Source organism: Onychostruthus taczanowskii, unplaced genomic scaffold (assembly GCF_017590055.1).
Source record: "Onychostruthus taczanowskii isolate IOZ18803 unplaced genomic scaffold, ASM1759005v1 scaffold29, whole genome shotgun sequence".
In the NCBI taxonomy this organism is placed as follows: domain Eukaryota; kingdom Metazoa; phylum Chordata; class Aves; order Passeriformes; family Passeridae; genus Onychostruthus; species Onychostruthus taczanowskii.
In genome coordinates, this window is record NW_024500239.1 from 6,915,289 (window position 1) to 7,029,131 (window position 113,843).

At 42.5% G+C, this 113,843-nt stretch overlaps 2 protein-coding genes across 2 annotated transcripts; both read right to left on the minus strand.

Annotated features, from left to right (window-relative positions):
• Positions 1–829: 829 nt before the first annotated feature.
• On the minus strand, positions 830–8,090 carry BLOC1S4 (biogenesis of lysosomal organelles complex 1 subunit 4). Its single transcript, XM_041408179.1, has 5 exons — positions 7,850–8,090; positions 7,455–7,526; positions 6,206–6,307; positions 5,367–5,501; positions 830–1,815 (listed from the first exon to the last, which is right to left on the minus strand). Exons 1-5 carry the CDS (start codon positions 8,060–8,062, stop codon positions 1,717–1,719), a joined length of 621 nt encoding a protein of 206 aa, XP_041264113.1. The 5' UTR covers positions 8,063–8,090; the 3' UTR covers positions 830–1,716.
• Positions 8,091–9,077: 987 nt separating this feature from the next.
• On the minus strand, positions 9,078–74,069 carry PARD6G (par-6 family cell polarity regulator gamma). The gene is made up of 3 exons (XM_041408170.1): positions 73,884–74,069; positions 60,706–60,928; positions 9,078–11,822 (listed from the first exon to the last, which is right to left on the minus strand). Exons 1-3 carry the CDS (start codon positions 73,953–73,955, stop codon positions 10,963–10,965), a joined length of 1,155 nt encoding a protein of 384 aa, XP_041264104.1. The 5' UTR covers positions 73,956–74,069; the 3' UTR covers positions 9,078–10,962.
• Positions 74,070–113,843: the final 39,774 nt, after the last annotated feature.

Sequence of the window (113,843 nt, forward strand, 5' to 3'; positions counted from 1 at the left end):
CTTTCAGTCTTATTAATATGAACAGTATTGTGTGAAAATATTCAGCTGTATAAACTTGCTGAAAACTTTATTAAAATTTCAAACATCATCTGTTTAAAAGGAATTGCATTTTAGCTCCACAGAGCAGGGGACAATGTTATTTGAGAAGGTGATTCATTTAATTACAAAGTTGCTCTAAAGATAACTTTTTTTTTTTTTTTAATATACCAGTGTTAGTATGTTTAAGAGTACTTGACTGTAGCCTTCTGTTGCTACACTGTGTTATTTTATCAGATATTTATGCATACACTGAAAGGCACCAAGCCTTTTAGAAATGCAACCGTTGCTCCAGTGGAACATCTGAATAATGAATTTTTTATGAAAACAAGGAGGATGGGAGGGGAACCCTGCTTCAAAGTCATGTCTGTTTCTTTCTGCATGTTTATGTGATTATTTTCTTATGTTAAAATTCAGGTAAGTTTTACATTAGAACTACTTTTGGAGCCAACTAACTTTGACTTGAAAATCTTTGTTTTAAATTTTAATAAATGTTGCTTCAGATACTGAAGATGTTTAGAACTCAATCCCTGCTGGTCTTTGGAGACAGGATCTATTAATATATAATCTCTGCTCCACAACTTCATACCTGCTTTGTGCATGCAACATGAAATCTAGAGAAATATTGTTTCTCTAAAGTATTCCTCCCATACTTAATTTTGAGTATTCTAGTGAGTTACACTGGCAACAGAGCAGCAGAGGTAAAACTTGTTCAGAGGAATACATCAATTTATGATTAACATCTGCTAGGTTGGTAAATACTGTCTGGTGAAATGCAAGACCACAACAGGGGTTAGCCAGCTATTAGTTTATTGATAATATAAATTGCAATCAGCATGGGAAGCTCAGTATCCACAGAGAGTTGTGAAGGAAAAGCAATCTGGTCAGGTGCCTGACTGAGGTTCAGTCCAGGGTCATCCCTCTCCAGCATAGATTCTTGTTCTTTTTGACAGCAGGTTTTATACATCTAGATCTCTCTCTATATATATACAAATTTATTTCATGCCCACCTGGTTACACATCAAACAACACAATGATGCAATAATTAAAAGCTTGGGTCACTGTGATCTGAGGATCATCAGGGGCAGGATGTTTGCTTTGTGAACTGGGACTACATCACATAGATTGAGCCATGTCCTTGATTTCTTGATGATATTCCATGTCCTGCCCCTGCAACAAGTACACCCCAATGTGGTACATTTCTCTGTACAAACTGCAGGGACCAGGCTTAAAACCTTGGAATAGATGTGAAACCTTATGCATAGTTTTTCTTTCACCTCAATCAGCACATTATGAAAAAAGACAAATAAACCCTCATCCTTGTGGTATAGCTATTTTACACTTGCAGCAGCACAGATATTTATGTGTTAAAAAACTTATATACAATTGTATGTTTCCTATTATTTCCATTATAAAAAAAAATGTAATGCAAAAATATTCTTAAATTCCTTCCCTAAAATAATCTGAAAATTTACATGGTGTTTTAAGAAGGCTTTTGAAATAATGTGCACAAAGAAAGATTACCTGAAAATATTGCCTGAAGGAAGACAATGAGAATCAGAATGGCAATATGCCATCAATAGTGCTTAGAAAATGCAGCTGTTCTGAGGATGGCATTCCTTTTGTTCACTTGGCTCACTCTATTCTGGCTGATTCATATCAAACCCAAAGCAAAAATCATCAGTAAGGTGCTTCATTAAGACATGGAAAATAGTCTTCAGTCTTGAAGAGGACTGGAGGTTCATAGAGGGTCTGCTGCTGTCGTGAGGAAGACGATTTCTGCAAATTAGAGAAGTTTATTTTTCGCCTTCTTCATAAAGCATTCTAAAACAAAGCCTGCAGAGCTAAAATACAGAAGAAACACCTTAAAACTTATCTCCTTAGTTGAATGAATTCTTAATCATAGCTCAGATGAGTCCGGCATGTTCCTAATGTTAGTGAAGAGACACAGCCATTGACCTTTGCCATTCCAGCACCTAAACAGGACCCAGTCCTGGAACACATACAATATGCCAGCACTGCAGGAGCCAAACTATACCATCCAGCTGATGGGAGAGTCACTGTAACCTTCATCCTTTCCAAGCCATACACCTTTACCTTTTTTGCTCCAGCCTTCGAATTCTCCTCAGCCGCTTTATTGAGTCAACTCTGGGCCTAGGTTCTCATTTAGTTACTCAAAAAGTCTTCCTACGGGAACACACCTAGCAAATTATCCTTTCAAGAAGGTTGCTGCTCCTGCTGAGCTTCTTCATATGACACAATGTTAAAAATAATCTGGTAGTGGACCAGAAAAGAACTGTTAAACTGTTTTTCAGGGAAGGTGTACATGTTTCTTTTAAATATTAAGTGTACAATGTTTTGCTGTATCGAATGGCTCACTGAAAGAGACAACATCAAGGACCACTAGTGACTACTGTGTCAGCCTTGCTACGTGTGCATAGTGCTGCAACACAGCGCAGACACAGGGTGTTTTTAATGCCTGACATTAAATAGAATGCTTGAAATCAATATTTCACTCATTAAAAGTTCTTTTCAACTAATAAAAAGATTTTTATGAACTATTTGGTAGAGCCCTGTCAGTCTGGAATAAGGAAATTAGCCTTCACCAATAATAAAAGTTAAAAGTACACCAAATATCATTGTTTGATAGTCTTGGAGTTTAGAACGGTCTTACAATCTCAAAATGAAGATGTAAGTAACCATACCTACAAGACAAAGTGGAAATTTCTCAATATTCAGTTGAGCTGTATACTTGTACTCCATAAGAAGTAAGTACATATTCTCCTGCTATATACAAAACTGATGATATATTAAATTATGTCTTTAACATTACAATGCCATTGATTTCTGTAAGTTTGTTTTGCCATTCAAGTTCCAATGAAATTAAAAAATATAAACAAAGATCTGATCTATAAACACTGTATGTTATCAGTGTTTCCATATCACAAAATTTGTCAAATGTAAAAGGCCCCTTCAAAATCAAAGTTTCTGATTTTTAAAATAATTTCCTAGTCTGTACTGTCCCCTCAGATAACAACCTGCAAGCAAGGTTACAGGTTTTCTGTAACTCTTGACATGGATTTAAGATGCTGTATTTGCCTCTGTGCAAGAGGAGGGCAATTTCAATCCAGTGAGGAAATTTATAGGCAGGCACAGCAGCCAAAATTGCCTAAGCACACATTTATGATCAGTTATTTTTGCAGCTGCTTAGCAGATGTTTTTACCTTTTGAGAGTCTACATTCTTAGCGATATTAGAAGCCTTATATTACTGTTCTTTACACTGCCTGGTATTCACAAGGGAAGAACTTTGGGCAAAATCTGAAAGGGAGATTATAAATACACATCTTGAGAAAGAGAAAATACAGCCTTTGTGTAAAAAAACAGATACATTTAATTGGGAAGAGAATGAGGGTACCTGAGTAAATTAAAACTAGCAGTAAAATGTGAACTACAGCTACAGTGAAAATCATGACATCAGAATAACCTTCTTTTCCAAACATGTATTTTACCACTGATGTATTGAGCCAGTTAAATATCAAGCAAGTGGAGAAATCTCTATAGGCATTTTCATTCACACATGCTTGTGTTTACTACTGGAAGTAGGTATTTTACTGTGCAACACCCAGAACCATCGAGGAACAGTAGCCTGTCTTTTAGTGAATCAAATAATGCCAGTAAGTTCTGAGTGTTATTTTATTGCTATCCATAATCAAACTAAAAAACCACAGGAGATGCCAGGTTCTCCCTCCTGACACGTTGAAAGATTTTCTACTTTTTAAATTGTGGAAAAAGTGCTAATTTGACAAAGTGTTCCCATACAACACTAAAAAACTTCGAACTAGCAAAACTTTCTTTGAACTAGCAAACTTTTCAAGTGAAGACTGTAATTCCTTGGTTAATAACTGTTTATAGAAAAAAAAAAATGGAAAATACTGTTGAATATTCTTCAAGGCAACTTGTGCAGGGTTTTTGTTTTGTAACTGGCCCATAAAGTGCAACTTTGTGTTGTTGTTTTTAGGGGTTTTTTAAAATAAAAACTGACAGAACTCTAAACTTAAACACCAAGGAAAATGAAGGAATGAGATGAGAAATTAACTAACTTAAAGACTGCACAGTAAACAGCAGTGAAGAACAAGTCACTTGAACTGAGCCTTAACAAGACAACACATGTTCTTTTTATATATATTTTTTTTCTCTGCTGCCATATATGCTTGGACGATGCAGGAACAAAAATACCTCAAAAAGCCACAACCTTCTTCCTCTCCCCTTCTATAAAGCTATTTTTTTCATCATTCTTACCAGAACACAGAAAACTGAGTTAGTACAGAATGAATATACTAAAAGATAAAACAATCTTTGAGTTGACAAGATGTAAAAGAGACCTTGAACTGAGCCTTAAAAAGACAACACATGTTCTTCTTATATATATTTTTCTCTGCTGCCATATATGCTTGGACGATGCAGGAACAAAAATACCTCAAAAAGCCACAACCTTCTTCCTCTCCCCTTCTATAAAGCTATTTTTTTCATCATTCTTACCAGAACACAGAAAACTGAGTTAGTACAGAATGAATATACTAAAAGATAAAACAATCTTTGAGTTGACAAGATGTAAAAGAGTAGAACTTACAAATGGTGTACTACTAGGTGATGTCAAGAAGCATCAGGAATTCAGGTGATTTTTTTTTTAACCAAAAGATTATTTTGAACCCCAGGCACAATGCCAGTTTGGTGTTAGGTAAGGCATCTCTGAAATATACCAGAGAGAGTGCTTCAAGCCTTTTGTAAAGGAACAGTCCACAAGGAAAGATGGAGAAAACTGCATCCTTAGAAAGCTTACCAAGGTGGTAACACGATTATCCAACTGTGTGGACTGAATACAAATATAAACTTTATTTTAAAAATACTGTGCAGATTAGCTTTAATTTTCTTTTTTGGTAACATTTGTGTCGTGATGCTATCAATGCAGAAGGATCCTTTAGCACTGTTACCTGTACAGGCTCTTCCTACTTGCTTTGCATACCACCAGAGATCAGAGGTACTTCGTGTTCATTATGTGCTTGTTTGTGTCCTTCACATTCATTTCTTTGTGTGCTCAGCCCTATTTTGCAATGTTACACAAATCCTTATAAGAAATTAAATGTTTAAGTTTGTTTTTTTTCCCTTTTTTTTAAAGAAGCCTGAGAACTCTGTAAAAAACCTAATAAAGTATATTAAAAATGTACAGCTACATTCATACACATGTGCAGCAAACTTATTATTATTTTAATCATCTGGTCTAGTAAGCAGAGCAACTAAGCTGGTCACATGGCAGCAAAACTTTACTTACATTAAGGAAGGATGGCATGCTGATTGTGTGCAAGATTTTCTTGAACGTGCTTGGAAAAGCTCCAAGGTCTGTTTCTGCCTTTATGACCCGTTCTTCCAGTCCAGCTACACTATTCCCAATCATTTTCACAAAAGCCTGGTACAAAAAAAAAAAAAAAACAAAAAAACAAACCCAAAATAAATATGACACTTTCCCTAACAAAATAAAACAGGACTGTGTATTGCAAAACAGTGGTGAAAGATCCATGGCTTAAATGAGGAGTGAAAAACTTCATGCTCAATTTCCCTTCTGCCTACAAGTCCATTTTAATGCTAGAAATTACTTGAGATACTTAAAAGGCTGAAAACCAGATAAAATATAATAAAATAATCTTCCTTTTCCAACTTACCTTTCAAATAACTAACTCGGATTTTTCAGAATCTGCCTTTCTACTACCTACCTTTCTACTACCAAAAGAAACACCAAGGATCTGAACCACAGGCTTGAAGTTTTATTAGGGATCAAGAGATCTCTCATTCTATTTGTTTCTGAAACTTTGAAAGCTAACACAAAAAAACTGCCTTGCTTCAAACAGTCAATGAACAATTTCTTTTTTTTTTTTTTTTTAAATATGTTACAAAAATATCTAAAACACATCTGGAATTCCCACAGTCCCCAGAAATTCTTCATAAATGTAGTCCTCTTTATTAACCCTGAAGTACTGAACCCAGCATGGACATGGAGAGCACAACTCACCTGAGTTCACTCCACATGTGTACACATACACACACAAACATGCAGACACTGATTTTTCCTTCTGTTAGGAAACAAAATGCATCTAGAGGACAGCAAATACATACCTCTAGTTTGTCAATCTTCCTATATATCTGCCTCATCTCTGTAGCTTTTGTGTAAATTTGAGGTATACTTTCATTGACAACTTGAGAGGAATCACTTCGAATCTAAAGACAATGCAAAGAAATAATACAAAAATCAATGAATGAAACAAAATATTTAGTAGATTTTATTCTGGAAAATAGAACTGTGCTCCAATGAACAGCCTAAAAATTTAGAGTTTAAAAATACTGGAATAAATTAGTATAAAGACACTAGATTAAAATCAATACACTATAGCTTTTTTGTATAGTTTCTAAGTAACTCTGAAGTAAATGTATTTTGCAGAGACTAATATTTACCTTTATACTTATATTAAAGGTAGGCTAATACAACCTCTTCTGAAGTGATATACAACATTTTCTAAGACACACTAAATAAATATATTAAGCTAAAAAATTTGTCTTAAGTTTTACTACCTGTACTTTTCCTCAGGTGTGTTAAAAAGTCAGGCCACAAAAATCTTAGTTTACTGGTATTAAAAAAAATCCCAAACCTACAACAGAGTTGTGCAGGAGAACCATACGTGCTACACTTTAAAAGACAGCCTATCTACCAGTACAGCTTACAGGAACTTTCCATTCAATTCCCTCATCTAACCCTATGAGAAAACTGAAAACAAAGCTGCCTTTCTGAAAAGAGGGTCTCCTAAAGACAAATCTAGCTTTGGTGGTTTGGCAACTCAGATTAGATAGTTTCATTATAAAACCAACAAAGGATGTCTTTATATATTTTCAAGAATAAGCAGAATAGAAAACTGTTCTTTTAAACAAGAATACAAATACAACTACACAAATAGGCAGTTAGAAAATATTTCTTCACTGAAAGGGTTGTCAAGCATTTAAGCAGGCTGCCCAGGGAAGTGGTGAAGGTATTTAGAAGATGTGGCACTTTGGGACATGGTTTAGGGATGATTATGGCAATGCTGGGTTAATGGTTGGATTTGATGATTTTAGAGGTCTTTTCCAACCCGAGTTCTATATGATTCTATGATTGTATAGCTATATGGACACATTTTGGTCTGACATGAAAGCTTGGTAGTTTTCATCCATGAGTTACCTGATTATCAAAAAAAGTCATCTAATTATCAAACGTGTTTTCATACTGGAACATGCCTAGACTAAAGGCTTCTCTCTCTCCGTGTCTTACTTACAAAGCCCAATTAAACTGTGTTTAATCTGACTTCAAAAACAACCACATCCAAGTTATACGTACCATATCCAGCATCCCTACGAATTCATCCACCCTGGTCAGTAAGTCTTCTAGACTCTTGTCTAAGCTTTCTATCTGCAAAACAGAGGTCTCTTAAAGTGCTTGAAAACACACACACACATTCACAAAACCCCGGCCAGTCTCACAAACAAGACCACCGAGTACTCACAAACAAGACACCGCTCAGCCTACAGCCAGTCCCACAGAAATCCCACAGGCTTTTCCCTCTCTCGGCTTCTGTTCGGCGCAAGGGACGCGACCCCCGGCAGGTCCTGTCCTGCACAGCCCCAGCGCAGGAGCGTGTCCAGCTCCAGAGGGCTGCGCTCCCATGGCACCCATGGCAGCCCTTCCCTGTTCCCAGGAGCTGTGCGGGACCCCCGGCCCGGTCCCTCGCCCACCTGCTCGCTGAAGAGGCTGCGGTCGGCGAGCAGGTACGCGGAGTAGGCGGCGGCGGTGGCGCTGAGCGACGCCTCCGAGGCATCTTCGTCCTCCGCTTCCCCGAGGCCGGAGGCTCTGCTTTGGCTCTGGGACACGTTCCCGCTGTCCGCGCCGGGGCAGGCGTCCGGCAGCTCGGCTCCAGCCCGGTCACCAGCGCCGGCAATCGCCGCCATCCCACCTCCCGCTCCCACCGGGATGCGCCGCCCCTCACATGACCGGGCGGGCCGGCGCAGCCGCGCTGCCGGCAGGCGAGGCGGGAGCGGCCCGGCCCCGGCACTGCGAGCGGGCGGAGCTCACGCATCGCCGGTGCGCGGGCAGGGAATCGCGCTTGGCTGGAGGAGTTTCAGGCTCCGCCGCCTCCGAGCCGCCCCTGCCCTGGCGCAGGGACAGGAACGGGGCTCCGTGTGCGGGAGCGTTTGTGGAAAATGTAGCCTTTAGCGAGGGCTGGCGTGCCTCTGCTCCCTCAGCCACACACCCTCAGAGCCCGCTCGGCAGTTTAATCCCACTCCCGAAGGGACCCCGGCCCGCGAAACGGGAGAGGCTCAGCCGCGTTTCCAGGCGGATTCCTCCCGTTACGGCGTGAGGGGGGAAGGGAGCTCACTGCGAGTGTACAACATAGCTCCACCTGCGGTTACGGGGCTCTCAAAATAGAAGCTGGGTTGTGTGTGTTTATTTTCCCTATGAAGGTGCTGCACAAAATGGTTGCAGGCCTTAAAAGTTATTTCACAAAGTGTTGGATCCAAGGCCGACACATCAGCAGCTGGCTGTTCTCAGTTTGTAATTTGTACCTGTGTGTGAAACAACTTACGCTTCCTCCCTCCTGCGATGAATGGGGTGGAAAGTTTGGACAGATTGTACCAGGACGCTTTCCATGGGCAGTGCCAGCCAGCAGGCTGCGGGCAGAGGGGTGCAGAGTGGCCATCAGAGGTATCCTGGCCTCTTTCCATGGAGCCCCTCAAAGCCCAGAGGTCTGCAGCAGGCCATGCTGTGAGGAGGGTAGGAAGCTACTTGGTTCCCGTGGAAATGAGAGTAACAGGAATCTAGTAAAAGCAGCACTGAGAAAAGATACTGCACTAAAATAGTTGCATGGTTGAAGAGGCACCCAAACTGGATACCTTGTTTTCATAGGGAGGGGAGATACTTCCATATAAAATGCTTGAGGAACGGGGAGAAAATACCGAGTAGAAGTAAGACAGCGAACATTTTATTGCAGACAAGGTCACATTTTCATCAGTTAACTAAGGTAAAATGAGTAACTTCAGCCAGACAAATCCACTTATTCATAAAGTAGTCGTATTTAAGGTGTAACAAGTTTTTCCGGATAAGATGGTCTGATTGACTGAAGCATATCCAGCTATTCATTTGTTTTACTGCACCAATAATCAGATTTATTTTTTTTTTAGTGAAAACCTTTGGTCAAGTACAAACACAGTTTTAAGACGAACAGGATCAACGTTCTATTCTTACTGTGCTGGGAAAAATAAGTACAGCTCTATAGCTGCTTTGATACCTAGAAAAGTTTTAATTAGAGTAAGTGAAAGACTTTTAAAATAAACTCTTAAAGCAAATCTAAAAGAAATAAACTAAGTTCAATGTCCCAAAGATATTTAACCATGAGCAGAAGACTGGTTGTTCCACAGGTATTCTAAATTAGTGACAATTAATTAGTCCACACATCCTTTTTCCAGCCATTACAGATTCCAAAATGGAATGTAATTTTTCCAAACCAAGACTCCTGAATTTTCATATTCATAAAATATTTAAGAAATGTCTATTCCACCATACAAAAAAAAAGCTTTAATGTACTACAAAGTTAAAAACAAAGAGCAAATGACACAAGCTAAAAGTAGAAAAATACATTTTAAAACATTTATATTTTGTTCCTTACACTGATCAAGATACAACAAAATATTTTAGATTAGACCACTTTCATAAACTCATGGTGTTTCCAGAAGCAGACAGGTACTGACTCAACAGTCACTGGTCACGCACTAGCTACCTGGCCACCCAGCAACGGTGTCTGACCTTCACAATTATCCAGTATATTTTAACTTTGTAAAAGTCCTGTGTAGACATTAAGCTTTATTACTGGAGGAGTCAAAAAATAACAGAACTATTCTAAGTTAGGCTTGAGAGTCAGTCAGCAGCCCTCCCCTCCGCAGGGCAACCTCTTGTCAAGGAAAAACCTTGTGGATTTGGGTTGCCCCAAAGGTACAGCAAGGACCTGTGTCAGCACTGAGGCTTGCACACCTAAAAACTCACATGAACCAATGTTTTTAAAAAAACCAGAGATGATGCGGGAAGGGTGAAAAAAAAAAACCCAAACAAACCAAAAAAAGGAGGTATCATCTAATAAATACGTAGGAGAATACAGGAAGGCAGCGGCGCTGCCCCCGCCGGCCGGCAGGTGGCGCCCATGGCCAGGCAGCCGCGGGAAACACGCGGGTTTGCATGGATATGGATTTCTATCGTTTCCTTTGGAAAATGAGTCTGCAGCGTCTCCCGAGCGCTGTTACCACCGGAATAAGAAACGGCTGCTTTTACAGAGCTCGTCTGGATTAGACATAACGCTGAAAAGACAGTGTAAACAAGTCGGCAGAAGGGCTGTATGTAACAGAAGAAGATGGGATAGCTATTAAGAAGCACTCTCTCCTTAGCTGGTATTAGAAGAAAACCAGATTCCACTTCAAATAGACATGTCTGTTACTATTAAAATCTAATTAATATATATGCATGTATAAATATGTCTACCCATGCTTCCAAACCCAAGTATACAACACTGCCATGGGTAGCCTGTAAGACTGCTTAGGTTTATACCAACTAAAACAAATTTGTGTTCTCACTTCAGGGCTGGGACATAAACCAGGTTTTGCACTCTGGCTTTCTCCTGACAAATTTTGCAGTGCATGATAGTTTTATGTCTAACTCCAGATGTCACATTTCCTAGAAAGCAACAATTTTCTGCACCCATGAGGTCTGTGAGAATGTCAGCTCCCTGTTTCGTGCACGTGTTGCACAAGTCGATTGTCCCAATTGGCACTTAAGACTGTAAGGAGAATTGCAGAAATTGCTACTAAAGTGTAATGACTGTTCCGTCCTCCTCGATACCTCCTCTGGGGATAACCAGACTGTGTCGGGGATCAGTTTTTAAGGAACTGAGTAATTTGTGGATGTTGCCATTGCTTTCTCGGCCAGAACTGCTGTTGAGCATCAGGTCCCTTTGAAGTCTGTGGCTAAGGCTGCTGCCATTGATTCGAGAGAGGCTACTGGAAGTAAGGCTGTGCAGTTTAGGAATGTGCTGTGGCTCCAGACCACCCTCGATGACAATGTCAGCCTCTTCGTCACTCTCCATTTCATCAGGGTGGAAGTTCTGCAGCACGTGGGGTGTAGGCAAGCTATGGTGACTCGCAGTGCTGTCTGTAGACTGGCCAGAGCTACCAGACATCCTACTGCTCCGAATAATATTGTTCCTCTGGTTTGCGGGCTTGACCGTGATAATGAGATTATGGCTGTTGGCAATCATCATGTCTGTGACTTGGTCAAGAGTCTTTCCTGCTACTTCAATGCCATTGACTTCCAGGACTTCGTCATTCACAGCCAGCAAGCCTGTGCTCTCTGCCAAGCCACCAGGAACCATACGGGAGATGAAGATACCGGGAACTTTTTCCAGTCCGTGAGGAGTCACCCTTACACTGGTGCCATCGCGAATGTAAAACCCCAAGGGTTTCTCACAGCCGTGTCGATACAGCCTCACTCTCCTGTGTGTTTCGGGGAGAATGTCCACATCAATTATGGAAGACACTGGTCTAAAATCATGAGGCATACTAATGTTGATGTGGGGACGCCGGCGGAGGTTGTCATTGCGCAGTGTCACCAGAGCCTTCTTCTTCCTCGACAGCGTATTGGTCCCGAAATTGCTGTAGTCCACTTCATCTGAAAGAGAAACAGTACCAATGTATCAAACAGAATAATTCAATCTGCAGGCCATTTTCCTCCTCCAACTGGTTCAGTGAAGGCACTAATAGCAATATGGAAATAATAATAATATTTAAAAAATAATACTAATATGGGAAAAATCAAATTGATTCTTTCATTTACTCCAATCTTTGTATCACTTTATGTCCATCAGCACAACACTCAGAATGAATTAATTGTTTAAAATGACTCCCCATACTTCTTCCATGTTTTGGAGAAAAGAGACTTCTGATTCTTAACTCTTGTCAGCTGTGCAGAAGGCAATTTCTTGCTGAAGCCTGATACACCATCTTAGACGCGAGATCGTATTTTCAGAGCTGGATTGTAATCTTACACACACCTCCCAAGTGGGCAAGGAGCATACATGCATTCCTAACCTAAAAGTCTGAATTGGGGAGTGTTTTAATACCCGATAGACTGCCTTAAACTTAGGTACAAACAGGAAAGCACGAGTGCAAGAGGCATAGTTAGATATGTTTTCAGCCTAGGCTTTTCTAGTAAGGGAGTTTTGTTAGTGTGTAAGCATGCAGCCTGGCAGAAATAGAAGCAGGTAGAAGGAAACTCCTCTGCTTAGTCTGTATGCTAAAGGATCACAGAATGGACATGGATTCACACCCATACTCCTGCCTTGAGAGCAAGATTCACAGGAAAATGCCTTTCTGGGCTCTGCATTTTAAGGGATTGTTTAAATATTTCAGTGTCTGTGGCAGTTATCTCAAGGGCATGTGAAACGTGATCACCTTTAATTCATCCAAGTGAACTAAGTTATTACACATAGGAAGTTCATGTTGTGTTTTGCATAAAAAATACTTAAGTCATGAAGTTGTTAGTGTACAAATTGCATCACTGCATCTCACAATAAAAATACTGTGCATATTTTAGACATGAACCATGTACTAGATGGAAAGTTATTTCACCAGGAGTTTAAGCATACTTTTCAGATAAACTAACAGACTTTCAGTTTATTCTCCTGTTGAAGATGAGCAGTACCATAAAAAGTACAATTACAGAACTGCCCCTAAGAAAATTGCTTCTCTGACAAATTAACCTTGCATAGCAATGTTTGAAAGAGTAAGACAAGACCTGATAAAGGCTGGAGGAGGGAAAAGAGTGTTAGTAAAAACAAGCTTATGATTGCATTTTTATGTCTTGCAAGGTTTCATTTTCAAGTCCTCTTTCAAGATGTATTATTGACAGACTCCAATTAAGTGACATTAAGTTACACTAATTAAAGGACACTTAAAAAAAAAGTAGTCAGTAGCAACCTGACCTAACTGAGCCTCCTCAGAGCAGGGTGTTAGATTAGGGGCTCCAGAGGTGGCCCCTTCCAGTCTGAGTTATACAGTGATCCTACATAGTCCTTTGGGCTGGAAAAAAATAATTTGAAGACTTCAGAAATATTATTTCTGCATTCTCCTATGACTTATTTACACTGGCTGTAGTAAGCCTGAGGACATCACAAGGCATCTGGAAGGTCATCCTGAAGAAAAAGTTTCTGAGAAATAAAGATATTCCTTTGACAAGTCTGTTAACTTCACATTCACCTCTTCTCTCTCTTCCCAGGATGTTCAGAGCTGTACGAGCTTCACAGGCCCTATTGTGTTATTTAGACCAGTGAGGCAGAGGATTGGAAGTCCTTAAAATCACCCAAATCCAGCTGGTTTTTGGAAGGGTATTCACAGCCAAAACAGTGACTATGGAGAGATGGCACCTTCTCAAGTCCACCTGGTGAACAGTCAGTGCAGTGACTACTCTTTTGAGTACAGTAGCCAATTAATGCAGCCAAAGCCAGGTCATTATTCCTCTTCTTCCATCAACAAGATCACCATATACATTCAGCTATTTCTGATGGATGATTCCAAAGGTTCACAACAAATATATTTCCTTGTAAAGTATGGGTGTACAAGAGTTATCTTTCATCACCACAGTGTCCAGCAGTGTACCCAGCTCACCCCCACAATTCACTGATAAATTTCTGTGACAGTCCTATGAACACAGCTTGAGGCTTCTAGAATCCAAATTCTTCCTTACTTGAAATACAGTGCTGTAGAACAGTACTGCTGTGCCTTAAGGTCCAAAAGAACCTTTATCACAAATTTTCAGTTCAAGATGACAATTAAAATTACACATGGGTTTGTGCATTTAAGACTGTCTCTAGGAGTACTGGCAAAATAAAACAAAAACAAAACAAAACCTGCATTCTTTAAAGACTCAGAAAATTAGACAGGTCAGTACAGTTCATTGCACTGCAGGTAAAATGAAACACATGCCCTGGTTAGCCACCTATCCCCTGGAAGCAGGCAGATAGCTGTTACCTCCCTCTCTCTCTCTGTAAGTATATTAATACTTAATTACTTTAAAGCAAACTTGCAAAATTTTTACCAAATAATTAGTCTGTGAATATTTGTTGACAACTGTTTGGTTGAAACTGCTTTCTTTCCCTTAAATTAAAAACAACCTAGAGAGTTAATTCTCACAACATGCAAGTTTGCGATGATAAAGTAGCAAAGTCACAGAAGTATGATGGCCCTCCTAACACATAAGTAATTTCTGAAGCATCTCCCTTGAGCTGAACCACCAGCAGGGCACTGGCACAAAAGAAGTGGTTGTTTTGTGCCTGTGACCTCCTCACCTGTGCTCAACCCACTAACCAGTCTCCCCAGATGATTGCCAGCATTCCTAACCTCTGAACAGCTTCAAAACAACCACCCCCTTTAATAACAAAAAGCCCATCTCACCACAAAAATGCTAACTTTTTCCTCCAAACACAAAGCAGGCATGAGCAAGGATTACATTACAAGTGATGCAGGTTACCTTCACTGACTGTACTAGGATTTAGTATTACAGGGCTGGACCATGTTAAAAAATTAACTCCATATCCTGCTGATGACTGGAGTTTTTGTTTTTAAAACAGTGCCAAGCAGTAGTTTCCAACTCTGACTATAAATGGGGTTTTATATGAGGAAGACGAAATCTAATTGTAACACATAAAAACTCTTAAAAGCTATTACAGGTTGGAGAAATTTGGCTAATTTGAAGAGTTTTTAAGAAAAAATACTAACTTTATTTTCTTGAAAAAAAAATTTGAAGTTCAGAATACATGGTCTTTGACAATACAGGGATTATTACATTACTTGAATTCAAGATAACCTGCTCTCTAGTGGTTACATTTGCTTAAGACATAACTTTAAAATAAATAAAAAATAAAAAAAAAACAATAAAAGAAAACAAAACAAACGTGTAGAACAAAACAGCTACACCCTTAATATTATTTAGAACCGCTACTCTTGCTGCAGGAATAAAGCAAAGTATGTCAACTGAAATTTAACATCATTAGCTGTTGCTGTGGCAGCAGAAAGTCATCAATCCCTACCACAATGAAAATAAAACTTCCTTCTTCAGAGGGGAACTGAGAGCAGTTAGCCATCATTCAATTTTATCAACTATGGGATGGTCACAAAAAGGTGACCAATACTAAACTGCTCAGGTCGCATGTGTCAGGCTGAAATGGAAACTGTATCAGTGCATAATTTACGATGACACTCTTTTAATGAAGGTCAGCAACTTGTTAGGTTTTGAGTTTCTCACCATAGAGGACTGCAAGCAGGAATGCCACTTCAGCTAAGAAATGGACTGTGCTTGATGCCAGATTTCAGGCAAGACCAGAATGTACCATATGGAACCAGACAGAGCTCATTTTTTTCATTTGCTGCCATATCAAATTCCCCTTTTGCAGAACAAGGGGTCTACAGAACACTGCATGTATACTAGCATGAGAAGCGGCATCAAATGGCATATCCGAACAACGCTTAAAGCACTGAATCTTACAGGGTCTCATATTTTCTTATGTCTCAAAGGAGGCCAGACTTAAATGTTACTTACATGCAGGTGACAGAGGGAGAATTAGTCTTTTAGGTCTTGAACATGTCCCTCATTTCTTGGAATACATCAGACTACATGGATCATTTTAATCTACAAGATGCAGTACTTTCAGATAAGATGTACTATGAACTGGATGGATAATCCTGGATAACCACTAAACTTTAACAGACTTGGACTGAATTTTACTTGTGCCCATAATTTGCTTGTGACTGAAAATACTGTTCCTGTAAAAAGAGATGAGGAACATAATTTACCACAGTTGGAGAAGAATTCCTGACCTTTTCAATTCTTTCTTACTTGAATCTGCAACCCAAAGCTACACATAAAATACCTCAAACTCCTCTGTAGGCACTGAACAGCCAAAACCTTTTCCCCAAAAGCTGCAGCTTTCAGTACATTTGAAGAAACATTTTCTCTATTAATGAGTTACACAAAGTCTGAAGTATTTTGGCGACCAAACACAGAAGTGTTTTCTGTTACTGTGTGTTTGGTTGGTGGGGTGTTTTCAGTTTTTTGGGGTTTTTTTTAATATCATTGTCACGACCTACTTGCCCATAGGGACCTTTCTGTTAGAGAAGATACAGGTACAGATCTCTTCATGCAGAGATGGAGACCGTGCTCACTTTCTTGTCAAAAGTGATGGTGGTGGTTAAACACATACCTGTAAAACCTATAACTTTGAGGTGCTCTTCTAACAATTCTGTAGTCATCCTGTGGCTTTACAGAATACCTTACACCTTCCTAGTGGGCATCATGAATCCTATCATTGAGTCACACTGGACATACAGCAGAGCCTACTAAAGGGCTATTTATAAGGCTAAGAAAACTGCTTAGAGCATTTGGTTGTAGCCAAGAGAGTATTGTATTTCTGTAATTTACATGAAACAAGAAATTATAGACCTTCTGAAAAAACCACCAGGAGCACCACTCCCACTGCTTGGACAGCTGCTTTTCATAGGAACTGCCTGCCAGATAAAATACCAAAGCTTAGCCAGATAAGATTGTATAAACAAGCTGAATTCCACAGAGAAGCAGACTGCCAGGCTCCTATAGGAACAGTTCGTTTCAGACTCTACATTTTCAGTGTACATGCACTCATGGCTTATTATTTCCTCTGGGAACTGTGGAACGTTAGTTGACAGCCCTGGAAAGTACTTCAAAGACAAAATTACTTCCACTAGGGAGAGCGGCACTTCAGGCAGCTTGGGAAGGAGGCCAATGAGTCATTAATAGTGAAGGGTAACCCCTCCATCCAACAGATCTCTATTACTGCGTTCAAATTAGCAGCAGTCATAAAGCCACTTCAAGGGAATGTTGTCATGTTTAACCCTTCTACCTTTCTGTGTCCCGGCTACAAAACACTGTCCATGTTTGACAGAAACTGCAATCACTTTCTATTTTCTCAGAAAGATCAACACCAGAAGCATTTGTGAAAGCAATCAGACAGCAAATAAGCTGGCAGTCTCTCCTTTATGACCTGTAAGGCTGACTGCATGCAAAGGGATTTAAGAGGAAACAGATACAAAATGAACTATGACTTGGGGGGAGAACCAGTGCCAATACTGCTCATCAAGGAGTACTTAATGGCGGGAAAAAGAAGGTTATCTCAATGCTAACATTGCATTGTATGTGTTGCAGGAGTATTAAAGAAAACCCCCAGCCATACTGCTGCCAGCAACCTCTGGGTGAACCAAAAAAAACCACACTGTAGGTAAAGAAGTTGTAGCTGCTATTCTGTCAAAAAACAATTAATGTATCCCACACATGCACAGACCCACACACAGATACTCACTCCCTCTCTCCCCTCATATAACTGTATCAGAAGAAACTGGACATGATTTCATCAACATTTAGAAGACCACCTAAATGTTATAGTTTATCATATTAACATTCAACAGGACTCTTAAAGCAGGAACTATGCCTAATAAACTGCAGTTTTGCAAAAGGCAACCTTCTTTCTCCAGTGATTCAGTCAGCACTAGGGAGATGCATTTGCCTTCCTACTTAGGAAGTATTCATTAGTAGGTTAGGATTAAAACCTGACACAGATGTATCATACAAATGTATCTCTACTTCCAACATGTTTATAAACTTGTAATATCCTACCTTCTTTCAAGAAGGTAAATGTTGTTTTGTTCTTAGGTTTAGCATGTTACAGCAGTCAAAACTAGAATTGCATTAATCTCAGTCTCTTTATAGTGTCAGACAGGTATAAAGAACATTTTAAAGCTGGTTGCCTTGAGGATGGAGACAATCAATTCCTTGGGAATTTAGCCTGTGCTGCTGGCATGGCCTCCTGCACTTCTCACTGCTTGTCATCAGAGGCCACTGTTCCCTTGCTGAATCTCTTCCTTTCCCAGCAGGAGGCCCTTGTTTTTGACTCCCAGCCCTGCTTCAATGCAGCAGAAGCATGACCTGCAAGTTTGCCCCATGAAAGAAGCGAGGCCTTTGGAAGAGATGGGTGCTACTACATCATCTAAATAAGCATCCAAGCATGTACCTCCCAAAGTTATCCTTGTCCTCAGAAATATCAAAACCCAGCTTTCCAAACTGTCCCATAAGCCAACTACAGGACTCCAAATTTTACAGTGGAAGTGCAGATAGTGATTACTAGGATTTTCAGGGTTTTCTTCCTCTTAAGTTTGATATGTGACTTCTCTTCTATCCTAAAACATCCCAGAAACAACAGCTTTTCTCCCACTGTTCCTTTCCACAAACCACATTATCCCAAGATTATGTTACTGCAGCACTAGAAAATTGTGGGGTTTGAGCTTTGGCTTCATTGCCAGTTTTTTTTTAAAGTATTAGTTAATCTTTCCCACTTCCTGCAGGAGGTCAGTCGGAAGTTGGGAGGAGTCATGATCCTGCTGCACTTCTCAGATATCAATCATTATGTTCATGCCAGGTCACAGGTGCTGCCCCGGGGAGGTTTTGATGGTGAGCTGGCTTCCCAGGACAGTCAGCAGTGAGGACACCCAGCAGCAGTAGTGGATCGGTGCTGCATGCAGAGGGCAACAGCATCACCTGTAAACAGCTCTCCTGCTGGCCTGCCAAAAGAAGCCTAGCACCGTGTATCCAACAACTCCCAGCAACAACATAGTCATTCAGCTGATGGCACCAAAATGGGAGGGCTATCAATGCTATTTAAAGATGTTTGGGGCGACAAAAAAAATCACCCTCAAAACTGCCCTCCCCAACCGATAATTTCATACAATCTATTCAGCAAGTTATCATTATAAATGTTAAGATTTAAAGTTATTAAAAAGCAACCCTTAATTATTCCACTTCAACCACTCAATTTTTCACCTGCAAACACTGCAAACTACTATGTCCTATTCATTCAGATCAAGCAATTGAGGGGAACACCATTTGCTCCCTCAAACAGGCACTAAAGGAATAGTTTTTTCCAACAGAAAATGTGTATGTGTTATGCAAAACAAAATGAGAGATGAAACTACAATAACTCTTATTAGCCAGTGCAGATACAATAAAAATCTCATTAATGACACAAAAAGTGGTAAATTTTATCAAGTGAATATTGAACAATTTCCCAATTGGTACTAGAAAATATTACTTCTTGCACAAGTCTGAAGTGTAGAAGGCATGAAATGTTTACAGATTGAGCCAAAGAGCAAACTCAGGAGAATGTAATTCTATTTTTCACAGCTGCAATATTTGGAAAAAACACAAGTAATAAAAATAAATTCACCTCAGGATCACATGAATTCAGAATACGAATTTTATACCTCTGAAAAGAAACAAAGCTTTTGTCTCATACTAGTCTCAGGAGAAGCTTCAAATGTAGCTTGAAAAGGCAGCACAATATCAGGCAGCACCACATGAAGGTGGTCTATGTACATGATGAGACTATTTACACAGGCATAGGTAAAAAGAAGTTATTTTTAAGGGCTGCAATACTGAACCTGATCAGAACCATCATCCTACGGACAAAAATATTAAAAGACAGCCTTTTTCTCTGTTCAGAGGTAACTTGATCAGTATCAAAGATCATTTCAACAGCCAGCAGAGGTGAGGAAGGCAGGATCTCTGTTACCCAGCTAACACACTTGTGGCTCACCCGAGGGAACCCAAAGCCAGTGTGGTACTTCACACTCCCTTCTGCTACTGTCTGCCACTCATGCACACCTTCTCTGCCAAGTGCTCTCCTCTCCAGTCTACGATGATCCTCCCTCCATAGCTAAAAGCAAAACTGATAGCGATCAAGATTCTTTTATTGCCCCCGTGCTCAGCTACCTGCTAAGCATGTTTCTGTAGCATGCAAGCAGTTTTCCTTCTTGGAAAGAACAGATATCCCAGAACTGGGAGCACTTATTCAAAGGTGGCAATAGAGACACTCAAAGGTTACAAACATTAAATCTGTGACAAACAAGGATACTACTAAAAAGACTGTTTTCTACTCTGAAGTAATTCTTTCTCACGCATTCTTTTGCTGAGTAACACCTTATTCATCCCAAGCTAGTTCAGACAGGGAAGCTAGGAAGTGCCTTTTCACTTATTCTTCAAAATTCCCAGTAAAAATAATTTTTTTAAAAAATCACCAAACTGTGGAGAAGTTCATATTTAATGGAAAGATAAGTCTCAAAGAAATAAATGTCAATCTCTTCCACACTCTTTATCCTGGAGTGTTCTGAAGTTGCTACCAGACTTTCTCAGAGAAAGATGTGATTTTATGCAGTCAAAAATTTTTCTAAGATTGTGTTTTCTCCCTTCATAAAAAAGGACACAATGTTTTTATAGCTTCACTGTCGTGGTGTGATAATGCCACATACATCCTGCAAAGGGGGAGAAGGGAGAGAAAAACATTTGCAGTGCTTCTCAAAGCACTTTTCTGGTTCCTGCCTCCAACCCAGCAGATTGTAAATGAAGTCCAGACTCTGCCTCCTATCATGGAATTAAAAAGGTTCAAAACAAGCGTGGCATAAGAAATTAATTACAACACTTGTCTTTCAAGTCACGACCTCTGGGAGTCTCCCAAACTTTGCTGGCTGCAGTCAGGTTAGTCACAAGACAAACAGCGGTGGTGGCCAGCGCCGACAGCTGCACCGCCTCATCAGCCCCGCACAGCCGCTGCCCCGGATGCCCCGGGCCCTACGGCACTGGCAGGCTCCTGCCTCCACCTGCGGCCTCCCGGATGCACCGGGATGCCCTCCTGGCTGGTGGGACTGTGGGAATCCCAGACAGCTTATCTCCCGTGTTCTGGCGGGGCAGCAGACATGCTTTCCCCTGCAGAGACACGTCTTCCAGCCCCCCGTTCCCCACGCTGGAGCAGGCCGGGGCAGGCAGGAGCAGGCCCGCGGGCAGGAGCGGCACGGAGCCCTGGCAGAAGCAGGTCTGAGCCAGTCATCATCCACGCCAAGGAGTCCAGCCAGCGCAATCCCGCGCGTCCTGCACGGAGATGACGGCACTGGAAAGGAGCATCAGCAAGTGAAGCAAAATCGTGGGCTCCTCAGATGGTGGGGGACAATGGAGGAGCAACCTCAAAGTGCTGCGGCAGTGCAAAGCAGAAAAGCAGTTGCAGACACCTACTATATAAATATATTTAAGGTTTGGTTTTCTAATGCAGAAAGAGGAGAAGCAAGGTCAAGGGCCCAGTCTATTATAATTCAAACTGCATCTGTAACACTTCCCCAAGTTGCCAGCACTCTTCCACCTCCACAGGACATGGCTGCTCACCTCACAAATAGGAATCATCTTCTTCCCGGTTATACACAAAGCAAAAGCCTGTCCTCAGGAAGCCTTCTTTCCTGAGGACAGGTTGCAAAGCAGTAAAAGCTGCCTGCAGAGTGCAAAGTCAGAATTTTCCTGAATGATCATGAGAGCAGAAGCAAAGGAGGCTTTTCTAGAGCTCAGTCACTCCGGCAGTGGCCCAGCCTTGTGCCGGGCAGTGCAGAGCCAATCTGCTCTACAGAGAGAGAGGCTGGGAAGAGCTTCCCATTTGGGAAACAAAATGCCAACCCCATCCCCAGTGCACAACTGCCCGCAGCTGAACACTGCTACTGGTGTGCCCTGAGCCCCTGCCCACAAGCTAAGAAAAAAAAAGTCAGTCCAAGGAGGGCTGCCTGTCTCTGCCTCACATACAGCCTCCCTACAGAGCCGAGGACATGCTGGCCATCTTGGTGGAGGGAGAGGCTCCATAATACTTTTTTTTTTTTTTCCCAGTACAGCAGTAGATATTTAAAGACAAAAAACTTGATCTCTCAGGCTCTCAGTGTGATATTTATCATAATCCCTGTGGTCTTCACACTCGTACACATACATGGCACATTTCTATGTGGCTCCCATAAACCCTGCTGCAATGGTGGCCCTTACCTGGGCTTCAGCAGCACATCATCTCATTTCCTTTGGTGCCTTAACACCATGAAGGAAGAGGGTTACAGCTATGTCCCCACCCCTTGTCCTCAAAACAGAAATGAGGCCTTGCCTAACATACAAGAATCATGGCTTACACTGCTTAAAACAAAATCAACTTGTTACTTTTAATGTTAGATTAGCACAAATCTTTTCCAGTCATCATCAGAAAGCAAGAGGCCCTTAACTCTCATCCCCAATTCTGTCAGTAAAGTGCATGTTTTCCTTAGAAGCAGCTTAAAGGATCATGGTGATTCAGGCAGAAGGATCAGCTGTGTAGAGTTACTGGCTAAGTGATTTCTGTAACATTTTTACAATGCTGTATTCCTTTCTCCATCACTGGCTACAGCTCCATACCCAATTAGGTACACAAAGTAATTAAAGGCTGCAGCTTGGGCAAACTTTCCACCTGAGGAGACTCCCCCCAAGATCTGCTGACACTTACAGCACCTGCATACTTGAGGGGCTTATCCCACGATGACCACTGACTGGACTGTGAAGTTTCTCTTTTCCTAGAACATTAAGCACTGATCTGCAACACTGAAAAAACAAATGGGAGAAAAAAAAAATCCCACGTACACCACCTATGTTTACACTGCTTAAAACCTGGCTTCTTCCCACTTTTGAGATGCTCCATCACTGTGTGAGTGTGGTAAGCTCGTGGCTGGTGCACTTTTTCCTTTAAAAAAGTGCTTCTTCCTATGAGCCACATGATACAAACAAGGGAGTGGCAGACAGGAAGCGATTATTCAGAAATTAAAGAATTAGATCAGGTTCCACGATATCAGAACAAAACATGACACATGGCAAGTCAAGCTGACATTTACTGGCTCAAATTTATTTATTTATTTAAAATAAATTTCTTTATTTACTAAATATAGTTCAGTCCTCATGCAACCATTCTGCCTTCTTAATGAGTATCAGTGTTGGCAGATGTGAGCATTGACATGTCTCATGGGAGCACCAGTTACTCCATGTATTTCACCAGCAAAGTTACACCAAACACAGAAATACAGACATACAGCTTCTACCCAAACAAGTTTTTTGTTTTTTTTTTAATGAAAGCATAACTCTGCCAGTAGCAGCAGCAAGTGATGGCGCTTCTGCTCATGGTCTGACTGGCACGGCTGCCCCAGAAATGCTAAACACAGACACTACTCCCGTTCAGCCCTCATCTCTGTTGCTAACAATCTCCTGCCACAATGAACGGAGGTTCCAATGCCACGGGTACACCCAGTATTCATGCCACTGGGAATTCCCTTAATGATCTCAGTTTTCCTGTTACACAAGAGATAACAACACTGAGTCATCACCACATTTGCCTGTTGATTGTTAGGGGGTAGGGGCAGACACCTACCTGACAGAACATACAGCCTTCATAGCCTGATCCCTGCTCTAAGTGCACAAACTATGTTAGGACATGAATTTTACTGTAGCTGTAAAATTAAATTGTGGCCAGACTACTGCTGTACAACTCCTTAGTGTGGAATTGCTCCTCCTGATTTACTACCATTTCAAGTTCCAGAAAAGACACCTTAAAGAAAAGCATCCCACATAAGAAAACTAATTACATAAAGTCCTTTTCATCTGTGAATCCTGAAATGCTAAAAATAAAAGTTTACTGTTCACAGGAGACTAAGCTCCCATTAAAATGGTTGAACTAAAAACCTGGAGAATACATCAGAGGTTATGCAAAGCCCAGCAGCTTTAAAGGAAAGAGGAGGGATTTACAGGGTTCAAAGGCAGGAAAGAACAGATGAGGTATGTTAGGACTTATTTTCATTACACTGCATAGTTTGTTTCCAAGAATGCTTTCAACAGAAGCATCCTCTCCTTACAAAAGGCAAGTGCTTGCTGAGCTGACAAGCTTCGACACAAGCTGTGTCCCAGCCCACAGACAGTGAACTGCTACCAGTAACCTTGGCTCACCACTTCTTGTGTCTGCTTCTAAGACCTTTCTCCACTTTCAGTCCCTTGAGGTTTTACCCGTGAGCAGCCAGATCACATCTTCACCTCCCATATGAAACAAAAATGAATTAAAACCACCTTCTGCTTTCTTTAGACAAAAGCCTAGTGTCCCTTTTCTATCTTTCCTCACCTCACTTAAATTGCTAGACAGCATCAGGAATGGGCAAGATCTTTAATAATACGATCAGGCAGTATTACTAAAGGCATACTAAATTCCCACAACAGGAGCCAAATGGTGACCAAGACAAGAATATTTATTCAATGATGTGTTCCATCTTCAGAAGAAAAGCATTCCAAGGACATGAAAAGTGAAGACAAATAACTATATAAAACAAAACAATGGCTCAGACGTTGATGTGATTAAAATGCTTTCTTGCTAAGGTGCTCTTGGTGGGGGGATACAAACACTCAGCACTAAGTTGTGCCATATTTTAGTAACACACAAGCTAATGGAACATCTTATTTACAGTTTACCAGCTTGACAAAGTTTTGCAACTGCAGTGAAGAGATTAAGATGTAGAACATTAAGAACCAACAACTCACTCTTAGGGTTAAGGAAGTTTTCTTTGTGCTTATGTTAAGTGTTATGGACATGTTTTAAGGTGGCCAAAAACCAAAGCGCAGCGCCTTTTTGTTCTGTACAAGCATCAGCACAGGGTACCTCCTGCAAACACCAGGAAGATCCCAGAGCTTCCTCCCATGCTGAAGGACAGATAGAGAGCGTCAAAGAGACAGGTTAAACAAGTTCCAAAGTTAGACACCTGTCCTTAGCTCAGCAGCTAACACCACATTAATTCAGGGAGCTGCAGTGAGAAAAAATAAAATAAAACAAAACAGAAGTAGAATTTTTTTTTTCTGGGCTCCTTTTCCTTACCCAGGCAGATTGTATTTATCTGCTCAGCTTAAGTTTTTCCTTCTGCGTGGATGCAATTTAACCACATCACCATGCTAAAACTCATCTTGCCGTTGTCTGTATCAACTAATTTCACACAAGTCAGGCCTTTGACCATGGCAAATCAAATGATATGTTAGTTGAAAGGAATCCACTTGAACTCTTACTCTCCACTTTTAAGTACACAGATACAGTACTGAAAGTTTAAGAAATAAAAGGGCTGTGGCTATGAATTATCTGCTTGTCTGTAGGAAAAAAAAAATCTGGACAATCCTGATACTAAGACTACCTGAAGTATAGTGAAAGAGTGGTGAGGCATTCAAGACCAGCTAGGCATCACAGATAAAAAAAGCCAGTCAATAGAAGGGAGAATCTCATTTGTAACACACATTTCTCCTGGGAAAGCACCACTGTCCTGTTTGGCTTTATGCCTCTCATGTCAGATCAGTCAAAGGCCAATGTAAAGTTAACATGCCAGATTTCACATCATCTGCTTGCCCAAACAGCTGGGAAAACTGTTTTAGCTGAGCTCTGCTCTTTTGCTCGCTTCAGATTGTTGTGTTAATTAAAAAGTCTTGCTCTTGTGTTACACAGCCCACAGGAAGTGAGGAGGAGATTCCTAACTTCATAATCACGTTAGCCAATAGCTCCCAGCGCTCTCCGCGCTGCTCCGCAGAGGACCAGCGCTGTGCTCTCGGGCTGGCAGGCTGTGGGAGGATGCTGCGTAGGAGACTCCTCATGTTGTGCAGCGTCAGCCCGAGCTCCTTCACAATGGGAGCTTTCTGCCAAAGAGCAACATAAAATCCTCCCTAAAACTACAAGCCTGACGGAGCGAATTTCCCAAACAGAAAGCCAGCCTCACAAAAATCCACTTGGTAAGCAAAGGTAGTCACTAGCTGAGGAGTTACTGGATATGAATGTATCCCCTTTGGGCTCACCCCTAGCCTAACAAGTAAAAATATATTACTTTTGTCACCTCCAAGCTTACTCTTTAGAATTTCCATCTTGGAAGCACTGCAAGGAGTGAGTCACTCTATATACCTTGGCAGCAACTTGCAGGCCAACAGGGAATATCCAGAAGGAAATAATGTCACCAGTTGGTGAGGCAGCAGCTATGTATTTACCAGCCTAAACAAGCTCGTGTCTCAGTACTTTCAGTTAAGTGTGGCCAACAGCAAATCTCCAATTCACAGGTCATAAAACTTCCAGCTCAGAAGTAATTTACTATTTAATACATCTGAAAATTAGAGATCTTGAAAAGTTATCCCAATCACTGAAGATGAATACTAGACATTAGAATCCCACCAAGGGGTAAATTCTTTTGAATACCATATTGTCCTTGCCTGATCTCTGCAAGGCCTTTAGCAAAGTGGGAGTTTTGGACACTGGAAATGCAGCAGTTCAGAGTGGCTGCCACCTTGTCCAATCTCTGTGAAGGAGGAGGAAGCCTTCACAGACAGGAGCCAGGCATGGTGGCACAGGGCACTCACAGGACAGAAACCACAGCGGGTCAGCACAGACAGGAGTGAGGCAGGGATATGTCAAGCTGATTGATTTTGACAGCCTGAGGAAGGTTTAGGCATTTCAGCAGCTACAGTTGACCACCATCAAGAATTTGTGAGGTGTGACCAAGCTAGTTAGGAAAAAACAAACAAAGCCCCCACCCCAACCCATTCTGTACTGGTCAAACTGAGTTTTGAGGGAAATATCAATAAACAAGGCACTGAATAATTAAGAGGACTGCTTATGTGTCAAATGAGACGGTTAACACTGTACAAGGTGGCACTTATTTACTAGCTAAGGCTAAGAATAAACTGAGGAATTAAGGGCTCTCAACAGATCAGTTTACTCAATAAGATCTAGCAATTTTCCCCGCTGCTACCTGATGAGCAGCACTAAAGACACTCAGCAGTGCACTTAAGGAAGTCTTTCTTACTTCACAGCATATACACTCTGCACATGACTTACTCACATCTTGAGCTAAAAGTTAACTTTTATAAAGGGCTAATGGAGATGCATCGACTGCACCTTTGAAGCAGACAGTGAGGGAGCAGCACAGAGCCAAGTTTATGGCATGGCAGAGTTAGGATGAATGTCACACCAAAGGCTGGCTAGGAAGCTGTGAGAATACCACTAAGCAGCCACTTGAGAGAAAGTGTATTAATGAAGCAAGACCCTTAAGCTGGTTTTTGTCTACTTCCAACAGATCTATTACCCTCAGAGGATTTATTCTTTCAAAAGCATGCCAACTGCCTTCACTACCAGAGATGCTTTATAAAAAGCTGGACACTTGTATGAGCAAGTATCACATGCAACAATTGCATGTTTTCAAAATGGTCCGCAAAAAATGAGGATGCAAACCCCTTCCACTGCATTGATTCAGAAATCAGGAGACATATCTTGTCACTTTTGCCCCTCCCTAAGAAGTTTTAAATCTTTGTGACAATAGGCTACATATACATCCTTTCAAGCCTTTTTATTTGCGTGTATTATTTTAAGTCTCTAGGATGCTTTCCTTAAGGCCACAAATGGAAGAAAGGAGCCGTAAGTAAAACTCTCCCCTGTTAATCTCTTGAATTTATAGATGGCTTAAGTAAGACTTAAAGTAAGGCATAGCAGTTTGACCAAAATGCTTAAATCCCCAGGTTTTTTCTCCTTCACTGTGTATATTCTATGCCCTATCAGCAGCCAACAGATTAACAGGCAGAAACAAAGGTGTCATAGGTTTTTAACACTGTAACCCCAAACCCACAAAATAAAGCCTTGCAAGAGCCTCATTTCCTTCTAATAAAATACTACGTTTCTGCTGCCCACTTGTGAGGAGACTTCAAACATCCTTATTTTCTAAGCCAACAGAAACTGTGTCTTAGCAAACTCAAGGAAGGCAGCCTTACAAGACCTATGTTCATTTCTTCTCATGAGGAAACAGTTTTCTGAATTTCACTTTCAGATTTCCATTTTTGAGGTGTCAGCCCACGAGGCAACAGCACACTCGAAGTGTCCCTAACTGGCATTTGCAGTTATTGCTGTTTGAATTATTTGCTCATGCAGATATTAATTGTCAGCACACACTTATCACCAACCATGATTATTTGCAGACTCTTCAAGAGACAGTCTGTCTTTCTATAACAGTGTTCTCACTACACCCATTCAAGAAATCATTCACATTACAACAGAGGTAAACAAATTAAAGTGACTAGATTGATAGAGCATTTACAATTGGAGTAACTTGTAAAGTTTGAGAATTTGGTTTAGGCACAATGTTTGCACAGCAAGTTCTCTTTAGATGACTAAGCTGTCACTGAAACTGGCTGAAACTCTGAACCACAATTCCCCTTATGGGGGCTTTGCCAGCTCTGCTGCCTACTGCCAGTTTTCATCAGTTCAGCGGCAGCCGGCACCACCACCTGACAAAACTGCTTCCAAATTCAACTTCTGTATCAAGCCTTGCAGTCTAGGGGCAAGGTAAGGCAGCCAAGCATGGCAAGAACATTCAGACTTCTTACACTGTGGAGCTTGACTCAGAATGAGGGATAAAGTATTTTGTTTCTAGGAATTTACACAAGATCAATACTGAGAAATTTCTCTCTATTGCTCTAGCAGGGAAAGTCAGATAAAAAAAAGACAGACTACTGTATTAGACTTCTTCCCTCCTGCAACATTTTTATTTCCCCCCCTTCACGTGTCTAATAAAGCATGAAAGCTGTAGCTCTGCCCCCTCTGCTGTCAAGAGATTCTAGCTCTAAAATTTACAGACTGTATTATAACCTACTGGCACCTATAATATTTAAAAAAAAAGCCAGATCACATCCTTCAAACAATTTTCATCAGAAGAAATTATGCTGTCAGTGGGGTGCAGAAAGTGGAGGAATTCCTATTTACTGTTAGACTTGAAAATTTACTGGGAAAAGGACTTCCAATCACAAGCCAATACCTGAAACATCACACCAATTTGCGTGTCATTAGCACAGATGTTTATCTAGAAGACCAACCTAAAGTTTGTGATGAAGAATCATTGCAGAAGGGTGACCAGCAACTAACATGAGAGGAATGGGACACACAGAAAAACATTGCTCAATGCCTGTTAGGGTAGGAAGTGATACCAGAGGAGAGACGTGGCCCTGTCCTCAGGGGACAACCGTGCAAAAGGTGTACTCTCTGTCATGCTATTGCCCTCCCAAATGTCATTGTCAGGGCTCAGACTGCTATATGGATTCTGACACTGAGCTGCCAGGCTTCAGCTTCCAGGAGCTAAGATCTGTCATTTCACTTTAGGACAGGCTTGACTTTGTGATATTTTCTGCTTTAGATGCTGTATTACTTTTACAGGTGCCTTAAAAGTTAAGCCATGAGCTGTTAGCTGGAGTTGGCTCGCTAAAAGGTACCTTAGACTTGAAACTCAAACATGAGCACAAAATGCAGGCAAAGAATCACTAGTAGCCAAGTGTGAGAGTCAAATAAAGCTGGCAAAGCTGAGACTGTCACTGCAAGGAGATACCTACCATCCTGCAGCATGCACAAGTGGATGCCACCTGCTCCAGCCAGGGCTAAGCACAGGTCTGTCCTACTCATACCCAATTAATCACTGCAAAATGGGGACGGGGGAAGTAGACACACTGTGGGTCTTCTCATGAAACCTCCCAATCCAAATAAAAGCCAGATTCCTGCCCAGTGTTGGAAAAGAACACACCTGCTCAGGATATCACCACATCTCCCCTGAGTAAGGGCAGCAAGGCCCTCAGAACACAAGCTGGCTCATTACTGAGCTGTAACACACACACAGATCTCATTTCTGAGCTGTAACACACAGACTGATCTCATTTCTGCCTATTCATGGGTGGCTGACTCGTACCAATAGTGCAGCTCTGCCAAACTCACCCAACAGGCCCAGTCTGAAACCTCCAGTGCTGCCAGATTCCCATGGACAAACCTGATCTTTGCTAACTAAACTCCACCCTCAGCTCTTTCATCCTGACAAGAGACTAGGCTGTCCAGGATGCTCTTGGCTGATAAGCAAACTCCTTTTGATTACTGCTGGTTGTGCTAATACAGGCAACACTCTAGCAGCTGGTTCTACACAACAGAAAGCTTGAGGAGACAAAAACCCAATCACCACACCAATAAAAAATAGGGCCATAGACAGATGAACCGCTTAAAGAAGCAAATGATTTGTCAGCCATTGGCCTGCCACACTCTGCTTGCTCATGCACCAACTCTGTCCAGTCTTCCTGACAGATTTCTTTCAGGGCAGGGACTGGATCCATATTTTTGGTACACTGAGTTTTCAAATTCTAAACACAATACGGAGATCATTGAACCTTGTGGAAGAGAAAATACAAGCACAGAAAGAACTAATTTGTAAACAATCTTCAACATTTTCCTGTAAAAAGAATGCAATGTCTTTCATATATATATATATGAAAATTATGTTCATACATACATATGAACAAGCATTTCACAATTTTCAATCACACATTTTCATTTGCTTTGGCCCACTGCTGTTTGGAAGACAGCCACACTGTATTGAACATTGCACAGTTTCCAAGTTTAGACAGAACAGGCCTGAAGACAATCTGGATTCAACCCAAAAACCAACTTTGCCTCAATTGAACTTTATTGGCAATTCTGCTTGTGAAGAGGCAACCTAAGAGAAGGGAAGGCTCATGTCAGTGTTACATTCCATTTCAGTCACAGACAGATTTTGAGTGTGAAAGTTTTTCTCTGTTTACACCACGAAAAGTAAAAAAGCAATATGGAAAACAATTTGAGAGGAAGTAGGAAAGAAGATTCAATATTGTTAAGTTGTGAAGAAGGGCTATGAACAGACATGTGAGCAATGAGGACCACATCCAGCCTATTGCTAGTTTTGCAGAAAGGACAAATTCAATTCATGAGCAATTCCAGCATACCTCCATGGTTCAAGGCTACAAGTTTAGGTCTCAGACTGAGAATTTTAAATACCCATTGTACTCAAGCTTGAATTTGGGTTGGCTTCTTGCCTACACTTCCATCTAGCTTTTGTGGCTAATCCAATTGGTCCCTGCCTCTATCTTCTCAGGCTGCCATAAGCCATGCCATGGTATGACATAATTATTTAATGCAGTTTATGTGCAAGTTTGTAGTAGAAGACTACCAATTCAGGATGAGTAAGTTATATCACACATTGAAAACATCAGTCCTTAGAGATATATGTTTCCTATGTTGTCTTAGCTCAAAAGCCTAAGCCTTCCCTGCTCCAAGTTTGATTTGCAGACTGCTTTGGAAAGGATTCTTTTCAAGCCAAGAGAGGCCTGGTAAATAAAGTCAAATACATATGATAGCTCTGTATCAGCTATTTCTGGACACCTTTATAGCAGTAATCAGCAATCTTATGCCTGTTATCACCTGACTATACAGACACCACCTCTAAAGCAGCTACTGAGGAAAGCAGGCAGGAAGTAAAGTCATGACTTCTGCTTTGGAGATAAGGAAAACACTTGAAGGACTATTAACAAAAACCACAAAGATAGCAAGCTAGTAACCGGCTGTTCATCTGTCCTGGCTTCAGAATAAATCCTTGAAATTTGTCTACCAATCCCTGAGCAGCCCCAGGATCAAAAGGACAGGGAAGAACCTCTGCCCTCATCAAGCTCCTTCTGGAACAAAGACTACACGCACATATGTGCTGGAGCACAGATGACGATAAGCTCTGCAGAGCACTCCCTGAAGCTAGGCCATGTGGCCAACATCAGAGGGGTGATAAACTCTGTGTGAATATATCTGTACAGAAAAGGCCTTTAAAGTCAGATTGCTGACTGCAGGATGTGCTGCTGCTACAGTTACTAGCCAACAACTTGCTCCAAAAGGATGCCTGCTGTCTGTATGGGCCCTCATTGCCTTGCAGTGTGAAAGAGAAGCTGACCTGTGGATTTACCACTTATGAATGTAACCCCAAGTTCCTAAACATAGGGCTGTAAACCCAGATTCTGTTCTAAACATCAGACATCCTTCAGTCCAATCTTCAGAGGACTGACAGCAAGTTGCTTCAGTATGAGCAGAGGAACCTGGAGAAGGGACAGTGCCATGGCACACTTTGACAATCTGGTTAAATTCTGAAGGAACATCTAAAGAAAGGAAAGGTTTGCATCTGATGTTGAGTGAGATTTGGAGTAAGAGAAGATAAAAACCAGGGTTGTTTGTCCTAGCAGGTTCTGACAGGATCTTAAAGCAATACTTAGGGTCTGGTCAGCATCACTAACAAAGGCCAGCAGAGCTATGGTGATATGCCAGCAGATGGAAAGCAGTGTTAAGTGCTACTGTGGAGGGAGCAAAAAGCATCTGAACATCTGCTGAGCTCACTGAAACAGTGGCTACTTAAATGAAAAAATGAACTTCCAGAAAAACAAAAGCAAGTACAGCCTGTTCTTCAGACAGTCAACTTTATATATATATATCCACTCTAAGAATCTGGATTCTACAGCAGAGGCATACAAGGCAGTAGCCCAGTATACACACAGAGAGCCAAAGGCTGTCATGGACACTCAGTTACAGAGGTAATTAGAGGAGCACAATGAAGAAAGAGAAATAATAAAAATTAACAGGAACAGAGGAGAGAGGAAGAAAAGGGGGGATGCGGAGGGGATTAGTGCTGAGCTAGACTGCATTACAAGGAGCATGTATAATGGAAAAGAAGCACCGAGAGCATTTACAAGAGTCAAAGTCTGTATAGTCTTAGAAGGCTGGCCACAGGGAAAGATGATAAGAAAACCAGAGGGTAAGGCATCAGCTCATGAAGTAGAAAGAGCACTGTGGCCAGCACTGAGAAAAAATGAGATTCATTATTTGGGAGAGGATGAAACCAAAACCAGTGCTAAAGACTGAAAGGACTTCTGTTAATAGACTTACATACATTTCCTCAAACACCTCACTTCAGTCTGAGATATGCTTTTCTTAGTGCAGATTCCAGGAGGCATATAAAGAAAAAGTTTACAATTCACCCCATCTAGATACCAAGTGCTGATTTATTTGTATCCTCTCTTTCCACTGAGGACAGTATACAGGTAGAAAACCCTATTCAAAAACCCTATTCGAAACTCACACCAAAATCTTTCATCTTCATCTCTAGAAAAAAGAAAACTGTAGCTTATATTGTCAAATGATACATTAAGGACTCTGCACTGTAAGGCCTCCTTACAATGTAAGTGTCATGTATCACTATCACTCCACTGAAGTCAGTGGAGCTGCAGCTGGATCTGCTTCATGAACTTCACTGTTTAAACATTAGCCTGATGTGCTGCCCAGTTGCAGAAAAAAAAAATAAATATCTATCTTTCAGAGATTTATATATTTTCTACCAAGACAGTGAATCCTGACTTCTGTTTTTGGTCAAGTCTTCAAGGTCTAGGCCTAGTCTTCTGGAGGCCATCAAAGCCAGCGTCTGCCTCAACTGCTCAGAACTTGGCACCAGCATTTGCAGCCTAACAGTGTTGAGATGTCCTCTGAAGACTTACTCCTGGCAACACGCAGATAGGTGGATTGCATTGCCCAAAGTCTACACAGGTGTTCAATGAATAGTGCTTTATAAGCTCTTTGTCTACAGGGATAGATCTATCACACCATGTCTTGGTGACTTCTCTATGAAGGTTAAGGTTAACTTGCAAGTGGGCAGGAGCCACACCATTCCACTTTGGTGCTACTGAAAGACAGAAGCATTGCTTAAAACTAGGAAAAGACATGGCATTTCCAACTCAGCAACACATTGTGCAAAATAAATTCTGATCCTACCCTAAAGTAATTTCATGCCTATTCCCCATACTTCTCCTCTCAGCTGCTGAAGCAATCAAGTTGTACAGCTCCACTCCTAGAGCACAAAAACAGAACTAAAGGCTGAGGAGACAGGAGGTTGAGCCAGCTGCTGCACTGCAGTCAGCAGAGAATTCTTGTTCCCTGAACTGAAACATCCAGTGCAAAAACAACAACTAAATAAACTATTTAGCGCAACCAATATGAGGCCACAGAGAAAAATCTCACTCCTGTGACTCTGTTCTCTCAAGTAATGAATACTAAGTGTTGGGAGGAGGGATAAGGGTGCTGGGGGTGGTGGTAAAAGATGATCTCACACAGCTATCAAGAAAAACAGGAGAGAGGGATAGGAAAGAAAGCACACCTGACAGACATGTTAAGAGATGTCTGAACAAGAGCAGGGCTGGCCCAAAACCACACCAGTCTCTTGGGAGTTGTGGAAGTAAAAGCAGTGCCGCAACTAAAAGCTTATCAATCACTTGTGTGCGTATGCTCTACAGAACTCCTGAGGAATAAAATATGGGAGTTGAAGGAAGACTCTAACAGGCTCTCAACAGGAAGAGAAGAGCAGATTTGGGAAAAGGGGAGAGCATAAGAAGCAGCACAAAGATTTTGTTTGGGAAAAGCCAAGACATACAAAATTCCCATGTGCCATATGCCTGGACCAATTCTTATCTCCCCTCCTTTGAATAACCAGTGTCACATTGTTGACTTCCTTCATATTCTCACTTACATCAGACTCTCCCAAAACATCATTTCTTTTTCAGGAGTGGTGACTGCTATGCTGCAACCAAACAGCTGCTGAAGGAAGGAAGCAGTGAGTTTTCAGTCAACTTACTAGTTATGCAACTCTGTCAAAAGAGAATAATAATTCAAACAACCATTCTGTGGAACAGGATGATGAGAATTATATACTGAACTATCACCATCAGTTTATTAAGCATGCTTGTCCACAACTTTAGCAATCCAGAAGAGGTGGTCGGCTTGCTTCCTAGGGAAAGAAAAAGCAAGCCTGATAACACCAGGTTACAGACTTAATCCCACAAACCATGACACTGCCTTGCGAAAACATATTCCAGCCTAAGCTTGTTTTGGTAATTAAGACAAAAGATCTTCCACCCTACCTTTGCTATAAGGTATTCCAGTACAACTGTACCCGACATTTAGCCTGAAAACATGCCCATTCAAGTTTGGATACTGGATTCAACCCACTTAAAAATTCTTCTGCATAACTTGAAAAACTGAGCATATACTTCCTCAACAGCTGGATGATTAATCAGCCATTTCACTCCTCTCTCACTGTCGCTGTAGCCAAAGGCTGAAAGGATTCACTATAAAAGCCACTCAATTTATAAAGCTTTGTCACATGATAAATATGGTCATGATTTAAAATTATCACCAAGCCTTTCCTGAGTCAGCACCACCAGACTTACCCATCTCCTGCAGTGAGTGTCTGTACAGTGCAGCCACATTACTCCAGGAGTACGCACTCCAACTCTTATTTCTGGCAAACTTGGTCTATCCTCACCAGAGCAGGTTTTAACAGGGATTTTAAGTCCAACATGATGCAGCTATAGCTGTATGTTAGTATTCAGCGCTGCTGGATCACTACAATGATTTGACATTTGTCATAGCTCATTCCTGTTTGAATATATAGGTCTCTTACAACTCTCCAGAGTAGCACAGCACACTCAGTAGCAGCACAAGCCTCCCTCATAATACAGCTCCTCCTCAACCCAGAAACAAGAGCCCTAGAAGGGCAGAGTAAGGTATCTGTAAGCTTTCAGTTTTGGAGGAATTTCACAGAGCACTTGTGTCCAATCCCTCACATTCACACCCAATTTCAAAGAGTAGTCTCCTGAAGCCAGTTAGATGCTTTTTCTTATTTTGTGTCATGGGAAGACTCTCTGAAATCACATGTTCCATTGATTAGAGACCATTTGAGCTGCAGCAGAGGTGTATTTCTGTCAGGTCACATGAATTTATTCTCATGCCAAAACAAGCCTTCAGCTTCTTCACCTCCTTTCCTTTCCCCAGTCTCATCAGTGCTTCATATATTGACATCCACATAACTCCTCTTTACATGACTTTCTGGCCAGGGGCAGTGACATTTGGATCAGTATCACCAGATCTTTGCCATCTAATGTGCTCCCAGTTTCTATCTTTCTAGCTCTAAAGACATCTGCCTGCAAGGGCCTGGACTGCGAGGAGAAGCATTTCAGAGCTTCTGCTCCATTATTTCACCTATGACAAAGTCAGGAGTTTACAAGAACAGAATAGGAATAGGCATGTTGGTTTTGACAAGCTGGGGCTTGAAAACAGGAGCATGAGGGCATGTCAAGTAAAAAAAAAAAAAAAAAAAAAAGTATAATTTTCAGAGTTTTATGAGAAACCTACTGAGAAAACATTCATGGTTTTTGCCTATATTTAAACTTCACCCTTCACTTTCACCAGAGTTAACAGAAAATAATTAAGTCCTTTATTGCATTGCTTATGTTGCCCTTTTTTGGGGGCGGGTGAGGGGGGTGGGATGTGTAATCCAGACTCTGGCATCTGTTTCTCTCCCCTTGGCTCCCCTGGCATTCACTATCACACTAGACCTGATCATGAAAGTCTCCAACAAACTGCTTGAGCATTTTCAAGTATGCCAAATCAGCACTACCACTCCTCACTCAATCTGCCCTCCCACACTCCATGTAAGGCTACTCATTGTATAAGCACCACCTGCTGAAAGAGCAGACATCACACAACTGACATGTTTTCAGAAGGTACTGAGACATGTCCAGCCACCCATTTCCTGTGGATTCCCAGCAAGGATGGCTTGCTGGGACTCCAGGCATGAAGGAAAAAACCGAACAGAAACAAAATAACCAAGTCACAGTTTCACTTCAGCAAAACGCAATGCTTCTTCTGCAGCGAGTAGTGTGGAGAAGACATTTCCCAGTATCTGCGACTTGCCTCCTCCAGATTCCAACAATTCAAGTCTTCTAGTCAGCAAAAGTCCCTTTGTTCACAGCAGCAAGGGGAGAAGAAGTCAGCTGTGCCATACAGCCGTGGTGCTGTGAGACTGCTGTGACAGGCAGCTTGCATCTTGCCAGCACAGACATATTTGTGAAGAAATTAAAGCAGCTTTAGCAACACACTGCACAGCCACCTACGCATCCTTGTGAAGTCACAGCTTGGCCCCATGTGCTGAGGAGACCTATGGAATGCTGGCAAGCAGAAACAGTTGCCAAAACCAGCAAACCAAAGTGGCATCAGTATCGGAGGGAAACCACTGGTTAACACCTGCTGCTCTAAGTCAGACCTGCCAGCAAGCAAGGTTCCAGAGAACAGTTTTTCAAAGCCATATACAAGATTTAACCAACTTCTGCAGCAAGGATAGAACACCATTCATCTTGGTTGCTTCAAGCACAAAACCACATTAATTTCTTCTCCCCAATCAGACAGCAAAGGCATTTTGAATGAAGACAGAAATAAGATAAAACCAAAAAATGAATTCTCCCTTCATACATAGCAGGTCAGGACACAGCATTTCTCATTCAGCAGAGGCAGCTGCTGAAGGAAGGCAAAGGACTGAAGGAGCAGTATTGCCAATATCAGCAAGACAAACATGAGAACAGCTTCAGCATCTCATCCCCTGACTGCTGGCAAAGCAAATGCCCTTCTGCCACAGGGGAAGGTCAGCCATCGCAGAAGTAATTGAAACAGAGATGAGCACTGGGGATAGATTTCCTCTAAGAGTCTCATTAGCAGATCAACTAGAGCCTCATCTCCTCCCTCTTTACTATAAAAACATCAGAACATATTCTTTATTGAACTCCACTTGCAAGTGATTTCAGACAGACTTAAGAGAAGGGCACACTTAATAACAAAACATGACTGGAAGGGCTAGACCTGATTTAAAAAGTCAATAAAGCGTGTGTTTTCATTTAAGAAACAAAACTTAACTGTGGTTTTAATAAAAATCCAACGCTTATTTGTTTTGGAGGAGGAGAAGGGAGATCAGTGTGCTGCTCCTCTTGCCTCCTCAATTTTGAATCCATCTCACTGCTCATGGCAACAACAAACAAAATTCGGCTCATCCCTATGAGAGAGAGGTCTGCCTCTAAATCAAGAGGAAAACCCAGGCATGTGCTGGGTGGATAGAGGAAAACCACTTGGAGATTCTTGCATTGCTTCAAAGATTAATCTAACATTTTAATTTTAAACCAGAAGCAGCACAGCAAGATAGGGATTTTGTTTTTAAAGGGCAATTAGAGCCTTCCTCCTCCATTTGTTCTCTCTTTAGAAGAAATATCTCTATTGTCTTGAAATTTTGGAAAGGAAAAGCCCCACTGTGATTGTTTCACAGCAGTTATGAAATGCAGCAGCCACACAATATGCAGCCCTAGGTTTGTGTTTTTGGTTCTCATTTAGGTGCCCAGTCGGGGTGGTGCAGGCATGAAATCATTTGCCTGACAGCTCAGCTGCTGGTCACTTATCTAAGGAGAAAATCACTGATGACTGCAAACCAAGATAAACACCCAATGTGCACAATGGAAGAACTCTGAAAAACAATATACTCTTTCAAAGAGAGCCCACACATTAATGACCCATTGCTTTTCCACCTTAGCCACTACCTCCACCAGACTCATATCTCCGTGATCAGCCTATTCAAACTCAGAGATATAAAAATATTTGGTTTACAGAGCACACACAGACTTAAGGACAAGTTGCCCTAGAAGGTACCCTTCCAAATTTATAGTCTGAAAACATCAGGACAAATAACCATCTACTGAAATGGCATTTCAAGAGCCATCTTAAAAGTCCTTTAATCTCCTATCTTGAGGAGGCTGGCCAGTACCAAACGAATTGCAGTCATGTTGCCTGCTAACTAAGGTCAAGAGTTCTGCAGTGTTGTGCTGTATGATTTTATCAGGCATGAGAAATACAGAACTCCTCACATGTGCCAGCAGCCACCCCACAACACTTGCAGCGAGTAAATTTTCTCACTGTAAGCAGTTCCCTGGGGATATATCAGATTCTTCAAGATTTTGCCATTTATGAGGTGCTTGCTTTTCACCCAGCAAGACTGCAACTTTGTTTCAGAGTTTGAAGGAGGAAATTTTGGGAAGCTTTAGTTAAGACACAGCAGGACAGAAGCCCACCGCATAAGGACCAGGTCTTTATTTATGCCATAGAGCAGTCATCAAAAACAAACTCAAGAATTCCCAGGATTTTCTCCTCAGTTTAAGGTTGGAGGAGGTGGGGGAAGTGTCTGGTATTTGATTCCAGATTTCCCACAGTGATTAACGCATTTTTAAAAAGTTCCCCAGTAAGACACAAGAGCTGTAGTGATCCAATCGATTTCACGCCATGACACTGACAGTAAGACGCCCTCCTGCCAACAGCTGGCTCTTACTAATCCTCCCATTCAACCTGCTGGAACATGATTTTGCACCCAAGGCCACATGCAAAAGCTTCTGGCTCAGGAGCAGAAAAAGAGATGCTGTTAAGCAGGAGTTCCACACCTTTCCTTTTTCTATCCCCACCAATGAATACAAACAATCTTTGATGCCAGATCCCACAGGCCCTGAGATGGAGGCTGCAGCCAGGAAATGCTTCTTTAGACATGGAGGCAGAAGCATCTGCTATAAATTAGGTACAGCCCGGTGCAGATGGCCACGAGGTTGTAATGTAATGCAAACTTAATTACAGATTGAATTAATTCTGAGTCCAGAGGTTCACACGTACATCATTGAAGTCTCTTCTACTTACTAAACAGAAGAGACCAAGCAGTCAAGAGTCTGCTGTGAACTCCTTTCATCTTACAACTGCCAACTTATACAAGAAGATCAAGGAGGTGAACAGCAGCTTCCAACACATGTGAATTCCAGCAGAGACCACTTCAAGAAGTTAACAGAAACAGGGCTGGACAGTAAAAACCCTAAACCTAAGCAGGCTCAAGGCACTCCAGCCCTTTCCTGCTATAACATGCCACGTTTAAATGGAATCAAGTTTTTATGCCTTGATCCAGGGAGGATTTCCTTTTCTAGGACAGAGTAGCATACCATTTCCTTCCCTCATATAAAAGCAGCAAAACTAGGTCTTCTGAACTTAACTTGATCCAGCAATGCTGGCATTGAATGCTGATCAAACAACAAGGGAGAAATTATTTTTTTAAAATAATTAACATAATAGTTCACTCAGAGACTACCTTTGCACTAAGACTCAGGAAATGGATGGCAGAAGTTTTATTATAACTAGAGGGGGAACATTTTTCTTTAATAATCTCCACAACTGAAGTTACTCAGGTGTGTCTCCAGCAGACCTAGTCTGAGACACATTGCATAGTCAAAAGATGAAGTCATCATCAGGGCAAAAACCAGTCTAGCCACCAAAGACAGAGGCTTTTCTCACAGTCAGCTACTTACAGCAAACATCTGGTGCACCTGAACAGGGCAGAGCATGGCCAAAAGTCACAGCAAGCAGCAAACTCCCCAAGAAGAGGCAAGACACAGAGCACAAGCTACAAATTCAGTAATGGAGAGCCCTGTGAAAGACCAAGTTGCTAAGCTGTGGAACTGCTCCATTTTACTGATGGGGGCTTAAGAACACTGACCTGTATCTGCCTTGGAACTTCAAAACAAGACAACTGCAGAGCCTTTAATGCACCTCTCTCTCCTGTGTCAAGAGCATGTCCCAACCATCCAGTCACAGGGAAATTAATGGTGGTTAATGGTTAGAATTGCTTCCTGAGCTGGCCAAATTTAAACATACAGCATAATGAGCTTATGCAAGGTGTGTGCCATTTAGGACACAGCATTCTTCATTAAGATTAGGTTTTATTTATTTACTGTTTACATCAGTCTATAATGTTCCCTCCTCTTCCATCTTAGGCAATTTCAACTGTCAGCGGAGGAGAAGGAGAGGCAAAGAAGGAAGAAGAAGCAAAATCATAGAATCATAGAATGGCCTGGGTTGGAAGGGGACCTTTAAAGACCATCCAGCTCCAACCCCCATGCCATGGGCAGGGACACTCCACTAGACCAGGATGTTCAGAGCTCCATCCAACTTGGCCTGAAATATTACCAGGGATGGGGCACCCCAAGCTTCTTGGGCAATCAGTTTCTGTGTTTACTATGAGGAAAGACAGTACTTCACTTCTGGTGGGTCCAAGCTTTCTTATGTTAACTTTTGTAAACCTGCTCCGGGGAAAAGCATGGCTTTGCTTCCCACACTTCATTTTTGAATTTTGTCTTATTCACTCTCCTAACCGTCTTTCAATCTGGGTAAAATATGGTAAGACTGCAACAACAGTATATGCTTACAGTGAAAGACACACAGGCATCTCTAAATATCTCTGCAGGAACACACAGCAGTCAAGGAAAACTCCTACCACATACAACCTGCTTGGTATGCAGGGACTGAGAAAGCTTCTCAAGAGACCATTTAGTGCAATTCTCTACAGCAAGACAAAAATCAGTTTTTCCCAGGAAGGGAAAATAGCAAGATGATGAAAAAAGGGCTTCTGACAACTTTCACTGACAGCAGAAAAGGCAGCTATAAAAAACAAACAAATCCCAACAAACACAAAAAACCCCACCCAAAAATGTGAATCCACTGGAAGGGGACACAAAAGCATGCCACGCATTTCCATTGGAACAAGGGGATCTGCAGCCACAGCAAGTCATCATTCACCAATTCCAGTCTCCCCTCTGGGCAGTCTGTTCTTACCATCACACTAGAGCTGGCTCTGCAGTTCCAAATAGCTTGGCCCACTTGAAGCAACTCACAGAATAATGATATAGAAGGTTTCAACAGCCTGATTATTAAAGGTCTACAAGGCTTTCATTTCAGACCAGGTCTCCTGCCACTGATCAAGCACCCAGAATATATCAGGTGAGCCAGCTGGGCTTTGAGAATGCAGCCTCTGCTTTTGTTTTAGGTAGAAGGAATCCAGCTTGCATCTCCTCATGCCACTCAGCAACACAGGGCAATACAGGGGGGAAGTCAAGAGGTTCACTTCACAAGTGCCTTCTTCATCCAAATCAAAATATAAAAGGCAGGCATACCAAACTTCCTATGCCTTTACCCCATGCCAGTATCAGACACTTGTTCTCCCCCCTCAGTTCATCTGCTCAGTTCAGGAAACAAGAGAAAAAAAAAAGTTTCTTAAGCCTCTTTGCCTTCTTGCTGCATACCTCTGGACCCTTCTTTCATAGGATGAAGAGTTAAGAGTAAAAAAGGGCACATTAAATAGAAGATTCCTTTGTGCCAAATTGCTTCCCAGATGCCGGTGTGCTGATTTTATTGATTAATGCAATTTTTGCAGCATGTTTCTATGTCACATTCCCTAGTCTGCCAGTGACAACACTGGATGAAACCACTGACTTAAAGAACAGCTTTTACAACTGCTTTTGAAGAGCTCCCCTACTGCTTGCAGCATTGCTTATGAAACGGCTCAAGGCTGGGAGCGGTGCGGGAGGAAGAAGACACTGCACTGACAAGTCCATTGCATGGGCCAAGTGCTGGGCTGCTGCTGGAGCAGGGATGGATGGGAAACAGCAGCCAGGACAAGGCTCGTGGTCCAGCTGAAAGCACTTACTGGTGGAGTGGGAGGGGTATCAGCAGCCACTGTGAACTTGAAAGCTCCTTGGCTGAGGAACCTTCCCCAGAAAATGGGCATTACCACCAGTTGCACCAGGCATATGGGCAGGGCTGTGCAGGGCCATGGGCCAAGAAAAGATGGATGCTCTGCTAGGCTGCAGTCTGAAAGCACAACTTGGTCCTATGTAATAATCTTGCTTTTAAAAAGAGACTGTCACTCATGGGAAACTTTTGCAGAGAATATAAATTACACACAAGCACACACATACACACATCCTTACATGCCTTGAAGAACTTCAAGCAATACTCAAAACACTCCCAAGACTCCAGTTACTGTCTCAGCTTAATTGCTTTATACAGGACCATACACTTTTCCCTCTTCTCACATGCATGTCTTCCCCAGGTTCCCAGAGAGCCACTGTTGCCCACATGAAGATAGACAGGGGTTACACTTCTGGCAGCTAAGGGAACAAAGATGCATGATCTACACAGCAGATCTGCAGCAGCTTCTCACAGCACAAAAGAGTGCTTCAGATAGGGAGGAGGAAAGCACAAGGGGAACAGTGTGCTTTTCTCCAGCTAGGAGATACCAAGTGGGAGTGTTTTTGTTTATTTCAAGGGAAAAAAGGAAAAAAAACAATAAATTCTTATTAGTATGCATACTATAATTCAAAGCCTTATGAGCTTCTGTGCAATAGCAATCTGAAAGACACTGCCAGGCATAGAACTGCTGTATGGCAGAAAATTGAGTATAAGTGGAAAAACTGCATCAAGTAAGTTTTCCTCCTCTTCCAAAGGACTTTTACTTCAATACACTGGCATTTAATTTCCTCCCTCCATTGCCACAGTCACTGATGCTCTTGAGGCTGATAGCGCTTGTCTGCACCACTCTTCCAGCTGGCTCATAAAGCAAGAACCAGGGTAACACGGTGCATGCAAAGGGGGATTCAAATCAACCTTGGAAATCATGTGAGTAGCAAAGCCAGACCCCTGTGCTTTCAGAAGGGTCTGCTTCTCTGCCCTCAAACAGCAGCCTCCTTCAGTCCCACTCCTTACTGAGGCCACCTTTCCTTCTAGTCCCCATTGCTGTGAGTCACTATCCAAGGACTGAGGTTAGCCTGGAAACCACCAATTTTCCTTCTTCCTGTAATGCATGGTGATAGAGATCATACAAACTTTTCAGGAAAAATTTGCCCCCTGAGGGCATGCATCTGTTTGCTGTCACCCAGTGACCCTGCACAGGTGCTTATTTCAAAGAGCATCTGTGCAGCCAAAATAATAATAATTATTTTTCTTTGCTGGTAAAGAACTGTTCATACCACATATGCTCTAAAAATTGAGGTGCAGTAGAGAAAATGCCTGTTTATAGTATAGCAAATAACTGGTGTGAGCCTCACTTGTAAATTCCCCTTCTCCACTTCCTCACCCAGGAATAGGGCACAGTGCAGTGAAAATAAAACAAATATACATAGTTCTGTTAATTCACCCACAAAGGACCAAAGCCAAGGGCATTGCTTTCCTGTCCACAGAGGATGGCTGCTCTCCCAGCCCACTCCAGACACCAGGCACAGGACTATGAGCTTGGCACCACACTAACCCAGCTATGTGGCCTCTGGAGCAAACCCAGGTCATGTTCAGCCAAGAAAGCAGAGCAGCCAAAATGCAGCTGCCTGTACTATGCCCTTAGATACTTGCAGTGCTTGTGTTTTCAGGTCAAATTCTTTTTCCCTTGGTAACTGTGAAAAATAGACAACTTTCAGAAGTGTTTCAAAAGTTGACCACAGACTCTCGAATGCAAGGGCTTTGCAAATAGAAACATCCTGTCACAACTAAATGAAGCAGCTGAAGTTTACCTAGCTAAGAGCATGTTAACTATAACATACATTCTTGGAAGTCACTGTTTCATTCTTTGAAACGACGAGCAACAGCATGCGCTGCAGTGCTGCCTCCCCAGCCTGCACAGAGGATATACGCTGCTACTTTAATTTTCTGCTCCTTGAATTTTTCCTTGGAAGTCTCCACCCCTTACACCACATTCCCATCTAGCCACCCCCAAGCACTTGGACTAAATAAAGCCAAAAAATCAAAGCCAGCTGATTATTTATTAAACAAACAGGACACATTTTGTCTTTGAGAATGGAGCACTCCTGGTTAGCTGAAGACTTTAAACTTCACATTGTAGGGGCAGACGGAAAGGAAGGAAGCAGTGTTTCACTTTAGGGGAGCACACTGAGAACTCATTATATGACTTAAAAGCCATCTGCCTACAAATGAAACTTTACACATACATAAGGCTTAACAAGCTGCAAGCAAGCATCAATAGCAACAATCATATTTCAGTGATAACAGCCAGCTTTGATCACATTCCTTTAGGATAACCCACCCCTTCAAATAATTTTCAGTTCTCTCAACTCCTGTCAAGCCCATCTCCCACATCTGCCAATTAAAGGAAGAAGGAGAAATTTAAATAGTTGGGGGTGCAGGGAGCAAGCTAGTGTGCTTCGTTTGTGTGTCAAAAACTTTACCAGGATGCAGAGAGGTCCCTGACAAACAGGGACCAGCAACACGTGCAAATGAAAAAAAGCCAGTTATGTACATGGAAAGGCATTCCTAAATTTTTCCAGACAAATTCTGAATACTCTGTTTCCTGTGAGAAAATAAGCACTTGACTAGAGATCTCCTAATCAGGAAACAGACAGGTCAGGTATTTCTAGAATGCTAATGAATGTACAGAACAGAGCAGGGATTATCTGCTGCCTGCCTCAGCTGACACCAGGGACTCTCAGTATCTGAACTCCCTCCTGTTTTTATTCAAGCCACAGTTTGCTGAAAAGAAAAACAATATATGAAGTCAGCTCCCAAATGGATACAGAGAGCTACATGTGGAGCTACAGGAAGACAGAGCTTAGAAGCCACTTGCATCAGGGATTGTTTTCTTCTTCTGGTTAGGGAAAAAAGAGAAGACATATCCAAGACAAGAATGTGCAATAAAATCAGATTAAGGAATGCTAGTCACTCCTGGCTTCCCCTCAAAACAGAAGTCAAAAAGTTTCCTCCATTTATTCACAAGATGTCTAAACAGTGAGTCTTGCTGGAAGAATGAAAAAAAAAAAGAAAAACAAAAAGAGGGAAAAGTGAAAGGAAAGAAAGAAGGTTGCTTTTCTCTACCTACTAATAAGCTTCTGAAGTATTCTTCCTTCATCCATGTACTAAAAGCCAGAGCAATCCCTGCAGCATCAGCAGGCACCGTGGTCAGTGCTGCGTCCCAGCCAGCCAGGAATGCAAATACAGTATTAAATGCATTCATACTTTCCCACTGAGATAAAGCCTGAATAGCCTAACAACTGCTCCATCCTCTGTGCTCCCTCTTCCCAGTTAAGCTCCTGATATTGCTCCTAAATACAGATGTCCCTGACTGTTTCCATCTATGTTTACACAAGGAAGAGGCTGAGGGTCACAGGGTGGAACAGCTGAGAAGAACAGGCACATTGCTGCAAACGTGTCCACTCTTCCTCAGATTTGGCTCTGGTACTCAATGGCTTTGCTGTTTGCTGTTCAGCATCCATTTACACAAACACCAGTGTGGTTCTTGGAGAAAGGAGGATTGTAATTGAAACCACCAAAAATAACCATTGGCATACAACACTTGTTATTTAGCACAGACCCCCTTCAGCAGTTTTCATGGTCATGATTCAGCAGACACAGTGGCAGCGCTCCAAAATAAGGTCTCTTCCTCCTTCTTCTGAAAAAGAACCATGGAGCTGCACAAGCAGCCTAGGAGAGGACCTCATGCTCCAAGCTTAACCAATTTACCACCACACTGCATTCCAGCCACAAGAGAAAACACAGACTAAAAGCAGTTGCAGGCAGAGAAATGTGCTAAGCCTTCACAAAGCCTCTCCCACAGAGCCTTGTTTCCCCATGAGCAAAACGGACCTGGGCTATTCCCAGTAGCTGATGAGTCAAATAACTTCATTATGAAACGCTTGCTTAAGACCAGAGTTGTTATTTAAGGAGCAAGTATCTCACCTCCCTCTCAAAGATAATACAGGTACACACACACCCACAGCACAGCTCCTCTCTGTACCCTACAGAAGTGATGTGCTCTGAAGCAGCTTTTGACTGCTTTAAATGTGTCATGCCAGCACAGGAGTTGTTTACCCAACTTCTGCTGAGATAATAAAACTGGACATGTAACACATCCCAGCAGTTGCAGAAATCAGTCAATGTACCAAATAAAAAAACCAACCACTGTTAGGTTTGGTTGGTTGTTTTGTTTTGTTTGTTTTTTTTTTTTTTTAATAATGAAAATTCCTCATTTCAAAGAGGGCCTGGCAAAAAAAGTAACTAAATGGATATATGAAGTGATGTTTTTCTCCAATTTTTGCCATATGAAGAGCACAGGGAGTAACATATGCCCAAGACTTCTTGTAAATATATTCCAATACAAAAAAGATTGTACCACACAGTTTCAAAACAGCTGAAATAAAACTCCCTTCCTTCCTGTAAATCTGTACTTAAAACTAGAGGCATAACATACCATATTTAGCATTTCCAGAGGAATGCACACAGAGATGACCATGAGGAAGATGGCTGTGGATGTGTTTAAAGACTTCCCCTTAAACTCCATCTTTTGCTTTCAAAACAGACAAACATGCCATGTCTGAAGAGAAGAAGCTGTTTAATAGCTCCCAATTTACACATCTGGGCAAGACAGTTCCCACAGACAGGAGCGTTTTTGTCTTGCATTGGTCACATCAGATCCTCTGTGCTGTCAGACACAACCATCGTCATATATGAGGAGTTAGAATCTTCCAACCCAATTTGGAGGAACAGTTCTTCTCCTCGGAGTCTTTATAGGGCTTTAATTGAACCTGGCCCACCAGCTTTGAACCTCACCTTCCTCCAAAGGTCCTGGGCTGTCACCTGTTCAGGTTCTTACTGGTCATTGCCCCCTTGGGAGGTTTGGGAATCAGAGTACAAATAAAGAGCAGCAGAGTGTAGCAGTGGTACCATGCTGATGTTTGGAGAGGCATAAAGAAGATTACAGACAGGAAACAACTTTTTTTAAAATTGTGGAATTCTGCATTTGACAGTGTTTTTAATCAAAGTAAACCACTCAGAAATGTATATATGCATTCTGAGCAGATTACTCATCATAACCATTTTAAAACTATTAGCTGGCAATTATTTCCCAGTCGATGTGGACTCCCAGTTGAAGGTGCACTAGACAACAGACTTAAACTCCTTAGTATTTTTTCCCTGTCATTAAAAACATCTAAGTGGCATGGGATCTAAATATCTTGAAAACACCTGATGATTGTTGTCCTCAACAAAATCTTATCAGACCAGTGTAAAAGCTGTTCACCCAGCTCCTGCTGGGATGATGAAGAGGTACACAGCTTGCACATCACAAGAGCACAGAAAGAAGCATGCCCACCTCCGGCTGTTGGGAAAGCAGGCTTCTGCAAGTTGCAAAAGCTCATCTGCTTTATCATGGAAATTATTACATTGCTCAGGAGTGGCTGGTGGCAGTGACTGTGCCACCACCCTGGCAGACACACCACTTGTGTGAACTGGCAGCTGGGCAATCATCAGTCTCCCAGCCTCCATTTCCAAAAGAAGCACCACTCTGAAGAGCAAAAAACAGAGCTCTGCACAGAAGCTCTACACTGCAAGCAACTTCAGGGGCTATGTTTCAGTAGCTCTACTCTTCCACGCCTTACAAAAAAACTTTATTTTACTGACATTCAAGTTGCCAGTGTTGAGATTTAGATAAAAACAAGTGTAGACAAATATTATGACTCTGTTCCTTCCAAATGGCAGTATTTTCAGTGCCACTGGCACTGATAAAATGCTTGAACTGTATACTGTACTTTACTATCCAAACTCAATATCCAGCCTCCTTGGGATGGCCTTCCTGATTGGGTTTCTTCAAAGGCATTCTAGCCAGATTGTGGGATATCAGCTACCTAAGTCTCTCAAATTGCTCTTCAGAACAACTACTGTTTCTGCACTTGTATTTTCAAGCCAGTTGGTTGAGAATGCTAAGTGCTGTAGAGTTAAGCTGATTATTTCTTTTAAAATTATTCATGTTTTAACTACATTAAGAAAGAGTCTTTAGGCAAATGATCTAGGAAGCAAGGTTTTGCAGATGAATTTAGAACTGAAGTGTTTCTTTTTAAAATCAGTGAGGTTTTGCCTTTTTTTTTCCCCTCCAGTTTTTCCCCCCATCTTTCCCATAGATATTTCCTGCGCATTCTCTCTTCCCCTGCACTTTGAATTTTACTAGAAATTTGTGTTTGTGGGAAGTAGATTCTGAAGAAAACCTCAGAGATATGAAGACAGCAATCTCAGAACCATCAGACCTCCTGCAAGCTAATGAAGCAGCCAAGTACACAGTTGCAAGTTAGGTTCCATGCAAACCCAAAGAGACCCAGGCTGCACCTGAACAGGGACAAGACTTCCCCTTTGATCCTGAACTCTGCCCTGATGCTTTGCACCAAAGTGCACCAACCTCTGGATCAGCTCACAGATCCACGTGTGCCGTAGCCAAACACCATGTTCAACAGGACAGGGTTCACTGCATGCAATAATAAGCATTCCTGATTTATTTTAGGCTGCATGAAAGCTAATAACATAAGCAAATCTTATGTTTGTCTTGAAACAGTACAAACACTAAGAGGCAGGGAACAATGTCTCAGCAAGACATCAGGAGCCAAATGTGAGTAATCACAGAGGAGTTTGGGTGGGAAGGTGGCTTTAAAGGTCATCTAGTCCAATCCCCCTGCAATGAGCAGGGACAGAGACCCCATAACTGCATGGCACAGAGCTGACACAGTTCTATCATGTAGGAGGGATGCAAGGCCATGCCAGAGCCTTTGTGCACCTTACAGACACAGGACTGTAGCAAGCCACCTTTTGAGATCTTTGGATGTCAGCACAGCCCCTGAAATGCCTCCAGCAACATTCCCTCCACAGTGATCCCTCCTGAGCAGGGATGCAACATCTGCTTGTTACTTCCACGTGCAAGCAGCTATCCAGCAATGTATGTTACCGACACTGATGTGCCTGGTAGTGCCAGGAGGTCTCTGAGGCAAGGAGACCTGGTTTGCTGGAATTGTTCAGTTCACACCAGCTGTGAGCCGCCACGGAAAGGTACCATTCCGCGAGATGCTGGCAGGCAGCCCAGCTAACCTAGGTTACACTAGCAGGTTCTCTCACAGCTGCTGCGGATGCACATACGTAAGCGTCTTCATCACCGTGATCTCTTTCAGCTGCCTTGGGACACCTACATGGAACTGAAGTGGTCTGAAACAGAGGCAATAACATTTCTGAAGGCAGATGGTGCTAGGAACTCTGATTTTTCAAGATAAGCACACACCCATAAACCAGACCAACAAGACTCAGGAGTGTGCTACCCACAGATTGCATGACACCCATCAAGGTAGAAAGGCACCTGGGCCACACTCTGCAGCTCCAGTACTTCCTCATGATGCAACACAGCTCTGGGATCTCAGGATGCAACTGGTGAGAGGAAGGGTGTGGGACACTGCCGCCACTTACCAGCTGAACTGGGACCGAATGAGGTACAGTGCTAAAAAAATCCACCCAGGGAAATTATTATTCCAGGCATCCAGAGGCAGGACAAACTAGCTGCAGGGATGCTCTGCACATGGTCTGGTGATCAACACTGGTGAAGACACCAGTAAGACAGGGCTTGGCACACACCTCCAACAATATCCTTTCTCCTGCTCACCACCACTGTGCACTTGCCAGAGTTGATGCAGATGACACGTACCCTTGCTCAGGGGTCATCTGAGCAAAGGAAGACAAGTTTGTTGCAGCAAGCTGTTTCCTGTGATCTGCACCCCATGAGCTGGCTCCTGTGGCCAGCTGCTTCTGGGAATGTTTCAGAGACAGGAGATGGGTTCTGAGGTACTGCCAAGCCACTCTGCCCACAGCAGAACATGCTCAGTCACAACAGATATCCAGTCTGCAGCTTCTCCCAGAGCTCCCCCTCTCTTCTTCTCTCCATCCCTTATAGGTGGCATGGCATGCCTGTGAGATGAGCTAAAAACCTGCCTGCACCGCAGAGTGCCCAGCAGAGCCTGTACAACAGAGAGCGGCGTACAGCAAAGAACAGCCTCTGTGACACCCACAGGCACCACCCTCAGCATGTCCCCTGCCAGGGGACTGGAAGCTGTGGCAGAGGGAAGCCTGCTATGGTATGGTAGCCAAGCATATCAAGGAAGGAGAAATAAAATCCCACTTTAAGCAAAATACAGCACAGGGAACTAGTATTTTTCTGGGGGACAGGCTGGGACCCTCAGGACAGCCTGCAGACAGCTATTCAATACCTCTCTTTCAGGGCAAGAAATGTTAACTCTACATGTGGATGACAAAAGCTGCCAGGTAATGCTGTCACATGTCCTTTGAAGTCAGCCAAAAAAACATGGAAGGGAAAATTCCACGATACTATCAACAGCACCTTTGCATCCACAAGCAAAAGGTAAGAGACGGCAACAGAAATTAAATAAAGTTAATTTAAATGAAGTTAAATAAAAAAGTTTCCTGTTTTTCAGAGTCACAGCCCATTACAAGCACAGATACCTTGATGAGGTCAGAAAGGCACCAGCCACACAACTACTGAGACCAACTAAAAAAAAGTAATCTGATGTGCCTCTGGGCTTGGTCTATTTACACAAGAAGTGTTAGCCAGATCTAGCAAAAATCATGACCAGTATCAGCATTTTCAGTCACCCATGAACATGTTATGCTCACTAACAGACCATTGTCAGCACAGTTTGCCCTCAGTTATTGTCTGCCCAGGGCAAACATTTGGGATACTTTTGGGTACAAGCTGATAAATGGAGACATCATGTGGTTACCCATACAGAAAAGTAACTCCCTCATCAAAGAACCTCATGGATGAAGAAGCAACTTTTGAACCATAGCATTGTATGACCCAAGTTCAGTTTAACACTGGAGGCAAGGATCTCACATTTTGTAAGCAGCACAGATAAATCCTATACCAGGATGTAATGCACAAACGTTATCTCCTTACATGCTACCTTCTCCTCTCTAACATGCAAGGATTTTAAAATGCAATGAGTACATTGCATTAGTGTTCAGTGCACTTTTAAGTGACTGAAGAATAATACAGGTACAAACACTCCTCCTGCTACTGATATTCTTTGCCTCAGCTAGGAATCATTCTGAAACAAGATTTTTAATGTTTCTTGTTGCATATTGTGCTCCAAATGTCTTATACTTCCCCCCCCCCCCCCCCCCCCCCCCCCCCCCCACCCCACCCCCAACACACAAGGCATGTTAAAATCATGCTGCTTCCAGGAATACAAGCTTAGGAAACTCAATTTTTAATTTTTATTAGCCACAAAGGTACTACCCCAGGAGTTATTTATGGGCTCTATTATAAAGCATTCATTTATTCACTCAGAGTCAGAAAGAATTTCTCCCAAACTGCAAGAAACTTCATGGTTTTCTGATTAACACAACGTGTTTTGTTAATGCAATGGGTTTTCCTCCCTTTACTCATGTCAGCTGCTTTTCAAACTAAACCTCAGTAAGCACACAAAAGCAAAAATGTACAGATTACATTACTTTGTGTACAAAATCACTGCATCACACTACTAAAGCTACCAAATTGCTTGGCAGAATGAACACAAAGCCATACTAATAAAGTGAACAAACAGGTCATCACCAGCATCCATCCCAGGCCACAACTAACAGAGGTGTCCTCTTAGGACACCTTCATGGCATCCAGGGATGAGGGAAAGAGCTTTAGCTGTTTTCAAATCCCAGCTGGTAACTCAGCTTTAAAGGAAGCAGTTGTGTTCACCCACAGCAGCTGAAGAGGCAGAAAGGCTGGCTCAGAGCTCGCCACTACCAGCAGCTGGGCAGCCTTGCAGCGCCCTTGCAGATGGAACTTTTCCCCAACTCCACGGAATTCCAGCTGGTTTCTAAAGACACCAGACTGTACAGAATTTCTTATTTATATATCAATTCCAATTAAATAGTCATTCTTCTTCAAATTTTACAACCTCTTTCTTTTAATTCTCAAGCAATCTATTATTTCTAATGCAAAGGGATAATCAGAGAAGAAAACTAACTGGTCAAAGACTCACAGCAAAAGGCAAATTCTCCTCACTCAGTGTTACTTCCATACCTGTTTTGTCACTGCTCTCCAAGTCTTTTTCTAGTGCTGGGAGTAAAGCAATGTCAGCACTTGTGTGCTTTCACCTAACACATCCTCCTGCCCAGGGAGCAACAGTGTTGCAGAGCAATTAAAAACCTGAGGCAAGGAGTAGAAAGCCAACAGATGAGAGGAAGAAAAAAGCAAAACACGGGAAAAAAAGCAGAAGAGGAAAACTACAAGAATATTGGGGGTGGGAGGGAAGATCAGTGGTGTGAAAGTTATTCACATGGAGCTTTTAGAGGTTACTTAATATCAGCATATGGCAGGGGCCTGAAGAGCAAGAACAACAGTGAAGTTTTCTAGGTTAATAGTTTCCTTAATATTCCCACAGGATTCGTTACTACTCTAAACATAGCGCAAAGGAAAAAATAAGATCCAAGGAGATCATCATCAGGGCCAGGTTCAAGAAAGGGTTCATTCAACCTCCCCCAAACAGCTTTCTCTCTTGGAGCTGAAAAATACCCAGAGTTCTTACGCAGTGTTAATACTGACCCATTTAAATTTGAAACACACAATCCCAACAACACAGGCAGACTGAAGACAAATTAGAAGGTTTCATTAATTTAAAAAAATAGTTTGAGTGGAATTATATTTGTTGAACTATATTTGGAGTTAATTTTTCAATGCCTACTACAAACACATAGCAGAAATATCCTTCATTGCATGCTTGTTTTCAGTGCAAGAGTCTATCAATTAAGTCGTCCTAAGACCTTTAATGTACTTAAGGGTTTAGAATACTTCAAAACTTCAGCAGAAAACCTATTCCTATTCAGGCCTATTCCTGAAGGCCTGAATCTTGAGCTAATGTTTGTATTTGCACTGTACTATGTACCTTTATGTGCTGTGTGAAAGATACTTCAAGGCTTGTGAGGTCTTGTCAGGAAAATCCAGAGCCAAAGAAGAGACTGTCCACTCTCATTATTATCTGCACATTGTACTTGTTTCCATCACTCACAGAAGGGAAATGACAACGAGGCCCAACAGGAAAAAACCTGAGCCATGAGCAGGAAACAGAATCTCTTGTTTTGACTACTAAGGTAAGGAAAGGTAAATAGTGGAAAATTCCCCTCATACAGGGACCATAACAGAGGTGGATCATTTGACAAGTCTTCCTCACCACTGTTTTTACACAGCCAAGCCACCTGTTAGAGTAGCTTCACTATCTTAAAGAAAAAACATCAAACCAAGGAAGGAACCAAGAAATAGCATTATTTGAGACTATGTGTGAGTATACATAATTGGGAAGTTCTTGTATTTTCGTTTTTTAAAGTACTTGTAAGGCAGCAATCCACAACTATGGGACAAAAAACAGAAGTTTGGAAGGACAGAAGAGTGTTTATTTGCTCACTCTTATGTGGGTTAGGAACTGAAGCTAGGCATGGAGCTGAGGAGAGGCTCCTATTAAAGGCTGCACGAGTTCCCACTGTTAACAAGTTTCTTTCGCCTAAATTCAGCACAGTGTGTGGCGCTGCTTGATGCAATTTTTAAGACTGTGAAAGTCTATTTTTATTCTTAATATAGTTGGTTATGTGTATTTATTATTAAGTTATTAAACTTTGAAACTGAAAACAAATCCCATGCAGCTTTAACATGGAAGTGCAACAAATGTTTGCTGGTTTTGCCGGGCTTCTGTTCTGTGCTTACTGTACACTGCAACTACAAATATTTATGCAGCACATATTTCTGCAACAGTTCCCACTATCAGCTATCCACTGACCCCACAAAGCTTAGCTGTAGACTATGCTATTTCCATCCCTCTTTCACTGAAATTCTTCCTTAGCAGCTGTTCTGGTTGCAATTAAAAGTAACTGGTGATGAAAATCAAATATAGTCATACTCTAGAAATGGAGTTTTCGAGAAGAAGGAAAGAAGCAGCCTCACGCTGGCTCTGCTCAGGCACCAGGTATCACTAGCCACGCAAGCAACAAAATCCAAGCCTGTTTTTTGTTTATGTCTGACAAGCCAGATTAAAAACTTTATGTTTTTAAAGTTGCTTAATAAACCAGTAGAAAGGTAATGATTACCCAGTCTCATCATTTGCACATGAAAGGTGGAACAGAGAAGCTACAGTAATTTGTTGCCAGACTTCACTGGAACAAACAGCTGCATTTTACTTATCTTCAAATATCAAAGGACTTGAGTGGGACAAAGATTACTTGGCTTGACAAGCTTTCAAAGACCCCTCCAGCTCCGAACCAGAAATGTTTCTGAAGAAAGTCATGAAAGGATTTAATATAAGCCTAGCAGCAATTCCTATACACTAGCACGAAATTTACCACCATCCTCTAATCTTGTCAAAGCTAAGACAAGATGCTTTTCCTCCTTTCCAAATGCAGTGGAATTGCACACTTCCAAAGCCTAGAAGCAGAAATGTTCTTCCTCCCAGGAAGCAGAGGCTTCATGGCAGTGTTAAGTTGCTTTAAATCTGCCCATCCCATGCTAGCTCCTCACTCGAGCAACTTGTTTTCTGCTCAAGAGCTGGCTCAGGGAGCTCAGCCACTGGGTCACGTTAGTGCCAGGGCAAAGGAGACAGGGAAGCACCTTGGGACAGTGACCAACAGCAGAGCCACATCCTCCAGTGCACCCACGAGCTACACTGAGTGTCAGCAGAGTTTCTTCTTCACCCTCCCGCCCTCCTTTGGAGCAAATAAACTGAAGACCTTAAATCACCTTCTCTGCACACTTTAATAAAATTTATTCTATTCTCTCAGACTCCTAGAAGACTTCTGTGAAAATCTGCTCAGCTCAACCAAAAGGAAGAGCAGAAGGAGTTCAGTATTTTCTCTTAATATGTGCTGCAAACTGCTGTATTATTTAATATATAAAATACTTTTGACAACAGTAAAATCACATTGTTCTTGCTTAGAAATACATTTTGAGAAAACAGTCAATGCCTGTGGTGCAAAACAAACAGGAGGGTCACTGAAGAACCAAAAAGATGTGAAGGAATTGAACTCAAACTTTTGTAACTGTACCCACTCTAGAAGGCTGAGCAGAGAGTTAAAAGTTTTAGGTAGCTGGAAATAGCTGCTGCCTCAAAGCCAGTTTTTGTGTTTAACACATGTGGTTAGACAGCCAACAACCATTCCTGGGGATTATCTGCTCAAAGTATGAAAGACAATAAAACAACCCACCACTGCTTTTTCAGGCAGACCTGGGCATGATTCCCATTAGCACATTTTTATTTTAAAACTGAGTGTGATTGCTCTGATTTTATAATACAAGAAAGCTAAGCACAGATGTTGGTACTTAGAGCTGCACAAAACTTTGCCAGGTAAATAACAAATTGCAGAGTTATGAACTGCTTCTGAACATGCACAAATATATTGCATGGCACAGCAGTTTAAATACATTAGTCACTGTATGCAGTTGAAGAAAAACAGCATCTTCCAATCTTTACATTAAAGCAAGCCAAATCCAAAACCCAACCAGGTAAATGCACATTTTCCCCTGTTGATTTTGGATCAAGCTTTAAGTGAGAACTGATGGTAGACAGCAGTTTAACCACTGAAGGAGGAAAGCAATGACCGGTGTTCAGTGCTGGTTTACTGTAACAATAATGGACTATTAAAAAAAATAACTACAAAAGAAAAGACACTTATACCAAGTGAAGGTGGTACTTGATGACTTTTTACACACTATCAGTTTTCTAGACTGCAAAATGCAAGACAACACAGGTATCAGAAGTCATCAGCCTTCTCTAACTTCCATCCATGTAAATTAACAGCTGCAGTTAATGTGTGGTTTTACTAATTTATGATGTAAGGCTCTGCTCCATCTTGCTGTGAAGTGTGGTTTAGTGTAATGGCTATTAGAATGTCCTTCAGCTTGTTCAGATTTTTTTTTGCATTTCCTGTTCCTGCAGGAAGTGTAATACTTGACAAAGTTAACCTGAAATATAAATTTGTCACCTGCCACTTCAGTGCTTCATCCTACTTGCAGGATGCATACAATGAAACCATTAAAACCTTTACAAAGCTTTAAATTTAGCTTTACTGATGGAAAGATTGTGAATTTGATCTAGAATTTGCTTTACGATTGACAAAGTGCCCCCCTCTCCTTATTAATTTATTGTTATTTTTATAGAATCTGAACATACCTCCTGTTGTGGACAAAACAGAAAGGCTTCTCAGTTGAGTTCATCTGACCTCAGTCTGGCATCAGGATGAGACCAGATGGGCTGTGCACGACCTCTCCCACCTCCTTCGCAACTTGAGCTACAGCAGATTTTCTGCTACTGCCCATGCAAACCCTATAAACCTGGCTGTCCCTGGTAGAAGTGAAGGTCTGGACATCAGCAGCCTTCATCAGTTCTCCCAGTTTCAAAATCATTACCCCGGATTTACAGCAGTGTGCTCAGTTAACCACTCTGTTCACTCTGCTTGCTACACTTGGTCCTAGACATCCCCCTTGGATAAAAAAGAAACCTTGGAAAAAAGCACTGCACAGGGTGATCAGCTTGTTCATTTTGCCACGCTTCCTTGAGTTTCTGAACTTACTAGATTGAACACAACCCAGTAGGTAACACAAGCAAAAGAGGAGAAATTCCTAAATCTTTTACGTGGTAGACGTCCACTTACATCCTTATACGCCCCTGCAAATTTCAAGGAGTCATCTGAGGTAGGTTTACAATTAAGAACTCATCATAATTCTGCTACTTATTCCATTCTCTTTTGAATGCTCCAATACAGATCAGTTTGAACACATATAGTGCCTCTGTGAGACAGGCATTAAAGCAAGATTTGATAATAATTTAATTCCATTTAATCATAGAAGAAATAACGTAATGCATTCACAGTATGTAACACTAACTCCTTTCAGTTTTTCTGGTTTATGTTTCTGCTTGAATTCATAGGTTACACTTAATTATTTTTGCAGTATACAAGAGATTGTTTCAAGTGCTGTTGTTTAAGTCAGACACAGACTAAACAGTCTTGAAAAACATGACCAGCATCATCAGATAAGCTCTTCCTTGATGCAGGTCTTGGGTAAAATGCAAAAGTTATTATGGAGCAAGTCAAACACATTCTCAAGTTCCTGCATTGTTCTAAGGTCTTTGAGACATCTATCCCTTCCACAGTAGCAGGCACCTTCTATAGGGAGCTCTGTGCATGTCTGGTATCAGTAACAGCTGAGTGAACAAATCCTCATGCTCAAAGCATCAGTTGTAAATCACTACTGTACTAACAAAGCCAAAAGAGCCACGTCAGTTCACAACACAGGACATGACCCATACTTGCAGCCTGGGAAAGCAAGTCAAAGGAAAACTGCTTTTTCTTTTTATAGCCTGGTTCTCTAATTAGGATTTTTGTCCACACTGTAATTTGGTATTGGAGGCAAAAAATAAGAGCACCATATACTTTAAGCAGACAAATCACTATGAGCTATAAAAACTTGCTACAGATGAATTTACTTAAACATAACCTGCAAATGTCCCAAATTCTTCAAGACACAAAAACTATCAACAGCAATTGTTGCAAGCACACTGGGAACACCAATTCCAGTCCTTATTAAAATGGCTGGCTAATAAGCACTAACATCCCCTGTGTGGGACTACTGTGATCCTGAAAAATTTTGCACTCAGGAGATTTTAACCACTATACCTGGATACCAATCTGGTATGAAAAGTCCAAGCAATAAACACAATGTTTGCCTCCAGGGACAAGTGAAAGAAAGCCTTTTGAACTGAAAAAGTGCAAGACTAAGGTCAGATGAAAACCATCAAACTAGGAAACTGTTGCTTGATTATTGTGCAAAGACTAAGTTACCTATTTTGCCACTCTGAGAATGTTTAAGTGTTTTAACATGACTGTGAAATTGACCTGACAAGAGAAAGGGTAACTCAGCTATAAACTGGGAAAACAGACAGGATGACTAATCATGCAGTTGATAAACAGTTTGCTTTGCTAGAAAAAGAGACCTGACCTTCAACTGTTCAGTCCTCTTGTGCCTGCATACTTCTGCTCTGTTCCCTGAAACTCTCCCTACTCTACAACACAGAGAACAACCTCTGGCTGCCAGCTCCCAGGACTACTCCCACTGAAAAGCAGTGATCCCTGATCCAACAGCCTAGAGAGCCCATGCTCTGCAGTCTCCTTCAAAGTCCCAAGAGAGCACCGCTCACATATTTTACTAGCATCCCTGTCATGCTAATTTCCTGCCTCTGAATTCAGAATTTAGGGTGCAGGCACACCACATTCCCCTGAATGGCACAATGATTTCTTGGCGCTAGTCACCTTGTTCTCTTGTGCAGGTTTCTAGCAGAAGGACCAGCACTGCTCTATCACCCCAGCAGAGCAAAGGAAAAAGAGATGAAGATTTCACCTTCATTCTTGAAGGGAAAAATTTCTAAAGGCTTTGTCTAAGCAAAGGCGATGAGCACGACTCTTAGGGGCCATCCACAAGTATGAATCTCAAATGTTAACCTCAGGAGTCCCTTATGAAAGTTAGCACCAAGCAAAGGGATGGACCAGAATTTACTGTTCCCTTCAGCTTTATAGAGGGAAAAGGTGTGTTGGGAAAGATTTCAGGCTTTACCACACATGAGGAAGAATAGGCCTGTCTTCCTTCACTTGTTTGCACGAGTCTTTTCACTGAACAACAGATAAAATAAAAGCTTTTTAAAAAGGAAATATTGCCCTTTTCCATTAAGGTTAAAAGTTAGAAACCTTAATTACCATCACACTTTTCCTAGAAGAGGGAGAATTTTTTCTATATGTAGACAACAGTTCTCTGATTTGCCTGTTTCTGTGATCAGCATTTCGGTGGCAAACCCCTCCCAGGGCAGGGTTAGGTCAGTGGTTTCAGCAGTCTGTCCAGAGCACAGAGACCTGTGCTCTGAACAGGACTGATCCAGAGACATGAATAAACTTAAACTGAAGTAGGCATGACAAAGTCATGCAAAGGATTGCTCATGACTTGACCCACTGTGAACATTCACAAGCCCTAACAGGCATTGCAAGAAGACCTAATCGGATTTGTGATACACATTTGCACTTTCTGCACAAGAAGGAGGAGCAAGTTTTCTCCCACAGACATTTCCACTCACCTGACAGACAGATCAACTAAACAAACTGCTCTAAACCCTCTTCTCAACTGGCTCTTTGAGCATCTAAAAATCACATCTAAAAGGTGGCAGACAATATGCTCTGGACAGACAGGAGACACACAGTCCTAGATGTATTTGATGACACCAAATCAAACACACTCCACCAGGTTGGAACCTCTTGCTAAATCCTTATCAGTATGCAGCAAGAGTTCGGGCCAAAAAAAGCCACATGACTACTCCAAGTCTCAAATCAAGTCTTGTTTCTGAATCTGTTGCTGATGAGATTTTAATTCCAAAAGCCCTGTGCTATAAATCACTAGATGGCTGGAAAAAAAAAATCCACTGTGGAGGAAGTGTTAACAGAGTGTTAGATTCCCCTGGGATTTAAGGAGCTCTGTTAGAAGACACCTTATTATAAAAACCAATCCTCTTCTGAAGAGACTGCCAAGCATGGTCCTTAAGGAGAATAACACACAGGCCTTAAACCTGATGTCATCTTGACATTCAGGCAGCTCTTCCCAAGGTTTGCTTCCAAAATGGGAAGAATCAGCATTCCTTAGTATAAGGACAGAGGGGAAAAAAATCATCATTTGCCAGATTAACATAGTTAAACAAGATGTCATTTGTGACAATTTTTTCTTCCTTTCAGAACTACACATCTGTGTGCATTCACACACAGGCATGAATGGCGTGGATATGACACTAACAATCAAGATGGATAGATAAGGTCTCTAAATGTGAGGCAGTAGTACTAAGATCCCCTCCCTCCACCAAGCAGAATGGTGCACTTGGCATGCTCAGGTGACGACAGGGTACCAGCAGCACGAGGTACATTCCCCTCAGACAGCAAAGGGGCTCACGGTGATTCTCAGTATGGTATCCTTCAAACATCTTATAGGCAGCAGTGCAGTCCCTCTCCCTGCCATGAAGCCATGCCATTCCTGCCAGCTGCAATGAAGTGCCTGTGAGGAAGAGCAAGGTAGCTCCTAGATGCCTCTTACATGATTTTGGCCTTTAAATGGGTGCCACAAATCCATTCTTTCCCTTGCTGCAGCACACTCTGAGGCACTGAAATGAAACTGCGTCTTACCTTGTCTTTGGATAAAAACCCTGAGCAGTGGATGAGCACTTGAAACAGCCTTGAAGAAGTTGTCATCATTATTAATAGGGAGAAGGTCTCCATGCACATCAGCATATCCGATCATCACTTCCAGGTTGGCTATGTGATGGATGTGAAGAATTAGTTTGTAGAAGTCTTCAAACTTCCCTGGCTTGTAGCGATCGAGAGAGAACCTTCTGAACTCTGCCCCAAACTGCAAGAGAAAGCAAACAGAGCATCAGCAGATGTGTCATCACAGGCCAATGCTCCAGTTTGGCATTTGAACGCGGTATAGATCACCTCTCTTCACAGAATGAGAGAGCCACAGGATCAGTCAGGTTGGAAAAGACTTCTGAGATTGAGTCCAACTTCTACTATTCAAACCTATTCTGTGGTGAATACAGTCACGTGTTGGTGCTTGCAAGTATACTATCGGCTTTTTAGGTCGTCCCATCAGAACATAACCATGGCTACCAAGACATCACAGGTACACTCAAGTGTTCCATGTGAAAAAAAAAAATCACATTTTTAAAATATTACGTTTTCATTAAATCCTCCAGAGGATAACTGCATTTGTAGGACTTAACTTTGAAGATCCATCATTCATTATCATCATCTCAGGCATCCACAGAACCATTCCTCACCAAAGCAGAAGTATTCACTCTACTGTTTTCAAAGGAAGTTACTCAGCTATTCAAACAACCTTATAAAAATTCTTTGCACATTTCCCATCAATACCACTGGGATTCCAACCACAAGACCTTTAAAGAATCATGGTATGTGAGCACACAGCTTGTTATTAGAAAATACACTCACTCTACATGACCCCTGAATTTCCTGGCAACCCACGCAGCGAAAGGAAAGTTAGTTTTCATGGCTTTAATTTTTCTGTCACTCCACTGGTTTTTATTTTCAAAGCTTTACAGACCATCATTAAGTGCTTGCTAAAAAAAAAAAAAAAAAAAAAAAAAAAAGGCAAGCAGGAGTAGGAGAGTGTGATTTGGCACAAGACAATAGAAAAAATTATAAATCCATGAAGCTGTTTTAAGTAAGTCAAAGTGACTGAGGAGATGATTTCAATGGTCCTTATTTCTGATATTAGAAACGAAGTATGCTGTTAAGAAGCAGAGATCCTGTTAAGAACAGATCCTGTTAAGAAAAGATCTGTTAAGAAAAGATCCTCTGTTCAAGGAAATTATGATAATGAAGACAGGCATCTAGTTAGACTAAACAGCTTAAATCACCTTTCTGGTACATTTAATTTAATATTTCAGATTGTACAATATGAGTAAACTACTGTTCATCAACTGAACCTCTAAAGCCATCCTAACTCACTCGTGAACGCATGGAACCACAGCCACAAACCCAAGAACAAGTAAGGCTGTAACTAGGACCTCATGGAAGTTCTTATTTGCAAAGTCAGCCAATACTAGGGCTAGAAACCGAAGACCTAACACTAACAAGCACACAAAAGAAATAAGAAGGAGGAGAATCTTCTATAGACAAAATTCTTCCTCAAAATGGAGAATGACTTGCTTAGAGGTTTTCAGCTGTTAAATCAACCATATATGCAAGCCACTCTTTTGCTGAGACTAACAAAAGTATGAATCATCACCATAATCATCTTCAAGCAAAAAGGAAAAAAAGAAGCCAACATAACCCTACTGGCTTTGGGCACAAGCATGTTCTCAAATTACTTCCGCAGTTATGAAAATCCCACTCTTGAGCATCAAAGCCTAGTTGTGATCATCTGAAAGCTTGTTTAGTCAAATTATGCTGCTTGTTTGCAATATTAACTGCTAGTTCCAGTTTGGATTTCAGAGTGCCCATCCAAATGCACAAAAGGCGAACAAACCACAGCTGGTTCCAATGGAGGAAAAAAGTCCTCCTTTGTCCTCCACCCCCTGCTCCTCTCCAGAAAAATGTGAGCAGCCACTTACTTCTGTGGACACACTTCAAACTGAAAAGAAAAAGCTGAAGTCTTTTTGTTTAAAAAGTATCCTAAAGTTTCCTTTTTCTTAGATTCAAGCTGGAAAAAGCCATCTTCAAGTGTCAAGTTTAACACCTATGTACATGATAAACCAAAGGGGAGGGAACAAGATTTTTGTAGGTTTTGCTTAGAGCTGCATCTACTGTTCTGCACACCTGAACAGGATCCTGGGATTCCTTGGGATTCCCATAGCCAAAATGCCAGGGCACTCAGACACCAATCCCAGTAACCATTTGTTTACTGGACAGCTTGTTCAGGACCATCAGCACACACGGTACTGTGGAGGAAGCAGCTGCTGTGCAGGCTTACCCAGGCAGCACAACACCCACCCCACACAGCCCCCGGGACCCATGGTCTGCGGGGGGAACCCATTCTGCTCTGCCCAACGCAGCTGAGGCAGAGCTCAGGACACTGCAGCTGGCAGGAAATTGACATCGAAAAGGACAGAGGAGAGAACCAAGGATGGTTACTTGCACTTGGCTGGTATGACCCAAAGCTCAGCTTAAGCTGCCACATGAGAAGACAGCTGGCAAAAGGGCCAAGCCTCCCAGCCTAGCCCCTGCAGGCACACTGGAAACTACTGATCAGTGGAGCCTGACATGTGGGAATGCCATTGCAGGCTTGGGGCACTGAGGTCTGGCAGGAATGTTGTCCAGTCAAATTGACTTGTTCACATGTTCAGCCTTGGGAAAGCCCAAGAGTCGATTTCATTTGCCTGGGAATAACACAATAGTAAACAAATGCAAAAGATTTCACTTGTGCTTTCTGCATGACCCAGCTTTTTAAGGCAAGGGAGCTAGAAGGTGGGTCTGTAGAGAAGGGAAGAGGCAAGAGATTTAAACAGATAATGAGAATTACTTTCTTTTTGTTTAAAGGTCAGTATTACTGTAGTAATGGTTTAGTTAATTTATTCACCCTGTGCATACACACAGGCAGCAACCATTGTCAGCAGGTCTTTTCAGAAGAGGGGAAAAACTGCTTCAGCTCATTCATCATCCCTAATGAGGCTGATAGAGAGTATCACAGTAATAATGGCGTTTGCAGCGCCACTCAGCTTGGAGACTGGGTGCTCTGCATTGTATTCAGCCAGGATTTCAAGATAACATCCACCGTGTATCTTACAGAAACTACAAATTCTGATAGCCAAAAGGACTGATCTGCTTCGCTAAGCCATGAAGTTCATCTTATCATATCCCTTCACAGAAAGATACACAAGGACTGGTGTCTGCCAGGAAAGTCTCTGCCAGAACAATACTGTATTTCACTGTTTGATAAACTAACAGTTTTAACAAGCAGATTAGTTTTCCATAATGAAGTAAATTAGGCCTATTTAACTAATGCAAATACTGCATCCAGTATTGCAGAAGTCAGAGGACAGGAGGAACACAGGGAAGTTAAAAAGAATTTAGTCTGACAGCTTATTATGACTGAAAAAAACAACTTAGAAGCAACTGTACATTTTGTTTCACAAAAATAACCTCCGCCCCAAGTTCCTCAAAGTATCAGCCAATCGCCGTATTTGTTGTCAATTTGATGCAGTTTGATGACAAAAAGCACACAACAAATTGCATCAGGCAGGAACCCTGAACAAAAACAGATACCCAGAAAAATGTTCTGATAAAAGTTGTGTTAAAGAAAAAGGAAGACACAGCTAGATGATCAAAACTTACACAGGCTGATCAAGAGCAATCAACTGCTTTCTTTGGCTTTTTTTCTGGCTAAAGGGTACAAGAGGTCAGGGGAGATGAGGGAGCAGGATTTTGAGGTTTGTTTACTTAGAGAGATGTTGTTTTGTGAAATGAAGGCATTATTTGCAAGCAAAGAGGGCAACTCTTTTTTTTTTCCTTTAAATTTTAAGTTTCAAGATGTTTACAGAGCCAAAAATGAAGCCGTATGTTTATGAGGTGCCATCCCTCTAGTTTATTGCTGACTTTGAAATCAGGCTATTGTAATAAGAAGACATCAAAGAGCAACATTTAGCAATAAACACGAGTTACATTAGCCACCTACTTCTCCCATGAAGTAAAAAAATCAAGAACAGAAAGAAAACTAAACACTTTCATCCTTGCATAGACTGTAATTTCTGCTTACATGTGAGATTTTCAGAACTGGGAAGACCTAATCAGGCATGCTTTATCAGTGAGAATGAGCAGAGGGCAAGAAAGAGGAGGAGGGAAAGAGTAAATGGTTTTGTGCTTGCTGACTTCATCTGGAACTTCAGAGCTCTGCTGTCACATTCATGTCTCTGTTTCTTTGTTTCCTTTTTGTCCCCCAGTTACACCTTTCCCAGCTCACGCAGCATTCTCTGGCTCTGCTCCCAGCCTCAGAGTGGCTGTCACTAGTGGCAAGAAGCCACCAAGCAGGCAGATGTTCTCTGCAACAAGTTCTCTCTTCAATGGCTTGCTCCAGAGCAGCTCTGCTTCACTAAAATGATCAAGCTAGTGGAAAGTGTGAGATTTCATGTTCTGCTTAGATCTTGCTATTTCTTTCAAGAGACAGTCACAAGAGCAAGACAGCTTCTCTTCTGTCTGCCCTTCATAGAAATCCCATCAGGGACACAATTTCACTAGCTTCAGCCCCAAACATTTTCCCTGATTGACGACATGCCATACTTCCTTCTATTCCCTCCTTTTACTCTCCCAGAGAAACACAGCCATGCTTTAGTATCTTAAATGCTTAGTATAGTTTCTCTTACCAAAGAAAATCAGTGGTTCCCCTTCTTTTTTCTGCTTCTCTGACACAACGTTTCACATTTCTGTTGGTTTAAAGAACAACCTTTGTAACTCCTTCAACCCTCTCCAAGGGTCTGCAAGGCTCAGCTAAGGAACACTTTTCTCTCTTCTGCATCTACTTGGAAAAGAAATTCTTCTCTCTGTTCCCATCACCGTCAGACCACTTTCTGCTCCTGAGATGCACCTCACATTCACTCTCACAGATACTTGGCTGTCAGCTCAAGGGCAACTTAAAGCCAAAGTTACCCTTTTCCCTGCCTCACTCACCTTATTTCACAACTTTTGAGAACTAGACCACTGCACTGCTTATTTTGCCTCACCACCGCATGGCAGTCTGTGGAAATAGTTATCCACAAAACCAATTTTGTCAGCTGGTTTGTTTGGAACCTTATCCCTTTCTTTGCCAGCCCTGCTCCAGTAGTTCCTCTCCTATCAGGTCACCCACGTAGCTGCTTTCTCCCTACCATCTCTGTCAGCGCTGCCTGCAAGCAGCGCACTGCCAGCCTTCCTCACTGCCTCACCTCCCGACATTGAAACCTCCAGTGCCACTCTCCTTCAAGAAACAATTGTTTGCAGGAAAGCAAACAATCTTTTTCTTTAAAAGAAATCTGTGATTTAAGTGCCCAGCCTACCTTTCCAAAAGCAAGTGTCTTCCTTTTTTATTCCAGTCCCCTGCATCTCTGGGAGCAAACCAAAAAGTCTGTTTGCAAATGACGCAGACTGAGATGGTCCTGAGCAACACACACTCTGTCACAGCACGGAGCTTAAGCACAAACACAGCACAGGATGCATACATCCATGGCATGTTACCATTAGCATGAGGGAGAAAAAGAAGATTTGGCACCTTGCCACCCAGAGGGACAAAGCAATCTGGTTTGGTCAACAGCGAAGCTTCCTGCAGAAAGGCAGCCCTGCCCTACTCCAGGTCTCCAGTGAGAGCAAACCACTTTCAGAACATTTACTGAGAGGTATCTACATGGATACAGGAAACCTGCAACCAGTAAGGGTCTGGCTGATTGCAAACTTATTTAAGAGCCTTTTAGCTGCCGCCAGAGGCTTCCCCATGAGCTCAGTGCCAGCAACAGCTGCAGAGAAGTAATTTGATGCAGATGCACGCACACCCCTGGCCAGACCTGAAGGGGGACTGGGAACAGCTGTGCAGGAGGACGGAAGCAGGAGGGATGGCACAAGGCTGGGTGGCCCTGGGGCTAGTGCACCTCACCAGCCATTTCTGCTTGAATCAACTTCAGGCATTTTCAGTGGGAATACCTCTGTAAGGGGAGATTCTGCCTTCATTTAGAGGAAGACAACGTCTCCCAAGGTATATTTCATCTTTTAACTCATGGCCTGCCATTGCAAAGGTAATTAGAGGCAAGCACTGAATCCTTGGAAAACCTTTCTTGGTTCCTAAAAGCTCAGATTAAGCGCACACAAAGTCTCTCAGAAAGCGAATGATAAGGGACTACAGAGGAAGGCACTATTAATTGCACCTCTGAAGCACTCCTTGGAGGTGGCTAGTCCTGGAGCCTGTTAGACAGAGCTCCACAGGTATGTCAACCTCACACAGGAGACATTCCTTTCTGACTTGGCTGTAAACAACATTTAATTTTCTGAGGTGCTCTTTAAAGTTGAAAGGTCCATTGTTCAGTGTCCTTTAGGACTGTTTCAGTGTGGCGAGACTAAATTTGAGAAGACTACTCACATAAGACAGACTGGCTGGACGAAGTTTTAAGCAGATCAGAAATTCTCAAGTTACTAGACTAAAAAGTATTACAAACAGGAGAGAAGCTGGAGGGAGGATCAAGAATGGGAAAGCATGGGAATACTGGAACACAAGATGGCAGCTTTCTGGTCAGTGCCATCCATCCAGTTAGCACAGCTGGTACCCAAGCCCATACCAGTATACTTGCTTCAGGAACGCTGTTGGAGGAACTACCATCCTTCTGAGACAAGACAGACCTGAAACAACATCAGACCTGAGCACCAGAGCATATCCTCCACCACACCATGCTCTGTGACACCAGGTAGCTCAAAGCAGTGTTCCAGCCTTCCCTGCATCTCCTAGAGGCACTACTGCTCCCACAGTGCCAGAGAACAGATCAGAGAAGTGAGTTACACTGTGCTGGAGCTTACTGCAGCTGTCACCTGAACAGAACTATCCCAAGATGTCTTGTTTGCGCCACACTTTTCAGCTGAAAGGTTTGGCCTCTCATCTCTGAAGGGCAGCAAGCATGCACAGGACCCGCTGTTGTGGCTCAGCTCAAAGCTGTGGTCACTTTCTCTCATGGCACTTGCAGACAGGGTTACTAGCTATGACCACTTCAGAAAGCCATCCTACTATGAAGAACAAAGATCTGTTTGTAATGAGAGAGGAACCAGGAGTTGAGTAGGTGCTATTTAGCACATCAGAATAAGCACAATACCTGCTGTGAAAAGCCCAGCAAACTGGGAGGGAAAGGAACAGAGGCAACACTTCTTAAGAGATTAATGTTTACAGTCTCTTTCTTTTGACACGTTTTGCAACAATCCAGACTGTCTCAAGTTGCTATTACTGTGGCACACTGTCTTCATTTGAGAGGGGGAAGCACTGCGGTTTTCTGAGTCCGTGCCACATTTGGTTTGCATATAATCAAATATGTTTTCAAGCTCAAAAACAGAAGTTAAATCAGATGGTTACAGGCTTTTTACTGCACTTATTTTAGTTTATGCCAGGTATGACAAGTATGACCTTAACTTGGAAGAATTTAAAGTACTGCTTAAAAACTTTAAGCAGACTTAAAGTCTGTTTTAACATTCTGTAGCATTTTAAAAGAGTGCTGCTTTTTGATCTATTTTGAAGTGTGCTACACATGGAAAACTTTTCTTAAAACTTCAGAAGGCCTGTACAGCTTCAGGGTTAGAGTGAAATCAAAGTACACAAGTCTGGAAAACACTATTTGTAGACCTCTGTCAGTTAACACCAGACAGTGCAGAACCAGACCTTTAAAATCTCTTTAGAGGGGGCTATTAAAAGTAAGCTTGCTCTTACTGCTATTACTGCAGTTTTAACAGTGCTTGATGTTCCACTTTATACATTTCAAATACACAATGTACTTTATACATTTCAAATACACTGCCATAGCTGAAGAGTCATGTTCAGCAACAGTCATGCAATACCAGCAACTTTGTCAGGGAGGAAGATGCAAAAGGTTTAAACCATCAATCTTTATGTAACAGCACAAGCACACTTCTTCTAAGAAGGGGGGACAACACGTGAGCAGGACAAAGCACCCACAAGCTGTTTGAATGCTACATCTCTCTGCCAGCTGGGCAGGCTTGCTGAAGCACTGACTGCTACACGTGCCTCAGACCAAAACAGTCTTTCAGCTGCTAGTGACTTCGTAAGAGCAGGGAGCACAGCTGATCCCAAACATGTTTTTTGTCTTTGAACACCATAACAGTATCACATCAGAAAATGACTGAAAAATTATTAACAATCCATTTGCGGCACCCATCTAAACACCAACATTTAATGAGAGTCAAAATGGGATAGGAAAAGAGAGTATTTCAAAAGATGGTTACAATTAACTGGTTCTATTTATCTTAATGGGTTTGTTTATAGTAGTAGGATGTTAGTCACGTTATTGTTAATTTGTAAATCAGTTTGCAATGCAAGAAAACATGACAGTATTAATAAGGCAGAAATGTGACAGTCAGCACGTGAGTCAGGTAGCTGTGCTTTTACAATCCTCAGCCACTATCAGAAGTTCCATTGTCCGAGAGGGTTCATCAACAACAAAGGGTTCTTCTGCAAAGCACTTCTATCAGGGAATGACAAGTACATTTAGCCAACTTTGAAATCATGAAAATTAGTTCTTACTAGTACACACAGTTCACAGGAATTCATATAGCAGTAACAGAAAAACAGTACTCTGCTGCTTTTAAGCCGGAAACATGGACCTGTCAGTTTCAAAGTAAAAAAAAAAACCCAAAAACACTTTCACAAGCAATTCAAAATGCTATCATTTAAAGGCCCGAGGCAATCTTATACTTCTACTATTCCAAAATTTCTAAGAGATTGGAAAAGAAATACACATTTGGGCTGGTAGTTACCCCCCCCATTTGAAAAACTGCATATAGTATTCAAGGGAAGAAAAAAACAAAATCTCCTTTCACTCAGAGCCTGGAAAAGAAATACACATTTGGGCTGATAGTTACCCTCCCATTTGAAAAACTGCATATAGTATTCAAGGGAAGAAAAAAACAAAATCTCCTTTCACTCAGAGCAAGACAAAAGAAGACTGGCTACATGGAGTTATAATTCAAAAGAAGTTCCACCACTAATGTAGGAATTCCTATTTTAAAAGCATTTGTTCTTCTGTAGGCTTATATTCACAAGCGAAGAAGCCTGTAACCTCTCTGTAAAGCTAAGGACAGAAAATGAAAAATAGGTTAAGAACTCTGCCTGTGGCCACAAGATCCCAAACAAAACAAACACAAAAAGCCCCACACACTGTTGCAGGCACTGGAGCTCTTGGTAAAGGGAAAAAAGGGGAGAGAGAGGGTCATCTGGAAACCTTTTTCAGAGATTAGAGGCAGTTTCTTGAGAGGGGACAGATACTTCACTTGTCACCCAACAGAGAAAAGGAGCCAGTGAGTACTAGACACATGAGAATACACAGTTGTTCTAAGCCAGCAAGCTAATGTGTTTTCAGATCCTGTCTAAAAGGGCTGAAACATTAATCCTGAGCTACAGAGACAACACCTAGATAAGAACGGAGCTTCTAATTTATTTTGTCATGAAAGATGGGATAGAAGGGCTAAGGTATAATTACAATTCAATTAATATTTTCTTATGACATGTGCCAACTTCTAAGCAGGTTTCTCTTTACCCTTCCTCTTTTCTATCTAGCAAAGAGCTTTTAAGTGTTTTGATTTTAGGCCAGCTCTCTGAGGATGAGGGTGACAAGAGAAAAAGCAGGGAGCTGGACAGAAGGGGACTTCTTAAAGAAGATGACTGCAGCAATTTCCACCACTGCCACGTCTGAAACAGAGGTGTGCACAGATGGCAGAGGGTTTTCCCCTTCAGTATTTGCTTCAGCACAGAGACCCATTAAGCCTTTGTAGCACCTGCCAGTAACCCAGAGAAAAGTGACCTGGCATACAGCAGAAGGTACGAGACAGTGCCACAAAGCTCATCCTTCTGCAATGAGAGCCAGAGAATATATCACTGCCAGTGTCCCCCCCACATAGTGACAGACATGAGAAGTCCACAGACACAAGAATTGTGGGCTGAAGCATGCTTTGGGCCACATTCCCAGCAGGGGTGATGGGTCAGGCTAGGTTCAGCAGAGCTGCAGGCTGGTTCAGACCCGCAGAAATCCAATCATCCACAAACCTCACAGGCCTACTGGACTAAAAAAGAGGAATACCGCCTGCAGGTTTTGGCCCAATGGCACAAGAAGGATGTTGAAAACTGGAATGAGTTCAGCCATCAAGATGCTCCCTCCTTCTCCTCCTTCCCCTCCCCTTCCAACACACAGATACACACACTCTTTGTTTTTAACAACCTTCTGGCACACATCAAGAACCTTATAACTTAAGGATACTTGGGGATTTCTTACCCAGCATAGTACTTAGCACTGACAAACTCTCTCCTTTCAATAATCAAGGGCACAAACTGACTTTCAATAACTTGTTTTTTGGAGAAAATGAAAGAAATTCAGAAAATCTAGAAAAATCAGATTTCACAGGAGCCGTTTTTGAATTGTGACTAATGCAAGACACCAGCAGGGTGCTGGTTTATCCTAAGGAAGGAACCACCTGGTTATCACAACAGAGGCAGGGATATCAAATCCCCAGCATCTGCAAACTATCTCCCATCCAACACCCCACAACCATTTTTTCCCAGAGCTCCTCCTGATCAAACTCAACCTTCAGAGGAGAAAAGCTATTTCACACCATTGTGTAAAAGCAGCACTCTCTCACACTCAGCTCCTCTGCTAAAAGGGATTCCACCTGCCCACGGACTGCCACTTCCCCAGCCTTTGAAAAGCCACCAAGAATCCCTTGATCCCCAGCCAGCAGCATGCCCTGGCGCAGAGGCTGAGCTGCACCCACCTCCGCTCACCTGGCAGCCCGTGCTCTCAGGCGATAGCTGCAAAATCATGAGTTCTCAGACTCAACTTTCAAGTTCTCAGGCAAGCCCAGGCAGGCCTCACACTTACAAAACACAAGCAACTAAGTGTTTAAAAGGTTGACTACGTAGGGCTACCAAAAGTAGCATTACTGAACCTTTTTGTTCCTCCAGCCTCAGATAGTCCATGCAGACAAAAAAAACTCAACGCTCTGTATTTCTAGATGATTACAGCACAACAACTCAGTGATCCACAGGGACAAGGCTGCCAGCATCACAACCCATCCTACAAGAGCACCATGCCTTTGTGAGAATTACAAGGTTTTTATACAGCACCTCGCCAGGGACCATTAGCCAGAGCTTTTCACTGGACTTCCTTCAGATCACTGAAGGTAACTCTGTGAGAGGGAGCCTATGCTTTACAAGCAAAATAAAACTATCTTGCAATGTCAGCACCAAAGCCTGCTACATCAACAGCTTAGCTGTTATTGTGCCCAAGTCATGCTAACAGTAAAACTCACCAGCACCAGGAAATTCAACAGCACAGCTTCCACTGACACATGCTGCAGGTTCACAGATCATCGCTGGGTGTAGGCCCTCAACAGGGTACTTTCAATTTAGCTTCTATTTTAAGTTTTCTTCCAATGCAGTAGGGATCTCCATACTAATTTCTGGGCCATCAGCAGTGACAACCCTGAGCTACAGGAGGCCTTCAGTCCCACCCATACAAATTAATTTTCCTTCCCAAAAATCTGCAATCATTCTTAGGCTTACAATCTCCCTATACATCACTCTGTGTCTATAGAACCAGGTAGGATTCACTTACAGAATTCCTGCAGCTGTAAGGGAAGCTATGAGCCCTTTATTACAAGGTTGCTTTCCAGTTGTTACTAGAACAAACTCAAGCTATGGCAACATTGAAGTAGAAGAGAGACGATGAACTTAAAAATTCTCATATGTGGTCAAGGCTTTAGTTTAACACTCACAGAATGTAAGGGGTATAATTCAGAAGACAGGATCTGGAGCGTTTGGGAGCCACAAGGAATGTTGTGGGTGGGTTACATCTTAGAACCAGTAGTAGCCGAACCAACACTTTCCAGCTATGGAAGCAGAATGGAACTTTCTAGGTCAGTTGAGCCCTTTCAACTGGCAGCAGCAGGTTAGGAAATAAGGGCCTGAACCCACATATCAGGTGCCATGTTTAGAAATTATTGGAGACTCCCTTGGATACAAGGTACTTCTCCCACTGAACCCATCACTGCTCTATGTGTTGCCCAAGGCCATTTGATCCGAACACAAGTTTTAACAGCAAAAATGAGCAGCACCAAGCAGAGAGTCCCCAAAGACATCACCTCCAACACCATCTCAGCAGGTGATCAGGGACTCTGGGAAAGGTTAACGTTATCCGTACTCTATTTATGCATTGCTTACACCTTGCCTGTTACGTGTGTATAAAACACGGACTTTTGGGGAGATTTCTCAGTTTTGCTTGAATGCAAAATTCTTGCTCTAAGAGGCACAGGCAAGATTTTGATGTGCTGCTTCAGCCGAGAGCGACCAAAGTCTCTCGACGGGAGCTGAGCACGACCAATGTCACGCACGGCCACCCGACACCATGCTGTGCGGCGGCCACTCCGGCAGCCCTGCCGATCTCGGCTCCTGCCCCAGCACCACCAGCGTGCACAAGCTGACGCCGGTGCCGGCATCCCGAGACAGCCGCCGCAGGAGGGGGAAGCTTCCCGCAGGTCTCCCTCTGGCTCCTGCGGCTCGCACCTACGGCAGCACCGGCGGGGGGACCCGGCCCTTCTCCCTCCCGCTCCTCCGCTCCTCTCCTCAGAACGCGTCGGGGCACCCATCCCGCCCACCGGGAGCCGGTCGGAGCACCGGGGGTTGAAACGCCCCGGGGCGGGGCGGGAGCGGCACCGCCGCCGCTCCTCCCGGTGCCCCGGGCCGAGCCCCAGCCCGCCCGCCAGGCGAGGCCAGCGGCGCTTCCCGAGCCGCCCCACGAAGTTACCGCCGGAGTCCCCGCGGCGGAACAAAAGATGGAGCAGGAGCGGCGGGCGCCGCGCCGGGAGCGGGCCGGGAAGGGTCGCGCCGCCGCCTCGGCCGGGCAGGGGCGGCCGGCTGGGAGCTGCGCCCGGAGCGCTGATCCCGCCTCTCCGCCGGCCGCCGCCAGCCCGTCCCCGCTCTGCGGGATAAGCTGGGACTCGGCTCCGGCCGCACCGGGCGGGGAGGGGAGACACGGGGGAAGGGGGCGGGGGGCTCCATTCATTTTCGGGAGCACTACCGGGCAGGGGCGCTCCCGGCCGAGGCCGCGCCGCGGTCTGCTCACCTTACTCTTCACTTCCACCGCGCTGCACTCCAGATACCGCAGAGTCTGAGATTTGTTGAAACTCCGGTTCATCTTCCCGGCCCCGCTGCCTCCCCTTCCCGCACGAGCCGCCGGCCCCGCTCGCGCCGCGCTCCGCTCCCGCGGCCACTTTGTTCCCGGCGCGCGCGCGCCAACGGCAGCGGCGGCGGCCGCTGCGGCGCGGCAGGAATTGGTGCGGGAAGCGGCGTCCCGGGCCGCTGGCGGGCCCCGCTGCCGCAGCCGCGCACGAAGCGCAAAGCGCCCCCGCGGCACCGCCCGCCCGTGGCTCCCCGGGTGCCCCCCCGAGCGCTCGGAGGTGCCCGCTGGGCGCCACAAAAGAGACCCGCACAAACTTTTCCAGACGGCGCTGATTGTTCTTGAAAGAGGGTTGGGATGTGAAAAGTGCTGCGCGTCATTAATTTGAGACCACAGAGCACCAGGTTTGGAAGGAGAGTTTCCACCACGCCCTCCTTGAAATAAATCGGTGGACTGCCTCCCTCTGCTAGCAGCTCTCACTAATTAGGTAGGTTATTAATTTGAGAATCTCGAAGGAACTTAGCTTCTTTACGTCTTCTGCCAAGGATCTTTTTAATTTTAACAGACCTTTTTCCTTCGGTCAGCATCTTTTAGTCAGTGGGAGCCTTTGAAAGTAGTATTTTTTTCCTACACAATCCTGCCCAAAACATCAAGTCGTGATGTACAGAAGCTCAGGACACGGCGCAGACCTGTGCAACCAGTTTTCTGCTGCTCGACATCTCCTAGGATCGTCTGCCCGTCCAAGCAAGGAGCACAAAGTCCTGACAGACATTAAAAGCCACCCATCTCTTCTCCAGGCTTGCTGGGCAAGTGTCAGTGGCAGTGATGGGAATAACCACGAATTTAGGGGCAAAAACCAACGACTGAGTTGACTTTTCATGTGACTCCAAGTAGGAGGATCAAAGCACATGCCCCAAATACAAACCAGCTCCATCTTATTGGAAAATGGACCTGAAATGAACGTTTGCCACATGTTCTGGGCTTGCACTGCGTTTGGAAGGCTTGCTGTAAGTTAAACTGCAAAAATAAAGTCTAGAGAGCTGAGAAAGGAAATGTTTGTATGAACTTGCTCTTTCCTCTTTTCATCTTAGCACGAGCAATGCAGCAGCTTTGCTTTCCTGCTGTGATGGCCAAGGCCAGGCTGTGGAGATAACAGCTTCCCCGGGGTGCTCAGAGGCTGAACATGTAAAGATGTAAAGATGGATCTTGAAATCCAGCAGCTGGATCTGTATGATTTAGTGCTTCAACATCTGGAGCAACAAGGCCAGTTCACTGGCATGAAGTTAATCAGTGGCTGGAGGACTGGTCTTCAGTCCAATTTTTTTGAAATTTTTTTGTTTCAATTTCTTTGGTCTGTTTTTCGGTTTGGTTTTTTTGGGATTTTTTATTTTTTGTTAGTTTTTTTGAAAAAACAAAGTTCTCAATAGCAAGAAACCAGCAAGCAATTTTAGTCTTAATTTTAAATTCTGTGCTTGTTGCATTTGTGATGCCCATTTGAGAAGTACACATTAAACTTACTTGACTTTTATTTTATGCTTACTTCAATGTTTCATTACCATCTATTTTATATTAATAAAGACTCTTCAAACTAACAATGCTACTGAGTTGTGGGTAACCAGAATGAGAATTCAATGAAAATGAATTATATATATATATATATTTGGGTGAGATAAAAGCTGGTAATCCATACTGAATTAATAAAGAATGAAGATGCATGTTTCAAAGCACAAAACAGGGGTTTATTTACCAGCAGAGCTAAAGGGATTTCCACTCTCCCTTCCCCAGCCTTTGCAGATCCTGTTCATATTTCCACCACCACATGAACAGACAATTCTCTTCTTCTCATCTATCCTGTCTTTGAAGCTAAGAGGTATATTGAGGACAAAAATTACTTTATTTGAGGAGTGGAGCTAATATTTTTTCTGTTCTATCCTACAAGAATTTAGAAATGGTAGATTACTGCTTCTCCTTTTCGGCCTTGCACTAAACACTTATTCTAGAAACAAGGTGAATACACTAATATGAAGAAATATGCTTTTATATCTCCAAAAAGGCGATTGGTAGCAAAGATTCCTTTCAAATTACTTCAAGAAAATCTGATTTCTGCTGTTTTTTTCTCAATCTGAGTTAAATAACCATAATTTTGTAGGTCAGTGTAGACACCTTTAACCCACTCTGATCTGAGAAATTAACAGCTTCTGGATAGCTTATTAATTAGGCAAAAATTGGGGGTCATGTGTGAGAAACTGGCTGTATTATTTTGTTAGTAGAAAAATAGAATATTATGCAAGTATTTATAAATCTGGTATGATTTATCAATATTATTTCTTAATAGCATTTAATAATTTATTAAAAGTGAATGCTTCTCAATCAAACCTCCCTGAAATCCAACTCAGTCTGGTCTTGTAAATTCTCTAAGATACACTTCCCTTTTCGCTATTTCCAAATTAGTTGCAGCTTTAGTCTATTTCCTCCGGAGCAGAGCTGAGGCACGACTGGGACAGCTTGTGAAAATTCCTTTTTCTCCTGCCTCCCCTCTCCATGCCCGTGCTGTGCTGTACGGAGCAGTGACCTGGGCTCCGCGCACCAGCAGGAGCCAAAGCACCAGGGCTGCTCCCAGGCCACCCCAGCCCGGGCTGAACGAGGAGCTGCAGCCCCTGCCAGCTGTTTTCCTCCTCAGACTGGGTCACAAAGATGGTTTTCATTTAACTGCTTTTGCTCAGCCACCTTTCAGGGGGTTTTTTGTGTTTTTTTAGTTTGGTTTTTTTTTTCTCATCGCTTGCCAAGGGCACAGCATTCCTTTGACAATTTCTATAAATCTTCATCTGTTTTAGTAATCTGTGGTTACTTTACCCTGTTTCTGACCCGAAGAGCTTTTAAATCACCATTTCTTCCCACGTGCCTGTCCCTCATCCCTTTCTTGAAGCTTTGCTCCCAGATGCATGTGGAAGGTGGGGGGCACATTTGCTGTCACCCAGCCCCTTCCTGCATGCAGCACTTCACCAAACACTCTTGTTTCTTGCTCCAGATTGGGCAGGGAAGCCACAGTGTAGGGATTCTAACAGGCCATTTTAAAAATATTCAGATTTTCCTGTTTCCACTGCTTCTTATTTACCAGACCAACAAAAAGTGCTGCAACATGTGCCAGACTCACATTTCTGCAATTTCATTCCTGCAATACTGGTTTTCAGCTTGCAAGGGGCTTCCCTCTGAATTGCTGTGTGCCTCATCAGTATTAACAAGTCATCTACATGCTCTGAGAGAAAAAACTACCCCAGACTCTCATCCAAGGAGTTCTTTTCCTAACTCTACACCCTGCAATGAACTTGCAAGAGTTACTAATAGCACATCCGAAGGGCTTGGGGAAACTGCTGAAACAACAGACTGGTTTTGGTTTCTTTAAATGTAAACCAAAATGAAGCGTAGCACGAATAAGGGAAGAGGGAGGATGACAGCTATTGTTTTGCTTGTAGCAAGCAATGTTCCTGCCACAGTGAAGATGGTTTCTACTTCATCAAACACAGGATACAATGCCAGGGAACATCCAGTGCCCTAGTGCAGGAGTTACCTAGAGGGGAATAAGACAAATAATGCCACCAGCCATAACAGTAATGAATGCTCCAGAACCAGAGACCAGATGCTCCAATGGTTTTCCATTGTTTCATCCCTTGTGGCAGTGAAATATTTTCTTTTTCATTCCTTTTAAGAGCTTTTGCTTTCCAGCCTACAAAAGATGTATGTGCATTTAAGAGGAGAAAGAGCAGAGAGAGGGCAGGATTGTTCTCAAGGCATGGGGAACTTGGTGCTCCTTTTCTACCAGGGATGATGAAGCATTTGAGGAAACCTCTTTGTGACTACTACAAAGCACTTGAAGAGGGGAGACCAGAGCAGTAGTTGGGGGAATGGCACCTGCTGAGCTGCATGCAGAGCTCAAAATCAAGCACGAGGATGAGCACTTGCCGTTGCAGCTCCCAGTATTTATCCAGAGACGTGACAGGGGGAGCGGATGGAGGTCCCCAAGCTGTCTGCACACAGGTACTCTGGCTTCAGCAGATCAAACCAACATGCTCTTGTGTCACCTGAAAATTTTCCCATTATTTCCCATATTATATAACCAGTTATGCTTTGACATGTGTCAGTGTGAAAATAATGTAGGAACCAAAGCTGCCAGGATACCGGAATCCCAGCAGCCGAACTCTGAGCATCACAAGAGAGGGAGTAAGGTGAGTTATGGGATCATGTGTCCTTCTTCCAAATTACACTTCAATTGGGATTAAAAACAGCAGTGCTTTTCAAGGATGGGAAAGGTGAGTTTTGTTGCCAGACATGAGTTTAGGATTGGAAGGAGGGAAGAGAGAGGATCATGCTCCTTATTCTGCATCCAAAATATGCTTTAACTACATGACTCACAAGGATTCAATTTCCCATTAAATACAAAAATATTCAAACTTTATTTGTTCTGTACATGAATCTGCTGAATTTAATGATCTTTAGCGCCCTTTCAATTGCTTTGATTCTTGGTTTTCTGTTCTTTACCAAGGAGAAAAACAGGAAAAGCAATAATGTTTCCCAGATGTCATTCATTGCAGCAGAGAAATAGATCTCATCCCCTTCCAGTGTCCAGAAGTAGGTCCTTCTACTTCCACATAAGTAAAAAACTTTGCTTACAATATGCTGCTCTGCAGATAGCAGGTACTCATGATGTTAGAATGGTTACTGCAAATACTTTTAAAATATTATTGATTTAAAGGAAGCACTGCTGATCACAGGCCTAGGATGTGCAAGCATCTGCCTCATTCTCTTCTACCTTTATTGCTGGTTCTACTTCTACAGGAAACTGAAGCACAGTTGGAAGTTGGCAATTGCAACACACATCTTCTAATTAGTCCAGTGCTACCAAATAATTTATGCAGATGGCATCATCTTTATTTTCCCAAGCACTTTTTCTGTTTGAATCTATGAATACTGAAACATATTGTGACACTGGAGTAATTTTTCTGCAGTAGTTACCAAATTTTCTAGTGGAGTTGAGCTGACCAGATCTGGAAAGAAAATTAGTGTTGCTAATTTTCAAAGTTAATGTCTTCTGGAGAAAACTGCTATCATGAAGATATAATCACACCTTCCTTTGAAGTGCTTATCTAACTTGCTCAGCAAACAGAGGATCCTGCCTGTGGAACCTTTCTGCCATTCTTCTCAATCACAAACTGGCTTTAATCTCTTTTTGATAACAATTTAACCCATCTGAATGCCATCTACCATCTTTTTTTCCCTGGCAGCTGAAGTGTAGGGTCTGGTAACAGGGTAAGAGAGTATGAATTTTGTGCAGAGTGGCTCACTCCCTCACCCAGAGGGTGAGGACAGAGAGGTTTTTAGCTTTGCATGGAATGCAATTAACTGCAAGGAGCAACCAGAATCTTTGTGAGAATATAATTTATTGAGAACTTCCACTTGGGAAGTGACTGAATGTCACCTTTAATAAACAAGCCCAATATTCCCAAATTGCAGCTTTAGGCAATTTGTAAGGCACTATGTCTAGCTAGTAAGTCAAGCCCTCTCAGAAGTAGTGGTTTGTGGTCTCACCTGCTAATAAAGGAAATAATAAGAAACCATCCTAGCCATGCAAGTCATACAACAAATAAATCTTGTCTGTTTGCTTACTGACTTGAATTCCTAAAAATTGTAACAAGCTGCAGCTGAAAGCTTCTTAGTAAAAAAAAGGTAAAAAATTGTCAGATGACTTTATAAGTCTGCTCTGTGCAAAATTTTTTTGGCAGATCTGCTAGACCAGTGGCAGTGTTAAGATAAAGATAGATCAAAGATGTCATTCCTGATTAAAAATAATAACAAAAAAAATATTACAGGGAAAGGTCACATATTCACATAGCAAACTCCATCTGATGCTTATGGCACAGGCTGTACCAGGCTGAAATCACCTGATCCTGTCAGAACTACTGAAGCAAACTCCTGTATGGAAAGGCACTGTGAAGCTCTAATTGGCTGAGGCTGGACATAATCTCTTCTTCACCCACCTGATTTACAAAGAGATTTGCCAAGAAGCAGCTTACTACACTGGAGATGTCCTTCAACATGCCTTTGTGCCCTGTAAATGCTGAAATTTAAATCGTTTGTGCACAATCAATCCTTTCCAGAGCTTTCAGTGAAGGCAAACAGCCTCATGTGAGGCTTGAAGAAGTCCTTCAGAGCAGCTGTTTAGAAATGCATGAAGCATGAGGCACATTATATTCTCTTCCCACAGGCTGAGGGCCAGATGTTCAGTGGGTGTAAAGCAACAGAGCCTCAGTGTGGCTTTTTTGGGGGGCCACAGTGATTTATACCACTCTAGAATCTGGCTCTTTGTGTTTCAGCCAATTGACTTCCCCAACCTCTGCTGCTGAAGAGCATGGTTTTGTGAGGTGAGGAGGGATGGGAAGTGTTCAGGATTACTGGCTGAAGGTGCTGAAAAGAGAAATCTCTCTGAAGACTCCTGACACCACTTCTCCAGGCCAGATTGCTGAAGTAAGCACAGGTTTTTGGTTGTGAAGCATTTACATATTTTCCTTCCCGTGTTTCTGCTGCTAGCAATGTACGTAGACTCTTTATATCTGTTTACTCCCAAAGCAAGTTCACTTTTCCGTCCACTTAAGATCAGGAAATGAGAATATTTCTAAGTAGAGGTGATGTTCCTGTATTTTTGTTCCCTTCATAACTTGCTTTTTCCTGAAACATAAGTGAGAATTACTCACGGGAGTATGGATTTCAGAATCAGACTTTTTGGTCATTTTGACAGTGTCATGGGAGGAAAAAACTGTTTCCCAGAACCAAACAATTTTATTGCATTCCAGAATCATGTGCAAAACAGGGATCCCATCTGTTCAGCAGCATTCCCACTAAGTACAGTTCTGCCTGTAGCTCACCAGAATAAGCAGCTCAACAAAGGAGCCTCAGTTTTCAATGATAATGTTTTCTTCAAAACAGAAGACACCAATAGAAAGGGCTTCCTAACAATTTGCACATTTGCCAAGATGTATTTTTCTTAAATACCATTTTGACTGCTAAGGGCACTGCAGAGTAGTAGAGCACTAGAGCACCCACTTGTAAATTAAGCTTTCTCTGTGATCAGTTTTGACAATTCTTCCAAATCCACAATAAATGAATAAAAATAATAATAAACCCCATTAATCTCAGAACTGATGTATTAAAACTGGGCTAAAATAGACTTCTTTGTTTTTTCCCTTGACAGCTTGAAAAGTTTTGAATAATGGGTGCCCGATTGCAGCACTCCAGGTTTAGGCTAGTTTACCAGAACAATTCTGCAATAAAAAGATTATTAAATAAAAGAGAAAGGATTTAATTTATGAGATTCCTCTAATTGAAGATTGGTGCCTGGGATTTTTATCATCACCATGAACATCAGCAAGTTTTGCTTAGTGCAATGAAGATCTTATGGAAACCCCAGGTCAGAGTTTTATAGTTGCTTAATTCTGCATATCTCCATTTCTAAATGTCTGCTTTGAGTTACTTCAAAATCCTCTTAACAGTTTCTCCATCTGACTGAGATTCCCTTGATAGCTCTGCTTGTGCTTTTCCTTTGAGAACCTGCTCTGAAAAATGAAATGCAATTTCAATGCTTGCTTGTGGAAAGGGATCATTGTTGTTCTGGGGAGTCAGCCTTGCTGGTGCACATGCTTTGCCTGTGGGTAAAGAGTGATGCCCACCAAGCCTAGTTTGCCCCAACCTCCCTTGTTTCCAGGCTAGAGGAGCTTGGAAATACTTGTACCCAGCTCATGGATAGTAGCAAGAGGGCTGGAAGGAAGACAACTTTCAAGACAGAGGCTGAAGTTGTTTTCTCCTTTCCTGTAAAGGTTCAGAGGGAGGGCAGGATGTCTCTCAAGCCTTATTCCACCCTTTTTGCCCAAAGTCCACCTGAGTATGTCTGGTGCACCAGCATGGTTCTGCAACAGAGCCACCTCCTTCCTGCAGTCCTCCTATACATACAGCTCTGGGATCACCTCCAGAGGGTGTCAGTACCCTGATCTCCCAGGATGTTTCTCACAAGACATAGATATTACACCTGTCACCCACTGCACAGGTTTTCATGCTGGCTGGGTTTTACCATGGTGCAGACAGTTCAGTGTGAGTGGGTTGTAGGGTGCAATGGAGCTATGTCTGGCTTTGACTCCTTGGATTCAGCTGTAGGTGCAGGTGTCATGAGGGCCACATGCTGGGAATGACAGAGAGGTACAACCCATGAACAACTAAGAGTCATTCCTTGCCTGCCTAATGATTCATTTGGGTATGGGTGTCTTCAGAAGTGCATCCATGGTGAGCTCCCAGGTTTTTGAAAGGGAGGAGGCACTTCCTGGGCAGTGATGTAGAGACAATAACAAACATTGAAATTCTTCATGATTTTCATCTTTGTAAGAAAACTTTGTCAGGATTTTGCAGGGGCACTGGATGTAGTCTGTTAATTTTATCAACAACAGGTCAAAACTTGTTGATGATCTGTCAGGTGGGAGTGCACCTAGTGGCTAAGTGGAGAGTCCAGCAGAGGGTTTGGGATTTAGGACTGAGTAGCAGGTATAAACTGGTCCCTCATCTTCTTCATTTGTAAATCAGAATGAGGGGAAATAGCTGTAACTCTGCATCACAGGCTTAGCACGAGGCTTAATTATCTTGTGTTTATGACACCCTGCCAAAAAGGTGTTAAGTTAATTAGAAACGTAACTCTTACATCTGTTCAGGGCTACTCCGCTGGGGCCACAACCCTTGATTAAGATTTCTAGCAGATGTCACAATGCAAATAGCAATGACTTGTAAGTGGGAGTACAGTAATGAGGAGCACGAGCAGCTCTCCTCCCCCTGAGGACAGGTACACTCACGCCATCGCTGCTGCCCACACACCCTCGTGTTGAGTGAGTTCCCTTCATGGGATCCAGCCCCACACCACGGTGCTGCTCAGCTCCATGTCCAGAGGGGAAGGGAGACTATGCTCAAAAATGGTGTTTTATGATAATCATGCAGTCTCTGCAAAGCAGATTAATCTATTCCATGCCTTCTACCCTCACTGCAGGCAACTGCAAGAGAGAGGCACTTGCTATTGGGAAGCACACTTTACTGACACTGTGAGGGAGCAGAGTGACATCACTTACATTTTTTGGAACAATGGCCTTTTTCCCACAACTGCCTTGGCTTTTGTTCCCTTTGCACTGGCGCCATGCAGCTGGCTAGGATCTGACATTATTCCCCTGAGTTCCAGGAGAAAGCAGTCCCTGGAGAGTGGGTGTTTGGGAGGAGTCAGCATAATCTTGATGGGCCCCAGTTGATATTCAGGGGGAAGTGATGGTATTTGGTTTTAGCCTGCTCCATGCTTCAAACTCGAAATTTGTTAGAAAAAATGCCTGTCTGCAGAGCAGAAATCCAGTCTATTTGTACCTATGGTGCTTGATATAGTGGCGGGCATGGACAGGACACTAGGTAAGTGCTGGGAGCTCAATGGTGAGGATCCAGGCAGGAGAACAGAGATAAAACAGGATCCTGTAAATAACAACTGCCTTCATTACTCTCCTTCCTCTCCAGAGCAGGTTAGTCCTTTGCATCAAGATGAATCTTGGTTCTCCTGCTCTGTTCTTCCCCTATAGCTTCTCTAAAGTTCCCCTGCCTCCTTTGCTTCACTGCATTCCTTCTCCTTAGCTGGATGTTTTTTCTCCTGTTGCAGCCTGGAGCTGTTTTCCACCAAGCCTGGGGTCCTTGCTGTTCACAGGACTGATGGGGCTTTTACCCTACTAGGGTGCCCTGGCCTAACATGACCTGCAGGAGCTGTGAGTGGCTAACCAGGAAAGGTTTGCTGCAAATTTAACCACTCAGATCTCTGAAAGTTGTTCGGACTAGGACTCCTCACATGTTTGGAAGAAATTAGGTGCATGGCAGTGGCGATGCCATCAGTCTCATACTCAGTGTACTCAGCAAAACACAAAGTAAAAATGTCATCTGCATGCATACAATCTTTCTCTTAGGTCTTGCTAGTGTTAACAATTTCCAAATGAAAGATCATACAATTTATTTATTTTAAATATGGGTAAGAGGTACCTTCCCTAGCTTCTTCCTTGGCAATGGTAGAGCTGTTTTGCCTGGGAGAAACAATATAAAATAATCACAAACAACCCCCTCCAAACCACAAAAATCCCAAACTGAAATCAACTCCCAACAAGACTTAACTAGCCTGAGGTAGGCACCCGGGGAAGATTTCAGCTTGCTCACTTTTGGCAGTGCCGTAAGGAAGCAGAGGCAGGATCTCATGCCAGGAAATGCCAGGCAACCTGAACCTGAGGCAGGCTGATCCTCTTGCCCGCTGAGCTGGCCTGGACACTTGGCACTTCATTCCAGGTGTGTTGGCTGTGGATGGCAGGTAGTCTCTCTTAGGGATTCTTGCTGGCAAGCCTGCACCTGAAAAGCAGCGCAGCGACTTTTTTATTTAATGCAAAGCAGTTTGAAGCATGTGAAGTAGTAAGGATGACGTGAGGCCTTTTGGGTAATCACTGTGCAGAGACTTGGTACCTGGATTCTGAAATAGCAATTGCCTGGGACATTGATTCAGTGCTAATGGAAAACACCAATGGACTCCTGGGTTTATTAGGAAGGGAAGGGCAAAGCTTCAGCAATGTCATTACATAAACCCACAGTGAATATTTCTCAGTTATCTGGTGTCTGGTCCCAGCCCCATCTCTCAAAGCTGCCACAGCAGAATTTGAAAAGGTGCATAAAGGACCAACAAAGCTGGCCACAGCTGTGATACAGTTTCTGTAGTACAGAAGATGAACTGAAGTTCTGCAGTCTGGGGAAAAAAAAGAAAAGACAGAGGAGAAACTGGAGAGGATAAAAAAACATTAAGTGAATTAATCACAGAATGCTTTGGGTTGGAAGAAACCTTAAAGACCATCAAGTTCCAACCTCCTGTCACAGACAGAGATACCCTTCAATGGACCAGGTTGCTCAGAGCTCCATCCAACCTGGTCTTGAACACTTCCAGGAATGGGACACCCACAATTTGTCTGGGCAACCTGTTCCTGTGCCTCACCACCCTCAGAGTAAAACATTTTTTCCTAATACCTAAACTTAACCTACTCTCCATTTGTGCTGTCATTACATGTCCTTGTAAATAGTCCCTCTCCATGTTTCTTGTGGGCTCCCTTCAGGTTACTGGAAGGACACAATTAGGTCACCCCTAAACCTTCACTTTTCCATGCTGAACAAAACAAATTGTCTCAGCCTTTCCTCATAGGAGAGGTGCTCTATCTCTCCAATCATCTTGGTGGCCCTGGACTCACTTCAAGAGGTTGTTGTCCTTCCCGTGCTGGGGACAGGAAGGTGAATAATGAGTAGTTGTTGGAAGTTGCTCATAAGACAAAAATCAGGAACCTTCAGTTGGAGATTTAAAGCAAAGAAGAGAAAACATTTTTCCCCATAGCACTTCATTAAACAGAGGGATGCCGTAGGATGCTGTGAAGGCTAAAAGATTAAATTAGTTCTAAAAGACTTAGGGAAGACATACTGTCAGGGCTAATAAACACAGAGCTGCAGGTATGTTCTTTAGGTCTAGATACCTGTCTGCCAGCTGCTAGAAGTCAGAACAATACACGAGGAGCAGTACCGTATGCTGATCCCAATCCTTAATTTTTTTTTATTTTATTTATTCCTTTTGTATTCAATGCTAACATTTTTCTGAGGCTGAGTGGCATTGCATGTAAGGTGGTTGCTTTACTTACAGTGCAACAAGTGTGAAAATGCACCATCTATCCTTTGAGGCAACTGGGAATACAGCATGTCCAAGACAGGGTTCTCTGGGCTGGAAGTTCATTAACACCCCATCAGCAGAATTACATCAGGCATCATTTTGTACTGTTGATTTTCTACAAGTAGCTGCTTGGAGCATGAGTCCTTTCTAGCTAGGTTTGGTGGGTTGTGCTTCCTTAGGAAGGTTACAGTGTATAAAATAGCCATAAGCAAGACAAGTACCAAGAGTGCTTTGGCTGACTGCTGATCTTCTCTCTTCATAAAAAGGATGAAATTGGAATAATGTGCAACATGTTTTAAGTTACTTTGCGTAGTTGCCTCAAAACCATTTCTTAGGGAACAATAATTCTTGGAAGTGTCAGAATGCTAAGAATTAATACTGATAAAACCTACATATTTCTTCCTGGGGATTCTCATGGGAAATGTCTAGCTTTGCTATTTAAAATTATTTTTTGAAAAATGTGCTATCAGTTAGGTGTTCTGGAAATAGATTAAGTAAAGGAGTGGGTGACAGGCATAAACATACAAAAAGGATGGTGAACCCTCTGTCACTAAGCTTGTCATGTGCAATTTGAGTACTCCTGAGAAGATAAGCAGTACCTTGGTACCTGTGAGTTTTTAAGCCAGCCACTAGATTACAGAAGCAGGCCTCCTGGTTTAAATCAGCTTCAAAGTGAATGACTGAAGAGTGCTCCTGGAAGCAAAAAAATCTCCAAAGGTATATTTTCTCTTTAATACACTGCCAAGAGTTTTCTCTACAACAGGAAGAGTTACTTCACAGGAACAGGGAAGCCAGGATTGGCCCTCCAACATAGTAGCAGGAAAGTTAAAATGTGAAATTATGCTGCTAATCAGCCTAAGACAGTTGGCAAGTCATTATCTCCTGTCAGAGAAGCTGGGAAAGCATGTGAGGAAGAAGAGCCTGTGCTGCCTGCAAGACATTTTTGTCTGCTAATGAACCTGTATGAGTGAAAGAACATCAAAAACAGGCCAGGAGTCCTTGTTTGTTTATTTCTTCCTGTAGGAATTTGTCTGAAGTTCTGTAGGACCCTGCTGTCTGCTGCCTTCGGGTTTCATCCAGATCATCTCACCTCTGAATAAAGGACCTCAAAGCTGTTGCTGATGGAAGTAGGAGGCTTTAGACAATTGTGCCTTTCAGATACCCCACATTTTGCCTCCTCTGCTATCCACCATCCCTTTGTTGTGAGGTTGCTGATGGCACTGAAGTGACTGCCATGGCTGGGCAGAGTCTGACACAGCATGGAGCAGCTCCTTGCTTTTACCATGGCATTCCCCACCATTGTTCTTCTCTGTATGGAAGCCTGGGAAATTTTGATTCACCTCCTTGTTTCCTCAGCTGGGGACAACCCTGTGGCCTTGTGATACCAATAAGACTTCTTCCTCCTAGAGAAGAAAGCTGTGGGAAATATTTTCTTCTGCCTTTTCAGTGTCAGGACATCAGATCGGACTGTATCCACCTGCTCAAGTTTCAGAGCAGGACTTTGATACCAGACCCCACATCATGATAAGATTTTCCTCCAGCCTTTAAGAACATACTACAAGGAACTTACCATTCCTCCTTCATCCACATTTACACATCATCTTGTCATTTCCTAATACAATATTTTCTTTCCTTCAGGCCATAGATCACTTACTGTCCAAGTGCCTTGTGTTTATTTCATCAAGTCCCAATATCTGACTGGTTTTCCCATTTCCTGTCTATTTGGGTAATCTGATATAAACCATTCTCCATGCTGTTTCTAAGAGGGAGGCAAAGCTCTCCTGCAAGTAAAGCTTTGACTCATTCTGGCACTTTCATGCTAACTTACAGTAGGTCTGCTGCAGAGTGACTGACTGTCACTCCAGCTTCCTTAAACTTTAGAAGATGGAGAAGTGGAGATCAGCAAAGATATTCAGGGCTCCCAGTGAGGATGAGGCAGGTCTTGGTAGACAGTAAAGCCTGACCCAGAATTATTCTGTGTTGTATATACATATAACAGGATTCAAATTTTCACTAATATTTGTCAGAGGTTTTACCATTAATATCACCCTTGACAGGGCAGAGAAAGCACCATTACACCCAAAAGACCAAGCAATCAATAATCAGGGTGTAGGGGAATAGCAGATTCAGCTTTCCTTCCTGATGGAAAAGTATCACACAAAATAATTTTTTATTTTCAGTGACAAAGAGGAAAGAACTGCTCATTTCTCAGAGCCTATGGAAAAAATGAAGCTGACAAGAAAGGGAAGAAATTACAGAGATGAAATAGTCAGATAAACTTATTTCCCATATACACAGGCATAGTATATTTTTCTCTTAAAAGAACCTGATATGAAAAATGTTATCATTGTTGGACTATGGGAAAGGAAACATTTTGCCTTCTCATCTTGGCCTGGTTTCAGGAGATAGAGCTAAAGCTGCCTTGTGCATTCCACAGAAGATGAATTTGTCTTTAAATTTTTTTGTTGTGGCCCAACTCCTCACCATATGAAGGCACCAGTGTATCCAGGAAAGCAGAGCATCCACAGAACTCTGATACTGGCTCAACTGCTGAAGTAAATTTAATTTTAGTTCCTGAATTTCAGAAAAAAAGTTGTAGGTATTGCCTGGGAATTGCATAACCTCAGTGTATAAGAAAAAAGGCTCACATTTATTCAGGACATTCAAATTAGAGTCCCAAGTGAAAGGCTGATTTTTTCAAAGACACAACAAGGGGGTGAATTTCAGGCAGTTTGTGGATGGCATCAAGGTTCAGGCAGTTTGTGGATGGCATTCAGTTCTGGGATGAAGAAGTACAAGGCTGGAACTTGGGGTGGGACAAAGTCAAGCTTTGCTGAGCAGCAGGAAGAGGAGTCACATGCAAACATTAATTTACTAGTCCAAGCACACAGCCACTAACAATGCCTGGGACCATTCCCAGGAGGCAGAACTTGCTTGTTCTGTTGTTAAACAATTTTGTTCAAATTGTTGAACAATTGCAAAGTATTGTCAAATTGTTGGCATAGCTCCTGCCAAAGAGCATCCTCCAAAGATCTCCTGGCCCAGAAACTGTTCCCTGGAGGCAGCTTGAGACAGGCACACTCTTTGGTGAGTAGCAGAGGTTAAACATATGGTACTGGGCCCCTTGGTGCCAGGGAATGGAGCAGGGCACAATGAATTTACTTGTGCAGACGTAGCTGCAAGTTGTATGGAGAAAATAACAGCTTGATTTGAGTGCTCCTGAACAACCTATTTGGGAACTAGCAATGATGTTAAAAGGGGTGTTTACAAAGTCAAAACAAAGGCCTGCAACAATGCTCTGGATGGTACCAACCCATGAAGGGCTGCAGATATCAGCTGGGGGATGGCCAGCCGTGGAAGCAGCACTCACTCCATGCCAGAGATTTTTGATACCAAGGTCTGGCCTTGTAGAGGAGAAGGGAGTGAAGTCACACATTACAAACACTGTTTCTAATAAAGATTTATTTTTTCCTATTTAATTCAAACACCACACAGACAATCCTTTAGAGTTGTAAACACTTGTTGCTGGTAGATTAATTTGGTTGTTGCTGTATTTGTCATGCTGGTACTCGAGACACTGAAAGCGGAAACAAGTAGAAACAAAGGGAAACAGCTGAAGTCAGTCAGTCAGTCATCCTCTGAAGTAAGTAAATCAAAAGCAAATAAATAGCACAGATAATGTAATTGGTGATTATAAGACTACATAGGATCCCTTCAAAACAGAATGAAATGAGCTACTCTCTTGATCTGCCTGTTGCTTATATATTTCCTGTTTAAATGTCGTTGAAATAACAGTGTGCCAGCAAATATAAACTGCAAACACAGCATTTTAATAAGCTCAAAGTGAAATAAAACAAGCCAGAGCAGATCTGTTGGCTCTTGCAGTTTTTTGTTTGCAAGATGGGGAGGTTGGAGGTGGGAGGCATGTAGGGAGGGTATTATTCCTTGCACATGTTTGTCTGGTGCTGATTAAGAGGGGCAATGTTAAAAACTTTCTGTGACATGTTACAGGCAATAATCTTCAAATTTAGAGCCTTGTATTGCTCTCAATCTAGTCACAAAATCCCCATTAAGGAGAGTAGAGAGCCCTGAGGAGTTTGTGTAATAGGCTTTAGTAGTATCTAAGAAACAAAAATCTCCTCCTTAATTGTGCTCAAACCATCTCTTCTCACATTTTGCAGAAGGACCTTGGATACTACTGTATTTGTCCTTCATCTAATCTGTTGTTCTTTAAGAGTGCTCATCTAAACGTGGGCTTAAAATAGATCTAATTAACAGATCTGACCAGCTGCTTAGTCAGATATAACAACCACTACAGTGCAGAAAGGTTAATCCCAAGTGTGAAGAAAGCCAAGTGACATCCTCTCTTCCCCCCACCCAGAATTTGCCATACACCCATCATTCTCCCTGTCACATTCTCCACTGTTTGTTAGTGCCTCGGTTAACAACATCATCTCCCAACTCACACTGCTCAGTTTTGCTTCTGCTTTGCACAGCTAAAATCCCTGTGAACTTCCAAGCTGAAGCTTCTGCTTTGAATCCCAAAGTATCAAGTTTTTCCAATGTGTACGCAAAAGGCTTTGGCTGTTCCTCCTTTCTGAGCATGACCACCCTGTGCTGATTCTGCCAGAGGGGTCTGGTGGATGGAAAGAGGATGCTCATGGATGCTGCCAGAGAGCTTCTGTCTGAGCAAAAGCATAGCCAGACAAGGCTGGGCATGGCAGGATTCAGGGACCAGAGCCCTGGGCATGACATGGCATGGCATGGCATGGCGTCCCCCTGGCCAATGTTACCCCAGCTCCTTTCTTCACCGCTACCTCCCTCCTCCCCTATGAGCAAGCTTATGCCGGGTGCTTAAGAAAATTAATGCTAAGTAGAAAACCATGAAAGCATATTACCTGTAAATTACCTGACTAATCATATTCTCTCTCCTGAGACCTATTATGCTTCCAAGCTTGCAACTTAGTCATCCTTGCAGGCAAGCTCTCCTCGTTTCCCAGTTTTGTTCATCAGGTTCATCCAGAACATTTGCAAATTTATTCGTTTTCCTCCAAGCTAGCTGTTCAGTCCTGCCAGGTGCTCAGCTCCCTGAGCACCCCCCAGGAAATTAATTAAGCACATGCTTGACTTTAAGCATGTGAAGCTGATGGCAATTAGGAAAATGGCAGGTTCTATAGCACTCTCTTTTTGCTGGCAATTCCTTAGATAGGTGAGATGAACTGTCCTCTAGAGACTCTTACCTCTCCCCATTGACTTAGGAGGAAATCCTGACAGCCTGTGCACCAGTAAGAGCAGTTTGGATATACCAGCCAACACATAGCATGTGTATCCCTTGACTAGGGTATTTTGACTCATGTGGAAGATAAGTCAAGCACTATTTTTAGCATCCTTTATTGATTCCTGTATAATTTCCTTTGCTCTTCCTGTGGAAGTTCCTTCCTTTCCAGTAACACCAGCATTTGAAGTAGCACATCAATCCCTATTATGTGTCAAACCTGACTTTTTTCCCCAAGCCTCGGCATGATGCGGAAACTCTTAAACACAAAGTCTTCCTGTAATTTAAACACCCAACTGTATGCGTAATTCAAATAAGATGTGGTGACTACCAATGAAGTTACTCCTGGGCTCAGCAGATAGTGCAAATTTCTGGATTATTTGTATGAAGGTTGATATAGAACCACAAAAGACTTTGTCTTGCCAATGGCTCTATTGAACCTAAACACTAAATAACTTTGGCTCTGCTAACATCCCTTTTGTGGTTCTGATTTATTCTTCCCATTTGAAAATTACAGTAAAAAAGCAAAGTTATTCGCAATTTCTTTTTACTTGCTCTCAAGCAACCTGACCTCTTGGTGGAGTTGCTGCTTTTATAACACTTTCATCACTAAAAAGAATTGATGCTTAATTCAAACCCTGCTCCCCCCCAAAAAAATTGAAGAAGTCATGCCACTAGGTCTGAAAGCCAGATTTAGAGGTGCAAGATAAGCATCCAGTGCTGATACCTACTTGTGTCTTGATAAACAAAACCAGACTGTGTGAGATGAAGAGAACACAAGTGTTTTCACCTCTGCAGCAATGTATGCTACATCAGATTTTTTTAGGTTCAGATCTGTCTATGACTATGCACAAAGCACAGAGTGAAGCAAGTGCAGTTTGCTCATTAACTATTTTTATCTCATGCATTTACTATTGGTATGCCAGCCTTTGTCTCAGGATGTATCATATGCTATCAAGTGCTATTGTGCAGGATGGCAGTGGATAGAAAGGGCCTTGAAATTTTTTTCATCTTAAGGACAAATTTCTTCCACCAAAGGTCTTAGAGCTACTAATACGCACCCAGCCCTGCAAAAATGCTAAGGCATACTCAATGGGATTTCTTAAGGACAAATTGCTTCCACCAAAGGTCTTAGAGCTACATTTTCAATAAGCACCCAGCCCTGCAAAAATGCTAAGGCATACTCAATGGGATCAAAAAACTCCCTAAGATGGTTCCTCTGCTTTTGCTAAGCATAAAGTATTTGTCCCTGATCTGCAAGAGCTACACACACAGTTTCCACAGCAGAAACTGTGAGCAAAGGCATTGAACACAACCACATTGACCACAACTGCATTGAAGCACAAGGACTCACCACCTCCTCAAGGTTCACAATCCACCATGCATGTGTGCACCAGGGGAAGACGGAGGAGTGAAGGAGGATTTAGCTATCTATGCTACACAAGTATGACAGGAAAGCCATCTGCAGAGTGTGATGCTCTGTACTCATGGCTCTTCCATACTGGGTGAAATCCTCCCATACACTGCTGTATTTGGGAAACGAAGGGTTAACCAAAGCGGTGACACTTGTCACCCAGCCATGCTTCCCAACCAATACTGATTGCTGCCTGCCATCTGGGTAAGGGCACCCCTTAGGTGGTCCATGCTGAGTAAAACAAGGAATTTCTCTTGGCTTCCCACCGCCCATGTTTGGGGACACAAGTGTGGAGCCAATGCACACCAAAGACAGGGGCCATTTTCCCCTCCTGAGGATATCACAGGGACAGCAAAGTGTGGGAAAGCTTTTCATTAAGGCAGCTTTCTGTCCAGCTCAGGTGAGCCCTGTGGGGTTGTGTAAACCCCAAAAGGCTGGAAAGGAGGCTGGAAATACTTAGTCAATGGGGACAAACTGATAACACTCAATGTCACAGAAGAGTTTTCTGTCCTTTTACTTAGGTGGCTAGGTTGGATTTTGAATACCAAGACTACATACCTAACAAACAATTCACAGGCTGCAATGTTTTTATTATTTGATTCTAAACTCTGAATAGTTTTAAATGCTTCACTAAACTCAAGTAAAAACTAGATGCAACAATGGCCAAGCAGCACAAGCTTGCACAAAAATTTAGCTGTCTACCTTGCTCTGCAGTTCTGAAATGCTTTAGATGGATGTTCTTGTGCAACACTAGCCCCGGCTTCCACGGTGTGCATTAGGACTGTAATAAATAAGTTGTGAGTTACGTGGGACTGACATGGTATTTATGAAAAGATCATATTTACTCCTTTGAAACAGCCACCCTGTAGAAAGTCTGGCGCTTGTACAAAGGCATTTATTCTGTGCATCCCCTTTAAAGGTCAGGAAAGAAAACTGAGAAGACGGGTAATTGCAAAACTGATTCTGAAAATGTGCTCTTATCTGCTGGACAAGAGGGGAATGTCAAGAAGGCAGGGAGGTGATCTAAAGCAGGCTCAGGGAAGATGCAAATTCCAGGACCCTCACGTAGGCAGATGTTACAAAAGGAATTCCTCCTGCTTTTGCCATCTGAGGAGTGCTGTGCTGTCTTCAGTCAGCAGCAGAGATATCCAAGGGAGGAAAGAGTCATGTGTTGTTTACCCTGCTTTACAATTTTTTGCAAGGGTAGGAACAGGGAGGAAAAAAAATTCTATTTAACAAAGCATTTAACATGGCATTTGGGCTTCCCTGTTTTGGTATGGAATGCCCTTTTAAATCCCAAATCTACCTTCCTATTCAGACATGAAATTTTCATCTGGCAGACATTTCAGTGACAAACCCTCTTTTCTAGTGACTTAAGCAGATTTAAGTACATTTTTTTACTAATGCTGGTCTTAATTTCAAATAGACATATGTCCTATCTGGTAAATATCAACTTAGAAAACAACCTAGTATCATCCTAGTCCTGCTTTCTTAGAACTTGTTCCCTGAGATTGACATTGCCCTGTTTTGCCTTCTCTGGTATTTTCTATCCATGTTTTCACTGCTCCCAGGTTATGTCCATTATACACTTGCTGCACTTTGTTACACGAGAGTGAAGATTGGTGTTTCACTATGAAATGTATGTAAGCACATGCCTTGACTTTGTTTGGATTTCAGCCTCTGATGAGTAGAGTTATTGCACACCTGGAGCACAAGCCTTAAATCCTTTTTCTTTTTCTGGGTTTACAGTGGTATGTTGAAGGTCTCAGAGTGGTCCATCCTCAAGCACAGTGCAAGCTTTTAAACCAGGATTTCTGGGGCAAGTTCAAATCAGGTACTACAGTGCAGGAAGGAAGGACAAGCAGGACTGCTTGCCTTGCACAGTGAAAAGTCTCTTACACAGGAGCAGGTGTTCTTGTTGCAGGCAATGCTTGTTCTAGTAGGCATAAATTACCATTTCTGAGTTTCTGGCACTGGTAAAACTCACTGAGCAGACAGAAAGCCCAGCATGCAGCAGGAGCAGAGAGGCACCGGGTGTCACCCAGTTTTCACCGAGACTCAAATGGAAGAAGTCCAAGGACTCCTGAAGCAGCAAAACTTCTTCTCCAAAAAGACCATATGAAGATGTTGTTCTTTTGAAATCACAAGATATGTAATTTCTCTATACACATCAGCTGTTTCTTCTGTTTTGTTAATCTAGAAATAACAAAAGGAGATGTCAGAGCTTGTCTGGAGTTAAGTGACAAGTACCATGTGATGGAGGTCCACATTTCTGGACTGTAAAATGAGACAGGCAGCGTGCCAATGAGACCACGAAGCAAAGTAAAATAAATAACCACTTGTGGTAGCAGCCTAAAACAGTTTCATGTCTCCCTTTTATTTACAGTATTGATGTGTTGGAAGTGCTGAATCTGAACCAGTGAAAGAAAACAGAATTAAACCCCAAAGTTCTTGTTTGTAAACCAAGGTGGCCGTGTCACAAAGAGCAGCACGTACCCTGTGCTCTGGTCAGTGGGAGCAGTGCTGAGCCAGGGCAGAGGTGACTGAAGCCAAGTCCTGGAAGAAAGAGCCATAGGCTTTGCCACTGGCATTGCCCCGACCCTGCTGTGACCTTGGGAAGCCTCTTGGTCCCCACCACCATTACTTCTTTTATCACCCTCATGAAGGTGTTAATTGCTTCACGGTTCCAAGGGCTGCTCTTTTAGTAAGCTCTTTTCGTGGCTTCATTCACTCAGCCAGCTGGAAACACTGGGTTTTGCTGGTGTTTGTGCCAATGCAGCGGAAGAAGAGAGCCAGCCACAAACAGAGGAACAAAACATGGTGTGGGGTGTGCAGCTATCTCCTGCCAAGTGAAGGAAATATTAACTTTATGCTCCCCATCCTAAACCCAAAAACACAAAGGTAAAGACAAAACATATATTTAAAGCTTTGTACAACAGCCACCAGGCCATAATGAGATTTATTCTGTGGTCTCATAAATATTTTGGACTGAAAGGCCAAGCAGCTCAGCAGCTCACAGCATGCAGTTTATGCATATCAGACTTAGGGCATGCATCTGGAAGAATGCACTTATGGTGGGTAAAGGTGAGACACTATGTCTCCAAACTAAGATTCTAGTCTAATCTAGACTTGTCTATTTTTCTGCCTTCCTGTGTCCTACCAAAAAGCACGCAGGCATGATCAGGTCTCGTTTTTGTCCTTGGAAAGGTTACAGTAGTTACTAAATTATGAATTTCCTCTCCTCTCCTGTTTTTAAACAAACCCACAGGAAAAACAATGGAATTAAGCAAAAGGAAACCTAAATGCTGGGATGGCTACTACAAAAATGTTTTGGAAAAATGTTCATTTGTGGATGAAAAGATAAGTACTCCTACTCATCCCTCTGCACCTGGCATAATAATGTAACCATCACTTGCAGCAACCACACAAGTTTGAAAAGCAGAACTCTGACTGAACTACCTGTTCCATCTAACAAACTGTGAAAATCTGTTTTCCCACTTAATTCTGGACTTCTGCATAAGCACATGTTGATGCTTCACTTCACACAAACCTCATAATACCGTGACACCAGCAGTGGTGTGTCCATGTTGTTTCAAGATAAATGCACAGCTCTCAAGAAACAGGTCTGAGCTCCACCAACAGAGCACTAGCAACTGCTGTGATAGATCCTCACACACTCCGGGCACTCACTTTCTTCTATGAGTTACACTCAATGGAGAAAGAGGAGCAGGGAAGACATACAGCTTGTGCTGCTCAGAGGAGTGTCGCCCACAGTAATTTCTAGAGCACCTTGTGGAGCTATGTGATGAGGAAGACCACTGGCATTCATCTGAGTACAGTTAGCAACTATCACTTTATTCTTTTAGATTTTTAACTTACAAGTAGACACCCATAGTCCTCTCTGCTCATCACTGAAGGTCTCCAAGGGTCCTGTCTGTATCCAAAAGGGGAGACTGGATCCTTATTTTACTTATGAAGGACTTTGAAAGTATTTTGAAAGTATATGAAAGCCTGTATTTGATGCTGTCAAGAAGTGGGATGAGTGGTAGTGATGCAAAGAAAGTAACACAAGCCTGGAGGAGAGCTTTAGGAGATTAGAGAAAGATGAATATTTAGATACGTGTATTAGCTGAGCAAGAAGCTGTGCAGAAAATTGGCATGATTTAGACACTGCCAGTGTCTGAGGATATGAAAAAAGAGTATCAGGTCAAAGTAGCAGTTCATGGATAAGCTGTAGATGTATGAGAGGAGCATTACGGCCATGGTGTCTGCAGCAAGCAAGAGAATTGATATCACACTCTGCTGAAGAACACTTTTATTCAGAAACAATCAAATGAGAATGCAGAGCAGCTGCTGCATCTAGATTAGCTTGCTGTTTATAGAAACTGCTCACACATCTTTAAAACTTTCTCCTTTCAGCCTTGTCATTCTCTTTAATGAGTATAATTGAGTTGGTCACTATTTCTCAAGGCCACTAACCTCACAATAACATCGCTGGAGGCATAACCAAGTATCACCTGGAGGCTGACTGAGAAGAATATCTGGGCTTTGCAACACTCCTGCTCTGAGGGAGCATCTAGTGAACCACACCAACACATCAGTGAAAGTCAGCCTTACTCAAGAAGGTGGCAGCAGATTTAATTCAGAGATTGCTTATGCCTGTGGTGTGAGCAGCTTCAGTGTATCTGGACAGAGGTCTTTTTCTGTGCTTATTCTTAGTGTCCACTGTAAAATGCCTGCTAGTGTCTGTCTCTTGATTAGGTTGCCTTTTCTACTGCATGCCCTTTGTAATATTTTTCAGGAAATAGATTCTGAGCACTATCCCCTTGAGAATTTGGGGACTTTTGCTCTGGGAACAACCTTTCTGGCCATTGATGAACAAACAGGTTTACACAGGTTTAACACAAACTCAGCACAAAGCAGCAGGATCATTCTAGGAAAGACTTGGCTTGACATGCAGCTGACAGACAACTTCTGAGGAGGAAGTAACTGCTGTCCTCTTTGGCTTAAATGTCTAGAATATTTAAAAAACAAAGTTTCTTTCTCTTAAAAGGTGCTGGACAGACAATGTCCCTTCATTTGTCAAAATATGCTAAATATAGATCTATGGGTCTGCACCAAAGACTCCAAATTCGAAAGTGCTGGCTGATATTGTTTCACTGAGTTAATTCCTGGTGGCCATGACTTAAAATGGGACATAAACCTCTTTTCACTCCTCTCAGTCCCTGACATGTCTGGTTCCATAGGCACATGTAACAAAGAGCAGAATTTGCACCACTGGGTGGTGAGGGGAAGTTAAGCCCTTGCCACAGGTTGTGCTTGTTTATAGTGTGTCCCTGTGCATGCTCTAAGGTCAAGATAAATTTCAGGGAATTTGAGTTGATCAGCTAACTGTCTCTCACTGAGGGGTAATTTAATCAACCTTGGGCTAAAGAATGCACATGAGTAATTACCACAAATTACATGGAGCAATGACTACTTTGTGTACCTTGGATCCTCTGTTCTCCTCCAGTGTGTCACTGAAGGACTGAAGCACGTCACACCATGGACTAGGGCTGGATTCTGGCTCCACTGAAACACTGGAGCAGCTTCAGTGTGAAAAACAGTGAATCCAGCCTCATTAATAAGAATATTAGTCTTGTCCCTTCCTAAGTACCTCTCACTGCTGCTGAGGTTTGGTTACATACCGAGATGTCTCACGATTTGTCATGCTGTGCATTTTCATGACAAGCTTTCTTTGCTCAGTTCCCTGTTAGATGTATCCAAAGTTTTCACCTTGCAGCCTTTTATTGACTGAAATGATGTCTCACTAAAAAGATGCTAAATAAGGCAAATGAGCCTTATTTTTTTTTTCCAAATATGACTTTGATAGGAGTAATAGAAAGTCCAGCTCTGGTATTAGACAACCCTAGGCTGGCTCAGAAGCTGGGACTTTGGTAGGAGCTGTGTGAAGTAAGGCATTAATTTCTATCTTACTGAAAAAAAAACCACCAACCAAACACCAAAGCAACAGGAGAGTTTTGTTCCATCTGTTTCTCCTTCCTATCACCACTGTAAAGTGCTATTGAATCAGACATGATCAGTATTCAGTTCCTAACAGGAAGAACTTTTGTGGCCAGGCAGGTTTATATTTAGAATAGGAGTGGTTTAAGATGAGGGATGGGAGTTGTCTCCAAACATTGCCATTACTTCTTTAATGGAATATACAGCTTGCCTCCCTCTTTAAATACTAAAAAAGGCCTCTGTAACCAATTGTTAGAGCTTGCAAGCCTTCCTCAGGCCCATAGATGGCATATTTCAACTATTTGTGTTCTGTGAAACCAGCAGTGGGCCAGAGAGCAGAACAACCTAAAAGGCAAGATTGAAACTGAAATGTTTCTTCACAGGCAAAAGAGAATAGCAGAGTTTTTTCTCTCTGGAATTCAAAAACAGAGAAGTGAGGAGCTCAGAGAAGACTCTGTGAATGCTCACAGTGGATTCTCACCATTTACCCTTTGTCTAACTATAGACAAGAAATGCAATGATGGCACAAATTGTTTCTGTTTTCCTGAAAACAAAAGCAACTGGAAAATGAGGCACTAAATGTAATGCAGATGGGAACTACGAAAAAAAGCACACCACCAATGAATTTGGGAAGAGCCACAGACTCTCTTCCATGCCTGCTTTATAGTGATCTCAGCCCTCAAATTGTCCTTGTCACACTGGTGAAACTGTTGAAAGCTGATCCAGTGTTACACCAGTGAGTGGCCTTCCTACACAAAAAAGGCAACACGAGGGAAAGACAAAGGACTCAAGTTTGTTCTTTGAGAGAGATATCTGTTAAAGAGCCTGACAAGGATAAAAGATGTGCAAATTAAGTAGGACCCCAGTTGACCCTTCTGGGGGCTTTGGTTTTGAGCTTCCTATGCCAAAGTCACATCCAAGAGTTTGAGTAAAACTAAAATTGTGTCTTCCTCTCCCATCTCAAATGCATGCAAATTATGCATGCAGATTCTGTATAGAGGGTTAGGTAGCTGGTGACAAATAGTGAAGCCATTTGGGAATTAGTAATGGATTAGTAAATTGATTTGTGTGAAGAGAAAGAAAGGATGATCTCCAAGCATTTTACAAGCAGATCTAATTATTAGCCTGCTGTGACCTTCAGTGCTGTGTTCTGGTACTGAGAGGCTCACATGTAAACATGGAATAAACCAACCCAGCCTCCAGCAGGAGTAGCCTGGAGAAGAAGGAATAAGGAGGATGCCCAGAACATTTATTTTTACCCATGTGCCCATCATAAAAGCCCAATTCACTTCTAGCCCAGCAAAACTGATACTCAGGGGTGTTGTGTACTTCACCATGCAGTAAGAAGGAATAATGCTTCTTGTCATCACTGGTGGAGAAGTTTTCAATGTCTTCAGATACATCCCTGCAGCCACAACAACATCTATGGCAGGACATGAAGAACTTGTGTGGCCAGGCCAAGTGGCACAGAAAAGGTCTTACCCATGCTGCTCATGGCAGCCACCCCCAGGGCGGCCTAGTTCCATCTGCGCTGCAAATTACGTGACCTGGTTCTATTGTGCCCAATGTGGCACCCCAAAATTACCTTTGTTTTTTATTCCAGTGCATCTGAAATGGATATATCGCAGCCAGAGCGGGGGTTTTAATGGCAGGAAGTTGAAGTTTGCATGTTGCACGCACTAACCTGGGGCACAGGGAGCAGCCTGACAGTACAACCTTTTGTGGCAGTGAGTGGGACTAAAACCTATGTAGTTCCTGTGCTGTTCTTTAGAACACTAATCATTTAGTCCTCTAGAAGATGAGCTCCAAACATTGTCCTAAAGGAAATCAAACAACTTACTAAGAAGGGATCCCAAGAACCTCAGTATCTCCAGTGTAGTGCAAATGGCTAAAAGTTGCAGACCAGGCAACAAAATTACCTGGCATTTTAAATTTACTCTGACCATTATTGGTTCATAGGTTACTCAGACCAGAGTCAAATAATCTTTTGGCTCCAACCTTTTGAGGAAAATACTCCAGAGATCTGCCTGTACACTTCTTGGAACATATCTGTTAGCAGAGAGCTCAGCAGTATCTCATTTTAGTAAATGTATGCTTGTGTGCTATGCTGAGGACCTTTACTGAGGTTTGTCACACTTTCTTTTGTGTGTGTGTGTGTATTTTGGCACCCCTGCACCATAAACAAAAGAAAAACTTATGTTTTACAGGGCAAAGTTTGCTGTTGCAGAATTAAAAGTACGTTTATAATCCAAACTGCAATCCATGTGCAGCAAAGCTCACCAAAACCTAATAAAATAAACAGTGGATGGGAAAAGTTTATATTGGAAATTATATGAATAACAGCATTAGAAAAGCAGGCCATATTCAAGAGTGCTGAGAATTCATCAGAAATTGTTCTGATGATCCTCAAATAACAAAGGCTTATTCTTCTTTGTTTTTGTAACACATGCTATGGTGAATTTTCCAGTGTCCTTGAAGTCTGCCAAGAATGGGGAAAAGCAAAAGAAAATTAAGGAAAGAGAGGGGAATGTACTGCAAATATGGGATGACAGAGGGCAGAAAAATGTGGAATGAACTTTGATGTGGAGCAGATGTACCCCTGCATTCCATAGGCAAAACCAGTGCTGAGGTCACTCTGAAGATAATGAAGAGAGAAACATCTCCTGTCTCCATTTAGCTTTAGCACAGAACCATTTCAAAGATGGGTAACAGAAATGTTTCTAATAACACCTCCGCCCCCATTTTTTTCCTGTGGAAGAAAAGGAGCAGAAAGCAGGCAGAAAGAGAATTACACCCTGCAGCAGCACTTCTCCAAATTGTTTCTGGATTCAGACACTTTGCAAAGTGCCCTATACTACCCTCAATCTGGGGATATTTGCTCTGTCTCCTGGAGATAAAGCTAGAAAGACATATTCAATGTGTTGTATAAAAGTGCTCAATTGACATAATATGCAAATACAGAAATAGATCTTTTTATTTTTATATTGCAACAGCAGAAAATATAAGACAAACACATAAGCAACAGCAAATTGCATTATTCAAATATTTTCTTTTTCTAGTAACATTAGAGATGATCCTTTCAAGCTGTTAACAGCACTCAGAAAGGGAGGAGGGAGGGGGTCTCACAGATGATTTGATATTTGCGCTGAATATAAACGCATGTGGAAAGCTTGTGATGTTAACGTTTCTGTTAATTTGATCTGGGCAGAGATTGGAGTGCAGTGCTAGCCCTACAAGGAATGAGTGACAGAAGCCACACTGACTTCAACAGAACTATTGTTTAACTCTTTGCGTCGTTCTGTTTTATTAGAAACATCTGTCAAAGACACAAAGAGCTGTCAAGGAAATGAGAGGATTTTCCTTGTGGTTTTGCTTTTAGAAGTATATTGAAATATGTATTTATATGTGTGTTATAGCAGATGAACTTACTGTATATGAGGGTGCACATATATGTTTATATGTAAAGATATGGTGCTTTGAGGTGCCTTTTCTGTGGGTCAGAACGAGACTTTCAAAATTAGTAGTAAGATGCAAGAAACCCCATTGAATTAGATTATTAAGAAAACTAAGTAAGAATCCCAAATTATGCAGTTATTTTTTTTAAACAGAGGCGGCTTTTTAAGATAATGAGTTGTGTGTCATGCATTACTCTCTTTTTGTTATTTATATGGTTGCAAGCTAGAAGTGTTTGCAATCTTGTATGCAAAATACTCTTCCCTTTCTTCAGCCTAGTCTGTTCAATGGGAACAAAAGAAGCGTTCCAGTAATACAGCAAATTTGCTTATATTTCTTGCAAGATTTAATAATTTCTATTGGGTGTATTAAATAAGAGTCAAAAAAACCACCAAAATGTAAGAGAACAATAAGGATGAGAATAGTTATTGTGTCAAAAAATGCTCCCTACATTTGGGGCTCCAGTGCAATGTGCTGTTACCTTTCCGTGCCCTGGTGCACAAGGAGTCACACAGGACAGAGGTTTTGCAAAGAGGACGTGTTGGCTAGGCTGGACTCACACAAGAGAATGTTTGATGAATCAAGCAGCCAAGAATGGGCCACAAGCATTCTTGTATTAGCATACAATACAAAGCATGCAGCACCTTCAGAAACTTCCTCTCTTGGGAACAGGCAGCATGTTGTTTACTTCCATCTGAAACTCCTGATGGTGCCTCAGTCAGGAAAAAAAGTGTGGGACTTTGCACTGGCTACACTGTGGTTGTGCTCTGGAGCCCCAGTCAAACAGCTCAGAGGGCACGAGAGGCTGGTGGCATTTTTCCCCTCAGCTTTTTTGCTAGCATCAGCTCCTGGAGACCAGGAGTGAAGCTGTGTGTGAGTTTGCACAGAAGGAGCTGAAAAGATCCCTGTATCAATGGGAGAAACCATGCTGGGACAGTGGGCTGTAATGGAGAAGTTCCCAGCAGACCTGTGGAGGAGGTCTTTTAGGTTCTGGGCAGAAGGGTTTTGTTGGATGAGTGCACAGAGATCCACCAGGCTTTTGCAACCTGCTCTGGAAAATATTCCCTTCACAGGAGCACGGGTGGGGAGCAGGATTGGCCTGAGAACATCAGTTAAGGATTAAGCTGAAATAAAACCTGCCCTATGGAAGTAAGCAAAGTATGATCTTTTATTTCACACTTGCTGGGGTATGCACAGAAAGGGGCTCTTTGGAGTCCCCAGTGGCCAAATGAAAGTGATTAAAGTGCAAAAAAAAGGTATCAAAAAATCACTGATAGCAAAGTAGTTGCTTCCAGATGTTTTAAAATTGCGTTCAGAAATGAACAATCAAATTCTACTCAAGCAAGACACAATAACAGAGGCAGGGAGAGTCAGGAATATTTATGAAGAAGACAGTAGAGGGCACCTCTTCTTTCAGCAGGGACATAAAAGACTTAGCAGTCAACACCACCCAAAAATCTGTGTTTTGGATGGTGGCCTGCTATGGACTTTCAGACTGGCAGCCAGTTAAGTGGACTGGATTGACATGCTAATTACAAATGAACACAGCCATGACAAGTGTTGCTGGCCACAAGTTTTTCAGGCCTTAATTAAACGTGGTAAGACACACAAAGCCTTGTTTTATCGAACTGTCAGCATGAGGCCGCTGCCTGTCATTCATCTTTGTATGTGGTTTTATGACAAACGGGAAGGTGAACTCAGAGCCTTATTTCGCTTTTGTTTGATTCTGTACATGAACTATTGGATATCCTCTCACTCTAATTCAAAATTAAGATTTATTTCTGAAGTCCATCCACATACACATTTTTTTAAACTCTAAACCCTGCACATCTGCATTGTACTTTAAACTCTTACATGTCATGGCAGATACCTTGGTCTGATGCCTGCAAGCCATCCTCCACCTCCTGACCTTTGGAATAGGTCCCAGGCTCAGGTACCAGAGCTCTCCTCTGTGCCTTTAGTCACACACTTGGTGTAAAGAACTGAATTGTCCAACAGTACATATTAAAAAAGCCCTAGAAGCTGTTCAATTTACTAATTAGGATATTTGAAGGACAGTGCCCCCACTCAGCATACAGGAGTCTGAACTGAGTACCGGAGAGTACTGTCTTTACATCCACTGTTCAAATGAAATTAAACAGAGCTGTTTTTCAAAACAGAGCTGTTTTTTTCAAGCTGTTTTCCAAGAAAGCTGCACCCACTATGAATGAACAGTTTAAAACATTAATCTATATCTGTACCAGCAGGTACCATACTGACTTGCGTGCAGTATGTAAATAAATTAATGGAGTATTGAAGGAAATCGAAAAGATATGGCTACAGGAAAAATATCAAATACAGATTTTTTAAAATAACATTTACACAAACTGGTTTTTTGTGTTGTGATTGTTTGGTTTGGTTTGTTTTAGTTTTTTTAATGAGGTGCTGTATCTAAGTATTCTTCAGCTTAAAAGACAAACAGAAAACAGAAGGCATTATAGTTGAATGTGATTTCTGTACAGGGATCAATGTGATTGAGCACAGCTAGCTCTTCCACTCTAAAATGGGGTTGGAAAGGTAATCTGCCTCCCTCTGGGGTAGATGTTTGTAATTAAGACAACATGCCTCATCAGCACGCAGCAAAAAGAAAAGGTGCTTTGTTCTCCGTTGTTCCAATAGGCAGCTGAGGAAAGGATTAGAGAGATGAAACCAAGCTGAACTGCCAGAGGAATTGTTTCTGAGGTAGGACCTTGCACTTGCCCACCCTGGAGCTCAGCAGCAGGTTCCTGCACAGCAGGGAACTCCCTGAGCAGCAGTGAGGGGAAGGGGGTGGGGGTGAGGGCTGAGGACACGCAACACCTCCAAGCTCTTGCTCTGTGTCTTCACTGAACTGTTCCCCTTTAGCACCACCCCGAAGCTGGTGTGAGGCTGTTCCCTGGTACTGCACTCGCATATTGGCATGCTGCAGCCGCACCACTGGGAGGTGCAGCACAGCAGATCTGCAGAAAGGAGAACAGAGTGGAGGGGCTGTGCCAAGAACTCCTTTATTGTGCTCACAGATCCAGGTCTCTACCATTCTGTCCACCTTAGGGTCATTACTTCTGATACAGGTTAGTACAAGATATTCTAGGTCTATTTTTTAGCATGTTGCTTCTCTTATAACAACGTGAATGACTACTGCAAATGATGAAGCTAAAATGTAGAGCCTGGTCATGCCAGGCAGTTTTGTCCCAAAAGCTCAGAAAATTGCTTGTTCCTCCACCTGCCAATTCAGTCTTTGCTATGAGTGGGGAAAAAGAACTTACGTTTGAGTAACTCACATTTCTATAGATTATATTAAGCAAAATAAATTTTTTCTAAATGTCTTCATGACAAAACTACTACAATTAATTTTTAAGAAAAAAAATAATGGCCCAGTTTCTCTTTTACTGGCCATGAATTTATTAAGATAATGAATCTAAATTTGTTGACATCATCTGTATCATTTTGTAAAGGATCCTTACATCTGACATGTCAAGGTGCAGCCAGGACATGTCCATCACACTAAATTCACAGCTACACTGTTGGTATCTGTCCAGTGCTGAGTATGGTGCTTCCTGATGAGACTGAAAGGTGACCAAATTCTGCAGAAGTTGCCCACATGGTTGGCTAATGATGCTTCTGGTGCTCTACAAAAGCCAAATCCTCCAGGGTAAGAGACTCCTGATTCCTAGAAGGTGTTTTTTCTCTATGGGAAAAAGATGTAGTCTGGGAGTAGCTTGGTCTGTGGCACTGCATGTTCATGCTGAGGAAAAGGTGCCTTGGTTTTGGGCAGCCCTAGCCCAACTGTTACCTACAGAGCTACCCAGACTCTTGTTTTTGGCAGTCTGATGATGCTGGCATTACATCCCCTACTAAGAAAGGGGAGCAAAATCAGACACCAGTTTTCCCTCCTCATCTTTAAAGTTTCATGTCTTCCTGTCACCAGATGCCTCTCTGTACCTTTCCCTGACCAGAAGGACACAGGTTTCAGGCTCACAGCCCCCAGGTTGTCCCTGGCTCTCAGCTCCTCACTCAGCCCTTTACACCAGTTCCCCATCCCATCACAAAGCACTGAATGCATGTGCTTTGCCTGGGCATTTGTGGACACTTGTGGTGGAGAGAAGGGCAGTGACTCGGCCCCTTTGTCCCAGGGAGGAAGACTTCTGCTTTGGGAAGGTTCATGCTGAGTGGATAAGTAAAACTTCCAAGTGTCAGAAGCCCAGTGTTATCTGATTTAGCAGAATAGCTGACATAAGACAAAAACAAGAGGTCCCCAAAATTTAACAGACGCCATTCTCTCCAGAGGAATTAAAGCTGATTCCAGGCTTTTCCCTATACCTCACCCTCTGGCATTCTGTCAATACTCCTGAGACTAACCACAGCAAAGTCAGCTCCATCATGATCTGCTTTCAGACATGCTCAGGGGTACCCCACTGGTTGACAGCCTCTGCAGTTCTCTATTTCCCCCCACTTCTATTAACATAACCTGTGACTGTCATGTGTTTTCCAACTAGTTTTGTGTTATATCAAATAAATCATGCCAGAAGCAACCATTTCATTGGCCTTTGCCTCCCTGTTATGCTGCAGGCAAAGTGCCTGGGATCCTTCCATCCAGAGCCAAAGGCTTTGACCTTCTCCCACCAGCAGCCAGCACTAATGCAATTGTGTGTCTGCAGCAGCTGTGTCACAGGAGAAAAGGAGGACTGAAAACACCCTGTAACTGAGCTTGCTCCTGCCTCTTTGATGAGTTACTCAATCTTTGTGATACAAATTCTCTCTCAAATAAAATGTTGCTCTTTCAAACAGCTCGTGCTACACTGTTAAAAGCAACATTTGAAAGCAGAGGCCAGGGATGCACAGCCGGGCTTCCCCTTTAATTGTTCAGAGTTTATTTCATGGCTAATCTATGCTTGGACAGTCTCATGCCTTCAAAGGCACTTGGGAGAGCCAGGACTGATAGCAAGAGGAAGGGCAAAGCTTAATATTGCTACAAAGGAGATAAACACTTCATTTTCCCTGTCTGAACAGCTCTCCTGGTGTCAATTGGAATAAAATCTAGAGCATGGTTAAATACAATCTTACATGTTTGCAGGATTCAGACCTTAAGCAAGTGATGGTTGCTCCACCTAGAAGGAATTATTCTTGTTAGTCTTTCAGGGATGGCAGGCAGCATTGAGCAATACAAGATAAAGGTTTTATGCAGTGAGATACAAGCCATTATCAGCACAGAATTATCTGGAAAAATGATGAAGATAACAGTGATTTTTCTAGACTCAGAATTGACTAAATTTCTATGAATCCTGCACAATAACTCTTTTGACAGATTAATTAGTGTGAAGATGTCTGCACAAACCAAAGAGTATTGATAAAATGAAGACATAACCCATACAAAAGTAAAATTCACTCTTTCTCCTTAGAATAATTTCGCTGCCTCTCAGATGCAGAGCTCCCTGTGCATTAGTCTGTTAATTGTAATATAATATTTTGTTTTTCTATCCAGATCACAGTGTATAAGAGCAGAAAGAATTTCCACCAACACCCTGGTTGAGCAAAATGCTTTTTCACCATCAACAGTGTAAAAGAAGGACCACAGGGAAACATACATGAAAAAGAAAAATAAAACAAACCCCCAAACCTTACTTAGATTTACTTTTCATAGGGGTACTTCCACTGTTTAAAGATTAGGTGCCACAACCATGTGCAAACTGAATTTTTCAAGGAATTTTGCTGTTCTAGAACTGTAGCCTAATGTTTCCATAAAATACCTTATTACACAGTATAGAGAAAGCATAAAAGATGACAGAAGCAAAAAATACATTATATAAACCTCCATTCTTTCAAATAACTACTATTTATTCATGTAGATGTTCCCAGTTAGTTATCTGGAAGAGATAAACAAGAAAAGAAGGTATATAACTAAGGAAAGGGGGAAAGTCTGCCAGAAAATTATTTTCCTCATTCCTGCAATGAGCACATGTAACACTAAGAAAATCCCCCAAGGAAAGAAGATTGATTTACTACTAAAGGCTGTAAAGAGTAACACCACAAAACAAAAACCAAAACCCAGGGAGAGAAACAGCATGACTTCCAGCTGTTCAGTGCCTTCACCAATCTTTGAGACAGTTGTAAAGACAGAAAAGCCTTTCCACAAGACAGCAAAACAAGGTCACTTTGCTTTAATCTAAGAGAATTGCTGATCTCCTGATGACACTAAATGAAGAGCAGAAAGGAATAATTAGACTGGTCATTCCTGCAAGCTTTGCTGTTTGCTGTCACTGTCCTAATTTCTCATGCGTTATAGCTGAGGACACCTGATGTCCTCCTGCTACTTTGAAGTCAACAACCAGCAGCTGCTGAATCACCAGCAGATGCATCTGGACCTCTTCTGATGATTAATCTCCAAACTCCTTGAGAGGTCCATGCTATCCAGTTAATCTGTTTTGAACTTCATCTCTTGCAGGTGAGTTGAAGCCTTGTTTTTTGTAGAAAAAGCTCTTATCTATAACTCTTCCTTCCTTTTGTGGATATTTTTCCTGTTGCCCAGGTGCAGAATATCCTGGGCATGGTTCCTGCCAATTCTTTATTATAGTCTAGGTTTACTCTACTCTCCATATGCTCCTGCGGCGCTGCATATTGATCAGCTGTTTCCTGGTAACAACTGTAATTTTTTATTTACATCAGCTGTGTTTTGCAGTTTGAAATGCCTTGTTTTCAGTGTGCACAACATGAGAAACAATGGCACAAATACAATGTTGTCAGCAGTTAGACTGTGGTATCCAAGGCATGATTAAAGGATACCCCTAGGCTAGAATATTAGTTGGCAAAGGCTGAGTTGTCAGCCTCAGCCTTAAATACTAAGGAAAACTGCATCATCTGTGTGCCACTGAAAGCCTAATTATGCATCTCCTACACATTTATCACAGCAAGAACCTTATCTCTATTTTACAGCCAAGAAATAAAATTAAGAGGTATAGTGACTTCTAGACTAGCAATATTCAACTGATAACCCCGTGTGGCATTTGCAGTTTCACCAAGGGGCTCCTTGGAAGTGACATACTCCAGCTTGCCCTCCTTCCCAGGAGTGTCTCAAGACCGGGCAGGCTTTCCCAGCAGCTATCCTGGCCATGAGTGTGAGCAGCCAGTCAAGAATGCCTAAATTGCTACTGCTTTTTCTGCCTGTGTCTGGCTTAAAATATTTGTCTTGAAAACGGATACTGGAAGCTTCTTGACCCAGCTGACACCAGTTACTCACACTTAAGTATGTTAAACATCCACATTGGCATTAAGGCAGCAACAGCATTATAATCTGTTTATTTATCAGTATACCTCATTAAAAGTAAGCAAATAATTCTTTCTAAGGGTGTATTGCAGTCATTTACATACAAGGTGTGTTAATGACACCAGAGAGAGGGCTCATATGGACCAGGGAAAGGAGCTGTCTGGAAGCCACAATGAGCCTGAGCAGAGTAACCAGGTTACACAGCAAACCTACACTTATCAGCAAGGGTGCATTTGCTTCTGCTCAGGTGCTTGGGCAAACAGCCTGGCAAAGGCCTCACAGGCTTCTGCCTCAGTGAGGTTGCTTGGCAAGTTTTGACATGTGTATTCTATTCTTGAAGGCTACCTGGCTGCGAGGAACCAAAATAGTTCTGAATGCAAATGATCTCCTTTAAATGCCATTCTTGCTGTCCTTCCTTCAGAAGACTTCCAATAGCTGAAGCAGCACGTTAAGTCCATCATGCTTCCCAGAACAGCTGAAGTTAGGAAAGCAATGCTGCCTTCATTAACTTTCTCTGTGAATTCATAGCTAGGTGAACAGCTTAGAACAGAGCTCAGAGAAGTGGTGCCCTGCCCTACAGAAGTCCATGTATTCTAGGAGCAAAGCTATGACCATGTATGGAAACCTTCTCTTACAGGTTTTCTTCTTATAGGGATACCAACTTTTTGCTATGAACACCATATGCAGCCTGGATAGCTTATCATGGCCTCGACTTTAGTTGCCAGAACTGGGATGTCAGGGTGAGGGATTTTCTGCAGGAGGCCTAGATACAGCTCTTCCCATGAAAGGCAAGGGCCAGGGACTTTGATAGAACTTAAATTTCCCCATATGCTTTCACCCCTTCCTTTGCACATCTAAACATGTTCCTGGTGGCAGGGCAGTTTCAGAGTGTAGCTTAACTGAGAAATGTGAGTAACTGAAACCTAATACAATCCTGTCTTCTCAGCTGACACCACACAGCAGGAAAAGCACCTCAGCTCCTCTAAGAATATAGATAATGTGCATTCATAAATCCCTAAGTTAATTAAAAATAACAGAATTGAAATGAGCAATAAATTACTTTAGAGCATTACCACGACCTGGTGATTTAGGATGAAGTACAAATATTATCAAGAAAGACAAGCTCACACCATCTTAAAATCTGGCTTAGGACCAGTGACCGCAGTTATCTGTAAAAACAGTAATTGCTGTTAACATCTGTCACTTTTTCCTGCCCTGAGCCTTCTGCTCAGTGCAGTTTATTCAGAGAGGAGACAAATTTTGTCAACTAAACTTTGATGCTATAGAGCCACTCAGCTGCCATAGAGTACCTAGTCCCAGGGCACCCTTTGTGGGGGGCCATTTTCAAGTAGAACAAATTTGTCTGCCCAGCTCTCTCCTTTCCCTGTATAGTCTCTGCAGAAAGTGGGGTGTCACAGCTGTTTTCCAGGCATCCTTCTACAGGGAATTAACTTCAAAGCTACATGGTTGGTAAGGAGTTCTCCCCACTATTACCCCACAAGGATTAATAGCATTCAAAGGGTAGGTATTAAAACTCCATGGTGAATTCCTGACCTTTGGAAACCTCTCATCACAGAGAGAGCCCAGATAAGGTGGAAGAGATTTAATATTTTTATTTTTGTATTCTGCACTGGGTATGTCTTTGTATTAGAGGAAGATCTGCACAGTGCAAACTGAAGGAAGCAGGTCAACTTGCTTCCCTATCTCAGCAGTAACAGACAATAGACTAGTCCGTGGATGATGTAGAAATTATGCCTACCAATGTCCTCAAGAATTTCTCTTACCAACTCAGGAATAACAGTCTTCCATAATACTGTGGGAAAGGACCCCAGTGCATTAACATGTTTGGCAGCATGAAGAAGATCAAGAGTATAAAAAGGCATTTGCTCAGAGGACAAGAATGCTCTGTGCATAGAGGGACAGAGGACATTTTTTCTGGCCTAATGAATTTCCACTTGATATTTTATGAAGAGAAGTTGCATCATAACAGATGGAATTTCTGGTGCTCTGGCTGATGCTGTCAGATGGAGCTGACATCACTCTGGGTCCATCTTCTCTCCTCAGCAGACAGGGCTCTCTGCACTGTTTTAGTTGTGCTCTTAAAACAGGTTTATTTGACCTTCCTGGTAGTGGCTCTGGTCAGGCTAAGGTTGAATTTTTAAAGTGATGAACCATACATGGCCAAAGGGAGTTTCTACCTCCTTAAAGCACCATGCAATTTTTCCCACCCTGTGGTCAGCCAGACACTGACAGTGCCTACCACAGTCATCATCAGGCTTCAACAAAGTGTCTGAAGGTCTGGTAGGAAGAGGTTGAGAGAAAAAGGGTCCTCCCAGCCACACATCTATTTCTGTGCATGCACAGTGCCTGGCACGGCAGTGACCCTGATCTAATTTGGCCTCCCTGTGACAATACCTTTTAAATGTCATTACTTTGAAAATAAGGATATTGATGTTTAATGAACAAATGATCCCAGGCAAAATAGGACAGTAGATTTCATCAGGTAATGGAAAGCTTTAAGTGAACAAGCCTGACATGGGTGTTTCTTCAGGGCAGAGGGTACTGGGACCTGCTGGGACCCTGTTTGTCTGGTTTGCTTCTGCTCAGGTGGGATTTCACAACTGCCCAACAAACACGCATCTCAGGAGGATTTGCCTTTTTATGATTTACTTGAAATTAAGGACTCAGAAGAGAAAGAGATCCTGATGCTAAAAGGAAAACATTACCCGCTCTGCAAATGGCCAGCAGTACAGCAACCAGAGTGAGGACCACTCCAGCCCCAAAATGAGCTGCTGTCTATCCCAGTGGTGGTAGGATATGTTCTTTACTTAAAAATTTTAGTGGTGCTTTCTGTGATGAGAAAACATATCTAGACAGAAACAGATTAAAATCCTTTTCCTATTTTACACTGTACACTGCAATGATTATATGAAGATAAATTTGAATAACTAGTCCCCTGGGACCATGATACTGTGTTATCCAAATCCTGTCTTTAATTCACTCTGCAACTGCACAGAAAGAATTCCAATCAGGCTAAAGGCAGTGAAATGATGATTTTCATCTCTATGTCATCACTTAGTCTTGCTATATTTTGCTGCTATTTAATGCTTTACACACTTTCTTTCAAAATGTTGGATGTGCTTATCCCTCTCCAGGCAGCTTTCCAGCCACTCTTTCCCAAGTCTGTAGCACTGCATGGGGTTGTTGTAACACTAGTGCAGGACTTGTGTGTATCTTGGTGGTGTAGAGCATTTCTGCTTGGATTGCAGATGCTTCATTCTGCTCCTCACCCTTGTCTTCCAGCTCAGGGGGCTGTGTACCCCTAGGAAAAGTGGTCTTACTTAAACACTGAGGTAAAGGGGAATTAGGTACCTCTGGAGTTAAATCCAGTTTGTGGTCAGTCAAAAGGGGTGTCCCCTAGGGCTCTGCACTGGGGCCAGTCCTGTATATTATCTTTGCTGATGACCTGACAAGGAGATCGAGCAGGCCCTCAGTCATTTTGCAGATGACACCAAGTTGTGTGGGAGTGCTGCTATGCTGCAGGGCAGGAAGGCTCTGCAGAGGGATCTGGACTGGCAGGATTAATTGGCTGAGGCCAAATGTATGACATTGTGTGCCAAGTCCTGCCCTTGGGTCACAACAACCCCAGGCAGCACTACAGGCTGGGGGCAGAGTGGCTGGAAAGATCCTGGTAGAAAAGGATCTGGGGATGCTGGCCAACAGCAGCTGAACATGAGCCAACATGTGCCCAGGTAGCCAAGAAGGCCAGTGGCATCCTGGCCTGTATGAGCAAGAGTAAAGCCAGCAGGACCAGAGGAAGGATCATCCCTCTGTACTCAGCACTGGTGTGGCCTCAACTCAAATGTGGTGTTCAGTTTTTGGCCCCTAACAACAGAAAGGACATTGAGGTGCTGGAGTGTGTCCAGAGAAGTGCAACAGAACTGCTGAAGGGTCTGGATCACAAGTCTTCTGAGGAACAGCTACGGGAGCTGGGGGTGTTTATCCTGCAGCAAAGGAGGCTCAGGAGTGGTACTTTTTTGCTTTCTGCAACTTCCTGAAGGGAGCTTGCAGACGGTTGGTCTCTGCTCCCAGGTAACAAGTGCAAGGATGAGAGGAAACGGCCTCAAATTGCACCAGGGGAACCTTAGGTTAGATATCAGGAAAAATTTTTTCACTGGAAGGATGGCCAGCCATTTGAACAGGCTGCCTGGGAAGTGGTGAACTCTCCATCCCTGGAGGTATTTAAAAAATGTGTATGTGTGGAACTTGAGGACATGATTTAGTGGTGGATTTGGCAGTGCTGGGTTAATGGTTGAACTCAATGATCTTAAAGGTCTTTTCAAACCTAAAAGATTCTATGACTCTATGCCATAATGTGGAATGCTGCCTCAAGATTTTTTTTTGTAAGGCTTTTTGCAAACTTCTCTCTACCAGCTCACCTTTGTGAGTCACGATACCCAGTGCCTGAGTGGCACATAATATTTGCAAGTGCTTAGTACAGAACTTCCCCATAACCACAAAGTTCAAAACATATTTTGTGGTTTGTTTTCTTCTTCTGGCCACACCCTGGGAACAGTCACCAAACAAGGCTTTAAGAACTCAGGGCAGGGACATTCTTCCTCAGCTGTATTTATTCAGAAGCTGGCACAACAAGGTTTTCAAGTGTAAGTTAATAATTGCTTGTTACT

What these genes read in the sequence shown, in the direction of transcription:
- BLOC1S4 (XM_041408179.1), bottom strand. Translation starts at nt 8,062, where the DNA reads ATGGCGGCGATTGCCGGCGCTGGTGACCGGGCTGGAGCCGAGCTGCCG. An exon ending in GGAAGATTGACAAACTAGAG is followed by an intron (nt 5,502 to 6,205) that starts GTATGTATTTGC and finishes TTTTTGTACCAG; the next exon opens with GCTTTTGTGAAAATGATTGG. An exon ending in GCATGCCATCCTTCCTTAAT is followed by an intron (nt 1,816 to 5,366) that starts GTAAGTAAAGTT and finishes TCTAATTTGCAG; the next exon opens with AAATCGTCTTCCTCACGACA.
- PARD6G (XM_041408170.1), bottom strand. Translation starts at nt 73,955, where the DNA reads ATGAACCGGAGTTTCAACAAATCTCAGACTCTGCGGTATCTGGAGTGC. An exon ending in CGGTGGAAGTGAAGAGTAAG is followed by an intron (nt 60,929 to 73,883) that starts GTGAGCAGACCG and finishes TTTCTCTTGCAG; the next exon opens with TTTGGGGCAGAGTTCAGAAG. An exon ending in GGTTTTTATCCAAAGACAAG is followed by an intron (nt 11,823 to 60,705) that starts GTAAGACGCAGT and finishes TTTCTCTTTCAG; the next exon opens with ATGAAGTGGACTACAGCAAT.